This window comes from Leptosomus discolor, chromosome 16, assembly GCF_034619465.1.
Source record: "Leptosomus discolor isolate bLepDis1 chromosome 16, bLepDis1.hap2, whole genome shotgun sequence".
NCBI classification, from domain to species: domain Eukaryota; kingdom Metazoa; phylum Chordata; class Aves; order Leptosomiformes; family Leptosomidae; genus Leptosomus; species Leptosomus discolor.
The window spans coordinates 65308-177212 of NC_141406.1; the positions used below are offsets into that span (position 1 = coordinate 65308).

The window sequence follows — 111905 nt, forward strand, 5'->3', positions numbered from 1 at the left end:
GCTGCATCCCAGGGCACTTTCTACTGTGGGTGCTACTGGACCCTGCCTAGTCCCAGAGTTCTCGCCTTGCACGGAAGAAGGAGCTTCCTGGAAGAGCTCGGGGCTCATCTACCCCAGGCCCCAACCACCACCCTTCCCACAATTATAGGAAACTGGGTAAAGTGAGACACGGAGAGAGGGGACCTAGAAATGCCAATTTCACAAGCAATGAGGAAGAATGAAATCAGAGCTGGTGGGGTGCCAGAAAGGAAATGACAGGAAAGGTAGAAGATGACACTACATGGCAATGCTAGCAAAAGAGCAAAAAGCTTTGGGGAAGCAGACAGCCTGAAAGGCAGACAGAGGCAGGGACAGGCAAGGAGGCAGGCAGAGATCCAGAGAACCGGGGCAGGGATGGCCCTGGACACACACGAGGGGACACATGGCTCCTGGCGCCAACGGCAGACCTTCACCACCCTGAGGCTTTTCTCTCTGCTTCTGCCCCTTCCTCCTCCACAGTGCCGGCTGCCTGACCTTAGGAGCAGGCGGTGGGTGACTCAATGCACTTCTCTCACGAGGTTTCCTGGACATGCAGCAGCTCACACGTGTGCAGCCAACAGAGGTGCCAGGGTCCTGGTGCTGTGTTATGGTGGCATTCTCTGTTGTGGATGGGTGGGAGGGATCCTTCCTTGCCACAGGGACCAGCTGGAGACAGCTGCCTGTGGAAGCCCCTTGGTTTGACTCCTCAGCCAGCTCCTGCAGGCAGGCATGCCCAGGCAGCCCCCTTCCTAGCCCAAAGCAGGGCCAGCCCCATCATTAGCCTCACTGGCCACACCTGTCCCAGCTGGAGCCCATCAGGAACAGGGGCCTGGCCAAAGCCCCACAGCACATGGCCCCCTCCCTGGCACCTGCCCACAGCCAAGAGCTCTGCACCCAGGGGCTAGAAAACCATCCAGGGGCACAGAGGAGGCAGGAAAAGTTTACTCACTCCTGCCCAGAACAAATCCTGGCACTTAGCTGGCTACAAGGCTCGGTGTGCAAACGCAGCAAACACAGCAGGGCAGCAGGAGAGAAGAGAAGGGAAAAAGCAGGAGGAAGGTAAAGAAGAGGTGGGGGACAGGCAGCCAGCAAACAGGATGCTGCAAACAGGAGAGGGACAGGGAGCAGGACAGTAGCGTAGAGAGAGTAGTACTGGGACACTGAGCAGAAAACCCAGGGAGAGATGGAGGTATACATAAGAGAGAGGGGGAGCAGGAGAGAGAGGCCAAATGGACCAGCAGGACCACAAGGCAGGGACAAGACGAGGGACAGGGAAATATTGTAAAGCAATAGGGGAAAAGAAACAGAGGCAAGAACTAACACATAGGGTCAGGAAGATAAAAAGAGGGAGTCTTACAAAGACAATGTAAAAAGTAACACCATTTTCACCCCCATCTTGACTTCCACATTTTCCCTGACTTCGCACCCCATCTCAGCCTCCACTTTCTTCCAGCCCTGCCTCTCCCCCTGACTTGAGGGGAAGCCCCAGGGCAATCAGGAAGGTGTTAGGCTGTCCATCAGGCTCCCACAGCAAAGGGGCCAGGACAGAAAGCCATTGCTGGCCCTCCCCATCCCTCGGCAGCCCTTTCCCAGGCAGCAGAAGGAGCGGCAGGCAGGGCAGCAGAGATGGACCGGGACACACACAGGAGAACGTGTGACTCACCCCAGCTCCTGGCACCAGCTCAGATCTTCAGTGCCCCAACAGTTTTCTCTCAACTCCCCTCCACTGCCAGACTGGCCAGTGGCTCACACACACAGCCGATGCAGGCACCAAGCTGCCAGCAACATGTGCTGGCGGTCTGCTCCACCATGGACAGCTCAGGGGGATACTTCCTCACCACAGGAACCAGCCATTCCATACTGGAGATACCTCCAGCTCCCTCCTCAGCCAGTTTCCCTTTATCAGCTCCTTCAGGCAGCCCCTTTATAGCCCACAGGAGGGCCGGCCCTGTTATTAGCCCCACTGGCCACACCTGGAGCCCATCAGGAACAGGGGCCACAGGCAAGAATAAGCACCCAGGGACAAGGAGCTCTGAAGAGGGAGATGTAGGAAGAAAATGTAAAAAGTGATACTGCTTTTCCACTCTCCCACCCACCCCTGCCCTTTGGAAAGCCTGATGGAAACAATGAGACTTCAGGGTGTCCCTGCTGGGTGCCCCTCATTCCCCCTGATATCTACTGGTGATGGCATTTTGGGCCCAAGGAAGTGCCAGAGCGAAGTTTGGAATGCAAACAGTTTAGTTAAAACAGTTTGCGTCTGGAGCAGCAGTTCTTCTAGAGGTGGGGGCAAGGCAGGTGCATGGAGCAGGGACAAGGGGACACAAAACATGGTAATGGGAGGCAGGTGCAAGGCACACCCATGGGGGGGGGGGGGAAGGCAGGTGCACAGGGGGAGGATAGGGTGTGAGCTATGCACACCCATAAAGTGGGTAGAAAAATCTGTCGGGGATAACCTGATTGAGGAAGATGAAGTTGACCTTGACAGCATTCCAGTAGACCCTTGAAAAGACAGAAGAAGTGGATGAAGAATGTTGTAAACAAGTTTGAGAAAGTTATAAGAGACTGAGCAAGAAGAGACTGAGCAAGTAAATGCCACAGAGCAGAAACTTGGCAAGAGAACAGTAGGTACAGTGAGAAATACAGTAGGAGCTCCAGCCAGTCATTATGTGAATGGAGGTGAATGGACAGAGCTATTGAGCGAATCATTTTAGCAGCCTTAGTGCATGAACAGGTGGACAGATAAGAAAGGTTATAAAAGGGTACGCTTTTTCTGCTGCATCATCTCAGCCATCTTGGTTTTTGTAACTTAATAAAGACTGCCTTCTTACATATACTCTTGTCGTTGTCCGTCCCTACTATGAAAAAAAGCAGGCAAGGCAGGCCCCATGGGAGGCAGGGACATGACAAGTAGGGCCAGGCACACGCACGGGAGTCAAGGCCACAAAGATCGGGGTGGCATGGGAAAAACCCCACCTGAAGGCAGAGACAGGGGTATGGGGGGGCATAGACAGGTGCAGATGTGGTGCACATCCTCATGCTACTCGATAATCTCACCTTCAGCCCTAGGAAGGGAAATGGGGTTACAAACACTCCTCACAAAAAACAAGTTGGCATCCTGCAGGAAGTTCAGAATTCTGGGAAAATCCAGTGCACCGAGAACAAAACCACAGCAAAACTGTCAGTTAAAAAAGGTGTGTGTTTTAGAACCCTCTCGTCACCCCTTAACACTCCGTATGAAACTGCTGACAAATAATAAAAAAAAAGCCCAAGCTGCATCCCAGGGCTCTCGCTACTGTGGGTGCTGCTGGAGCTTGCCCAATCACACAGCTCTCACCTCGCACAGAAGGAGCTCCCTGGGCAGAGCCCGGGACTCATCTACCCCAGGCCCCGCCCACTGCCTTTCCAAACATCCCCCGGGGAAGGGGCGGCCGCGGGGCACAAAGGTGAGAGCGTCCGGTGCATAGCCCACTCACTGTAGGTGGTAGCAGGAGAGAGCGCGGCAGAGCGCACCCGGAGCTGCAGTACCGTCTTTTGGTCACAGGGTGGCAGCAGGGTGCGCGGCAGCGCCGCCGGGGCTGCATAACCGCTTTTTGGTCATAGGGTGGCAGCAGGGAGCGCGGAAAGCTCCGCTGGGCCTGCAGTACCGACGTTCGGTCACAGGGTGGCAGCAGGGAGCGCGGCAGCGCCTTCGGGGCTGCAGTACCGCTTTTCAATCACAGGTTGGCAGCAGGGTGCGCGGCAGCGCCGCCGGGGCTGTAGTAACGCTTTTTGATCACAGGGTGGCAGCAGGGAGCACGGAAAGTGCCTTCGGGGCTGCAGTACTACGTTTCGGTCACAGGGTGGTAGCAGAGAACGCGGCAGCGGCAGCAAAGACCGCGACAGCGTGCCGTCGGTGCTGCAGTACCGCTTTCAGGTCACAGGGTGACAGCAGAGAGCTCGAAAAGTGCCTTCGGTGTCGCAGTACCGCTGTTCGGTCACAGGGTGGCAGCAGGGAGCGCGGCAGCGCCGCCGGGGCTGCAATACAGCTTTTTGGTCACACTGTGGCAGCAGGGAGCGCGGCAACGCGACGCCATGGCGCATGCGCGGGTGGCAGCAGGGAGCGCGGCAACGCGACGCCATGGCGCATGCGCGGGTGGCAGCAGAGCGCGCAGCAACGCGCCGCCAAAGCGCATGCGCGGCTTCCCGCCTGCAGTACCGACCTTTGCTCACACGGTGGCAGCAGAGAGCGCGGCATCGCGCCGCCATGGCGCATGCGCGGGTGGCAGCAGGGAGCGCGGCAACGCGACGCCATGGCGCATGCGCGGGTGGCAGCGGAGCGCGCGGCAACGCGCCGCCAAAGCGCATGCGCGGCTTCCCGGCTGCAGTACCGACCTTTGCTCACACGGTGGCAGCAGAGAGCGCGGCAACGCGCCGCCGGGCCTGCGGTACCCCGTTTTGGTCACACGGTGGCAGCAGGGACCGCGGAAAGCGCCGCCGGGGAAGCAGCTGTGGAACAGGAACCTCTTGGTCAGGTTGCCCGGCCAGCGGCGAGAAGACCAGGCAGGGGAAAAGCCTCACATGGGCAAAAACCTCTCACGGAGGCAGGGGCAGGTGGATAGGGAGGGGCATATACAGGTGCATACATGTGGCACATTCTAATACCTAATAATCTCACCTTCAGTCATATTAAGGGAAAAGCTGTCAGCCAAACTAGGGAAAAAAACAAGGTTCCATTCCGCTTCTCTCCATGACCAAACCGCAATACTCACACATCCCAGCCAGCTCCCCAGCTGCCACCGCTGGCAGCACCAACAGAACACCCACACCACAGCAACCTCAGAGCAGAATGAGCTCCCTGAGCAGAGACTGGGGCACAAATACCCCAGACCCTGATCACCACCCTTCCCACAATCACAGGGAACTGGATAAACGGAGACACGGAGAGAGGGAGACCTAGAAATGCCATTGTCACCAGCAATGGGTAGGAATGAAATCAGAGCTGGTGGGATGCCAGAAAGGAAGAGACATAGGAAGGAAAGGTAGAAGGTGACACTTTACAGGGCAATGCTAGCAGAAGAGCAAAAAGCTTTGGGGAAGCAGACAGCCTGAAAGGCAGACAGAGGCAGGGACAGGCAAGGAGGCAGGCAGAGATCTGGAGAACCAGGGCAGGGATGGGCCCGGACACACACAAGGGGACACGTGGCTCCTGGTGCCAACGGCAGACCTTCACCACCCCGAGGCTTTTCTCTCTGTCTCTGCCCCTTCCTCCTCCACAGTACCGGCTGCCTGACCTTAGGAGTAGGCAGTGGGTACCAAATACACCTCTCCCACGAGGTTTCCTGGACATGCAGCAGCTCACACGTGTGGCCAACAGAGCCACCAAGGTCCTGGTGCCATGTGCTGGTGGCGTGCTCTGTTGGGGACGGCTGGGAGGGATCCTTCCTTGCCACAGGGACCGGCTGGAGACAGCTGCCTGTGGAAGTCCCTTGGTTTGACTCCTCAGCCAGCTCCTGCAGGCAGGCATGCCCAGGCAGCCCCCTTCCTAGCCCAAAGCAGGGCCAGCCCCATCATTAGCCTCACTGGCCACACCTGCCCCAGCTGGAGCCCATCAGGAACAGGGGCCTGGCCAAATCCCCACAGCACATGGCCCCCTCCCTGGCACCTGCCCACAGCCACGAGCTCTGCACCCAGGGGCTTGAAAACCATCCAGGGGCACAGAGGAGGCAGGAAAAGTTTACTCACTCCTGCCCAGAACGAATCCTGGCATTGAGCTGGCTACAAGGCTCAGTGCCCAAATGCAGCAGGACAGCAGGAGAGAAAGGAAGAGAAAAGCAGGAGGAAGGTAGAGAAGAGGTGGGGGACAGGCAGCCAGCAAATGGGATGCTGTGAACAGGAGAGGCACGGGGAGCGGGACAATGGTGTAGGGAGAGAAGAGATGAAAGACTGAGCAAAAAACGCAGGGAGAGGTGGAGGAATACATAAGAGAGAGGGGGAGCAGGAGAGAGAGGCCAAATGGACCAGCAGGACCACAAGGCAGGGACAAGACGAGGGACAGGGAAATATTGTAAAGCAATAGGGGAAAAGAAACAGAGGCAAGAACTAACACATAGGGTCAAGAAGACAGAAAGAGGGACCCTTACAAAGACAATGTAATTAGTGACACCATTTCCACCCCGTCTTGACTTCCACATTTTCCCTGAGTTCGCACTCAGCGAGGAATCCCTTGGGAGCAGCTTCTTAAATCAATCCTTTCCTCCCCCAGCTCTAACTGCAGCTGCTGGCTAGGAAGACAGTTTGTTAACCCAAGCCCTGGGTAATTACTGGAGGTGGCATTTGCCAAGTAAACCCTGCGCAGTTACTGTGTAAATAAAAAGCTGTTTCATTTCATCTGTACCCGGTAGCTTAGAGCAGTAAGGAGAGCAACAAAGCGGCAGGGTTAGTGATAGCAGCACCCTCCAGAACAGCAGCCTGGCTGCTGGATGACCCTGGGCCTAGCATGTCTTCCTCTTAGATGGGGAAAACCATAACGTTCCCGGGACGGAAATCCGACAGCTATTTCCCCACTCTTGAAAAACACCTTAAGCAGCACCATGCAGAGAGGGAGAGGAAGGACAAGGTAACCCGAACCACGCGGCATGCTGCATTACCTGCCCCATGCCCCCATGTTGCTAGCACAACAAAGCCATCCCCTCTGTAAGGGCAAAAATGGTGTCACTCAGGCGGGTCAACGATAACTGCTCCCAGAAAAAGCCTTGGCAGCACTTCTGTAAGACAGGATGAGCACAAAGCTTGTCTAGCAGCCTGCTCGGACTCTGATTTCCAGGGACAGCATTCACCCTGCTGGGTGCAGCAAGCGCTGTGCAACACTGCCCAGATGTGCCATCGACTCGGAGCCACAAGGTGACAATTCCCACACAGGGAGAGAAGCATGTGCTGGCCAGAAGTGGTCCTTCCGCAGACGGCCCGCACTCAGCGGGGCTCAGCCACCCAAGGTCTGGCTGTGTCTGGGCAGTGGGAGGTGATCCAGGGTCTGGGAGCACATTTGTAACTCAGCAGTCTGACGATGCATCCGTGGAATAAAGACTCATCTTTGAGGGAAATGGTTTGCAGGGACTTACTGCTCAGCCACTCAAGCTCTTTTGCTCTGTAGTTCTTTGGGCTTTACAGACCCCTCGCAGCCAAGCACATGCTGACAAACCCATGGCATGGAAACTTATCCCTTCACTGCTTGGACTGTTCTGGGAGCAGTGATCCAAGCTTTTAGCCAGGCATCCTGAGGGCTGGCCTTGGACAGGAGAAACATGGAAACCATAGGGACAGTGGGCACATGCCAGCCCTGCCCTGCTGACCACGGACCCTTCCTGGCACTACACTGAGGGGGCTGGAAGACTATTTATGCTTCACATTCCCTGAGGTTAGCAGGAGACAGAGGAGTCGTGCCTGAGATGTTGCAGTAGACCGCTTGTTGACAGACTCTGGCTTCTCGGGGTTTAAAGATGACTTTAATTTCAGCCGAAGAATTTGGCCAGATATCTCCCTCCTAAAACAGGAGGAGACAGCAAACCATTTATCTTCAAACATTAGATTTCTTGTTTTCAACCACAGCCCTGTACCCTTTATTTAGGGCATCCATGAAGAGGAAGGAGCAAGAAACACTTATCAACAAAAGAGAGTTTGGAAGCAACTGCAAAAAACTTTCTCGGCCCCTTACCTTTACTGGCACGTAGTAAAGGCATTTTGTTAAGTCAGGGCTACAACAAAGCAACCAAACTGGCTCACACACCAGCAAATCAAGCAGGATTTCTTCAGAGGTACCAGCCAGTCTAAGGAAAAAGTACCTCTCTCCTCCAAACCTTCCCTTATACCCCTCTATCACCATGGCTATGTCAACATTTTTTACTTAGATCAGAAGAAATTTAGCAAATCAAATGGATTTGTTTCATTCTTAGTTGCGAAGCTGCTTCCTCATACCCTTCACTTACACTTGTATTGAAGTACATAGTGCACTCCAGTGTGCTGAGGCACTCAGCACCCAGCAGAACAAGCCCTCCTGCCTGGGGATCAATGAAGAACAGACTCCTTCCCACTGATGGCTCCTTCTGCCCCGTGCTGTGAGCAGCCAGCCAGCACACAGGCTCTTCCAGCTGATGGATGATCCGGGAAAGGAGTGGAGAGTCAGATGCATTCCTGTTTCCCTGAACACAGGCTCAAACAACAAGAGATGGTATTTGCTTACAGCTCCACACCTCTTTCAACTAACAAGCTGTTCTCCTTAAATCCTTTGGGATTTAAGTCTGGGCCATGCTGCCAGTGTGTCTGCAACTGTCTGCTGCTTCCTTGGGGTCTTGCCTCTCTTTCTCTCCCAAAGAGTCCTGGCACTGATGCTCAGTCCCAGGGAGCCTTGTCACACAGTTTCAGAGGCATCTCTGGTTTCCAAAGGCTCTTTCTTACATCTTAGGACTGGTTTAAACAAAGGCACTGCTTACATCCCCTCAACCCCTAGCATTACAAATGTTTCTTTGTGCATTTGCTGACATAAATACAGGCACCTCTGACAACTGTAACAATATTCTATATGGAATGAAAAATTTAGCTTATAGAAGGAGACAAAAAGAACAGAGTTGGGTTTTTATCAACAAGGTGAGGCTTTGATTCTGCTGCCTGCTGGGTATCCTCAGCACTTTGTCCAGAAGACTCTTGAACTGACTGGAGCCTCTGGCACTCCTGCAGCATCAATATTAAATAACTGCAATACTTCCCATTGACTTAGCACTTACAGCTCAAAGGACAGCCCCCACACAAATTAAAGAGCTATGACATGGTGAGTTATTGGGCTGCAGCTGCAAATAACTCCCTAATGCACAGCCTGCTCAGAGTCAACACAACAGAGGGAAGAACAGGCAGAGAAAACTGTTTCAAACACCAACAAACCAATAACAAGAAAAGAGACATCTGAGAGAAAAAAGTCACTTGGATTCTTCTCAAAATGCGATACTGCAGCCCTGGAGCCGCGCATCCGCGCTGGCGGCGTGATGCCGCAGTCTCTGCTGCCAGTAACTTTTTCCCTTTCTTAAACATGTTACCACAGAGGCGCTACCACCGTTGATGATTCGCTCAGCCTTGGCCCGCAGTGGGTCCATCTTAAAGCCATCTGGCATTGGCCATATCAGACACAGGTGAAGCTTCTAGCAGCTTCTCGCAGAAGCCAGCTCTGTAATCACGCCCAAAGACCCTCTTCCCTTTCTTTGACAGACGGGGCCCCTCAGCCCCCAACAGACCAGGTTTCTCCGAGCGAGTGCCATGGTCTAAGCAACCAAACCCCTGGCTGCGGCACCGCTCCTGAAAGCAGTTGCTGACCTGCCAGATTCGACTGGCTCTTTCAAAGCCCTTTCCTTTGGCCAGGAGAGCTGATGAAAAAACCACCTGCACGCCAGAGTCCTTTACCATCACTCCCAGGGCTCTGAAATCCTTTGTGACACCCTGCAGACAGCTCCTGGCTGCATCCCTGGTGCCCACATGAAACAGCAGCAGTGGGTAAGAGCCAGGGGGCTGTCTGAGGCTTGGCAGCCTCTTGGTGACATCCCTGGTACGAGTCCCCAGAAGATTGAAAGCTTGAAGCTTCAAAGCCTGAGTCCCTTTGAACAGGGCCAGGGGAATCAAGAGGGAGTTCAGGCAGTACTGGAATTCATGACGAACCACAAGCACGGTTTTCATTTGGTTCTCATTAAATACTACCTTTGTACAAAAGTGAGCTTAACAACTTCTGTAAAGATGGGGGATTTCTGCAGCTAATGTGGCGTAAAGGATTTGGGCACGTTCCTGTCTCAAGATTGGACTGACTGGCATGAACAGCCCAGAGCTCAGTGAGCCCTGACAGATGTGCAAGTCTTAACTGGTACCTTAACGAGGTACTGGTAACTCGTGGCTCCGGAGACCCCACGTGGAAATACACACGTCCTAAGAATGACACTGAACTCTGGGCCAACGGATCCGGAGTTTGTTGGCAAGTTACAGGAAGCTGCACTGGGTCATCATCAACAGCAACAAAACCCAGACGCCTCATTTCATCTACAAAACAGCCACCAGAAAAATACATCGGAGCAGCCCAGCACTCTTAACATCACAGACACAAGTTCCTAGTGTATCTGGAGCACTGAGCACATGGATGAGGAACCTGGATTTCCAGGAGGCCTGCAGAGTGCCTCCCCACAGCCTGCCAGCCTCAATGGTCGATGCGTTCACTCTGTTTTAGCAAGCCAGTGTGCCATGGGCCTTTGGTAGGAAGCCAGCTCTAGGCTGAAGGAGGACTCTGGGCTCCATAGCACAAACTGAAATGTCAACTTCAAGTGTTAACAATCAATTTATCTATGTACATCCTGCAGTAAACTGTTGCTAATTTGGTTTGGTAATTTTAAACCTGTAATGGGAGGGCCTGGTCAAGAACAAATGTTCTCTTCACCTGACTCTCGTACCTCCTCTAGAAGATTTCTGACCCCTGCTTTACAGCATTTGGGCAAAAGATACACCTTCCTTAATACCACTAATTCAGAACAGGTACTGCTAATGTATGCGAAAATTCCATCAATTCACACCATTGCAGTAAGCAGTTTTGCAATTGCTGGCAAAGTTTTATCCAAGAGGTATCAGAAGAGCAAACCACAAGCTCCCTGTTCATGATGAATGCTCTCAAGGCTGTCCTCCCCCAGCTGTAGGACATGAATTTATGCATTATGCCCTCAAACAGATCAACAAACAAAAGCTGAATCATATCAGCTGGGAGAGGTAACCAGCTCCCAGGCGACACAAGCATTAGCTGGGTACAGACCACACAGGAGCCCTCCACCCCCACACACAACTGTCCAGGGCTGCATGTCCCCTCCAAATAAGAGCCAAAAGACAAGGAGGTCCCACAACAAGCAGTCGTGCACCGCAACCGTGTCTGTCTGGCTTTGTACTCGCAGCAGGCTATCAACACCTCACCAAAGCATTCTTACTTTTGACAAAGCCTTTTTAATATAGGTTTTGCCCAGAATCTCACAGTACAGAATATAAAAGGGAACTTTACATTTTATTTTCATTAACTCATTTCTGGGATGTAAAAGTTCCATTTCAAAATAACAAAGAAATGATAAAATATGACGTTCAAAGTTTATTAATGCAGAAGACTTAGAGATGAAAAAAAATTTAACTCAAATGGGAAAATTTAGTACTCAACCACAACCACCACAAACTTGTGTAGTTGAGCTACCAAAGAAGTTACAGTAACGTGTTATTTCAAGCAAACTTAAGTCATAAAACATTTAAAAGTTCTACTGGTGGAGGATTAAGAGGAATCTTCCCCAAGGTAAACTTTTTGGCTTTGAATTGTTCCACCTCTTCAGCTGTTAATTTGCTCATCGGTGTATATAAATTTTCTGATGTGCTATTACTTGTGACCGCAGATGCTGATGTTACGTGATGTCCAGAGGCACTGACAGTCTGTCCAAAACCAGTGCTGCTTGAATGGGAGGGAGAAGCTGTAACTGCTGCATTCGAATCTCCAAAGGCTGGAAATGGAGTGGTGCCCAAACGGTTCACAGCCGAACTGCCAAACCCTGAAAAACTAGTGGGTTTGGAATTCCTGGTGGTTCCAAAAGTTTTAAATGAGAAGGAGGCTGCAGATGGAGTTGCCAGGCTGCCAAAACCAACAGAATGGGATACACTAGGAGAGGACATCAGTCCAAACGTGGGAGGATTAGAATCAGCAGAGGAGCTCCCCAGAGCAGGACAAACACGACTGGAACTTGTTTTAAAGGAGAAATTACTGGCACTAGTACTGCTGCTCTTCACAGGAAAGCCTGCAATTATAAAATTTGTAAGAAATCTTAGAATGTGCACCGCTGTGATACTAAACCACTGCTGTATTTCAATAATGCAGAAGAAGAAAAACTCAAGAAAATGTTTCACTGTTGGTTATTCATGCAGGAACTTACTTGACAACCCAAAGCCTGATGATTGCTGTCCTCCAAATCCAAAGGCAGGCAATGGCTGAGTGGTCGTGTGCTTCAATTCAGGTAGCTGAAAAAAAAAACAAAAGCATAAAGGAAAATTAGATTCCAAAACAGGGAAATGTCTTTCGATAAATACTTGAAACAAAAATACAGCGGCCCAGCGCAATGGAACACAACTCAGACTGAGTTAGACACTGATCGCTTTCATCACGATCCCGTGCTCTTGCAGCTACAAACAAAACGCTGTAAAGCCACATGCTGTTCTCTGTAAAACACTCCACAAACATAGATACATCACAAGGTACAGGTTTTGGTCTGTCAGGCACTGACCTGAATGCCTCTTCCAGCTCTCTTTCTCATCTCTCCCCTGTTTCAGTGTTTTAGGACCCTCTCCCTGTCACTGCTGTGACTGGGTCTGTTCCCTCACCCCGGCACACCCAGCCTGCTGTGCTAAAGCTCCAGTGGCACTCCTGCACCTTCCGCACGGAACCCACCAAGGGCTGGGATCATCGCACTAAAACCTGGAACGCGCCTCACGCGGACTCCGCTCCAACCAGCTGCCTCTGTCTCCCTGACTGGCTTTCCTTTCTGACACATCTAGATTCACAAGTGTTTGTCACCTTCCCAGGAACAGCTACTTAGCCAAAGAGCTTCTCTCCCCCCTCTCTACCCATTTCTCCTTCTGGCACCACCAAAATGCTCCATTGATCCTAAGATGGCCTGGAGGACACTGCTGGTCTCATCTGCTGCTCACACCTTGGAAGAGTCAAGATCAGCACGTGGAAGAAAAGGTGGGGTGGACATTCGCCTCTCCCTAGACGGGCACTCGACCGGATCCCAGCCTCAAGCTGCGGTGACTTCCCCGTGGCTGGCAACGACAGCATTCCAAACCTGGGACCCAGCAGCTGCCTCGCTGACATGGAACCGTCCTGACCCGCTGCTCTCCTGAGTCACCTACAGGGTTTTAGAACACCCGCCTGCAATTCACTGAGTTCATGACTCCACAGAAAGGTGGAGGTAAGACCCCCAGCGGTGTTCACAGACTTTCATGGTCGCCAGCCTCAGGCAGTGCCAGAACATTCCGTCCCGTTTCTGTCACCTATGAAAACCACAGAGAGGCAGAGATGGGGCAGTTTGCAAACTGCCATCGTTATTGTCTTCTGCAATTGCTCCTTACACCCTTTCTGCTCTCTCTAACGTGCCCTGCAGTGTGCCAGGATCACTGTCAAGGTCTTCGTGCCGCCAGTCAGCCAAATGCTTTCACGCCAGATGTTTTTCAAGGCTGCGGTGCCAGAACAGAACACATCCCAGCTGAGAGTTTCAGAAGAGTTCACAGAGCTGGCGTCAGATTGCCAATGAATCTAGGAACCGAATGTTGCCACATCTCAGCTATTTAGGGGCAAACATGGATGCCCTAAAAGAATCATGCATGTGTGGTTGTAAAACAGAGCATCCTGCGATCTTCAAAGCAACACCGATCACCTACTGATGTGAAGTCAGCAGAAGTGCGGTTAAATACGCTGGTAACAGACGACGTTTCTGGGGAATGTTTGCAAGATCTCTGCATTAAAAACGAGGTGGAATGTTACAGTTCTCATGTCTTAGAAATCTTTGTATCAGAAATTAACGTCGGCATTTGCAGGACAGTTTGGTGGGATGTGCCTAAACAAATGTGAACCTAATAAAAAAAATTACATCAGGAACAGAAACATTTTACCTTTCATTGGCACTTACCAAAGCTGCTTTTGTCGATGCCTGTGAAGCTTTCAGCTGACACAGACGATTTTTCCATTGTTCCACTAACTGTTGGACAGAAAATATCTAAAAAGGGGGAAAAGAAAAGCCTGGGTTTATTACTGGTGAAGACTTACAAATAAAGTAAAACAGTGATCTGACAACTAAACTGAAAGATTTCTACAATTAGAAAAGAAACTTTATTAGGCCAAGACGACAGGAGCTGAAATGTTTGTTATTAACACAGAATTCCTTTCCACTGCCCTTAAACAACTTTTTTACTTCCTGGGCCTTTCTGAATCTAAGTTCTATCACTATCTGAATCAGGCGCTTAGGAATAAAACCAAACAAACCACCACACACCAATTATGTCAGTTTTAAACGTACGAGAACAAGCTCTTCAACCCTTGTTTTATTTCTGGCTTGCCCACTGATGTGCTCACTCATTAAGCTGAAGTCCTAAGATTTGCCTTGGCTTCTTTCACATTTTCAGAAAAAAATGCCCCCTTTCACACTATTACAATTCAGAACCCTTTAACAGTATCATCTTAAAATACTCAGCTTTGCAGAAATTAACTTCCTTCAATCAAATCAGCCTCTTTATGTGATCCAACAGATTACTGCAGGAAACATACACAGCAATAAATAGTGCCTGTGTCCGTCTGATAACTGTGATTAAAGTATTCAACAAGAAACTGGGAAGTCATTAAATCATTTACTTCTCAGGAATATAATATATATATGCAACACAAAAATATTTTTTATATATATATAAATATATATATATATATAAATATAAATAAAAAATGAAAACGTATGTATTGCTTCTTTTCCAGACATGTATACACTCCTTTAGCAGTATCTGCCATTTTCAGCATTAATTCCCTGCAACAAAGGTACGTGAAAGCCCAAGGTCAAATAAACTTCCCCAGAGTTCTACCTAACGCGCTCCATCTCCAGCTAGAGCAACCTAACGGACTAAGAGCGTACAAAGGATGAGGCTTTGGAGACAGGATTCAAGTAACTTCTACAAACAATGCACAAGAGCGGGACCAAGGCCAAGCCAAGGTGTGTCTCGGTTTAGGAAGCCCACATGTTGAACGGAGACTTGCTAAAGGGCTGTTGCCACCCGTTTCGGAAGCCCAGATCGGACAGTTTTAGCCCCTGATCTCAGGCAAAAAGAGCAAGTGACGGTTGAGCACACAGACTGGCAGCTACTTTTGCAGTCTATTTGGTACACAGGAACTTAAAAATATCTTGGCGTTCTGATCATCTCCTTGTTGGTCATTAAATGGGTACAGAGTTGCCACCCGAAGAACAGACACAAGTCCCGTCTCCAAAGGGGTTCCTAGAAAAAGTCAGCATTTTTTAAATACTTACATAGCTTTGAATGTTGAAATTGGCTCTGCAGTTGTAATACTCCAGGCGCAGCTCTTCTGGAGACAAGTCGGAAAACCCTGCGAGGAGAGGAATAATCAACAACCTCCAAGAAAACATATTCATACTCCCAACTGCCCCGTATAGTCATGAAGAAATGGGTCTCGGTACCTCACCTGTAAGTCAGTAACAGCTGGAGACACAAAAAGGATTTGTGAGAGAACTTCAAAGATGGGAATGGCCCAAAGGAATTTGCCACAATCCAATATTCCTTTCTGTGGCACCACAAGGCAAATCATCACCTTGCAAATGGCTCCACAGAGGTACAACAGTGTGCGCGTGCGCAAGAAACATCCTAAACAGCAGCAGGACATGGCAACACTGAAAACGTCACCTACCCGAGACATTCGGCTCTTCTCTCATCGGGGAATAACATGAAAATATCCATTGTCCTGACGATTCCCAAATCTCCATGTCCTTCAGTACACACTCGCTAGAAAACAAAACCAAACCACAGATGTAGGTGACATTATATGGTAAAAACAAAGCCACCAGAACCAATTGCCTCATTTGAATCCAGAGTCAGATTCCGTGAAGATGAACAAGGTGTGACACTGGTCGGAACGAGCAAGAGAAGTTCTCGGTCCTCTGGGGGAAAAAAATGCACTTATTTGGCAAGATATGTAAATGTCCCTTCAAAACATTTCACTTTATCATCAAACTGCAAGTAAAACAAACCCCATCTTAAAAAAAAAAATCCCAAAATACATAAAGTATTTTTTTTGAAGCAGTGTCTTCATATGGTTCTTACTACATGTCCCAGATTCCTTCTTATGATCATGGCCTCCGCCTTACCTCTTCAAGGCGGATGGCTGGATGACGTTAGTGTATCCTCCTCCTCCTTCGCTAGTGCCTGCCAATGAAAAAAAACCCAACAGAAGTCTTAAATCATCAAAATATTAAACAATACAACATCAACAAAACGGTATTTTTCTGAATAGAGGAATAGAATAACTATTCCCACGGTAGCAATCAGAAGCTTCAAAAGAAAATGTTGGGGTTTTCCTCATGAGTTAACCTAATTATTTAGGGAGCTTAACCCAGTGAGTTACCCAGGGCAGCTCTGGAATCAGAGCTCACCGTGACCTTCTCCTCACGTCCCCATATCAACAACTCTGGCATTGCAGAGAAGAGGCTGGTTTGCTTCTGTTGCTTCATAAAATAACTGCCTCAGCAGAAACACATGATGTTTAATCCCCAGGACACCGACGCTGGGGGCTCCTGCCTACACGGCTGCAGCAGAGGCTCTGCTGCACAGCACCGACCGCCCCAGCTCAGCTTTAAGACCTCGGACGCGTCTGTGCGGGCGACAAGCAAACTCCGACCCTCCTTCCGCGGGCAGGAGCGACGGCGGTCGCACTGCTGCCCTGCCAGAGCGGGATCTGCCTCTTCCTCATCGTGCCTCTCGCTACCGAAAGCTTCCGAAGAGCCACTTCCAACCACGGCAGCCTCAGAGAGGTGCAGCCCGCGGGTGCCTGACGCCTGCTCGCTGCTCTGAGCAGCCAAGTACCCGGAGCTGTTTTCCCTCGTCCCCTGTTCTTGGGGCCCATTTCGCAGCGCCTTCGCCGGAGCCCGACTCCACCCGCGCCACAGCAGATGCCCGCAGCCCCAGGCCAGCGCCACGGCAGCGGGGCCGCTCGGCTGCGCAGCTCCCGCCGGCAGCGGCCTGCGCGGAGCGCGGGGGCAGGCCCGGCCCCACCGCCCGGCCGGCACCTCCAGCCCCCGCCCGCCGGGCCAGAGGCTGCCCGGGCCGCCGGGAGGCCCTGGGCCGCCGGGAGGCCCTGGGCCTCCGCCCCCGCCCTCCGCGCCGCGCTCGCTGGTACCTTGGTGGTGCGGGGCGGAAGGACCGTCGCCGCTACCGCCACCGCCACCGCCTCGGGCGCCGGGATGTTCATTCCAGCACCTCTCGCCGAAGCGGCAGCGGCCCTGCAGGAAGAACTGACAGACTACCATGGCGTCCGCCCACACCACTACCGCGCCGCAGGCGTTGGAGGCGGGCGCTGCGCGGCGGGGCAGGGCTGCGGCGGCGGAGGGGCGGGGGAGCGGGAGGAGGCGGCGCCGGCAGCCGGCGGCCGGCCGCGGCCCAGAGCCACCGCCCCCCCAACGCCACCGCCCCTCCCAGCGCCACCCGCCTCAACGCCGCTACCACCCCCAGCACCGCCCCCCCAGCGCCACCGCCCCCCCAGCGCCACCGCTCCCCCAGCGCCCCCCCCCCCAGCGCCGCCCCCCCAACACCGCCGCGCCCACCAGCGCCGCCCCGGAGCAGCCGCCGGCACAACGGACCCAACGGCCGCCGCTCGCGCGGGCAGGAGGGTCCCGCGGGCGGGGGCAGCCCCGCGGGAGCAGCCGGACCGAATCCCCGCGGCAGAAACGGGGCCGAGAAAATGAGCGCGTGGGCCGCGAGGGGAGCGGAGCGGGATGGAACCGGCCTGGGAGCGGGGCGGGCAGCCAGGCCTCGGCTGTGCCGCTCGGCAGGAGCTGGAAGCTGGGCGCAGGACCGAGAGAGAGCTTGACCAGTTGAACACCTCTGCTGGGAGAAGGGGGCTGTCGGCTGTCGGCATTGACAGAGCTGTGCGCTTGGACACCGCAGAGATGAGTGACCGTGTGCGGCTTGAGAAGACTTCTAGCAAGTCTCTTTAGCGACTTGGTTCATGCCATCTTAAAACCAGTCCTTTTCAAGGAGAAAATCCAGACAGACATTTGTTATACTGACTTTGCTTTCCCATTTCTATTCCCAGCTTTGCTAATGGTTTGGCATCCACAGCATGTACAGTCTGATGCCTGGGAAGGTATAGTGAAAATTAATCCCAAGTTTCCAACTTGCTAATTATAGTGCACACTTACTGTGGACTTCCCCCACCATCCCCCTACTGGAGTATCATAAAAAAAAATGGAAGGCTTTCTGTGAAAGCTCCCCCAAATGCCAGAGATGTCACTAGCAAAGTATTTCTCTAATCTTTCTATAGGGCCTGTCTAACTTTACAAAGGGATAGGCAGTCATGCCAGTACTGGAAGAAAATCTCTGGAAAAGGGCAGTTGTCACGATCGAGAGAGCTGTATAACCTATCCCCGTTCACCATGGGAATCTTTATTATACTGCTGTCCTCAGTCTTCCCTGAGGAAAAATCTGCATTGCATCCTAGTAAGACTTCTGCAGGTAGGTATAGATGAGAAACATTTTTGCTCATCTTTCTCATGACCCAAGCTGCATTTCCTCACCTTTATTAAATGAAGAATCTCTGCAACTGAGCTCAGTGAAGTGTCATTTAACCAGAAATCTTACCTTCATCCAATGCTTTGATTTCTTCTAAGTCGTTGGATTTGGTCTCTTTTTGACAAGACCACACACACGCTTCCTTTTACAGGAAAATGCCATATGATCTCAGCTAGATAGCTGGAGTCTCAAAACACATCCCCATCTCTCAAAGCAGATAAGGAAATGAGTCCAACAAAATCCATGTTATACGATTTGCTGTACACACAAATTGAAAGACTGCAACTCAGTTTTTCCTATTACTGGTTGTGACAAGGTTCAGTAAAACGTGGAAGCGAAGCACCCGTAGCCATCTTTCTCCAAGTCCTTGAAGAATGTCTCAGCATCTCCTACAGGTCTTCAGGACTCTAGAGTTTCTTCATTTGCCCCACAAGTGCCTACCACACAGATTAAATGACTTGTCACTAGGAAAGCAGACTTTGGAGCTGGCTATCCACTTGTCTGTTTCAGTATTGTATTCAAGAACATGCCCAAATCGACTAACGCTGAAAACCAGCCAGGACACAGACTACAGATCCCACAGCAGCACACTGCACTTGCGGTGCCTTTCCGTGGCATCAGAGGCACCATCTTCCATTCATTCATCTTGATGTCGTAATATTCTACATTGTCAAGGCCACCTACAAAGCAATGAGTTAGAGACCTGTTTATTACATTAGATTGTACAGACTGGACTACAGCATACTAAATGCTTCATTAAACTTAGTTTTATTTTCAAAGTTTAGATTAAATCATAAATCCTAGAGTAAAAAAAAAAACCAACCCCCAATGTGAAAAAAGGCCACACATTTCTAAACTAGTGGTTTACCCTTTATAAATGCAGCAACAGAGAAAAGTAAAAAAGGAAACAAAGTAAGAAGTATTGTAACATAATTCACATTGTACGCTTTCTGGAGATTTTAGTATGTTACTTTGTGAACAGAAGAACTAACAATGCTGAATTTCTTACGGATTTGTGGCTTTAATTGGGGAAAATTCCTTTCCACATACAATTCTCCCTGTTCATCTATACTTCAGTTATTTACAGAGCAAGCAAAGCCACAAGTGTACCAATTCTCATTATTTTTGGTCAAAACTTACGTTTTGGTGGGTGGATCATAAACTTCATAGGAACTTAAAACTCTTCCAGAAACATGGTTCCCCAAGCTTCCTCCACAGACATAAATGAGACCGTTCGCATCTACGTGCCATGGCCACATCGCTGAGTCAGCACGCTGGGCTTTGCATGCCAGCTTTCTGTTCTCATGTCACAGCATTCAAATAAATACAGTGCAGAATTTCCTTAAAAAGTCAGAAACCCACCAAAGTGGCATTAATTTTTATGGTTGTCTTTCAAGAGAAGAATCTAATAGCAATTGTCAAACTGATGCTTTATTTGTTAGTTGAAAAGCGAAAGCTTCTTTCCCACCTCCAAAAGCAGAACTAGCCAACTTGAAACTCGGAACTATGCAGAAAGTACATACTTGTAATTCTGTTTTTTGTTCCAAAATATGCAAGTAAGCTTATAAAATTGCTATTTGTGTTTATAAACAAAAACAAGTTATGAGGATTTTTTTTTTTTAGGGGGGAAATAAATACTGAACAGAGATGTATATAAATTACTGATCATATTGTCATCATCTCATGCTGCTCTCACTACTTCGGAATATACTGAACTTTCAGATCAGAAGATGAAACCAGCTTTGTAGACTTTGTACAGATTCACGTGAGTCTTTTTTTCCCTAAGCAATGTGACTTGCTCAGTTCCCAGAATACTCATTGCCTTTGGAACTCGATAGCTTATCTCATAACATACTCCTCCTGAATTTTTAGCAACCACAAGACAGCTGCCCCTCACCATTCTACTTTCTTCCTGAGGACTGGCAGATACTTATTTTCTGGAAGTGCGAGGTCTATGTACTCCTCCTTCAAGGGCCAATAAAACTATTACTGAAATCAAAAGCAATTTTTTCTAAAGCTTAAAGACTTGTGCTCAGGTCTAACTCACTGAACCGCAGGCAAAGCAGAAAAGGCTGGACACGACTTTCTCAGAAAAGAACCAGGATCCTTCTCCCTTTTGTTTCAATAGAGTCACCTGCAGCAGTTAAAAGTGCCTTTTCTTGTGTCTCTTTTTCCTTGGCTTTCTACTGCTAAAAAGTAAGCATGTGGCACCAGCAGCACTCACTACCAGCTGGGGATTTGAACCCTCAGAACAGTGCTACATTTCCAGACCCAAAATACAGGAGCAGACTTCTGTAAACTCTGCATTTGTTTACTCCTACCATGTAATTCTTGGTATCACGAAGAACTGTATAGGGCGGGACATAGTTTTTCCTTGATGTAAATACACATCCTTATTGCTCTGGAGTTGTAGAAATTCTCATCCATGGGAAATACAGCAGAACTGTCCTTAATGTCTTTTTCTAAAAAGGTTAAAGCTTCCATTTTCAGTATGCTGTCAGTATAGTGTTAAACATTTTTCTGGCACCTAAATATAGTGGAAGAATTCAGTACGTTTAGCTTCCAAACTCTGCTAGCTGTTGCAAACAAAACAGTAGTCCTGTCAATTGAAGAAGGGGAAATGAGCCCTGCTTTCTATGGTGGGCTGGCACAGTAACTTGTTTTCTAGCCTCTTCAATCAATGCAAAGAGCAGGCAGTTTCTAGATTTCTCTACAGCCAAACACACTGCAGCATTTTCTCTGACTAATGGTTTCACATAATTGCCTGCTCCACATTAGAAAAGACTAGATTCAGGATAGACAGATTTTTCCAAAGAAGCAGTGTTCAGTGGACTGCAAAGAAGAAAAAAATACAGGCAAAATAAACTCTATTATTAACTTTTAGCTTTTACTGTTCTCTGGAATGACATTTATGGAAAGCGAAGTGAAACTGTGCAGTAAGGTGAGGGCAGACTTAAAAGAACACTCCTAAGTTAAGATTTCCATTGCAGTTGTATTAACCAATGACAACGTATTAGAACATAAACTACACAATCAAAGCTTGTATCGTGCTCCCTCCTGAACCGGCATGTGGGAACGGAGGAAGACTGACGAAATTTTTGTAGCATTCCAAGTTTCCCAATGCAGCCTTAGTTAAACCTGTTTCCGTAAGGGGAAAGGTGCTATTGCCCAGTTACCAGTGGCAGTGAGGAACTGTCTGATCTGCTGCTGCATTCGACCACTGAAACTATTGTAACAGTCAGGTGACATTCCCTAAACATCACGACTTCCAATTAAGTGACTTACTAGTGTTAAGCACCGATTTTGACCTTTTCTCCTCCACTCGCCTCCCTCTGCATCAAGGAAGAGCTCAAAAGGATCCACTAGAGAATTTCTCTCTGGCTCTAGGCTTCAGGGTTTGGTTTTTTTTTTCATTTATTTTTTCCAGAACATAGCTTTTTTTAAAGCTCTATATTTTTATGGATCTAGCATACCTACATTCCAACTTTTGGATTGCTGATGATGTACTGGTATGGAAAATATAAATTTTAAAGTGTTGCTCTAACACATAGCGTAAGTCACCCATTAGGCTTCTTGGAGAGAGAAAAAAAAACCCCAATGGTCTTAATTTTTCTTACTCTGATGAGTAGTAACATCTAAAGAAAGTAGTATTGCTCCATTTGCTGAAACAAACCAACAGAATAACAAACTAACAGATGATAACTTCTGTCATTTGACAGAAAAATCAGAAAAATTCCTTTACAGGGGCCAGGTATCATTTCACCACCAAAAGCAGTACTTTCAAAAGCTTTTTTTCACCCCTTTTTTCCTTAAAAAAACCCCCTTATTAGGCTCAACATATGTCGTATACAAAGAATGCTATTGTGAAAGTGCCACTGTTCTGGCCATATATTGCAGAAAATTTTAAACCACACCGAGTTCTGTGGGTTTGTAGAAGTAAGCCAAGAGCAGAGTGGGACTCCCAAAATACATTTGCTTGTCCCTAGTTAACTCCTAAGAGTTGCAGTGTACTTTATGCTCTAGTTAATGTAACACTACTAATGTCAGTCAGTGAAACCATGTTAAAAACACAGCAGCAATAGATTGTTGGCTGGTGGGGAGGATGAAATCCTAACTATGGGAAAACAAACTCATTAGGCTGACACGGCAATGGGCAGCTTCTTTTCAACAAAGGCATGCAAAAACCATAAAAATTTCCAGCTATCTTTGTTCATGCTTGTTTGCTTGTTTGGTTTTTTTTAAAGATTTTTAGTCTTATCCACTCCTGACCCACCAGCTGTATAAGTGCTGCCCTCAGCAGCACAGACTGCAAGGCTATCGTGAGGTGTTGGAGGTCCTAGCTTGGAATATCAGCTGTCCTTCACCGTGTTGTAGCACTCCATTCGCTTTACAGGGAAGAGCTGGGAACCACCCAAACCAGAAACTACGTTGTCCCAGAAAACACAAGCTGCATCCCTGCACTTTTCAAAGGGATGTCGGATGTCTGTCCAGCTGTAATCCTGCATTACAAAGAACAGGTAATGTTCCATTGATTATAACACTTACCTGCACAGCCAGTGTTTTTCAAACAGAGCTTTTCATAGAGATTTAGGCATGGTCAGTTTTAAAGTTCCTCTTCAAAACAAACATGAATACTGTTTATTGAAGAATACTCCTCAGGCAGACTCTTGAAAAATTCTCTTAGGCACACACATAGCACATAGCTGCAATGAACCATGTCATTATGAATTTCTATTTCCTCTTTCCCTCCGTGCACCCAGAACAGCTTCCCTGAAAAACAGGTTGGTAGTTTTTTTTTAAAAACAGAACTGACCTCCTGCTGCTATCATGTCAGAAACATGCATGTGATCAATAAAGCAGGATTGCATTTCCTTTTCTGGGAATGGAAAAAAGACATCTTATATAAAGTAACATATTCTTTCTAAAAAGAATAAAATACAGAATGTACCAAACAAGGGCAATGGGAAAAAGGAGAAGATAATATCCACATTGACAAGGAACTCAGTTAAAAAGCTCTGATACATACTTTATGACCATGACAACAAGGAGCTTATTTACAGAATTTACAAAACACAAACGATCTATACTATCCACAGTTGATAGCGTCAGAAATAGGGTATGCTCCATCACAAATACTGACAGTCAGATTGCCTAGCAACTGATTTTGCATGGATTGGCAAAATCAGCAAGTATCACATATGGGCAGTAACTACCTGAAGCCTTAAGAACACCAAACTCAGCAATTGATGGCAGACCAGGGTAGCATACAGCACAAGAAACACTTCTGGAGTAATAGCATCTCACGTGTTCCATGAGCACAGTTTGTCTCCTTTACGGAACAGAAAAGTACTGGACCTTAAACGTTATCTGTGTCACCTCAGGATGCTCAACCTGCTGAATGACCTTCAGCGTAATGGTTCACGCAAGGTGCCACATCATTACATTTTCTTAGCAAGGACATGCTCCAAACACCTTGGTCAGTGAGGAAGAACAGCGACACCTACATGGGGGTTCAAAGAAAGAGAGGCAGAGCACATTGCAGTCCAAACCATCTTACAATCTTTTCTTGTAGCATCCCCCATATCAAGAAGACCTGGCAGGTGCACATGGTCCTTTATGGTGAGAAACGGGTCCTGGGGAAAGGACACTAAAAGACACCTCTTCAACGGCCACCAGAGACTACCAGAGACCACCAAAGACCCCATGGAAGCCCCTCAGAGACCCAGGCCACATGTGTAATAGCTATACAACTATGGTAATTAGTTCCAGGAAATAGGATGAACATGTATAAACTTTCCTGGAAATCTAATTTCTGTGTCTGTAACAGGGGGTTAAAAGTTTCAGTGGATGCCACACCCGGGATGCACACTGGGCAGAGTGATTCCCCCATGCATCCGGCGCCACAATAAAAGAATGCCTGCCTTGTGATGCTGCACTGGGGTTAAGAGGTTTATTCGCCGTTTCGGTGACAGAAGCACAGGAGTTCCCCCTTTTGTCTGCCCTGGGGCACTGGGACTGCGCTGCCCTCACAGTGGGTGACAGCAGTGTCGTGAGCAAAGCCCTGAGGTGCTGCTCTGGGGCAGGGGGTCACATCCTCTCCAGGCGCTGCGGGACAGCATCACATCCCCCTCAGCCACCCGTTCCCCAGGCAGAGGAAACCCAGCACCCCCTTGCTGTCCTCCTCAGCCAAAGGACTCCCAGATGGCAGGGAGGCAGGGGGGTGGGAGGTAAGACCGTGACTGGGGGGGGGGTGGGGTTGTCCCTCGCATCCCCTGAGACACACGGCCATGGGAGGGGGGGCTTCCTTCTCTGAACCTCTCTGCTGTACTCCACATTGCCACAAAATCCCCATTGGCAAGTATGAACAGGATTAAAAAAAGTAAGAGAGTGTGTGTGTGTGTGTGTGTGTGCGCGCGCGCGTGCGTGTGCGTACATATATCGCTATCACGGGAGCACCAAGTATCTATATGGTATTTCTCTCTAATAAAGCAAATGTACCAGCGCTAGGACAGCAGATACACTTGGGATAGGTTCCTTCTAGGTCTACATATGGTACCCAGTGCATGAGAGAGATCCCCAAAGGGGACCCAGCTGTCCCAGAGGTGGGGGGACCAACTGAACCGCCCAAACCAGCTCAGAGGGGGACCAAGAAAGGAACAGCGCCTCACGTCTTACCCACAATGATGGGTGAAAATGAAGTCATTTTTATACCACAGAGACGCAAGAGGGCGTAGGACACCACAGATTCAAGCGGCCAAGCGATGCTGATAATTCCTGTAGTTCTGCCGGGACATATGACGGTGTTTTCTGTTCTCTCGGACCAATTTTTATTTTCCCAGACTGTTTTCCCATCTTTGCAGTGAGAAAGGCCAATGGCAGTTACCGATCCTTACTTTCTCAGGGTGTCTTCCTCTTTTTCCACACTATTTTTCGCATTTTCAGGCAATAAGCTTCTGTTACTGTCCCTAGTTTTGCACTTAACAGTGGTGCCTCAGGATATCTCGTGTTTCTTGGTACTGCTACCGAAATGGATTTGCTGCATTTTCTTCGCTTCTAGTTCGTGCACAGGTACTGGAGAGAAGGCAGCAGAAGTGCACGCTCGTTAAAAACCCTTTTTACTGCCAGCAATAAAGGTGATTCTCAGCAGGGAGCAACTCTTTCAATTCTCTACGCTTCTCCAAATATTGGGGTAATAGAAGGAAATAGATCTGACAACCAGTTCCACGTTGCTCTTCCTTTCGGGTCCTGTCTTTGTTTTGTACTAAAGCTTCAAAGTTTTTCAGTCGCACTTCTACAGGTTTAGTGTTACCTGTGGGACTGAAACAACCAAGTTGTCAGGGGTTAGTGCTGACCTGACCACGAACAAGTGACAGACACTCTCTATTAAGCCCTCTCCCTCCCCAGAGGGGGAAAAAGAGAGAATGATGTAGAGGGACTTATGGGTTTTGGAAAGAAAACTGAAACAGCTTTAGTGAAACAATAACAATAAAAAAAAAATATTATAATACTAATAAGAGAATAATGACATCTATGGAAATATGCACAAACGCAATACCGAACCCAGCCTCCCCCGATGATGATAAGTCACCACTAACACTGCAGGGCTGGCACTGGGGAAGTCCCAGACTGGTAAAAAGTGTAGTTAGTAACAAAATCCACTGTGCAGCGCCCGAGGCACACAGGTAAGCTCGCTGCCCAACGTGTCGCAGCGTAGATCAGCGATGAGGACCACAGCACAGCGGCGGCCGAGTGGAATAACTGCAAATAAACATCAACAACAACTAAATAATAACATACAGCAGGTAAGGCAGCATTACAACACCTAACTCTGAAACAACCTCTAATAAGACACGACACAATATTGTGCTTAGCAACCCCATGATGTGAGCTGCCTGTTTTAATTCCCAACCACTCAAGACTCTCAAAGGAAAAAATCTGAAACTCAACTGAGCGAGCCAGAATTCAAACTATTCAGGTAATTTATCGGAGCCCCGGTTGAGCCCCATATTGGGCATCAATTAATCTGTCAGGGGTTAGCACTGGGCTAACCACTAATGAGTGACAGATGCTCTCTATGAACTCCTCTGCTCTCCCAGAACGGACAGAAAGAGAGAACAAGGGAGAGAGACTTATGGCTTGGAAAAGAAAACTAAAACCACTTTAATGAAAGAACACCAGTAAAAAGAAAACATCATAATACTAATAAGAGAATAATGACATCTGTGGAAATATACACAAATCCAATACCGAACCCAGCCCCCTGATGACAGGTCACCACTGACGCTGCAGGGCTGGCACTAGGCAGTCCCAGGCTGGACGCAAGCGGCCAACAGAACCAGATTCAGGAGCTGGATTCAGGAACTGGACTCAGCAACGCGAGGATGGGGATCATATACAGAAGTCTCCTTGGATGTCGGCCATCGAAGAACAGAGCTTGACCCTCGTGATCCCTCAGCTTTGTACTGAATATGACATGTATGGGATGGAACACTGATTTGGTCAGTTTTGGGTCACCTGTCCGGCTCGCTCCTCCCTTACAGCACTACAACATGGGGCACAAGATGCAGCAGTGACCTTGTTGTCTATAGGAACAAGCATAAGCAAGAGCCTTTCTGCATGCCATTCCTTGGGAGTGACTATAAACACCAGTGCTGTCACTACAAGAAGCAGACACTGTCTGCAAAAAATATGTCGTTAATATCAGAAAGTGAAGTGCAGTCACTTAGAAAAGACTTACCTGAAAAGTAAAATCACTGAACAGAGAATTGGCTCTATTCTAGCTCAAACCAGGACACAAGTCCTTCAAAATCTTCACACCCTTGGTTGGCCCTAAGTTACAAGTAATCCATGGCTGCTCAGTTTTGTAAGATTGCTTCCCTGCTCAAGCCTTGTTCCTTCTGTAATAATGCAATCAAAGTGGAGGTGGTGTTCAGAGCTCTGCCAGCATACAGGCCACCTTTGTCCGTGGGAGGCTGGCACCTAGTGCTAGTGCAGGGACTCCCACTAATAAGATGCTTAAGGCCACTGCTCCCGCTTTGCTGAACAGACCTACATTTGAGTCACAAATGGACTCAGTAGAGCGTGAGTTAGGCTCCTTCTGCTTCTTGTTGTGTTATATTTGGCTGAGGTATTTCTTGTTAGCAGGGAAACTGTGAGTCTTCCAAGTGTGCACAGGCTTCCAGTTGCATTTTTGGGTGCATAATTATAGGCCTGGAGTCAACATAACAGAAACCAACCTTTTGGGACATAGATACCAGTGGAATAACAGGAAACTTTTGCTGCTGCGTTACAGATTAAATCACTGTTGTTCAAGTGCCGTAGCATTCACCATGCACATGAAGACTCGGCTGGAGCTGGAAGTTGAAACCGCACAGCACGTTGGTTTGCCTTTACAGCCACTGTTGAGACTTCCCCTATACTGGGAAGCTGACTGTAAGTTAGGTTTACCTCAAAGCTGGACAAGGTTGAATTTATGTATTAATGACATAGGTGTGTCACACCTATGAAACATGGTTGCAACTTTCATGCTATCCAATCTCTTACATACACAGAATTTATCTAAGTAATTTAAGGTTGACTTTGCTTATGATAGCCACCAGTTTGAACTCAGAGTTACGTGCTGTAGTGGAATTTCTCCAATTGTGTTCAACAGCAGCAAAAGGAGGATCACGGCCAGAAGTGCGGTGCAGCTTTCACCTGAGAGTGGTAGATCCATGCATCTTTACCTGCAACACTGAGAGCAGAGTAAGTGCATAAAAATACTTGCCCAGGACCCTCTCACTTGGGTTGTAATGCATCTTTAGTCTGACAGACCCTTATCATGACATAATCTCTGGGTGGATACAGATGCAAATACTCTCCTAAAGGTAAAGTTTGTGTAATTACAGCTTTGTGCCTTTTCTTTTTAAAACTATCTATAAGACATATTGGGTCACTGCTTCATCTCCTGCCAGAAGGCACGTGTGTGCTGGAAAAAAGTTCCTGGAATTCTAGCTGGTCTTCTGAACAGTCTTAAAACAAGTTACTTTATGACCGGGGTTGGGCATCACCTTAATTCCCATAGTGCTAAGGGTAAAGCTTCTGTTCATTTTAATTGAGTTTCTCTACAAATTTTTGCCAATTGACTCTTCATAGTTCGTTCTGTCTACCTGTCTCGAGGATTGCAAGCGGTAAAATGTATGCCGTCTTTGTCAAATTCCTAAAGCTTTATACAGGTTTTCTAATATTTCAGCTGTAAAACATTGGAGTCTGTTTCTTCAGGCACTCCAAAATGTGGTACGATATCTTTCAGTAAAGCTTTAACCTCCACTTGAGCAGTTGCTTTTTGGGTAAGGAATGCCTCTACCAACGGGATAATTGATCCATTACCATCAGTAGGTGTTCTTGTCCATCTTTGGACACAGCTCCTCCTAGTTTACTATCACCAGCAAACTTACCTAAGGTACATTCAGTTCCTGCATCCAGACCATTTATAAAAACATTAAAGAGCACTGGCTCTAAAATTGAGCCCTGGGGAACTCCACTGCGACTGGCTGCCAGCCTGATGTAACCCCGTTTATACAACCCTTGGAGCCTGACCCATCAGCTAATTGCTCACCCAACACATTATGGACTTGTCTAGCTATGTGCTGGACAGTTTGTCCAGAAGGATACTGTGAGAGATAGTATCAAAAACTTTGCTAAAATCCAAAACCACCACACTTACAGGCTTCCCTTGATCAACTAGATGGGTGACTTTCATAAAAGGAAATTAAATTGGTTAAGCAGGACTTTCCTCTTGTGAACCTGTGCTGGCTATGACCAATGACTGCATTGTCTCTCAAGAGTTTTTCAATAACTCCTAGAATAACCTTCTCCATAATTTTATCAGGCAATGAAGTCAGACTGACAGGTCTGTAATGAGCAGGGCCCTCCTTCTTACCCTTCTTGAAAACGCGGACTACATTTGTTAGCTGCCACTCGGCTGGGACCTCCCAAAGTGAGGCTGACTGACTGTAGTCCTTTGGGCCTTTCTTGAACACAGGGCAGTGTTTGATTCCTTCCAGACATCAGAGATCTCCCCTGACCTTCACAACTTTCCAGAAGTGTTTACTTCATGATGCACAGATGCACATGCTTCTCCACACAGTGCCCCAGGTCTGCCCCATCTGCTGCAGCAGAAGCAAACACAAGCCAGAGCCTCTCTCGCTCTGGTCTAGCAGCACCTCACCGTACAGATCGCAGCTGATTCAGAAAGCAGCTACTGTGCAAATGCTAAGAGCAGAAAAATCTTTGAATCGGGGATCAGAGAACAACCAAACCCTCAGGGCTGCAGTCTTCTCTTTCCACTGATGTTTCAGGCTGCTGTTCTACACACCATATGGTTTGCCTAGGACATAAAAGAAAACTCTCCTTTCCCTAACATTACAACAGCTTTTGGCTTCAAGCAGTGATCAGATGAGATCCAAGAAGGAGCACTGTGGTCATCTAACCTGAATGTTGCCAGCTTAATTCTTATTTGAACTTGAGCTCTCTTTTCAGAATATCCGACTGTGCTTGGAATTTGTGGACTGGTCCTTATCATAATAGTCCTTATTCTAATACTTCATCTGCTTTGCTCCTCATCAATGACTTGCCCCCAACTTTCTTCAGTTACTCTGCTCAGTTCTCCACTGCAATAAAGGCCTCCTCTGCCATCAAGCTTTTGCTCCTCACATAGCTAAAAACGATGATTATTTCATCTCTTCTTCTCCTTCATTAGACTTATCTCTCTGCATTTCATCATAAGACAAAGTGGTCTTAAAATCCTTAAAATCCTGCATTCTCTTTCAATTCTCTTCAGTTTTCAAAAACCTCATCAGATTGCTGCCTTAGAACCCCAAACAGCAGGTTTGCGGGGAAGCGGGGGCCCAGAGAGGGGCCAGGCTCTGGCAACAGGCTCCTATCCCATCCCTGCCCGGTGGACAGGCCCAGGGAAACCCAGGCTGCTGGGTCGGGCAGAGGCTGCCAGGCTCCCCCGGCGTGGGCAGGGGGTGCAGGCACAGCCCTGGGCCCAGCAAACAGGATCAGGCCCAGGCCACTGGAGATACTCTCAGGCTGCCACCAGGACAGACAAGACACAAACAGCAGCTCCGGTGGCAGAGCCCAACGCTCTCACGGCACGCACGGCCGGGCAGGAAGTGGCGGCTCCTTCCCAACGGAGCATCGTGCCCGCAGCCTGCCCCTGGGTCCTCCACAGGGCAGAAGAACCCCAGGGGACCTGATGCGTGGGGGTCCTTGAGGTGCCCCTGCCACCGGGGCGCAGGGAGGAGAGGCGGGGGGATGGAGGGCACAGCTGGGCTCCTGGTCCTTCAACAGCAGGGGTGGCTGGCCAGAAATGGCCCCCAGGAGCCCTGGCAAGGGGCCGTGCTCAGGGCTGCGGGGGAAGGCGACAAACCGCCGAGGACCTGTGACAATGCGGCCAGGGTAAAAAACACCTTCCTGATCCCAGAACTGGCGATTGGCTCTTCCCTGAGCATGTGAGCAAGACCTGCCACCTGGCCCCTGGGGCTGCCATGGCTTGGGGGACACCAGCACTCCCCAACACCTTCATTCCCTCACCTGGAGGCATCTCACAGGCTTCCCAGCATGGACACCTGACATGGTTTTCTCCCTCTGGCAGGTGTCTGTCATCCCAAGTAGCCACCAAGGGCTTCTCCCAGGCATCTCCCAGACTCTTTCAACCTCTGCTTTAGGAACCTGAGATCCAGGGTAACAGCCCCAGATTCCTCCAGGGAAGCTACTTGAGAGGCTTTTTCTCTTTTGGAGGAAATTGCCACTGCAACTTCCCTACCTGACAGCGATTTTAAGACCTCCACTATGCACTGGCCCCTCCTTAACAATTTCTGGTTTAACCTGAAAAGAACCAAATGTGAACCCATACCTACTGAATGGAGATGACCTTTGCAGATCACCAAGCTTCAACCCCCCTGCCATGGGCAGGGACACTTTCCACTAGACCAGGTTGCTCCCAGCCCCATCCAGCCTGGCCTTGAGCACTGCCAGGGAGGGGGCAGCCACAGCTGCTCTGGGCAACCTGTGCTCGTGTCTCACCACCCTCATCATAAAACATTTCTTCCTTATGTCCAGTCCACATCTACCCTCTTTCAGTTTAAAACCGCTGCCTGTTGTCCTGTCACTACAAACCATCATAAAAAGTCTCTCTGCATCTTTCTTATAAACCCCCTTTAAGTACTGAGAGGCCACAATAAGGTCTCCCTCCAGCCTTCTCTTCTCCAGGCTGAACAGCCCCAACTCTCTCAGCCTTTCTTCATAGAAGAGGCTCCAGCCCACAGATCATTTTCATGGCCCTCCTCTGGACTTGCTCCAACAAGTCCATGTCTGTCTGGTGCTGGGAACCTCAGAGCCGGACGCAGCACTGCAGGTGGGGTCTCACCAGAGCAGAGTACAGGGGCAGAATCCCCACCCTCAACCTGCTGCCCACGCTGCTCTTGGTGCAACCCAGGATACAGTTGGTTTTCTGAGCTGCAAGCACACATTGCCGGCTCATTTCCAATTTTTCACCCACCAGTACTCCCAAGTCCTTCTCCACAGGGCTGTGCTCAATCCATCCATCCCCCAGCCTGTATTGATACTGGTCAGTGCCCCAACCCAGGTGCAGGACCTTGTAAGTGGCCTTGTTGAACTTCATGAGGTTGACAATATGGTCCCACTTCTCCAGCCTGTCAAGGTCACGGTATTGCCCATAACTAGGAGAAGATTAGTAACAAGTAGCTGAGAAAGCATCAACTACAACTTGTATTGAATTGCCACCAGTGCACCAAGTGAACAGCCTCAAGACCATAGCAGGGACTGCTGGCAGCAAAAAAATTCCCTGCCTGGTCCTAGACACCTCTGGAGAGGCTGTGCCTCCAGAAAGCACACGAGCAGGATGGCGAGAGGAATTTCCCACCCATGCACAGCTGAGGCAAGGCAGGATTTGCTTCAATCCCCACTCACCTCATTATTCTGAGTCTGAAAGAGGAAATTGTTCTCGTTTCTTTTCTAGTAAAACCTGGCACTAGACATACAAAACTTCTTCAGTCATCATCTGGAGTATCAAGACTAGACACCCCCCTCAAGTCCCCAGCCATTCTGGGGTGCCACCACAGAGAGGTGGCATTGGTGTGAGAAGGGGATCAGCCCATGGCACACATTTGGGGACAAGCTGATTTCTTGTGTCAGATGAACCTGGAGTCTCTTCTCTCCACCTTGGAGTTTGCACAGAAACCCACTGAACTGCCACCTGTGCAGCAATCCTGCTTGAGGAGACACCAGCAGGATGCTCACCTAGGGGAAGGGTGCAATGGTGTTCTGGCTGGTGGTGCCCACTGGGGCCAGCGGCACAGTCTGAATCCTCCCCAAAAGCCTCTTAGCCTCCATCCTGTGGGGACTCACCCGGCCATAGCATGGGGCAGCCACATGGCATGGCTCTGGTTCCCCTAAGTGCAATCTCAGGCTCCTGAGAGGATGGCACATGGCCATGGAAGGAAGCAAGTGATGCCACCCACTCACTGTGTGGGTCACCCAGCAGAGATGGTAGCTCTCAGGAACTGCCTGTCATTCTTCGAGCAGAAAAAAGCCACCCCCAGCCAAGGTGGCGCTTTTGGTTCAGCCACAGCCAGTGCAAGGGGACACAGAGGGCTCAGCCAAGAGCCGCCGCAGCCCACCAGGGCAGGGCACTTTCTTGCACCAGAGCTAATGGCAAAACAGCCCCCAGCTGCAGCAGGAAAGCTGCTCTCGCTTCCCCCCCCCGCCCCCCCCCCCCCAAGAAACAAGCTCCCCTGCCCAAGTCTGGCTCCATGGGGTGCCTCAAGCCCCACCTGGGGACATCAGCTGTGCCTGGGCTGGGTTGGTGACAGTTGCTACGGCCTGGCAACAACACAACTCTGACCTGGGCAGCAGGGTTGGGGCAGTGCAAAACTCCTCACCTCCTCGGAGCCTCACCTCCCCTGCACCTGTCACAGCTCCGGGTGGTGACCAAGGACATCTCAATCTTCTCCTAGGGTCCACTTCACCACCCTGCAGCCACGAGGACTCGGGGAGCCCTCCTGCGTGCAAGTGCATCACACAGGATGACCTCAGTGGCACCAAGGTGTCCTCACCGCCTGCAGCACCCCAGCACAGACACCACTGCCCGCTCGCCAGCTGCAGCAGCTGTGGGGACACTTCCCACGTGCCCTGCAGCCCCCTGTGACCCCAAGCTCTGTGCAGCACGGCACCTGAGGCAAGGCTCTGCAGCATGGAGCACACATTAGAGAGGATGAGGAAGACCCTAAAATGTCCCTGCTGCCCAGGGAGGTCCTCTTGCCTGGCTCCCAGGTACTTACTGACCAGGGTTCAGTTTGCCCTTTTCCACTGTGGGACAGGAACCTCTCCCCTCCCAGTGAGGAAAAACCCCCTGCTGCGAGCAAGCAGCCCACCACAGCCCAGCACTCCCTCCCTGCTCCTGGCAGCACTGCAGCTGGCCACCCGCCACCTCGGGACCAACACAGGGGAAGCATCTTCTGCAAGGCTCTCCTCGAACAAGGATGGTTTTATGGTGTGTCTGAGAGGAGGAAAAGAAAGAAAATAAAATTCCTCTGAAATAAAGACCGTGATCTGTAGGAAACCAGCCCAGTGGAGAGAGAACTTGCTTCCAGCGACCTCACAGATGCTGCTGGCTCTGGGGATCCCGACAATCCTGCCTGTTCCCCACCCTTGGCGTGTCTGGCAAAGGGGAGCATGAGGATGCTCGGTGGGTGCAGTCTCACTGGGGAATGTGTAAACACTTGACAGGGGGCTCTGCTGCCGCTGAATACTGCAAACCAGGGGGTGGCCCAGCACACCCAGCTAACCCAGGTGCGATTTCAAAAGGAGGTCCACACTCTCAGCCTCAGCCTCTCCTTCCCCCTTGCCTGAACCAAGCGGTGCGAACAGCTCCTGCCCCTGCCCCTGCCCCAGCGCAGGCTCGCTCTCCTCCTGTGCCCCGCACAGAGAGATTGCTTTGCAGGAGCCGGCCTCCTTATCGCCAGGTCCAGTGGGCACAAGGACCTGACAGCTCTTACAAAACACAGGCCAGGACAGAACACACTCGCTTTTGCCTTTGAGAAAACACAAGTAAACGCGCAGGTCTCCGCAGAAAACAGCGGGAGGGACACCCCGCCGCCGCCTCTCCTCCCTTCCCCTGTGCTTGAACAGGGGGGCGGGACCAGGTTCGGTGCTGGAGGGAGCCGCTGGAGGAAGGCACGAGATGCTGGTGGGGAGGTGGGGGATGGCGCTTCACGAGGCAGGGATGCTCTAGGACCTGCTTCATCTCCTTCCACCACACCTCCAAGTCCGACTCGGCCGAGGCTCTGCTCCAGCGCGGCAACACCGAGGAGCGCCCGGTGCCGACCTGCCTGGAGCAGGGACCCCACGGGCTCCCCACGCTAAGCGCAGCGCCGCTCCGCTTCCCTGCCGGGCTCACCGGGAGGCTCTCGCACCCTTCGCTCTCAGCATCCTCGCCTGCTCGTCCCGCCCGGTGCCTGGCGCTGCGCTCCAGCCTTCAGCTCCGGCACCACGCCGGGCGTGCGCTTCCCTCGAAAGGCTGCAGGGAGGTGGATTTGGGGTGCGTGGGCCCCGCACCCCCGCGGGGGGCACCGCAGGAAACATCGTGAATTTCCGTCCAACATCCGTCCATTCCACGCCCGTCGCCCCCGCGGGCAGCGGAGGGAGGGCTGCGGCCACCGAACCGCTCCCGCCGCTCCCCGCCTGCGGGGCGGCTGTTGGGGCAGGGGTCAGCGCGGTGGGGGCTGCCGGTCAGCACCCGACGGAGGGGCGGGCGTCGTGCCGGGGAGGAGCGACGGTGGCGGGGCCGCCCCGGGGCGGGGGTGGCGGCGGGGCGGGTGGCCCCCTTATAGCGGCGCCGCGGGGCGCGGCGGCGGTCGCGATGGACTACGCGGAGGCGGAGGAGTACTACTACGGGGAGGAGGCGGCGGGCAACGGGACGGGGGAGGCGTGCGAGTGGCAGGCGGACTGGGAGGCGTCCTTCTCGCTGCTGCCGCTGCTCTACCTGCTGGTCTTCGCCCTGGGGCTGTCGGGCAACGGGCTAGTGCTGCTGACGGTGTGGCGCGGCCCGCGGGCCCGGCGCCGCTCTGCCGACGCCTACATCGGCAACCTGGCGCTGGCCGACCTAGCCTTCGTGGCCACGCTGCCGCTCTGGGCCGCCTACACGGCGCTGCGCTTCCACTGGCCCTTCGGCGCGGCGCTCTGCAAGCTCAGCAGCTTCCTGGTGCTGCTCAGCATGTTCGCCTCCGCCTTCTGCCTGGGCGGCCTCAGCGCCGAGCGCTGCCGCGCCGCCGCCCGCGCCGCCCCGCCGCCCCGCGCCGCCGCCCGGCGCCGCCGCCCCGCCGGGCTGGGCCCGCTGGCCGCGCTCTGGGCGGCGGCGGCGGCGGCGGCGCTGCCGGCGCTGCTGCTGCGGGAGGCGCGGCGGGGGCCACGCAACCGGACGCTGTGCGAGCTGGCGGCGGGGGGCGCGGGGCGGGCGGCGGCGCTCAGCCTGGGCGCCACGGCGCTGGGCTTCGCCGCCCCGCTGCTGCTGATGGCCGTCTGCTACTGCTGCGTGGGCGCCGCCGTCCGCCGCCACCTCCGCCCGCGGCGCGCCGAGGCGGCGGCGCGGCGGCGGCTGCTGCGGCTGATCGCGGCGCTGGTGGCCGTGTTCGCCGGCTGCTGGCTGCCCTTCCATCTGCTCAAGAGCCTCTTCGCTCTGGCGGCCGCCGGGCTGCTGGAGCTGCCCTGCGCGCTGCTGGGGCTCATCGCCCGCCTGCACCCCTACGCCACCTGCCTGGCCTACCTCAACAGCTGCCTCAACCCGCTGCTCTACGCCTTCCTCGACGGCCGCTTCCGCGCCCGCTGCCGCCTGCTGCTGGGGCCGCGCCGCCCGCCCGCCGCCGCCGCCGCCTCCTCCACGCTCAGCGGCCTCACGCTGCGCTCCGAGCTGCCCTCGGCCGGCACCAAGCTGTAGCGCCCGCGGCCCCAATAAACGTCCTTCCCGCCGCCGCAGCCCGCCGCCTCCTTCCTCCGGCTCCGCTCGCCGCCGCAGCTCCGCCGTCCCGCCCCGGCAGGGGGGCGCAGGGGCCGGGAGGCACCCGCGGCCTCGGGTCACCTGGGGGTGCCGCCAGCCTCGCCCTCCGCCGCCCCCTCGCCCCGCCCCGCCCCCCAGCCGAAGCGCCGGTCCCGGGCGCTGCTCCCCGCGGGGCTCCGGCCAGCACCGCCGCTCTGACACGCCGGTGCCCGCCTTTCCCTCACCGCCGCCTGGGGACGTGCCTCCCCTCCACCGGAGGGCCCTGCAGCGAGGGGCTCCGGCGCGGCCGCTGTCACCTCTCTCAGCCGCTGCTCTCACGGTGGCCCCGGCAGCGTCCCCTCCGCCCGGCAGGCCCGTCCAGCCAGCGTGCGGCCGTGCCCGGGGGCTGCTCAGCTCCTCTCCTGACGGGCAGAAGACCCGAGGGTTGCCCAAGGCAGTGGGCAGGGACGTGCTGCCGTCCTCCGGCATGGCTGTCCCAGAGCGCCACTGCAGCGGGGTGCACTTCCTTGAGCTCAGGGGAGCCGAGCCTTTCCACCGGCACAGCCTGGTGCTGGAGGAGCCCTCTAGGAAAACCAGTGCCATGGCCGAGGGCTGACACCTGGGCCCCTGGGTGTCTGCCTGCTAAGCTGGCACCCGGCAGGCAGCACGGGGGCTCTGGAGCGTTGCAGTAGGTAGAAGAGTTCCCTGTCCCACGCTGCTGTCGGCATGAGCCTGTCCTGCTTCGGGCTGTGATGGCATCTCATTTCTGGTCACCCTTTCCTGACTGGCAATGGGCAGACCTTTTGTGGAGTCCAACGGCCATCTCCGAGGGTTGAGCTGCTCAGAGGATGCAATTGCTGAGGGTGCTGCTGGGGGAGCTGGGAAGGGCCAGCCAAGCCTTGCAGTGGGGATGCTGCCCCACCAGAGAAGTTACACTAGAGAAAGCTGGGTCTGAGCTGAGCAGACATCCGACTTGGCAGCACTGCACGGACGGGTGGATGCGCTTTTCCCCCTCCCCTTTCTGCAAATCCTGCTGGGGTTCTGCTGTCCTGTGTCAGCACCCAGTTCATCTCTGCAGGCGCAGCCTGCCAAGCCCAGACCCAAGTGAGACTTGCAGTTGCCGGGAGCAGCAGGGTGTCCCCCTTCGGGCTGTGTACCTGGCGGGACAGAGGAGCCTCAGGCAGCACAGGTGCAGGTAGGAGGTTCTCAGGCTCTCTGGTCATGGGGAATCTGGGCAGGACATCAGGGCAGCATACATGGACTGAACAGGACAGCACATGGGGTGCAAGCTCTGTCCCCCCCAGGCACCTGCTTAGGAGTCCCTCCCTGTAGCAATCCCTGCTGCTGCTGCTCTCCCGGGGCACCCCTGGAGAAAGCTGCAGTCTCTCCATGCCCATGCCAGCCCAGGGCAGCAGCATCAAACAGGCAGGCTCACACTCCATAGCCTCCTGTCGCTCCTCCTTCCCCTTCAGCTCAGCTAGGCAGCTCTGCCTCACCAAAGGCATGTTAAAAAAGCTCCAAATCCTCCCTCCAGGCAGTGCCTGTGCCTGCCCAAGCCTTGCATCCATACGGCTGTGGATGTTTCTTTCCCCATTAAATGTTTGAACCAGAACATTTGGGACACCTGCCAGGGCAGCCACGGACACGGCTCCAGACCGCATGAGGGAAACATGAATCCCAGCAAGGAGAAGCCTTGGAGGTCTGAGGGTCCAGGGGGGGTCCCAGGAGGGGCAGGCACCCACCACAGCCCACTTCCTCTGCGGAAGCACAGCAGAGAGGAGATGACAACCATAGGGCTTACAGGTGGGAGCCATCCCATCATGGGCACTGCTTTCTCTGGAGGGAAGGCCAGGAAAAAGGGAAGGGTTCACAGTCCTGATGCCCTTGAGGTGGCCCCACACACTTGTGTCCGTGCTGGTCACCCGCTTTGTCCCCAGACCCTCCCTGGAAGCACCACTGTCTGTGACCCAGCCCAGGACAAGGTGTACTTGCTGTCCCACACCAGCCCTGTGGGCTCTGCCATTGCCTCACCACCCTCTAGGGCTTCCCCTGGAGACAGGTCAGAGCGATGCTCAGGACCAGGGCCCATGTGGAGGTGACTGGGGCCAGCCCCACTGCGCTCAGGGCAGCCATCACAGGCCCTGTCCTGGGTGAAGCCATGTGAGACCCATCTGTCCTCCAGGTTGGTGGCCATGCAGATCCTGAGCATCAGCTAGCCAGGCATGGGGTGACCACGGCAACAGGCAGGGGCCGTATGAGGAGTAACCGTGCCAGCCAGGGCATGTACCTGTGCAAGCCTCAGTGCAGAGGAGGAGCAGAGACAGCTCTGCATCATTCCGGGGTTTCTGCTCCATGTGCATCCACAGATTTATACTTGGAAGATGCATCCAGAGTATCCATGTGCCTGCTGCCCGTGAGCACTGCCTTCAGCTTCAAAAGCAGCTGTCAAAGCTCAGGCTTTCTGGGCAATGGCTGGTTGGGACCTAGAGCACACTGCAGGATGGGCTTGGGGGGGAATTGAGAGGTGGGATGCTCGTCCTGCCTGTGCCGTGGGGCAGAGCAGCTCTCCTCTCCAGCTACCACTGTCCTTGAAGGCAGGCAAGCAGCTCTGAGGAGCAGAGGGCTGCCAGGAGCAGACAGTGCTGAGCCTGCAGCCCCACCTAAGCCAAAGGACAGCAGGCAACAGCAGGATCTGGGAGGACCAGTTGGCAGCTGGGCCCTAAGGCACCTTGGGAGCCCCAGAGTGGCTGCAAGAATAGGAACAGGGCTCCCCCAGAGCACCGCTCCATATGCTGAATGCTCAGTCATATCCTCTCCATCCTGCTGCAGCCACCTTGCCCAGCACCCCAGAGGGACATGCCTGTGCCACGGCACTCTGGGAGGGAGCTGAGATAGTGGGGCCAAGGGGGATGTGAGAAACCTCCTGTGTTCACACTCAGGTGCTGCAGGGTGGAAAAGGATTTTAAAAAAACAGCGCAGCCTGCTCCAGCCACCACCCAGCTCAGTACATCGGGGCAGTGGCTTGTGCCAGGCAGGGCTGGGGGGCTCAGGAGGGGCAGAGGTGAGAAACAAGGGCATATGGAAGCCTCAGCGGCCCAGAGCCAGCACCTGCACCCTGGCACCCATGGTGCTGCGCTCGGGGCAAAGCAGCACCAGCAGCACTGCTGTGCCCCCGTGGCTCCTCCTGCCCAGCCTGGAGCAGCCGGACCGGGCAGAGGTTGCCCAGCTGCCCGCAGGGGCCAGGACAAGCAGCCACCAGTGGCTCCTGGCGCCCTGACAAGGGCCACACTGTGCTGGGCCACAGGCAGCCCCGGGCACTGCCTCACCTTGGCCCATGGCTGGCTCCGGCGCTCAGTGCCTGCCTTCACTCCCTGGGGAGATGACAGCCCACCCTTTCAGGGCAAGGGGAGCCACTTCCAGGCAGCTGCAGCAGGAGCTGGCGGCTGGCAGGAAAAGGAAGACTTTATCCCCTTGTCTCCCAAAGAAACGTGGTGGAGCCAACAAAGGCGGAGTGGGGGTGCCCTGGCAGGGGCTGGGGATGCCTTTGCTGCCGGGGGATGTTTCCCTGGAGACAGGGCAGCACCACGGGCTGATGCCTCCACACGTGTCCTGTGTTCCCAGGCATCAGCAGCTCCCGCCCAGACAAAGAGGTGCTTGATGAGCTGGTGGCAGCGGCCTCGCTCGAGGGGTCCTGCCATGCAGCCCACGCCTGGCAGCTGAGGCAGCAGCTTCACCTCAGCCTGGCTGAGTGCGGCCCAGGGGAGGCCGAAGGGGAAGGGCGCAGGTGCCAGAGCCACGCTGGGCAAGGAGGGTGCGAGGCCACCAGACCTGCAGCCCCGCAGCTGCCGGGGCCCTCGCTGGCAAGCGAAGCCAAAGCCACACGCTCTGCGGTCAGACAGGGCCGCAGGCAGCAGGAACCAGCGCGGTGGCACTGGGTCCAGCCTGGCTTCTGGTTGCAGCTTCTCAGCATCTGCTGGCAGAGCCCAGCCAGCCCGGAGCCCACCCTGTCACCTGTGCCCGCAGCCCAGGCTCGGCTGGGCACCCAGCCCCGGGCACGGCAGTCCCGCACACGGGAGCGCAGCACCATCGCTGCTTGCTGCGGGCAGCCATGGCTCCACAGGAAGGAGAGAGAAGGAAAAGAAGGGCTGTGGGCTCAGTGCACCATGCAAACACCCCGGACTGGTACGCACCCTGCCTTCTTCCAGGCTGAGCCAAGGGTTCTGGTTTTTTTTTTTTTCTTCCAGTTGCAGCTGCCCGTGACACTGGGAGTCAGGCTTCTCCTTCCCAATGAAAGAGATGGGCTCTGCAGCACCATGCTCCTAACACGTCCCTCCCTGCTCATCATGCCCAAGTAACAACAGCAGTTTAATATCCTTAATATCCCCAGCCCTGTCCCCTGCCCTCCTCCGGGGCAGCCAGCATGGTGCCACCCCGCAGCAGGGGACTCCTGGTAGGACGAGGGGATGGTGAATTTGCAATTTGTTCTGCTCAGTGGGCTGCAGCCCAGGGAGATCATGCAGCGTTTGAGGGCTGGCGTGGCCCAAGGCACCTGGTTTTCTGCACACACCAAAACCACAGGGCAGGGACCCCTCGACATGGAGGGTAACAGGTTGGTGGGGCAAGGTTTTGGTAGCGGGGGGTTACAGGGGTGGTTTCTGTGAGAAGCCGCTAGAAGCTTCCCCTGTGTCCGATACGGCCAATGCCAGACAGCTGCAAGATGGACCTGCCACTGGCCAAGGCTGAGCCCATCAGTGACGGTGGCAGCACCTCAGGGATAACAGATTTAAGAAGGGGGAAAAGTGATTGCACAGGAGCAGCTGCAGCTGGAGAGGGGAGTGAGAATATGTGAGAGAACCAAGGTCAGTGAAGAAGGAGAGGCAGGAGGTGCTCCAGGAGCTGGAGCAGCAATTCCCTTGCACCAAGACCATGGTGAGGCAGGCTGTCCCCTTCAGCCCATGGAGGACCCCATGCCGGAGTAGGTGGGTGCTCAAAGGGGGCTGTGACCCTGTGGGAAGCCCACGCTGGAGCAGGCTCCTGGCAGGACCTGTGACCCCATGGAGAGAGGAGACCACGCTGGAGCAGGTTTTCTGGCAGGACTTGTGACCATGTGGGGACCCACGCTGGAGCAGTCTGTTCCTGAAGGACTGCACCCCGTGGAAGGCACCCACGCGGGAGCAGTTCATGAAGAACCGCAGCCTGTGGGAACAACTCGCGTTGGAGAATTCATGGAGGACTGTCTCCCATGAGAGGGATCCCACGCTGGAGCAGGGGAACAGTGTGAGGAGTCCTCCCCCTGAGGAGGAAGGAGCGAGAGAGACGACGTGTGATGAACTGACCACAACTCCCATTCCCCATCTCCCTGCACCGCTCGGGGGTAGGAGGTAGAGAGATTGGGAAAGTTAAGCCTGGGAAGAAGGGAGGGGTGGTGGGAAGGTGTTTTTAAGATTTAGGTTTATTTCTCATTACCTTTATCTGATGGGTAATAAATTAAGGTAATTTCCCCAAGTCAAGTCTGTTTTCACCGTGACAGTAACTGCTGAGTGATCTCCCTGTTCTTATCTCGACGGATGAGCCTCCCGTTATATTTTCTCTCCCCTGTCCAGCTGAGGAGGGGAGTGACAGAGCAGCTTTGGTGGGCACCCAGCAGGTGCCCAGAGTCCCCCAGGTCTCCCAAGGGGTGCTGAAGAGCTTTCTTGGAGTCTTCCCTCCCAGTGCAGGCTTAGAGGAGGGTCTCCTCTGCTCCCACTGTGCAGCTGCAGCTTTGCTGAGAAAGGGTATAGCGAGATCACCCAAGAGTTGTCTGCCTGGTCTCATCCCACACAGCAGGCACTGGTCAAGTTAGGTCACATACAACCAGGACTCTGAGACCACAAATTCAGATGCCGCTAAGAGGCATTTTAAGAGAAGTGGTACTCTTCTGAATAGATCAAGATACTCTGGGGCCTGGAGACCAGAAAGACTTTCTTGGCAGAGAAGTTTGCTGTGCCTTTCAGGTAAGGCGGTGGCAGAAGAGGAGATGGGGCGTGCCCCACCGCGTGAGAAAGAACAGCCCTGAAAGCAAGCAGCACCCAACACCCAGCCATTCCTCACTACAGGCTGCAGGAATGACTTGCCAAAAAAAGGAAAAGCTGGTCCTGTTGCCATGAAAGCAAACCCCAGATCTGATGCTGGTCACGCGGAGTTTCAAGCCTCCACTTAAAGAACAGCAGCAATACAGGACCCTTTAAAGACGCTCAGGCAGGACTGTGTCCCTCGCACTGGGAGAGGGATCGACTGCCACAAGCTCAGGTGTTCTTGTTCTACTCTGCAAGAGAAACGAGGTGGCAGATCACTGACAGAGACCTTGGGTTCCAGCGTAAGTCTGGCACTTCAGCCAGGAAAGCAGCAATGACAATCATGGTCCTGCTAAGAAGAGCCTCCCAAGGCCACGTGCTACAGCGGGCAAGAGGCTGCGACAAAGTTGGCCTGGAACAATTACCATCGCAAGACCCAAAAGTCCATGTTAAAAAAGTTGTTTTCCTGCCTCACTATTAAATACATACATTAGTAACCTCACCAACAGAAATACATATGCTCCGAAGTATCGAGGTGACAGCTGTGGAGGAATTTCCAGAATGGATGACCATAACGATGGGCATAAAGGAGGGACTTCAGGTGCTCTTATAAGGGAGGGGATGTTGTACAAAATGCAGCTCATGTACTTCTCAGGATTTCTGCTGTAAGAAACAGCTGGAAGTGAAGAGGAAGACTCAGGGAACTGAGCACAGACGTGGTATCAACAGGCTTCACTGCAGCATGAAGGTTTAACTGCCCTGGCGGCAGCAGGCGAGACACTTTCAGTAGGCAGCTGTAATGGCCTCCACAGCTGCCACAGGGACACCCTTCCTACATGCAAGGGAAGAACACACTCGCTGGAGAGGTGTGTGGTGCAGAAAAGTGATGCAACCTCCACCCTTGGGAGATTTTAAGAGCTCAACTCGAAATGGTCCTGAACAACGTGATAGAGCTGTTGAGTACACCTTGCTTGGAGCAGGTCGTTTAGATGACCTCCAGAGGTCATTTTGTTGCTACTGTTTTTAAAGGTGTTACTAAAACCTGACGTTACACATAGGTCTACTTAACAAGGTTACCAAAAAAATCAAATGGAAGCAGCTGCAGAGGACTACCAGGAAGGTTTTGAGAACGAACAGCTTGTTTCATTGGCACTTAAAAACTCTCAGCTTGCTTTTCTAGCAAAATAGAAGTTTAGAGGACACGTCAATTGTACTGATGAAAGTAACTCCAGGGAAGAAACTCAAACAAGAATACGTGGTACAAGATAAAAAAAAAATAAATGCCGTAAGAAAGAACTTAGAACTGGAAATGAGAAGTTTCCAGAGAAAGAGGAAAAAAACCCGAGTAACACCTTCTTAACAGGAGAGCAGTAGTATGGGATCGAACTGTGTCAGGAAGCCCAAGAAATGTGTAAGAGCTATTTGTCTCACATTGGTATACTCTGGGTGTTCTGAATCAAAGCTTGCCAGCAGCAGCATCTCTGAACTGTACTTAATGAAACCTGGTTCTTTGGAATTTCTGATGGAAAGGACAAAGATTTCCTTTCACTTTAATATAAAGCTCACCTCCTACCGAAGGATCACTTTCACCTGAAGCACCAGTGTGCCGCCACAATTAAAAGAACCTCCAATACGGGTAAGGAGGTCGAGAAGACTGGTGGGGCTTGCTCCCACGTTTAAAGAACACTGCCCCTCCATCCAGGCAGGCATATGGGGGTGGGGGGGATGCTCCTTACAGAGTCACAGAATCACAGAATGTCAGGGGTTAGAAGGGACCTTGAAAGATCACCTAGTCCAACCCCCCTGCCAGAGCAGGACCACCTAGAGCAGGTCACACAGGAACGCACCCAGGCGGGTTTTGAATGTCTCCACGGAAGGAGACTCCACAACCTCTTTGGGCAGCCTGTCCCAGTGCTCTGCCACCCTTCATCTACACTAGGATGTCCGAGCCCAGATCCTGAATGAAAGCAGTCAGTCTCACCGTGTGCTGTGACAAGGACCTGGGATTCAGGTAATAAGCAAAAGTCTTCCCTCTCCTGCAGTACGTAGAACTTGGGAGTTCTCCAGGACCAGCAGGGATTAAGATTTTCTGTGCCACCGATATTTAATTTGGAATTTTATTTTTTTTCAAAACTTCAATTACACATCCAGCTGTCAAAAGAACCCCAACAGTCTACTTCATCTGATGTTCCTGAAGGTGGGCCACGCCGTGTTTCTCCTAACTGCCAGGCTGTAGGGGATTTCAGTTTCCTGAGCACCAGGTTTACGGACATCTTGTCCTAGCAGACCTGAGAAGCTGGCTAGCCAGCGAACTCAAATCGAGTCACCTTGGCCACGAGTGGTCTGCTAGGAGCTGTAGTGCAGCCTCCAGCTGCGAGGATGAGGGAAAGGCATTGTCCTTGCTGCTGACGCAGGGCCAGATGTGACTCAGCGATGTGGGACTCCAAAGGCTCCAAATTCCAGCACTCTAATCAAATTACCTGGAAGAGCAAGTTGATCAAAGCAACACAAACCTGAGGGAGTGACAATAGAATAGAGGGTCACTTTATTTTCAGTCGGTCAAGGAGTTCTTCTGCCGTTGCAATTATGCCTCAAAGAAACCGCGGCAAAAACGTGCAATAAGGTGACGGCTAGAAAAGAATCGGAACTCCAGCTTTCTCCCTCTGATGGTCACAATCCCCTGCGAGCAGCCCAGGAGGCCATCCTCTTCTAAAAGGATCTTCAGCCTCTGACTCTTAGCAGGTGACAACTTCACCTGCTTACGAAGAACTCATATTCGGGAACCTCACTGCCCTGGCAAGTGACAACCCACTACCCCCAACCCCCTCAGAACCACTAAGATTTCATCCCCTCCACTCATGCTCACACAGGGACTGTGTTTTGATCTCCTCCCCATAGCTCAAATTCCTGACTTGGCCTTCTCTAGCCCAAGCGCAGTATCTTCGAAGTCTAAGTCCTGACCTCCTCTTCCATAACTCAAGGCTTATTTTTAAGTTGCTGTTCTTACTTGAGACAACCTGCTAGGCAGGATGTTCTGGTCTTCCAGGTTTAGCGTATGAATATACCCCAGACGCAAAAAGGGTACTCACACTTTACCTCACTAAAAACACACAGCAACCTTCTCATCATCTCGGGCACAGTCCCTATTTCTTTTAAAAATAAATATTTATGAACAAAAGGAGGAGATTCATAGAACTACAATGATAAAAAATTTCCTGCCAACAGCACAAACGTCTCTTTCATGTGAAACCACAAGAACAATTTGTACACCAACGCATGTAAGTACTGTCTAAAACCCCTCTCTCCTCATTCAGCTGTCACAGTCCTCCACTGCAGGAATCCACATCTCTCATCGCAGCAACCAGCTCCTCTGCACTTCTCTAGGACTTGTATTGGGGCTGCTCAATCTCCTTTTGTGATCAAGTCCTCGATATATGCATCCAGTTCATCATCTGTATTAATATCAATGTCCTGAAACCAAAGGCACAAGAAATACCAGTGAAAACTGAATCTTGAGAAACAGTGCAAGAACGGACAAGACGGAGCAGCACAGCATCCTCTGCAACTCCTGTCCTGGTCAGCCCTTACACCCCGACTTTCAGCACTCTCCAGGTGCTGGCATCTGCTATGAACACACCACTAGCTTTCCTGACAGCGCCTGGAAACCAGTCAGCACTTGACACTCCAACAATGACTCAAGCACTAGATTTACTGGGCCAATCTGCGTCAAATTAGTTGTTTTGTTTTTTTTTTCTTTAACACACATTTTCCTAAAAGGGAACAACTGCTTCCATCTGCTTTCAGTAGCTTTTCCACTGAGTAGTCTGAATTTTGTTTGAAGGTTATTTATTTAAATATATATTTGCTATTTTAATTTAATATTTAATAGTATAATCAGTAAATACATTTCACCATAAATTTTTATATTAAGCATTATTTGTTTAAAGGTTTGCATTTCTATACATGGGGCTCAGAACCTAGCATCACCTTTCTGCCCAAGAATGGGGCAGAAATTCCCTGCAGAACACCGCCTATGCCCAGGGAAGTTCTCCTGCAGCCCCGTGTTTCACAGCAGAAAACAGAAAACAAATAGAAGCTGTGCACTGTGTCCAAGCCACGAAAAATCCATCATGAAAATTAACACTCATCAGGAACCCCCAAGGCCTCAATCCCAAAACGGGGGGCAGCGAACGCAGCTGGCGCCCTCAGCTGCTTCTGATGGTCTAAGCCCAACCTGCACCCAGTACAGAAAGAGCTGAATCCCAGTAAATGTTGGACTAAAACATCCCAAGTGCCTGGAGGGGCCTGGGTCTGGGGAAGGTTGCTACTGGTGGAACAGCTCTGGTTTCACACCCCGTCCTCACCCACCTCCTGCACTTTCTGCAGAAGGGCCACGATGTTAGTCCTCAGCTTCTGCAGTTTCTCCTCTGTTTCCTTCAGCTTTCTCTCTGAGTTGCGGAGACTTTCTTCACAAGCTTTGGCCCGAGTGTCGGCGCGTGTCTGATATGAATTGCACAGGTTCTGCAGACCTACCTCATACTGTTTGAAATATTCTTTCTGGAGAAGACAAAGCACAACAGGCGACATGTTAAGAAGAAGCACCAAGCATCAAGAAAACCCCAGCACTCACAGCCTGTAGAACTGTGCAGCTACCAGCACCCCGTGATCAAACGCCGCCAGCCTAACGCCGCACCCCGGCGCGCCCTGCCCGCGGCCGTTACCATGCTCACATTGACATTGCCAATTTGCCTGCTGCAGGCAGCACAGAAATCACACGGGTTCTCACATTCCTCAAAGACCAGAACTGCAACAAAAGCTGCCTGAATTCAGATTAAGAACGCAGCATGTTTTTAAAAGCCTAAAACCACAGTTATGCTGTAGAAAGATCTGACAGCTTCTGCACACAGTGAGTTTCTTTGGTATAAACCACCCAGACAGCACAGCTTATTACTGTGAGGAAGGAACATCTACACTTGCAGGAAACTCCAGACAAGACCAACATGTCCTGCAGAAGCAGCAGGACCAGTAGCTCAAGCAGATGCCTGAATTAACAGAGAGAAAAGAGGAAGAGACAAGAGAGACTGCCAGTATATACATTGCAAGGGAGGGAGTGGGACACTTTGAAGATGACCAAATAAGCAGTGGCTGTTGTCATTTGGTCATCTGCCGGTGGCTTTTGTCACCTACAGATGCCTCCTGGAAAGGTCTGCCTTTGTGGTATGTCAGAGAAGAAAGAGAGACGTCGGAGAAGCCAGTACCACTTCTCCGCATTTCAGCCTGTGTTGGACCTTCCCATACCAGCATGCAGGTACTCGTGCAAGCCCAGCCCCTGCTGTTCCCTGCTCAAATATGCGGAGGCTACACCAAAAGCCTCAAGATGGACAGCTGACTCACAAGCGCTAGGCCTGCTCACCTAGAGAAGTGTGAGGGGGGTTGGCTTCCGTGTTTTCTCTCATTTTTAAGCTTGCCTCCGTACACATTAGATTTATAAGGCAGGGGGCAAAATGAACAGGTATGCCTACATCCGATTTCTACAGACCTCTAACCTGGCCTCTCTTTTTTAAAAGGCTAACAGCAATGGACAAGAAGTTAGGATAGTAGCAGCCAACAGCTTTCCCACACAGATGTATGGTAATTTAAAAAATCCTCAGACAACTGTCAAAAGACCTAAGGCACGTTTCAGAGGTTCTCATTCTTTTTCTCAGCTCTGCTAGTCTGCTACGGTTCCAAACAACTTTTTGAAGAGTGGGACCTAGCAACAGGATGCACGCTTGCCATAAGAACAGAATGTGTGGGGGGAAAACCCCCAAACTTACTTTTCTAGAAATACTGAACTCACCAAGGGAAACGCCAACAACCCTTCTGAGCTCATGGAACTCAGCTCCTTCTTGGAGACAGGGAAATTCGGAGGCAAGAAGTACCGCAAACAATTCCTATGCAGGAAAGAAAAACACAAAGCCAGAACCGGGAGTGTAAAGACTAAACCAACCAGACTGCAGCAGCTCACGAGAAATGCAGTGAACTCACCGGAGGATCTGGACTAGTAAGTCTACTGTTTCTTGGCTGCTGCTGGGACCAGTAGTGTCTGGCTCAATTCTGACACAGTCTGAGGTAGAAGGTTCAGCCACAACAACCTCCCCTTCCTGCTGCGTGTCTGGAGTCTGGTATTCTGGAGAAGGAGGCTTCATCAACCTCACATCCTCACTGCCCTTCTCTACCCTGAAAAAAGAAAAAATTAAGGGAAAGTCAGACCTCTTTTTCTACCCTGGCCATCCCTGAAACACTGTTAACAGCTTCATCAGAACCTGCACCCGGCTGTCACTCTGAGACCTCTACATTACACAACAGCCGCCTCCCCAGTACCATCACATCAAAGCGACGGGCAGACTGTACGGAGTCTGTCAGGCTCATTCCTTAGGAAGCAGCTGGACAGTCCTGAGCACACACATGCAACCCCTGACATGACAGCAACATACTTCAGCATTGGTGGAAGTAAAATGGGGTCTTCCTCCTGAAAGCAGAACAAGCCTCCAAAATCCAGTAGCTAGAGATAGTTACCAGCGATCCCTTGGTGTGGTGTCTGTAGGAACATAATCAAACTTCACCTTCCAGCGTACCACACGCTTGCCCATTTCCACAGCTGTGACACGGCCTGTGAACCACTCCTTGTTCACACGCACTTCCACATGCAGCCCTTTATCTGCAAGGAGGACGACAGTAAAGGAGTTTGCAAACATTCATATGCTGGAGAGCACATTCTGCATGAGCTCTGGAGAAGACAGCCACCCTCAGCAGGGAGCAAGCCTAAACCCGTGACGATTCCTTCAAATGGTACGTAAACCATAAAATCACCATCACCCAGTTCAACTCCTACTTAGAAACATTAAGATGCAAGGAAATCATATGGCATTTTCAGACAGAAGGTTCCTCCTGTACTCCGGGCTGTCTGACATAGGCTTTTCCAGGCTCATGTTGGCCACTAGGACCATTTGCCACATGTTCCTAGTGGTCACTTTCCAGACAGCTCCTTGGGAACAAGCTGAAAAAATGCCCTGCTCTGGCAGAAGGTGCAATACGATTCTGGCTGTCATCTTTCCTGCGGGTCTCTCAGCCCCTCTTCTCTCACAGCAGCACAGCAGGTCTAGATACAATCCTCAGCATTTCCAGCTAATGTAGCTCCATGATCCATCCAGTTGGGAATCACAGAATCACAGAATGTTAGGGGTTGGACGAGATCTCGAAAGATCATCTAGTCCAACCCCCCTGCCAGAGCAGGTGAAGGGAAGGGTGAGCATGACACCAGCCTACACCATGCAGCCAAGCATCACACCTGTTAACATGACACGGCCCTCAGATTACAGATCTTCCCACACCACAGCGGCCTCTTGTCTAATCAAAAGATTCCTGGCCAAAATGTTTCACGCGAGTTAAGAGTCATCTCAGGGTTTGGGAACCAAATTTACACTAATTCATATTTTTAAAAGCTCATTAATGAAATCACATGTTTAACCAGTGAGTCGAGTTCTGCAACAGTTCTTTTCCACTGTGTTAGAAACCGGAGGCAGTTCAGGGGTTCATTTCTCACCTTTCTGAGCTTTCTTCAGTTCTGCCAGCTCTTCTTCCCCAGCACTGTCTGTGAGCTGTGAGCAGAGAGATCAGATTAGCTGCCTCCCACCAAGATTATAAACATTTGAGAAATATCTTCTGCTGGGAGAACGATGCACACTCACCTCTACCACCACCTCACTGGAGTCCTTCTTCTCTTCTTTCACTGCCACAAATTTACCCCGTTTTGTCTTCTCCTTCTTGTGCTCCTCCTCCTCCTCCTCCTCAGACCCATCCTCTGTGGTGTTCAAGGTCCTCTTCCGAGTGCTGGAGGCCTACAGGAAGCAAACGAGCTCTAGCTATAATTCCAGTGTGCTACCCATCAAAACCTTCTTTCAGCCAAGTTGAAAAAAAATAAAACACTCAGCATCCAGTATTTAATTCGATAATTGGCTTTTCCAGAATGTTTTAGCAGGTGCTATGTGATCATGCAAAGGCTCACCCTGCCACTCCACACTCTTTTTTTTTTTCCTGGGGAAAGTCTGGTCTAACAGGAAAGAGATGAAGTGAGTCTTCACACAGGGTGTACACTGGCACTGTAACCCGAGAGCAAAGGAGAAATTATCTCGTCCTGCGCAGGGAACACAGCGCAAACCCCGTGCGACAGAGTAAGGCCGGCTCCAGCAGGCACGGAGCGGAAGGGTTCCATCCCCTGGGGTCTCACCTGTGGGGATTTGACAGTAGCAGATTTCTTTAGCGCTGCCACCTTGGCAGCTTTTGGACTGGGTGTCTCACGTGAGCTTTTGGGGTTCTGCAGGACAGCTGAAGGTGGCTTTGTTGTGGTACCCGGTTTGGCAAGAGTTTTTAAAGTGCTGTTAGACTTTCCAGCTGTCACAGTGGGCTGGTGTGTCCTGGAAGTGCCGGCCTCCTCCTTGGAGAGCATGTTTGCCAGTTTGGGAGCGCTGATATTTGGCCAAGCTGAAGAGCTCTTTTTCAGCTGACTGGTGGACTTGGGAAGCGGAGCAGGTGGTGGTGGTCTGCTGGGAGCGTTCTTGATTACATCAGGCAAAGGAGGAGATCGCGGGCGCTGAGGTCGGGTCTGTGACTGGGTGTTCTGAAACACATGAGGGTACAGAGACAGAAAGGATGGAAGAGTAGTCGGGCGCTGCTCGTCAGAGCAGCTAAGGACAGCACAGCAGAGTGCAGAGCCTACAGCGCTATCCCACTTACCTCCCCTGCAGGCCGTGTGGTCACTTCCAGAGGCAGTTTCTTTAAGTCAGCTTGAGATCGAATTGGAGTGGTTTTCTATTAAAAATACAAAAATCAGAAAGGCTATCTTTAAAAGCTGTCAGGGCCTGTCTGAACCCAGCAAACAGCTTTCCCATTTAGAATAAAAAATTAGAAGACATCAAGAGACATCCCTTTCCCTGAACACCAGCAATCACTCCCATTTTCCCAGCAGAAAATGAAATGCAAGCCGAGATGCTTGTTTTCTGTTAATAAAACAACGCCTACCCCACGAAGGAGCACAGGGGGCACTGAAGGCTGAGGCAGACATGACTTGGCATCAGCCATTTGCACTAGGAGGTCCCTCAAACCTTCCGTGCATGGCTGGAGACCTCCTTAGCTGGAGATTCACCTGCAGAGCTTCGAGCTTTTCCTGCTGTTGGCGGATTTTCTCTGTCAGTTGCTTCTGCTTTTCCTCCTGTGATTTCAAGTCTTTCTTCAGAGTTCCCAGTGGTACCTTCTGCTTCTGCTCCGCAGCTTCACATCTATGAAGGGAATGCAAGAAAATCTCAGCAACGACAGCAGAACCTGCACCGCACACACAGCCCTGTCCTCACCCCATCCCAAACACAACAGTAAAACCACTTTCCTTTCCACAGTAGCCACAACCTCAAAACCAGTGGTTTTCTTGGGAAACACGTACGATTTAAAGGCCGAAAGCGTAGTTGTTAAAAACAAGCCATTTATGTTGGGAATTGCCAGTTCAGAGCCCAGGAGCTAAACAAAGCTTAGGAACAGCTGGGACTGGTTTTCTGTTTCTGTGCTCTGGACTTTTAGAGCAATTTTCCTTCCTATCAACTTAGGTCTTCATATCAATTCATCTTTTTACAGACTTTCTTTCCATTTAGAAAGGAAAGCTTATTATCAGTAACTTCTCATTAAGGCATCGTTTACACGAGTCTTCTGACAGAAGATGCACTTTGCCTTGACACCCAAGGCCACAAAGTTTTCCTGTGCAATACCCCTTAGCGACTTGCTTTTCCCATCCTGTTGATCTTACAGACTACAAAACAGTGGCGAGTATCCTACTCCCTCAGCTCCTCTCAGATGCAGAATACTGGAAGAGTCCTTGAAAGCTGAGAAAAACACAGGTAGGAAATACAGGAAAGTGGACTGGCATCACCTTCTAACTTCTGGCTGAGCAGCTGGCCATCAGGAGCATTGCCAGAGGAAGAAGAGGGGACTGAGGGGTTACCAGGCTGATCTTCTGTCACGCAACTGAGTCATGGCCAGACACACCAGGATCGACCCCTTCAGGGCAAAGCCACGCAGGGACGATGCCAGACAGGAAAGCAGCAGTACCGAGACAACTCTTGCACAATGCAAGAGATCCAGCAGACTCCTGCAGCGCCTTGGAGCCAATCCACTGAAAACTTCCCGCAGCGTGAGTCTTGCAGATAAAGGGAGGACCCCACTCTCATTGTGGATCACACAGAGCTCCAAGAGGCTGATGAGAGATGATTTTTTCAAAATCCCTGATCCTGAACCTGCCAGCTGATGGGATATCCCCTATTCTGTGAGATACATACTGTGATCAGCTTTGTCAGTGGAAAGGAGCAGAAGCAGCAGTTTCACCATCAGCCTCTTCTCAGCTGAAGCACTGCAGGGAAGTTTTTCATGGAGCAGTTACTTCCTCGGCTAAGAAAGCATCTGTCATCACTGCAAAGTGACTGTCTGACACCAAAGCTGCGATTCCCAAAAATAAAGCTGACCAAGTGGCACTATATACAAGTTTCCCAGCAGAGAATTTCCATCTCCTATGCCAGTGCATGGATCGAGGTTGAAAACATTGTTAAGCTGCATCTTACAGCACAAGAAAGTATGAAAGCACCCATTAGTTCTGCCAACAGGAAAAAATTAAGACTACTCGTGACATTCAAAACCACACATTGCATCACTAAAGGCAGCAGGTTGGAAAAAAAGGAATTACCTTTTAGTCAGAATAGTCTGCAACTCAGCACCAAGGCTTTGGTGATGCTCAGGGAGCCCTGAGCCAGAGAGACACCTTCAGTTGGTGTTCCAGCTACAAGTCCCAACACCACTTAGGGCCCAACTGGATCTTAGGGGGGATAAGGAAGGAGAGCGAGTCTGACACTGAAGTGTGACACAGACACACTGTGTCGTCACACGCTGTGATGAAGTGAGCGATGGTGCCACTTAGTGCTGACGCCAACGTAGACTGTGGCATCGGAAGGGGTGACTGCTTTACAGGACAGAGATGGAGAAGTGCATTCAGCTCCCATGGCCCAGGACAAAGTGCCACTAGCATAAACTGAGGTGTAGGTGGACAAATCAGATGGGTGGGGAACAGCTCAGTGCCAACAGCGGACACAACGCAGGCAGACAATGCCGGGCCAGCTGAAACCACCACATGGTCTTCTGACACCAGGAGAGGGTCAGAACATCAACTCCAACCATGCTTCATCTTCAACTTGACTGGATGAGATTCTGCACAGACCCTCATGGCACACAAGCTGGAGGGCCTCCACCCATGGTGGCAACAGCAATGCTTCCGAAATCCTCAGCCCTCCCTCAGACAATGCAAATACCTAGAACAGAACAGCTGGGGCACACAGTCAAGACACAGAGCTGAAGGTCTCCAAACGCATAGCACAAGGACACAGCAAGAACCACCAGGCAGCAGAGCACTTGGAAGTTCAGAAGCGCGGTGACTGCAAGGAAGCCCTGCTTTCTGCTGGCACCACCCAGGCCAGGGGAGTGCTAGTGCAACTTCTGTAGAAACCCTTCTGCCTCGTGGAAAGGGACACTACTGCACTGACTGCTGGGAAGTGCACGTGAGCCTCCTCAATCCAAAAATATTTAAAGTTATTTATGCTCCTGGAACAGGACTCCTGAGATCCCTTTCAAAGAAGCTGAAATGACCAGAAGTGCGGATCACCCGTCCAAAGCACCTTGCCCTGCAAGGGGATGAGGATGACGTCACGCATGCACACACTGCAAGACACTCTGACTTACTCCAACCAACGTCCCAACATGTTCTCACATGAAATGCAGCCAAACTCCTCCCAATTTTCAAGGTATTGCAAATAGAAAATTTGAATTCTGTCATTAGAAAACCAAGTTCCTGTTATGTTACTTGATAAAAAAGCTCATCTGCACATACACAAAAGAGCACAAAGCAACAGCAGGTGGTAGAACCTGAGTTAACACCCTTGCCTGGCTACTCCCAGGCCATCCCAGGAGCCAGCAGCCCATCCAAGGCCCATTTCCACAAGCCCAGAGGCCCAAAGGCAGCTCAGGGAATGCAAATTAGGTACTTAGAGGGACAGACACACCGTTTGGGCTCGTGCCAGGGCTGTCCCAGGGCAGCCTCAGCCCCAGTGTTCAGTCAATGTGAGCGGCTCTCTGAAGCATCTTTTGGACTGATGGAGGAACCAAAAGCAGGTAAAGGAAGGGATTGAGAAGATTTGTGGAGGAAGAAACGTAGGAAAACAGAGAAATAAAAGGCTAAAGAGGGCCAGTTGTACCTGAACAGTTGACTGGTCAGTACGCTTGTACCTGTACTAAACTCCTTTTCTATTTTCCTGGGCGAGGGGCTCTATTCTGCGTCTCCATGTGTGTGCAGTGGTCTGAATGCCAGCAGCTAGAGTGGGACCACCAGTTGCAGGGGCCTGCGTGCCACCAGCGGCAGGGATCGCAGACATGCCCACAAACGTGTGATTCACAGCAAATGTCAGGCCAGACGAGCCAGCGGGCCTGGGAGCAAGGGGAGGGGGTGTCTAAGGGTGACCCCGCAGGAGCTGACTACTGGAAGGACTGGGGAGTCCTGCCTGACTGCTGGAGACAGGTATGGGCGCGTACGCAGAGCTGATGGTGCCTCTAGGCAGGAGGCACCTGGGAAGAGCAAGGATCCCGATCCGCTAGAGGACAGAGAGCGTGCCCCAGGTGAGACACTGGGAGGTCTGCAGTGTGCGCGTGTCATCTGTGCCCACGTGAGGAGGTCTGTACCCCGCACCCATTGGGGCTGCAGGCCTCAGGGCTCATCTAACCCAGTGCAAATAACCACAGGGACAGGGTCCAGGGGCCAGATATGGATGTATTTCCACTACTGGTCCTTCACCCTGATCAACGGAGAGGGAAAAAGATGAGGCTGCTGGTGCGGTTTGCGTGAGCGCTGCCTGTGTTGACTGGCATGGCCAGACATGTGTGGGCTATCTGCATTTGTGTGGGTGTCTACCAGCAACGCATTCCCAGCCTTGCTCCTGTTTTCAGCTGGGGTGGCTGGAGGTGTGGCAGCCTCTTCTGGGGCTGGAAGCTTCAGCCCTACCCCAGCAGTTCAGCCGGAGGACATTCTCAGCACAACCACACTATTCGTAGCTCCGCACCAGGGCACAAAACCATGGAGCAACAGGGAAGATAGCATTGGTATTCTTCCAATGACAGGTGCCAAAAGGAGAAGCCAGAAAATCAATACTTTCTAAATATCAAAATCAACACCTCTTTGTAGCTTTTTCAGCCACAGATGTTAAAATTTTTATTCCCATTAAAAGTTACCACCTAGGTTCATTCCCTTTGTCTTTAAGCACTAAGCCAAGGCACTTGAACTATAGCTGAGCAGCTTCCCTCATCATACAAGACAAGGATCAGCTTCTAGCAGTGTCTCTCTCCACAGAGAAGCAGCAGCCTAGAGCAATCATTTTCCTCATTCAGATAAATGACTAGATTCTACCTGGATTTTATAGCGGTGAGACACACCGCTGGGAAATGAATCGATGTGTTGCTCCCTCAAGTGTGCAAAATGCCATTCTTGGGCTCACTGCAATGCACAGGTGTGGCTGCAGTTTGTGTGTCTAACGGGTTGGAGCTATAGTAGCAATAAAGACAATTGCAAACACTGAACACACAGCACTCCCAGCCTGTGCTTGTGACTATTCTTCAATCGCTGTCTGTGCTACCTACATTAAAATTAACAGGCATAAACTAAGGCTACAATCGTATTTCCAGCGGCAGCACAGAAAAAACATAAAGGAACTTAATTTCACCAGATCACTGGTTGAGGTTGGAGATGCCTCTGGAGGTCATCTGGTCCAATCCCCTGCTCAGGCAGAGTCACTCAGAACTGGTTGCCCAGGACCATGTCCCAGAATATCTCCAAGGACGGAGACTGCACAACCTCTCTGGGCAACCTGTGCCAGTGCTCAGTCACCCTCACAGGGAAAAAGTGTTTCTGATGTTCATAGGGAACCTCCAGCGTGCCGGTTTGTGCCCATGGCCTCTGGTCCTGTCCCTGGGCACCACTGGGAAGAGCCAGGCTCCGTCCTCTTTGCAGACTGTCTCCAGGTATTTATATACATTAATGAGATCCCCCTGAGCCTTCTCTGCTCCAGGCTGAACAGCACGTCCTGGTGCCTGGGGTTGCTCCTTCCCGGGGGCAGGACTTGGCGCTTCTCCTGGTTGAACCTCATAAGGTTCCTGTTGGCCCATTTCTCCAGCCTGTTCGGGTCCCTCTGGATGGATGCACGACCCTCTGGCACATCAGCTGCTCCTCCCAGTTTGGTATCACCTACAAACTTGCTGGTGGTGCACTCTGCAATTTGTACATTGCACAAATGCCCACCAACGTGTCAGCTCCAAATACATACGTCATCATCACTACCTTTTCACAGACTGTGAGAACAGCTTAAAGGTACAAAATTACTGCCTATCCCTCCAATTGTTCTCAAAGAACAGACGACCAGAAAGAAAAATCATGTGCAGATAAGGCACAGTGCAGAAAAGTCTTTATATTAACTGATTCTTACCTGTCCTGTTCAGGATCGGGGTTCATTGAGCACACCCAGCTATCAGGGTAATTCTTCTCCACTGAACTCAGCTGGAACGGGAGAGTCCGCCATTTCAGACACACATCTGTTAGACAAACACTTTGCAAGTCAGAAATATACAGCCTGAGCCACAAAACTGTTTTTTTTCCATAGCACTTCTCAAGTCCATTTAATGCCCAAGGACCACACCCATTTCCAAAGTATATCCAATGACAATAAAACTAGTGGCTGGAAAAAAAAAAAGCGAGACAGCCACAGGATATACTGGGTCAACTCTTGCTTCATGCTCACAAAATGCTTGGAGGAAGACATCAAATCTTGTACAAGGCATCCATAACAACAATCTGACGAAGCCTGGCATCAACTGAGACCAGAGGACCTCACGGTCACTGCCGCAATGACAGCATGTACCAACTGAACAGCCAATCCTGAAATCACTGCTCATCTCAGAAGTCAGGCTATCTCTTACTGGTATCAACACAAAACAAGTCAGAGATTTATCCACTAGAAAAAAAAAAAATCTAATAAATTTTAGATGAAGCAGGAAGACAGATTTGGCTTTCAGACCATTGCTGGCCTATCAGGAAATCAACAGCTTAAAAAATCAAGTTTTGCCAAAAAAATGCAAAGTTCTTAAATCAGGCTCTGGAAGGATGTCAACAGCAGAGGAGAAATATGACAGGAAAGCCCCTCCTCTTTGGGAGGAACTTGGGAAGGACTGAGAAAACCATCAAGGCAGGACAGCCTAACAAAATAATTCCACAAGACTGACCTCACATTCCTTGCTACATCCTCATCCCCAAGTCCTGTGGGGCAAATGAGGTTGAGGGATTTTGATGTCCCTCCACCAAGAGACACAGTGGTTGTGTTGAGATCTCCCTTACCCCAGTGAGGGCTTAGCCAGGGCTGTTTAGAGATGCACAGAGGAGCACTTGCATTACATTTGCAAGTCGACTGTAAATGGTTCCCTTCTGTGCTCACACTTAGTACCGATTAGCAGGCCAGTGCATCAGAATACAAATGACTTGGCCATTTTCCATTGCCTACATGGAAGTTTCAGATCTTATTCTAGTATTGGGATGGGTGGCTTCAGCCAGTTCCAGTTCGTATGACATTTCTAAGCCCATTCTCAACACTGGCCACACCTGCCCTGTTCTGTAACGGCACCTGAAGAACATCACAGTTGGTAAACTGCAGGAAAGGAACCTTACACCGAGATGTCTAAGTGCACCATGAAGGGCAGACAAAGGGAACTCACAGAAGGAGACAAACCCCAGAAGGCGATAACGATAGCAAAGCTCATCTGAAACCTCCTACCCACTTAGCTGCTCCCCAACTACAGCCAGGAGACCCTCCCCACTTCCCCAGGGAGGCCTCGACTCCTAATCGCAGCCTGGTTGGACGCACCGCACTGAATCGTGGTAGGGATCTCCATGGCTCTCCGGCGTTTGTAGCGCAGTTCACTCGATGGAGGCTGGTTCCAGTTTGCTGACAAATAACCAAATTCATCCCAGAACTTGATGATACCTCTCTGGGCTGCAAAATAAGTAAGCCCTGCTCAGTATGGAGCGATCACCTCCAAAATCACCACCTGCACTCTTGGTTGCCCTCCCCCTTAGCTGCCTTCCAGCCACCAAAGTTCCCCCTTCCAGCCCCTGGTAATTGTGAAGCTCCATCACCTATAGCAACATCCTTCCAATACTGAGCCAGATGGTCTCCCATGGCCTTCAGCAAGTGTCGATACTCTTTGGCATCAGCAAAGTCTTGTTTATTATGGGTTGGCTCCAGAACCAAATAGGGCACATCCACCACCCCTACCACTCCACCACAAGCCCTGGAAGAGGGACACACAGCCACAAACATCATTAAACGACCAGGTCGTTGTTCAGAGCAACAGTATTGAAAATCACAGCTTATGCACACACTCAATCACCCACCCATTCCTGCAGCAGTACTGGTTTTATCAGCTTTCTAAATCAGACTCGAGCCAGCATGCAGAGAGTAAGGTGGGCTTGAATACTCTTATTTGCTTTCAAGACCTACTCTCCCTGTCCCTAGAATGAGGCAGTACTGCTCCCAGTATTCATCAGCCCCAACCGCCAGCACTGAGCACAAAAGCCTCACGCTGTATGATCCAAATCTGTGTAGGGAACTCTCTGTCAAGAACCAGGGAAATATCAGGCAATATTAAATATAATTTATTTGTCAGAGTCCAAACTAAAGGCTGACAAAATGAGTAAGCCTCATGCTTGTGAAGAATGACTAATGCAGAACAAGTTTATTGCACAGTCTAAGTTACACACAGGAACATGCCAGACTTAAGCAAAAAGACTGCTGAAAAATCTCCAGGAACTCACATGCCGCCCTCCAGCTGCGGGCCCACCTTCTCATACATCTTTATCAGCCGACTGCAGTTATAAATGAACATGCCATCCAGTTCGCGCTGCTCAATATTCACACCAAAGATAAAATTCAGTTCTTTGGGCTCCTTCAGAGCACTGTAAGAGAATGAAACAAAGCCTCAGAGATGTTGAAAATAAAATTAATTATTTGCCATTAGATAGAAGGTATGGACGTCTGGCACTTTGGAGCATTACGGGTTTACTGACACCTGTCCAGTAGTCTGCCGTTTCTAAAAAGCACAAAGCATTTGTTGGATGTGCATTACAACTAAATAGGAAATACAAAATGTAAAAACTTTGCAGTGCAGACAGCAATTTAGGCTGGACAGAATCTGTTCAAATAACTTAATTATTCATTTGGGTATGTTTTCTCCTTCAGGAATGGATTCTGGTTTTTATTTCAAATCTGCTTGTTCAAAAAAACTACAGTTAACTAGTTTTATGCCAGTACCATTAGGTACAGACTGGTCCTCTCCAATGCTACTTTGGTTTGTATTTTCCAGGTGTAGCTCTCCATGCTAGATAAAGCATGGAAATTAAGATTTTGACACAAAACTACAGTCTTGATATTCAGATTCTGGGAAAGTTCTCATAATTACAAGTTTTACAATGCTATTCCTCTAAGTCTGAAAGCTGGAAGACACAACACACAGCCCAAGCAGAGCTTTCTTTCTGGAAAGGACGGGATAGCAATTTGCATGGTTTCGACTTTATCTACGCAGCAGATGACTTCAACAAAACTTGGCCTCAAGTATGTTTGTGAGCACACATGGATTTCTGAAGCTGAATCTTTGATTATCAGGAATTGTATCGCCCGCAAGGCAGAAAGCTGCAGGAGATTCAGATCTCTCTGCGTTATAATTCAAACAAAATCCCCGTGACTCACAAACAGAACTATTGCTCTTTAACAGACTAAATTAAGTAGGTCCCACAGCTTCCATGAAACCCACACTGAGGGTTTTTCATAATGAGGATCCTCAGTTTCAGGCTGAAGGTATCATCAAACGTGAGGTCCAAACATTTAACCTTTGCAAGGCATAGTCTATCTCATTGTCCTACCCAGCCCCGTCACTGCTGATCTCCCTTCTTTTTCCCCCCACACTGACTTCTTAGCGCTTATGTGCTTTATCCCAATGAGGAATTTGACTTCGCCTTAGGTGATTAGTTGAAGATAGTGGAATTCATTAACATGATCTGTGGACTGTCTACTAATATCAGACATTAAAAGAACGTGAGCTGTGTATGCATGAGCACTGCACAACAATAATCCGCAGATACCAGATGTAAGTCTATCTTAATGGACAAGTATCTCAAAATAACTCCCTGAAATTATTAATTTCATGTTCATTTTCTGTTTAAAGCCATCTTCTTCCCCACACAGATAGATATGTACCCTGTAACACGCCTTCCTTTAGAACAGATGACTCCAAAATAAGTTACTAGGAAAACACCTGGAAGAGCAGCTTTTGGTAATTTTACACCTAAACCTTTGCCAGGAGATGTTTTGAGCGCTGCCAACATAGAATCTGGGCTAGAATGTCACCTGCTTGGTCTCAGCTTATCCACGTGGACAACTGTGATTTGAGAGCACGAGTAGGTGTGGCAAAACACCCACCTTGGGGACTAATTCTCTTTTTCTAACTTCTGGAAAAGGATGTAGAGCCTTAAATTTTAAGTAACAATGTGCACTCACCTAAAAAGATAGGAAGCACATCTTCTCATTTTTATCAGCAAGGACAGGAAGTCAAATTATCATCCAAACCATGGAAAATTAAGTGGTGGGCCAAAAGTCCAGGATTTTATAATGATGCACCCAGCACCGGAGAAACAGCAGAAAACTGACCTGGGACTTTCTCTGTAACTCGAGTTTTCTGAGAGCCTACATAAACTGTTTTGTACAGAAGGTTTTCTATTATACATATTTTTCAGGGATTTCTTCTGTTTTCTGGATAAAGTACCAGATTATGGAAAAGCCTGACCCTCTGAACCTCCTTCGATCACCAGTGACAAATGCAGGGATGCAGGGAAAGCCACAATCCTGCCTGGAGCTGGTGGAGCATTTGGCAGCTCTCACCCAGAAGCACACATGGCCAGGTCTGTACAGAAATCCAGACAAAAGGCCTGCTCCCCTGCTGTTGGTTAGCTGCCACAAACATCTATTTTCCTCATCATCACCTATTTGAAACCTGACTAGAGATAGCCTTTTGGCCTACCTACAGCTGCTGTATGCCTCCAAACCAGCTGGTTACATTTTGTGGCCTACAAACTTTCTTAGATTCAAACAGAAAGAACTGCTGAAGAAGACCTGGAATCTCTCATTTCCAACTAGTCAATAAAGGGCATAGAGAAACTGCTTTCAAATAAACTTGTATCGTCCAACTTCTTTGTTTGTTGTTCAGCTTTTTAATAGGAAAAAGTATTTTGCCCATTGGCAGGAAGGCCAGAAGACCATCCACAAAATTTTACTTTGTGCACTAATGCCATCAAATCCAAGAACAAGCTGTGCACAGAAAAGTACAGGGAAGCTGAAGAAAACAGCTTCTCCCAAGAGTTTCTCCATTCTTCAGGTCATAGCTCTAGCACTTTTAAAGCTGTACTTATTTTTTTTTTTTAACATCTTAAGACGCATTAGACCTATCTCTGGCAACAAGTCTGGGACAGTTCTGACCTAAGCAGCCATGTAAACTAGCATGCAAAACAACTAGGTGGGAACAGAGACCAGGGATATACAAATCTCTAACTTTCTCAGACTCAGCATTTGTTTTAAGAGCATTTGTTTCTGGTTACGACTTCATTTGTGGAATGCATATGACAAATTTGTAAAAACACTGTACACAAAGAGTGAAATATTCCTGTCAGTACATCGATAGCAAAGTTAATCGCAACCAGAGCTAAGTCAGAACAATGTCTTGGGATTTCACAGCACTGACTATAACAGAACTCAGCAAGTTATTACAAAACATCTCTACAACTCTAAAAGCCATTTCACTGTAACTTGCTAACATTTGTTACATGATTCTTATCTGCAGATGAAAAAGCAGACAGTGAAAAAAGCTGATGAAAAAAACAGGTAAACATCCACAGAAAACAAGCCAAATCCAAAGATGTCTTTCAGCAACTCAGAGGGGAATAGCAGAAGCAACCAGAACAGCAAACTGAGCTGCTGAACAGCCAGGGCATACAGGATGCCCACAGGTACTTAAGCCTTGAGCTGAGCTGCGCCCTCCATCACACAAGCGAAGCAGGAGACATCTGAGCACGTGGAATGCGCAGCCTGGGAAAATCAGAGCTTTGAACCACCTTGCACTCACCGCTGCTTTGCATCCTTGATCCTTTTCTTGACATCAGCCTCCCGGCGCATAGTTATTGCAGAGTTTTGGACTTGTCGTAGTGTCACCTGCAAACAAGCATCGTACAGGAAAACTGCTGCTGTGAAATTCATAACATCATTAACTCACTTCTATGATTTTTTTCACAAAGATCTCAGAAATGTTTTTAATGTAAAGAATTCATGAACAGTGGAGGGTGACAATCAGCACACCTTCACACGCAGGGCAGCACTTGCTGTCGGGGGACAAGGTAAACAGCCTCTCTCCAAGAGCCCCAAATGCTTCGGAGACAGGTGTGCAGGCAGGGAGGGGGAACAGCCAAAAAGCACCTGATTTTCCTTCTGTTCAAATACCTCACGTTCCCCTGGCCTCTTCCGCAGAGGCTGACATCAAACAAAGCGCCTGGGGCTGGGGGTTGCCTCCCCACTCAGGGTATCTGGGTGGCTGTGGGCGGGGGAAGGAACATCAGCACGCTTCCCACTTGGGCTGGAAACCACATGCAGATGTTGAAGGACATCTGACAGCGATGAGACCCCAGAGCTGCCTGAAGGCTGCTGGCAGCTCACCGCCAGCTGAAGTCGTCACCTGCCTAACCAACACGCCAGTGCCACCACTGGGTGCTGACCAGCCAGTGCTGCTCCAAAGCCAGCATTCAGTGCCTAAAACGTGACACACTGCCAAAGCACAAGCTCACCCTGGACTCCCGTGTGAGATCCCCTCCCAGGCGCAGCTCAAGGGCACGGGCTTTACTCTCTGCCTCACGAGCCTTCTCCTCCGCTGGAACACACAGGGAAAAGGATGACGTTAACCACGCAGTGCACAGAGCATATCAGAAGGCATTCACCTGAGGAGATCCATTTCCAGAGAGCTGGACTGACATGTACAAGGGCACAAAGGTAACACAAAAAGGTACAAAATACAACCTTCCATATGAGAGGGCACCACTGCCATGCCATCTTAAACCTGCTCAGAGGTCACAGTCAACAGTGGCATAATGATGGGGCTAAACTCTGCAAAAGCATGTTTAAAGGAGGGATCGATGAGGAAGTCAGCGAGGAACTGGAACGAGTAATGATGCAAGTGGCCCTGCCTGCTCTGCCTGGAAGTGTGAAGGCAGAGAAAGGCTCTCATAAAACAAAGACTGAGTTCAGACTTGAAAAGGAATTATAATAAAGAGGTAACAAGAAATGCAGAGATGAAGGAAAAGGACTATTCTCAGAAATGCTTTTATCTTTGATAATTGCCAAATTTTGCTTGGAAAAAGACAAATCTGTGCCATGCACAAAACAGGACACTGTTCTGAAGACCCACCACTATACCTGACGTTTGCATGCACAAAGTGCAACCCAAACCATTCCTTGATTCTATGACTTGGAAATACAGCCAGTATGTGCTAAGGAATGGTGTGGTTTACACCAAGGTGAGCAGCAGGCCTGTACCCCTGCAGCAGGAGGGCGTCAGCACAGTTGCAGCACACACTACGAGCCATCTCCCTCCCTGCTCTACCAACAGGGAGACAAACTGCAGATGTGAGACGCTCAAAACAAGGAAACACAAAGTGGAGGACCGACCTTCGCAAAGATTTGCGGAGGATGAAGTAAGCAAGAACCTGACAGCATAGCAACTGGCTCCTAGAGATTACCAAGCACCTCTCCAAGAAGCAGCACTCAGCTGGCAGCCAGAAGGAATCCAGATGCTGCCGCCAGTGTTTGATAACCAGCACCACTTGCGGAAATGCATGGGTTTGGTGTGTGCAGGGAGGGGAGAGCAAACAGGCACAGTCAACTTGGAGCACTACAATAAAAATCACCTTTCCTTTTTACGCAGTGTTACATTTGAGTTTTGTTCCACTGCTTCCCCTGTGCTTCTGTAAGCAGGCTCTGGGTTCACAGCAGCGTACCAAGAAAGTCACAGCAGAACTGCACTGTGCAACCGACTTCATCATCAAGAGACAGTTTGGCTAAATGTGAAAACACAGGAGTTTGGAGACCACTTAGAACACTTGGTCCATTTAAATCAGAGCTTGTATGGCAGAAGCTGGGGGGCTAAATGCAGCTCTGTCTAGAACAAAGAACACAGTGATGACCCATAAGAGCACAGGTCACGCCTGCTCCACTAACGCAGTGACAACTGAGAAGGCATGGCTGACAGGGAACAGTTCAGTTATGAGTCTGAGGGCTGAGCCCCTAATGGGCAAAAGCACGTGCCCTAAAGGGGACGACGAGCGTGCAGCAGCTAGAACCCGCACTCATGACCTCCCAGGGGACCACAGGCACAGCATATCCATGGTGCTGCCCAGCAAGTCACAGGGCACACTAAAACACTCCGGAACAACGTCCAGCACAGAACGTGGCTGTTAATGACTTTCAATATCGGACACCCACCTAACTCCTCACCTTTCCTGTTTGTTTGCTTTTCAAACTTTGTAAGAGGATTCCTTGAAACTAGGCAATGGCAATACTGAGGTGCCCTGGTGCAGTACTCTGTCTTGGTTCAGAAACACGCAGAAAGCAGCTGATGGTCTTTCAGAGCTACCTTGCCAAGGAATGACACTTTTCTCCCGACTCCCATCTGTTCACTTAGGGATTGGATGCTCCAGCTTATCACATGAGGCAGGAAGTCAGTTCCCAGGGAATGAAGAGCGGCTTTTCCTCATTTTAAATATGTGTCTTCACTCCTGAGCCTTGGCTCTTTGTGGATATGCCAAAGCCATATTGCCAACAGTCACAGCTGCCCATACGTCTTTTTTTTTCTTTTCTTCCCCCTTCCTCCCCTATAGCTATTTTTTGGTTATCATAAGTTTTGGTTCCACAAGCTCATGAGCTACTTCCAGAGACTCATCAGTCCCTCAGTAGTTCCACAGTACGATGGATTCCATCCTATGGAACACATCCCTGGCAGGTAGCCATGGCATGCTGGGACTGTGGTTGGCTCAGCTGAGACCCACCATTTCTCACAATGCAACCCTAGTTTTGAAAGAGAAAACTACAAATCATTCCCTGGTGAAGATCCCTCCTAAGAGTGATGCACATCTGCAAGAGAAAACATATGCCGGAGATGATGAGAAATTAACGTTTTCCATCAAAAGCAGAACAAGAGAACTTGGTTGTTACAGATTAAATTCATTTTCCTAGAAGCAAAGAAATGAGATTAAATTAATTTTCCTAGACGCAAAGAAATGAGATCTGTGCCATTGAAGCTGAGGTTAATGTTAGAAGAATGTTTTAGTCCTGGAGGCTTCATGTAACCAAATCTTGCAGAAAACAGCCCGAGGTCTGATGTGAGTTTTCACACGTTCACCACATTCAAAACCCTTTGCTCAGCACCCACCTCACTGTCAGAGGCAGTGGGCTAGCTTTGGGGGTGAAAATGAGTTTACATTTCCGTGCCAATGGTATCTGTTCTCAGCACTGGTCACCGAATGGCAGCACTGTTCAGTATCGAGACACTAAAGCTCACCTTTTAAACATCATGAAGGCCTCATGGACCACTGCAAGAAAGAAGCCTCTCTAAATTCTGCTACTTGCACCTTCTTGAAAGCCAACACAAGTGTGTGCTGAACACCTGCTTTGGCTATAGGTCTCAATCTAAAAAATAAATTCATCTACAAGGATCAAGGCACAGGATAAAATCTGCTTAAACTTCATAGTTACAAGTCTATCTTGTTAGGTTCTACTTCATAAAGGAGGAATAGGGAACATAGCAATTCACACAATTTCATCCTGCTGCTTTGCTTTGGGCAGGGTCAAAACCACACTGCGCTTAATGACTCTGCTGAGGCTGAATGGGGCACAGCCACTTGCACAACACGCACGGGTACCTCGAGCAGCTCTTGCACAGGGAAAGGGGACGCATGCCTCTGACTGATGTACGAAGCTGATTTATGAAACCTACCAAAGAACATAGGTCAACATATCTTACAACTTCCAAGAGTCCTCCTTCACTACGGTGTTTCCCCATCAGGGCTTAGGCATACCACTTTGTATGTTAGATTTGTGCACATTTAATGAAGTTATATGCTATATTTATATGCTTATGTAATTTCTGTATGTTGAATATCCAATAATGTCAAATGGGGTTTCTCCTGAGGAGTACGGGACTTAACAGGAAGGGAAGACTAGATGGACAAAAGTTACGTCTTGAAGGGGAAAAAAACCCAAGAAACAAACCAGGAGTCCCTCGTATACCCAGACCAACCACTTTACACCAAGTGACAGAATAAAAATCTGGTTTTTGAATCTGTTTTTTTTGCGCCTTCAACAAGGAAGGCGCAAGAGAACAGAACCAAAAGCTATTGATATGCAAAAGGTGAGAGCAGAACTGTGGGGGGTGGCTTCATATGGAACAAGAGCAGAGAGCTGCGACTCCAAGGTGATTCTGTACATGTACTCCCCAGAGGCAGGGGTCTTAGCGAACAATGTACGTTCCTTCCGTTGCACTGAAGTAAGTCTGGGCCATCTGTGGTCACTGCAATAACTCATTTTCTGACCAATCACAACGATCACAGAAGCAATTTCAGGTCATATCCAGCAAGGCAGCCTCTGTCAGTCCTTTCCTTCACTACAGCACGATCAGGATGCAGGCACACCCTGAAGACTCACCTATCCTCGCCATGTGCTCTGCTTTCTTCACCTCTTGCTCTGCACGGGTCTTGAAACGGTTTGAAGTGTATTTGTACATCCTGTGATGACGGAAATTTATTAATCAGCAAACTCAGCAGTAATGTCACACCAAGATTTCATCGCTGTATGAGAGAATAAGGTCTCCACACGCTACTCATCTCTTCTCAATAGATTCAATAAATGCAGAAGGATGTTTACATATCAGGAACCGGGCATTTTTGGATGCAGGTAGGCAAAAACTTTTAAAATCAGAGATGCTTCAGTAGTAGCTCCAACCACAATACCCCCTTCTGCATTAGCTAGTGAGGGCAAAATATATCCATAGTCTTGGAAGGAAATCCCAAGGTTTAGAGCAATAACTTCTTCAGAAGCAGAAAGGAGGAGTTAATATATATGGAAAGCTTCTGAAAAACCTCCCATTACAGATAAACAACCCTTCCTTTCTCCTGCAAACCACTGTCCACAGGTGCAGTCTGACAGTGCCCATCTCCATGCAGGGCTAGCTCGAAGCCTGTAAGTGGCACAGCAACTCTCTGAATGGAGCTTCAAGTCTCAGCTCTGAAGTTTCAGAACATTTCTGGAAGCTATACATCTGAGTCACAACCTTGTAAATTGTGCTTGAGTTGTAGTGGCTTGTTTCACCTTCCCTGTACCGCAACATGCAAATGCAGATCACAATCTGACCGACTACCACAGAGCGGAAGAGGCAGGCATGTATAAGGGGCAGAAGCTCGTGAGTATGTGTCACCTCTGAGGAGAGGCATGTAACTGGGGAAGGAGAGATGACACCAAGAAGGATGGTCATGGCCTACAGGAACTCAAACCACCCTAAGACACAAGGTTTTGGACATATCAAGAGGAAAATCCCATCCCAAGTAAATATTCATGAAAAAATAAGCTTCTCCAGCATTTAGCCAAAGCAAAAGCCACTAGAAATAGTGTTTTTACAGAGAGGTGGGAACACATATGGCTTGATTGACCAACTCATTACATAGGAGGAACCACATTTAGATCCTAATGAGAGATAAGATCCTCCCCCCAAATGGCAGCTAATATGTCAGGATCCATGAGAAACCACCTTGCACAGACGAAAAAATTCATTTAGGTATGTTTCTGTGGGCAAGCACACATTGATGTTGACACCGATGTCAGAAATAGTCTCACCAACAGAAACCCCTTGTTCCTAAATCCAGAAAATTCACACCAAAGCACAGGCCCTTTAAATATATTTCTTTATTTACTAAACTCATTTTCTGCTCTTCATAAGGATCTCCTCACTGGGGAGATGAGAGGGCAGGGAAGCTCTACAGAGGGATCTGGACAGGCTGGATGACTGGGCCAAGGTCAATTCCATGAGTTTCAACAAGGCCAAGGGCCAGGTCCTGCACTTCGGCCACAACAACCCCCAGCAGCCCTACAGGCTTGGGAGGAGTGGCTGGAGAGCTGCCCAGCAGAGAGGGACCTGGGGGTGTTGACTGACAGTCGGCTGAACATGAGCCAGCAGTGTGCCCAGGTAGGCAAGAAGGCCAACAGCATCCTGCCCTGCATCAGGAATGGTGGTGTCAGCAGGAGCAGGGAGGTGACTATGCCTCTGTACTCGGCTTTGGTGAGGCCGTACCTCGAGTGCCGTGTCCGGTTTTGGGCCCCTCTCTACAAGAAGGACACTGAGGTGCTGGAGAGGGTACAGAGGCGGGCTACTGACCTAGGAAAGGACTTGGAGCATGTCTCGTATGAGGAGTGGCTGAGGGATCTGGGGCTGTTTAGCCTGGAGAAGAGAAGGCTGAGGAGAGACCTTATCGCTCTCTACAACTACCTGAAAGGAGGCTGTAGCGAGGCGGGGGTCGGTCTATTCTCCCTAGTAACAAGTGATAGAACAAGGGGAAATGGCCTCAAGCTGCACCAGGGGAGGTTCAGGCTGGATATTAGGAAGAATTTCTTTACTGAAAGGGTTGTCAGGCATTGGAGCAGCCTGCCCAGGGAGGTGGGGGAGTCACCATCCCTGGAAGTGTTTAAGAGATGGGTAGATGTTGCACTTAGGGACGTGGTTTAGTGGTGTTGACAGAGCTAGGACAAAGGTTGGACTCTATGATCTTGAAGGTCTCTTCCAACCCAAACTGTTCCATGACTATGAAAAAGCAGGCAGGTGCTAACCCTTCCAGAAATCATCCAATAACCATGTTAAGAGATGCAGAGCCAGGTTTTTGGTGGCACGATCTCCTCAAACCTACTTAAGGACAATTAAAGCTACCTGGGACCGAGAGAGAGAGAACACATTCTGAAAACCAGACTTCTTTCAACATGTTGGCATAATTAAATTACCTCATCCACATCCCACCTGACTTTCCTGAGGGGAAAGAAGAGGAGAAAAAAAAAAAAAAAAAGAGAAGCAGGGTGAAGCCAAATTATCTCACATGCCCAGCTTGTGAGGTGAGGCAGTACCTGCAGGGGACCTTACGGATAGCACGCCCTTTGCAACAGGGTGCAGTGTGAGCAACTGCAGGGTGTCCCAGACAGGCACCGTGAGCCAACACCATGCCCCTGCCCTCATCTTTCCTTTCTTTTCCAACATGTGATGACTTCAGTCACAGCCAGGAACGCCCCTATTCAAGTGATCTGGAACACTTACCTAGCAAAGATGTAAGAAACAGGTCAGGCAGGCAAGTTGTCTGGAGGATGTGGTAGTAAAATACACTCTCCCAGCTTTAAGATGTTCATTGGATATCAACTCTTGGTTACACGGCTGGTGCCGTCGTGAGGGGTTTTGTTTCTATGACAATAGGGCATCCTTCAACATTAACCTATTAGGGAGGGGTGGAGTTCACCTGTCTGGCAGAGGCAAGGGTATCTTTGGTAAAAGGCTGGCCAACTTGGTAAGGAGGGCTTCAAACTGAATGCGTCCAGGGGTGGGGTCCAGGGTGGCAATGCCCCTGCCATTGCATTCGACTGAGGAATAGACCAGGCCAAGTGAAGCAGCAACAAGTGTCTCATAGCTGCCCCTCCAGAAGAAAACCAAAAGGCCAGCTGCCTCAAGGGCATGTATAGCTATGGTAGATCCTCCTCCATCCCTCCAGGGAAACCTGTGTGCTCAATTACCTCCCCAAAACGCCCGTACACCAACTCACACAGCATGGGGAGCAAACAGGAGGAGTTAGAGATCTGTGTGCGGCTGCAGGGCCGTGATCTCATAGCAACAACGGAGACATGGTGGGACAGCTCACATGACGGGAATATTGTCATAGATGGCTACATGCTCTTCAGGAAAGACAGGCCAGCCAGGCGAGGTGGGGGAGTTGCCCTCTGTGAAAAAGGATCTGGAATGTATTGAGCTTTGCCTAGGGGGTGGAACAACTCAAGAGCTTATGTGTGAGACTTCAGGGGCAGGCTAATATGGGTGACACTATTGTGGGTGTTTACTACAGGCCACCTGACCAGGAGAAGGAAGTCAATGAGGCCTTCTACAGCCAGCTGAAAGTAGCCTCACAATCACAGGCTCTGGGTCTCATGGGGGACTTCAACTACCCCAACATTTGCTGGAAAAGCAACACAGCCAAGCAGCCACAGTCCAAGAGGTTCCTACAGAGCACTGACAATAACTTTCTGACACAGGTGGTAGAGGAACCAATGAGGAGAGGGGCACTGCTCATCCTCGTACTGACAAAGAAGGACTGGTTGGAGATGTGAAGGTTGAGGGCACCCTTGGCTGCAGTGACCATGAGATGGTGGAGTTCAGGGTCCTGCGTGGAAGAAGCAGGGCAATAAGTAGGATTGCACCCCTGGACTTAGAGAGCCAACTTCAGCCTCCTCAAAAACCTACCTGGAGGAATCCTATGGGCTGGGGTTCTAGAAGGAAGAGGGGCCCAAGAGAGCCGGTTGCTATTCAAGCAGCACTTCCTCCAAGCTCAAGATGGGTGCATTCCTATGAGGAAGAAGTGGAGCAAAGGAGGCAGGAGGCCTGCTTGGATGAGCAAGGAGCTTCTGGAAAAACTCAGAGCGAAGAAAGAAATTTACAACAGGTGGAAAGAGGGGCTAGTCACTTGGGAGGGAAATAGAAACACTGCCAGAGAATGCAGGGATGCAACCAGGAAAGCTAAGGCCCACTTGGAATTAAATCTAGCCAAGGATGTCAAAAACAACAAGATGGGCTTCTTCAAATACATCGGTAGTAAAAGAAAGACCAGTGAAACTGTGGGCCCACTGCTGAATGAGGCGGGTACCCTGGTGACAGAGGATATGGAGGAGGCAGAGCTGTTGAATGCTGCCTTTGCCTCAGTCTTTACTACTAAAGCTGTCCCTCAGGAATCTCTGCCTCTGGCAGTAGGGGAAGGAAGACTACCCCTCGTTTGAGAAGGATTGGGTTAGAGATCATTTAGGTAAACTAGACACCCACAAATCTATGGGCCCTGATGGGGTGCACCCACAAGTGCTGAGGGAGCTGGCAGATGCCATTGCAAAGCTGCTCTCCATTGTCTTTGAAAGGTTGTGGAGGACAGGAGAGGTGCCCGAGGACTGGAGGACAGCCAATGTAACTCCAGTCTTCAAGAAGGAGGACCCGGCCAGTCAGCCTCACCTCCATTCCTGGGAAGGTGATGGAACAGCTCATTCTAGATGTCATCTCCAAGCACACGGAGGAAAAGAAGATTATCAGGAGTAGTCAGCATGGATTCACTAAGGGGAAATCAAGCTTGACCAACCTGATCGCCTTCTACGATAAAACGACTGGCTGGGTGGATGACGGGAGGGCAGCGGATGTGGTCTACCTTGACCTTAGTAAGGCCTTTGACACTGTCTCCCATCACATCCTCACAGGTAAGCTTAGGAAGTGTGGGTTAGATGAGTGGACAGTGAAGTGGGTTGAGAACTGCCTGAAGGACAGAGCTCAGAGTTGTGATCAGGGGTGCCGAGTCCAGCTGGAGGCCTGTAACTAGCAGCGTTCCCCAGGGGTCAGTATCAGGGCCTGTCCTATTCAATATATTCAACAATGACCTAGATGACAGGACAGTGTATCCTCAGCAAATTTGCTGACGATATGAAGCTGGGAGGAGTGGCAGATACAGCGGAAAGCTGTGCTGCCATTCAGCAAGATCTGGACAGGCTGGAGAGCTGGGCAGAGGGGAAGCAGATGAAGTTTAGTAGAGGCAAGTGTAGGGTCCTGCACCTAGGGAGGAGTCAAACCATACACTAGTACAGGTTGGGGGTCAATCTGCTTGAGAGCAGCTCTGCAGAGAGGGACCTGGGAGTTTTGGTGGATAATGGGATGACCATGAGCCAGTAATGTGCCATACTGGCCAAGAAGGCCAACAGCATCCTGGGGTATATTAAGAAGAATGTGGCCAGCAGGTCGAGGGAGGTCATCCTCCCACTCTACTCTGCCCTGGTAAAGCCACATCTGGAGTACTGTGTCTAATTCTGGGCCCCCCAATTCAAGAAAGACAGGGAGCTATGGGAGACAGTCCAGCAGAGGGCTACTAAGATGATGAGGGGACTAGAGCATCTCTCTTATGAAGAAAGACTGAGAGACCTGGGGCTCTTTAGCCTGGAGAAGATAAGACTGAGAAGGGACCTTATCCACACTTATAACTATCTAAAAGGCAGGTGTCAAGAGGATGGGGACAGGCTCTTCTCAGTGGTGCCCAGCAACAAGACAAGGGGCAACAGGCACAAACTGGAGCACAGAAGTTCTGCCTCAACATGAGGAGGACCTTCTTTACTCTGAGGGTGGCAGAGCACTGGAACAGGCTGCCCAGAGAGGTTGTGGAGTCTCCTTCTCTGGAGATATTCCAAACCTGCCTGGATGTGTTCCTGTGTGACCTGCTCTAGGCTAACCTGCTTTGGCGGGGGAGTTGGACTAGATGATCTCCAGAGGTCACTTCCAACTCCTACCATCCTGTGATTCTATGATTGTGACTGCCTTGGAGCGCCCTCATGAATGGGACCCTTGCATATGGCCTGGATACTTCTATGTGCATGGCCCATGCTGCCAAACAAGCTCAAACAGTTACCATAGAAGAGAACAGACAGAAGTAATCCTTCAGGAGACACGAGCCATTCCCAAAGAGGCTGGTACTGTGGTATCACACCTTCAAACACTGGTGAAGGATCTGCACAAAACCAGCCTGCCCCCGACACCAGGACGTTACAGGCTCCAGAAAGGTATGGAGAAGCTTCTACCCACAGAATCATGGCTTCCAGAAAGGGCAGACGACAAAAGGAAAACAAATGCCTTGCTCAGGAGACAAGCTGTATTCCTGATGAGGAACAGTGCAATGGCTTCAAAATCTCCATTTTGAATAAAGGCACTTAAGTACCCTAAAGCCCACAATGGATTTTCATTCTTTGTTCTCTAACACATTAACCTGCAGACAAGCCACTGCACAAGCTTTTCCTTCCGAGATGAAGGCAATCTGACTTACAGTCTTACTGTAGGAGGGGAGCCACCACCTCCTGAAGGCAATCCACCCCAGCATATCTTAAAAGCAGACCAGAGGGCAGAGAGACAAGTCAATGGCCAATGGCCAACGCAAGGCATGAAAGCATTGCTTCAAAGACACCTGGCCCAAAGTTTGCCAAGACGTATGACAAAGGACTGCAATCAGGAGCCACTGGCCAGCTCACCGTCAGGTAATGACCTGCCCTTTGTGTGCCAGGCGGGTTTACGTGGCAGGTGCACCCGCCTGGATAAAGGCTGAAACTTCTCGACCGACGAAAGGAAAGAGTTAAAACTAGAAGCTGTGGTTTGGGGGTCAAGCTGCCCAGCTGCATGGTGGCTGTGGTAACCTACACAGCTCGGTGGAGGAGGAGGAAAGGCAAATCCCTTCAGTTGACAGACAAGGCCCTCAGCGAGTGAAACGCCTTGGTCGAGATAAGTTTCTAGACCACCTACCATATATGACCACAGATCAGATTTGACTAGGGTATGAATGGAGGCCAGTCAGGGGGCAAATGGAGCCAGTCCTCCTCAGAGCAGCAGGTCTGCAGGCAGGGACTTTCCCCTTGGATCAGGATGCTGCCCAAGGTACCTCCTCGATGCCGAGAGCCCCCACCTTATTGGGTGGGTGACAGGCGCATTCTGGGTCATCATCCCTGAAAATTAAGCTTAAGTCAGCTGTGTGGTATTAGTTCTGTTTGACAGACATCCTAACATGTAGTTTACTGATGTTTGTCCGAGTGCTAAATAATTCTGACTAGAATAAATCTCATTTTCAAGTACCTGCTTCGTCTATTTTGAGAGACTCCGTGACAGTTTATAACAGACTTTCTTATAAAACCAACAATATAGACAGAAGTGCCTCTGTACCGACAGATGAACGGCATTCCCTAACAGTAAGCTCCCTTACGTCGTTTATTGCCCTTTATTAGGAGGATATGAATAAAACTAACACCTGTTTAGACTCAGGCATCATGGCACGTCCCCAGAGCCTAGCAAAGAGCCCTTAAGTATGTACCACACACAGCACACCACCTACTTGAGCTGTAACACAGGAGAACCTTCACTGCCTGTTGCCCATCCCTTTGCTGGACCAGGGAAGTTCAACAGTTACCTGGTGTAGGCTACTGAGTTTCTGCAAAAAACAGCTAAAGCGCTAAAAACAGCTAAAAAGCTGAGCATCGCTGCCGCTTCAGCTGTCCTCTAAAGGAGCACCCTAACAGTGGTACACTTCCCCCATGCTCTCTCCTACCCAAATCCAAATCCCTGGACAAGTGCAGGGGAGTAGTATTAACCTGCAGAGTACTCAAAGCCCAGCAGCTAAAGGGATGCATGAGCTCTGGCTCCAACTCTAAAGGGAAAAAACAGGGCATAAGCAACACTTTTCAGCAGGTTCACAGAGAAAAAAAGAAAAAAAATCACCTACAGCTGTAAAAACAGAGTAGCTCCACTCTCAGAATGGACTGATTTACGTGTTTTCTCTCAGGAAAGAGCCACTCAGGGCTCTGCTGAGGTGTCTGGAGGTAAGACTGCGTTTCCACAACCTGTCCAGGGCACAGTGGGGGCACCTACCCCAAGGGCTGTGCTGGTTCTCAGAACCCACGGTGAAGGCTTTGACAGCTCATCCCAACAGCCACACAGCTTCTGGAGCCCAAACCTGGCATCAGAAGCCTGAGACCAGAAGGAAGCAGTCTGGATACTCTCCAGAAAGACCCAGTAAGGCTATGACAATTGCCCCAAGTCCCAGAAGATCTACACTGTGCTCTACAGCAAAGTCTTGTTTGCAGTCTTTACCACTCTGTTGCAGAAATGAGGATTTTACACGTAAATGTCTTTACAATGCTGGGGAATTTTCAATGGCCTACCACCATAAGCAGATCTACATGGAGTCTGCAAAGATGTGGCACAAGCAGATTTGTTAGATACCCCTGCACCAGCACTGATCCTGTGAGCATCAGCATAGGGCACCTTAGCCCAGAGTTGGGTTAATCCCCCAGCACCAGCTCCATCTACCACAACTGGCCCCAGAGCACTTGGCATTACACCAGTGTTATGAGACAACACCACAGCGTTTCTCATCTCTTCAGCCAGTGTAACCTGTTCTGCGCTCGGGCCTTCTTGTCCGCCGTGCCGGATCATTCCTTGGTCACAAGTTACCACTGCTGGGCAGTTACAATTTGAATCTTCCCTTCAGCAGCTGCAACTATTCCCCCAAAACAACAAAAAGCAGCTACAGAATTGGTGATCAAGACCCAAAACAGCACTGTCTAAAAACACAGTCTCCTTTCAACAGAAAACAGTCCTATGGTATAGAACAAAATTCTCATTCTTTCCCAGGCGTCGACTACTGACCACTTGAAAAAGAAGACAGTGAGGCAGATGAACATCTGGGCTGACCTCATCCACACTGTATTATCACGACAACGCTAGCACCATCACATAGCGATGGCATCCTGTCTTGGAGTCTCACAAGAAGCTGGTCTCTGATGAGATAAACACCTGTGCCGCCCTCCTCTGCTGTCTCTCCAGAGTACTTTTTGTTGGACTGTGGCACAAGAGGAAGCAGCACGTGGCACTCGCACAGAGGGAAAGCACAGCCAGAAATCCAGAGACTCTACACCCAGCAAATCAGGATTTCCAGTGGCAATCAAGCTGCACCTACCAACTGCCTTCTACGATGAAATGACTGTCCTGGTCAACGAGGGGAGAGCAGTGGATGTAATCTCCCGTGACCTCAGTCAAGTTTCTGACACCATTTCACACATTTTCATTTAAGAAGCTGAGGAATTACAAACTTGACAGACAGACCATGCTGTAAATTGAAAACTGGCCAGGCTCTTAGGGAAGCAATCAGCGGTGTGACATCAGATGGCCGTTAAAGTACCCGACGGGTTGATAGTGAGGCCATACTATTGAAACACTACTGCAATCCAAAACGCTAGATTAAACCAATCCACAAATATTCTATGAAATTACTACTATTTTATTAAGACAAATCACATTACAGTATCCAGAATGCAGACTGTGCACTCACAGGGACAGAAGAACACTATTGCCTCAAGCAGACTTAAATACATGTTCTCCTTTCCCCTCCCATCCTTACAACCTTTTCCAGTCCCTGTTAAGCTGACTGGTAGCACACCTCAGATCACTTTCAAACTTTTTGTTTAAGGGAATTTAAAAGGAAGACAGGGAAAGGTATTTCCCAATCTCTATTCAAACCTAGATATCTCTATTCAAACCTAGAACAGCTACATATAAAGGTTCACTTTCAAAGCGACTGCTTCAAAGTGCTCAGTCTAGTTTCTTTTCAGTAATAATTCTAACACCCACCGTATGTATTTCCTTGTCCTACTTAAAAAAAAAACCCAAAACAGTTACCCAACAGTTTTGCATGGATATTGCATTTTCAACAACCAGTATTCTAATTTCTTCGTTTGCTCTGAAGGGGAGCCAAATTGCACAAATTACTCATGTGATTTTCAAAGGCATTAGATTTTCCACTATCTTTCCATTTCTTTTTCCATTATGTCAATACCACATCCCACTCTCTTATGGTCTGTTTCTCTGGCTTTAACATGGAATTATGCAGGATACACCTGGAGAGCAAAATGCTAAACCTTTTCTGTAAGGAACCTCCGAACGGTCCCACGCATCTGCAGATTCTGGATCCAACACTTACCTTGGCTTGTACAGGCAGCATGAAAGTCGTTTGGTTTGTACCTTGTGCCCATTTATGAAGATCCTCATTCTGGGATCGATATAGAGTACAGCAGCATAGGCACGGAAGGAGCGGCGCTCAGGCTTTCTGCAAGAGAGGGATGCTTACAGAGACTGAGCAGTTTGTTCAGCATTTCCTTGTAGGACTGCCAGCAGACATTCTCCCAGTCTCGTCCACGTAGCCCCAAGATGACTCCATCCATTCATCCCCCGAGTAACCACTGTCTCTTTAGTCAGAGTGCTCATCTTGGAGTCTCTTTCAGTCTGCATTCCACTTCCTCTTTCCTTCACAGTTTTTTTCCCCTTCCTACCCCTCCAATTAAGAAGTGTCATGACATGCCACTGTCACACAGCCTCCTCCTCTACCCAAACCAAATGAACAAGTTTCTTCACAGACAGAACTTGTAAGATTCTCATTTCCCAACAAACTGCTACCTAGAAGCCAAGTGACCAACAGCAGCACCTCCCCACGCTGCTCTGCACTACCCATGATGTATTTTAACCACCTACGGCAGGATTCACACCTCATGGAACCGTAACTGTTACCGTCTCAGCTCACAGCCATCTACTTCAAAGCATGCCAAAAAGACAACCTGCAGCAAGAATGCTAGGGAAAAGAAAAGGCCTTTCTATTTTAACTTTTCTTTTACATTTTTTCTACCCATGTCTTCAACAGAGATGTTCTATTAAGCCGTACATTTTAAATACTGTTACAACACAGTGATGCACATATTACTATAACTTGAAAAGGACATTTTGAATACATTTGGATAATAAAGGTCAAACCTATAAACTGGACCATTTAACACGAAGGGTGTGCCCCACTTGCTAGTGCGTTCTCCCACCCTTCAGTCAGTCAAGAGTATGCTCCAACTAAAACTGCACTGATCACACACAGAAACGGTACCAAAAGGTCAGGAAGAAGTTGTTCCTTCCAAGCGATCAGTGGTAATCATGAAAGCTCACCAGCAGGCATTAGAGAAACTGAGGAGCATATTAGAGGTCCCCAAGGAGTTTGCTGCGCCTGTGCACTCAGCAGCATCAAGCTAACACATGCAGAACGAGCTAGGTTTACAGCATGTGAAACTGCATTTCTATGGGAAATTCAAGCACTTCAGGGAAGAAGCGTGTAATTGCATAAAAATGGTAAAGCTTGCTAGTTGTGCCCATTGAGCTCTGGAATTTAACCAAGCATTTGGCTCAGTTCAGTTCAATTTTCACTTTTCAGGCTACAAGTTAATAACTCTGCTCTCCCCGAACAGGGCCCTCTACTCCTCCAGCTGCCCACTGAGCACATCCTTCTTCCCAGTCTGCAGGAAAGTCCAAGAGCTGCCACTGGTCCCAGAAAGATGTGATGATGTGCCCCACCTGCACCCACCTGTACCATTTGCTCGGGGAGCCTGACCTCACATGCTGCCAGGGTTCCTTTAATCACAAAACTGAACATCGGTCTGAGAGCAGCACAGCCATGACAGCTGTCATTCTGATTAAAACATCCTTGATGAGAGTAGAAAATTAAACCTATAGCTTAGGGCTCCTTTGTTTTAAAGTGCATAAAGAAGGGCATCGAGTTTGCTGCTTCGACTAAGCTGCTACAAGCCAACACAGGTATTCACACCAAACACACGAACTCCTAACTGCTAAGGAACAAACTAGAGACCTTTTCAATTCTACAATTCACCATAGAATGAAAAGCCTGTAAAAAACATATGCACAGAGCATATAGCCAAATCCTACACATAATCTGAACAGAGCCCAAAGGCCTGTAACGCTCATCACACTTACGTTCCCTCTGGAGGTGTTTCCGCCATCTGAATGTCTCGGGGGTCAGAAGTCACATCCAGCTCTGGCTCTCCATTATCCATGAGTTTGAGGTTAAAGATGACCACCAGCGTGCCTGAGCAAGCAACAAGTTGATCAGGTGAATCCCAGCCAAACTGCCCGTGCCCAGCACCATCCATACGTACCTTTCTCACCACAGATCTTATTAAACTGCTCCATCACTTCCTGTTCTGATTTGAAAGGGGAATACTTGTAAATTAGCTCCGTCTCAATAGCGAACTTCTCCACGTTGTCTGTCACAGGCTCCCGGCTTTGTGCGTTCCAGGTGGGCAGGGGAACGATGACCTGCAAATCACATCGTACCAAGAGCGGCTCAGGCTCACCCACTCCAGTCAGCCCCTTCTGCCGAGCGACTTATCCCTTCCGACAGCCCCCTAAGTCACTGCAAGGGTCCCTTCTAGCTGTTCAGTGTCTGCACAGCTGTCAAATGCTCAAGGGGCCCTCTTTGCCAGTCTCTGAGTTGCCTTCCTACAACATCTAGTCTTAGACTGAAACAGTCCCACGTAACCTGTATGGCACTGGCTACTCACACACTCAACGTCTCCTTTTCCCTCCTCTTGTAACAACTTCCATAATACTAAAAAAACACCCAAACTTTGCTTCTTTAAAAATGCCAACCTCTGTGCTTAACTTCTCTCTTGAACTCAAATATCCTTCACTCATATTTATTCTGATCTCACTCATGATTTTTATAGGATTCTAGCAGGGTTACTGGTGTTTTCTGTCATTTAGAACAAAAACATAGATAGAATTACAGACTGCAGCTGCCTGTCAAGGACGGCGAACCTCATCCTCACTTTAGATTTGACATCAAGCCAAAATTTCTGGCTCCAGAACCACTGTGGGAACTACATCACTTTCCCAACTTGCTTCAGCCACTAGCAAGCATCACTCCCTCAACAGCTTCTTTGTAGAGCTCCCTCCCCTACCACAATCAAAAATGCTTTCTTAGACACTATCCCAGTGCAAATTTAAAACTTTTCATTATCGACCTTGTCTGGAAAATATGTGTGCTTGAGCACAAAAATACCTTCATGTTAAGAGTCTGGATCAGAACAACAATGCCTAAGTTATCTGCTAAGATATCTCTTCTCAATAGGTAGAATCACATTAATTCTTTAATTAAAAAACAAGATCCAAAAGAAGAGACGTGCCTGGAGTTTATGACCTGCAGGTAGCAACTTCAATCACACCTTTAATTATCTACAGAAAATAAAATCAGATCAATAAATGTAACTACATCTCCAACTCAAATTGTGTGAGAACAGGAAAATGCAAGAAGTCTTGGCATGTCCTGAACTCAGTATAAGCAACTTTAAGTGATTGACACAAGCCCTTCAAACTAGCTGTAGTCTGGAGAGACAGAATTAAAATCAAAAGGAAAAAGTCTTTGATGACTCTGCAAAACCCCTACAAGCCTATCACCAAGAGAAAACCATACACTGATTCAACCAGAGTAGCAACCAACACTGACACAGACTCTTCTCCTGTGAGAGCGGGGGAATCATAAAATAGTTTGGGTTGGGACCTTTAAAGCTCACCTAGTCCAACCCCCCTGCCATGGGCAATGTCATCTTTAGCCAGATCAGGTTGTCAAGAGCTCCATCCAACCTTACCTTGAAAGTTTCTAGGGATGGGGCATCTACCACCTCTCTGGGCAGCCTGCCGCAGTGTTTCACCACCCTCACTGGAAAAAAATTCATCCTTATATCTAGCCCAAATCTACCTTCTTTCAGATTAAAACCATTATTCCTTGTCCTATTGCAACGGGCCCTGCCAAAAAGATTATCTCCATCTTTGTCATAGGGAGGTTCAGATGAGACAGCATTCACCATCTTGGTTCATTACAACAAAGTACATGCAAACCTCATCGATGCCTTCCTCCTCATGGAAGGTCCGTGACAAGAGGAGGCAAGTCATGGTGTTGTCCTTCTTCGTGAACAGGACAAAATCCTTCCCAATCCGCATGGAACCCCTGGAGACAGATTGCAGGCTGCACGTTACACCTCACTCGCAATGCTTTGTAGAAAGCAGACCACATTACTAAGTTCTCTTCCCATTATGTTCAGTTACGAGAGGCCAAAACCAGGTAAGGCAGAAGAAGGGCTTAAAAGGCAACTACCATTTCTCTCTAAGCATCTCACTCCGTTCAAAAGGCATCTCAATCTGGACATTTTCATAATGTTTCAAACCACTGAACACTAGTCACAATTAGAAGGTGCAGAAGTACAGCACGGATTTGCAGACTCATACAATGTAGAAAGTGTAAAAAAAAATTTCTTTTTTAAAATCTAAAAAAGGTGACTAAGGTCAGATGTGACAACAACCTTCAAACATACGAGCAGAAACGTAACTGAGAAAGCAAACTCACACTTTGTTTCACTGCACACAGAATGAATAGCAGCAGACAACTTCCTGGGAGACAGACAATTTATTTCCTAATGTCTAATTCAAAGACTCACTGACACTTCGGTTAATGCAACTTAGCAGCTAGTTGTCACAAAAATGGACAATCCCATCTTCCCCCCTGCTCTCCTACCGCCAACAGTGCCTTCCCCATCTTCTCTTTTACCTTACTACCCAACTCATCCAAAAAACCTTAACAGAGAAAAAATAACAGAAGCATTAGTGTTCTGTCAGTTCAGTTCTCTTTAGATCGGCTTAATGCGATACCAAAGGCCACCTATCACACATTTAGGCTACAGGCTGCACTTCCCAGCTGTAGCACAGTTGAGCCCTGACACAGCCTGCACTTCTCAGCTGTAGCACAGTCGAGCCCTAACACAGTTGCCTCTTGGTCAAGGTTAAGAACAGGACAGAGATCTGTCCTGGAAGTGCACAGGTACCACCTGGGATCTGTCCTGCACTGCAGCTGGATCAATAATATCTCAAGATCCCTTACATCTCCGTTTTTTCTTTCCCCCCAGATTACAGAGTCCCACAGGTTTACCCAGCAGGATCCATATAAATAATCAAGCCACGTGGAATAGCATAAAGCAGTACAGTGATCAGAAGAAGCCATAAAAGCCCTCTAACTTTCCCAAAGACATCAGTTCACCACAGCAAACACTCTTCTCTTTCCTATCAAATCTGCAACCAGTAAGATTTCCTTCCCACCTCTGTTCCTCTGCCACTTAATCCCACTCCTCCTCTCACTCCTTCCATCATTCCCTTTCTTCTCCAAGCATTTGTTTGATTTAAGAAAAAAAGAGTTAAGTCCATCTGACTAGCACCAAACAGCTTTCCTAGGGAGAGGCTGCAGCACTATTCCACAGGCAGGTTTTGATTCCTGCTCTTTTATTTTTTCCCCAGCTCTGATCATCTCAGCATCATCGTTGCTCTGCATCATACAAACATAATGGGGGAAAAAAAAAGAAAGTCGTCAGCTTTGGACAGCCTTCCCTGCTACTGAAGAACTACAGCAGATGTTCATACAGCTCTTGTCTACCAAATCATGGTATCTTTATTTAGATTTCATCTGCTTTTTTTTTCTGGAAAAAAAAAAAAAAAAGATATACACCTCCAAGCAAAAAATACCTTTACTATCTCAGCTCTAACCACCATAACGTCAGGAGGCTGGCTTTTGTTATACCTACGATTTCAAGCCATTCCCATACTGCCCAATTTGCGTCGACTCAGGTGATCGCTTGGCTGATTTGCCAAATTGAATAACACTGGCAGCTTCATCTGGAACAAGAGACAGGGAACAAAAACAAAGGTTATTTTAATATACAGACACACGCACATCTTTTAGATAAACTTATTCACCACTGGAAGTAGCACAGAAAGACTATAGCACGGAAGAGGCCAGAAGCCTGAGCCAAAGTCTCATCCTGGAACTCTACCAGACAGCCCTGTAAGATACACGTTGCTCGATGGCATTTACACTATCAAAAGCCTTGGATAGATGCCATTACGCCAGCAAAAAGAGGTCTGAGTTTCAGACTAGCCCAGTGCCCCGTCTGAAATGCACAAAGCTGTTTCTTTTTACGAAAAACTGTCCACAAGATGATCTGTCGTGTCCACCATAATTATCAACATGCTCATAAACCAAAACATACCCCGGGACACTGCAGCTCTGCCGTACTGCATTGTCCTAGGTTACAGTGTAAGATGTGCGCAAAAAAAGTATTCTATCACCATCTTCAGGAGCTGTTGAGACCAGGGGGGGCGGTGCTCCCTGCCTCCCCCCTCTGGACTATCTCCTGTTACTGGGCACAACAATGCCTTATCGCCTGACCCATCGATAACTCGCTCCTGGACTATCTCCTGTTAATGGCCCATCAAGGAACTGCCTCACGACTCCCCATCCCATGGTGAGATGCTCCGCCCGGGGGGAAGGAGCCAAGCAGTCCATGCCAAATAAAAACGGAGATCTCCAACACCCTAGCAGCCTTCTTCCACGGGATTCCCAGGAGTTTTTTCCCCCACTGGAGTTCCAGAGGACAAGAGCTACCTACCTACCTCTGGACCTTCGGAGGAAGACCAGACCCTTTTACCTGATCACTGCTTCAACAGAACTACATCCATCGCTTCAGGAGGACTGCAGCCAGCATCTTATCGGACTGCTACTGCCCCCCTAACAGGGTGTCAGGTTGTATTTCTGACTCTGTCAGTTTAAACCAGCGTGGTTTTTTTCTGCCTTGTTATACATATATATTAGTAAAGAACTGTTATTCCTATTCCCCATACCTTTGCCTGAAGGCCCCTTAATTTCAAAATTATAATAATTTGGAGGGAAGGGGGTTGCATTTTCCATTTCAAGGGAGGCTCCTGCCTTCCTCCGCAGACACCTGTCTTTCAAACCAAGACATGCATGTACTGCTGACATCACAGACTCAAACCCACTGGCACTAGAGCATAAGTCAGTACTATAAAAAAGCTCTTGAATTCAGCATAAACATTGCTTTTTCTTCGCGGTGTTGAACTGAACACTATGATTAATTACTACACTGGTAAGACAAGAGCTAATTTTCACACAAGATTGCTGGACTACTGACAGCAGGACAGCTGTGGGTAAGAAGGCAGTACTAGCAAGTACCTCAGCAATTAACGTAGTATTTTATTAGCACAGGACAAAATGAAAGGACATGACGGCTTTACAGCTGAGAGGGTCTGACATTCAAGCCTTTCTATTGTTCAGGGGATAAAGCCTTTTAACATCATCCATAGAACAGAACAATTCCTCTCCCTTCCCCCAAGAGATAGCAATCATTTCACCACAGAGTTTACCGGTAGAAATGAAATGCAATTCCAGAGACAAGGACACAAAGTGCCTCAACAGGAAGGCTGACAACAATTACAGCCCTCAAATGCATACACAAGCTGTGAGGGAGCACGGGACATCACTTACACACACACACACACACCGCCCCCCCAACCAGCTACGCTGAGGCTATGTCCACTGACAAGCTGCACTGGAGCATACAGGAGACTTACCCAGGCCCACTAGTACTGACAGTGGGTTTTTACAGTAAGATGTTCAGTACTAACACCGTTGGTCTAACACAAAATCACTGAGCTGGGTGTTAGGATGCCACTTTCCACTGAAATGACATTCAGACTTAAAGCCACCAATAACAAGGCGAAAATACAGAAGGACTGTGCAAGCACCTCGCTGCCTCAACCCAGTATGTTCATAACAGAGGTCCACAACTATTTCAAACCCATCTTTTGACCTCTTCCTTTCCTTCAGTCTGCTATAGCATTTTCTAGCCGAAGAAAGAAAACATTAGATTATCTGGCATTTGAGATCTGGGTAAGGATATTGATGATGATTATGATATTACTATTACTGTGTTAGTTTGAAGGCCTGGTCAGAAAAGGGGCTACCAGAACGCTTTTGCTATACAAAAAGTTCTACCAACAATTATTTCTAAGAAAACTTCAAGAAGCCTAAAAAGGGTAAAGAGCAATTGTTGAAAGCATTTCCTCTCTCAGAAAAGGTGGCCATATGGTTTATCACTCAATGCTGGATGTCCAAAACCACCCTATGCAGATTCTTCTTTCTGGGCGTAGGGACAAGGATGACGCCGAGCACGGGGGACTACTCAGGAGCAAGGGAGCATCTCTCTGCTCCAGGCTTGATGTCTTTTGGAGAGATTTAATCTCTACCTCCGCACAAGAATCAAGGTACAAATGATTTTTTTCCCAGCTTTTTTGAGTTAAGGCTCTGGAAGGAGTTTCACTAAAGGCTATTTTAGTCACACTGTTTTTGTTTTGTCGTGTCTCAGAGTTACTGAATCTAAAAAAAAAAAAACAAACCTCGAACTCCTGGCAACAGAAAGGGGGGTGATGTGATCTATGCCAAACAGATGAGAGAAAAAACAATCTGAAGGATTTTGCTGAAGATGGCAGATTGATCTTCAGAGCCCAAGAAAGGGAATCAAGGGCACAGATAAAAGTCTCCTAATAAGAAACATCAGACACCTGAGACAAAGAACTGGGGGACAGAGCTGCTTCGTTCCTGACTGCTGGTCCTCCAGGACACCAACAGAGCATCCTCCTGAATGACAGGCAGGCTGTCACAGCCCAGGCGCTGGCTGACACCCAGCACACCCTGACAGCCCTGCAGGCAGCTGCCTGCTCCCCCGCTCTGCGTCACAGGCCATACCTCCCCACTTCCCCGCTGTGGGTCACAAGGCAGCCACCCAAGGCAGACCTGGCTTCACTCTTTGAGGAGAGTCCTCGCATATTTCCAAGCTCTCCAGTTGAGAATACACTAAAGAAGGTCCCAATCTGAGCACAGAAAATTATCCTTCCCCTTCTCCATAAATTCATCTCCCATATTCGCATTAGGTAGAGTACTTGCAGTGGTCTCCACAGCATCATCAAAAAATACCCCAGAGCCAAAGTATCCAATTTACTACCTGGGGGAAACCAGCCTAAACCAAGATTATTTCCAGTCAAGCTTTCCCTGGGACAGGGAAACAGGGGGGGAAGCTCTGAGCTCTGTCATTATTATAACAAACACAAGACACCCGGCCCCCTGAGGGAAATGGTTGAACATAGCTAGTGATGGACAAATCAGTTTGATACCCGTTACTGTGATTTATTTCAAAAATCTATTACCTTGAGAGGAAACGTCAATGTGCTACAAGGTTAGATAAATATTTTCCCCTGAAAAATATGTAGACCACTCCCCTGAGAGTGGTCCCCTGAGAGTCACCACACACACTTCAAAAATGAATGCTAGAATCCCAGTTACATGTAAACATCACTCCTCACCGTTGTGAGCCCTGGATAAACAGTATTTTAAAAATACAAGATCTAATAAAGTAACCAAGATGTTAGTATTTAGTTATCTGCATCCAGTAAAACAAAAGCTCTTTCGAGCTTCCAAACTTCAAAAATACAGTTTGAAGGAGCAAGAACTGATACATTTACTTCAGTCTCAGGGAAAGCGATGGAACGAGTCCTCTCTAAAAGTCTTACTAACCAAATGAAGCGGGTGATTGGGATAAGTCAGGATGGATTAACCCCAAGCAAGTCACGCCTGACTGACCTAGTCACCTTCTACAAGAACATGGCACTTTCTGTCCACACAGGGAGAGCAGTGGATGTTGTTTAGCCAGGCTTCAGCACAGCATTGGACGTTGCTTCCCACAGCCTTCTCCTGGACAAACTGGTAATATACAGCCTGGATGGGTGGTGTGCAAGATGGGTAGGGAACTGGCTCCGGGGTCACACTCAGAGGGTGATCATCAACGGTTGATCAACTGGCAGCCTGTCAGAAGCAGGGTCCCCCAGGGATCAATGCTGTTCAACAACTTCATAAGGGAGCTGGATGATGGGGTCGAAAGCACCCTCACCAGGTTTGCTGACGGTTGTGAGCTGGACACATCAGAAGGGAAAGCCACCTTAGAGGGACCTGGACAGGCTGGAAGAATGGGTAAGCAACAACTGCGTGAAGTTCAAGGGAAGGGCAAGGTCCTGCACTTGGGATGAAATAACCCAAGAGCCCAGTACAGGCTGGGATTGGTGTGGCTGGGGAGCAGCCTTGCTGACAGAGACCTGGGGTCCTGGTGGACAACGAGCTGAACATGAGTCAGCAGTGCGCTGCTGCAGCAACGAAGGCAAATGGGATCCTGGGCTGCATCTGCGGGGGCATTACTACAGACAGAGATGTGATCACCCCACTCCACTCAGTACTTGTCAGGCTGCACACCTGGAGTACTGCATCCAGTTCTGGTCCCCTCAGTTCAAGAAAGATGCAAACAGACCAGACAGGGTTCAGAGGAGAAGATGATCAAAGGGCTAGAGAACCTGCCCTATGAGAAGACTGAGGGAGCTAGGTCTCTTCTTCCTGGAGAAGACAGGGCCCAAAGGGAATCTCATCTCTATTCCAGTACTTAAAGGGCAGCTACAAAGAGCATGAATGCTTTCTCTTCACAAGGAGCCACATGGAAAAGACAAGGGACAACAGGTATGAGTTGCACTGGGAGAGGTTTCATCTCAATATAAGATCCCAGGGATGTGGTGGAGTCCCTATCAATGGAAGCTTTCAAGACATGACGTGACAGGGTGATATCTCATCTAAACTCCCTTTCCCATGAAAGGTTGGACCAGATGATCTTTGAGGTGCCTTCCAACCTGGGCTGCTCTGTAATTCCATGATTCTAAAATGCAAGTTAAAGACTTATTTTCTTCAGTTCTTTAAGAATACAATTACTGATCACTTCCTAAATTAGTTGTTAGACTTTTCCAACCTACAAGTTGATTCATTGAATCATTCAACCTACATTTTGATTCATTAAATTCATGCAGTACCTTCAGAACCCAAGCAGTACGTAAATTCTCAAGCCTAAGTATCCTCAGTAGTGATATCACAGACAATATGGGAAATCCCGACCTAAGGTGCTGCATGACATCTATTGTTTGGTTTTCTAATTGACTCCTATTTAGCACCCTATGAAAAAGCCAAAACTTTTGGACCAGTACTATTATCCTAATATTTCCCTGTGGGATTCAATGCTTCTTTCAGAAAAGATCTGTACTGTGACATCACCGAATCCTCAGCTCTTTTGATAACTTGTGACTCAACAGCATAAGGTGTTTGCAGCTTGAGTACAAACGTATTTTGATCTTCAGACCACATAACCCAGTGTGGCCATTAAGAAAGCCAACGCAGCAAGTTCTGAATGCAGTTGCAGGAGTCACTTGACAAATACATCTGGTTTTCAGAAATGCTAATCACTTACACCTTCCACTAATTTCAGTTGAGGAGCTGCCATTTGGCTTGACAATCAGGAGCTATCTGAGCACTCAAATTTGCCCTACTGCCTCGCTATACCCTGCTCTGTTCTCACAGCTTGCCAGAAAAATCTAGAACTGTCCAACACCAAGAACAAGACCAATGAGACTGAACAGCAACAGGACAGAGTAACACAGAGAACATGGTAATGGAACCGTTCACTTGAGTCGTTCAGCTCTTCCCTCTGTGTGAAAGCACCCAGGGATATCTGGATCCATTTAGTCATCTTCCCAGCCCACGCCCCATCCAGCCTTCTAAGCTGTCCTTCAGCATACTCAGGAAGGTCACATGCTAGTGTGAGCTCCAACAGCACGACGGCAAGTCACACAGTTATTCTTTTTAACACATCAGCTTTACGTACAATAAAAATAACACTGAATTAAAATTACCGTGCGGAAAAATAAAACGCTCCCAAGCTCTACCATTTCTGTTGAAGAAAGGTCTGTATGAACGTCGATGACATTTTCAAAATACAAAGGGAGAAAAGTCCAATAAAAGGTTTTCTGCTGACACCTCCTAAAATAAGCTTTCAGATAAGAGATCTTCAACATGTCTTTCAAACTGGTAGATCCTGCATTATGAGAAATTAAAACTCAGACCCCTCCTATAGTCAGGGACAGAAACAGAGAGGCGCCCATGTAAGGAGTTAGAATAACAGACTCTCTCCCCAGCCACTTTTGCCCATGGCGACAGGCAAACAGTGCAGGAAATGGAGGTTCTACCTGGCTGCCCTTGGTCAAGTGACTTTCAAATGCATATCGAGCTTACTATGATCGTCCAGCACTGAAGCCATGATGTGGACGCTGGAGCTAGACTCTGCATCAAAACAGTATGTCTCAGACTGCTGAAAATTAAGAAGGGCTTTTTTGAAAGTGCTAAACAAAGTTGCCCACGAATATTACATTTTGAAAACCAATGTCCTGGAAAGGGTCAAAGATAATTTACACTATTTATAATTTTAAAAAAAAAAACACAAAAAAAACCCACAAAAAAAAACCCACCAAAACAACCCCACAACATCGTTTTCAGACACTGAATGAACCACACTTTGATGCAAGCAGCAGGAGAGTCAAAGGACATAAATGATATGGTATTTGCTGTACACGATGTACGGTGCTGTGAAACACCAGTACAAGCCACAGTATGTGCCTATCTCCTTTACAGAGTATCTCAGACTACCAAAGTCAGGATAAAATCCTTCAAGATTTAGCAAAAGATCACTCAAAAGAAGCAACTTAATACTTAGCCAATACTTAAATCCCACTCTGTCACAAAATCAGCGATTTGGGAGCAACAACAGCGTAAAAGCCGCATTTAGACTGTGGCATTAGAACAGACATTTGTCACCTTCTACTCTCAAGCCAGAGACAATCATGTACTTTTCAAGACATGCAGAAAAGGTTGTAATTCCCTCATCCAAAGGCTTGTGAAGAGGCCAGTTAAATCTCTGAACTTCTTTTATGGATGGGGCTTAATTGCTTCCTTCAATTCCACTGGTAACAGACAAGTACTCACAGAAGACCTGTTCATCATCCTTGTGTTCCAGAGAATACACAGAAGATATCTGGAGTTCAAATTAAATTCCTTCATGCAGGTCACAAATCTGCGCATCAAAGATGTCAACTTTATAAGCATTACTTAATGGAACTAAATGCTTCATATCTGCACTAGTTTTGACTGGAATAGAGCTAAATTTCTTCACAGTAGCTTGGATGGGGTATGTCTGGACTGCGCTGAACAGTGTTAATAACACCAGGATGCTTTAGATCTCGCTGAGCGGTGCTTACACAGCGTCAAGGCCTTTTCTGCTCACACCACCCAACAGCGAGCAGGCTGGGGGGGCACATGGAGTTGGGAGAGGCCAAGGCCGGGCCGGCTGACCCCAGCTAACCCAGGGATATTCCAGGCCACAGAGTGCTAAATAAAACTGGGGGAAGAAGGAAGCGGGAGACATTCAGAGTGATGGTGTTTGTCTTCCCCAGTAACCATTAGTCCCGCTCTCCTGGAGATGGCTGAACAGCTGCCTGCCCACGAATTTTCTCACTTTTACCCTTCCAATTCTCTCCCCCCTCCCACCAGAGGAGGAGTGAGCAAGCAGCTGTGTGGTTACACCATAACAGTCCTTTCCGGCACCCAACGTGGGGCTCAAAGGCCTCGAGATTATGACAGATTTGACTGGAATGTACTAAATAGAATTTATAGCTGTTATTGTTTACCTATTAATTGGCAGGCTCCTGTGCTTGCCTTACTGTATATTAGAGTCTAGTGCTCATTAGTGTGTGCCATTTGCTGCTTGCTGTACTGCTCATCATCTGCCTCTGCTGTGCCTGGGAACGTTCTGCTAACAGCAATGGTGATGGGCCTGGGCTGACAAGATGACCAGGGCATCACTGTGGTTTCTGTGCTGTACTGGACATGCTGGAACTCCACTGTGACCTTCAAGTCAAAGGAGCATGACCTGTGGATGAGCCCACACAGAAGCAGGACACACCAAAGTGTCTGTGGCCACGGATAAGTCCACACCAGAGCAGGTACATCTCAAAGCACCTATGGTTATGGATGTGCCACAGTGGGCACGCCTCTGAATGGACCGATTCTGTGATTGTAGCCCAAGGATAAGGCCACGCTGGAAAAAGCACACCTCAAAGCATCTGTGACTGTAGATAAGTAAGTCCATGCTGCAGAAGGCACACCTTGAAGCATCAGTGGCTGTGAATGAGGTCATGCTGGAACACCTCAGAGCATTTGGCCATGGACAAGCCCAGGACAGAGCAGGTACACCCCTGAAGGGACTGTGGCCACAGATAAGGTCATGTTGGAGCAGGTACACTCCTGAAGGAACTGCGGCCGTGGGTAAGGCCACACTGGAAGAGGTGTGTCTCTGAAGGCATTGTGGCCCACAGATAAGACTGTGCTCAAAGCAACTAGGGCTGTGGGTAAGTCTATGAAGCAGCACATACACCCCTGAGGAGGCTGTGGCTCACAGATAAAGCTCAACTCAGACCAGCTACATCCCTAAGGGACTGCAGTCCGTGGAGAAGTCCAAGCTGGAGCAGGAGCAAGCAGAGGAGTTCATTGCAATGTTAAATCCTACAACCTGACCCAAAGGGACTGGGGTGGAAATTTTAATGGAAATATCTTTAAGTTGTTGTAACTCATTATTTGAGTTACATATTATAGTATTTACTATAGCAGAAACCCCCTGAACCAAGAGAGGATGAGCCTCACAAGAAGCAGTGACCTGACCTGGGCTTTGGTGCCTAGTAACTCCATGCAACACACCACCTCTCCTGTCTCAAGTGACCACAATAACAGATGGAGCCCAAAGTCACGGACTAAATAAACTCAATGGACATTTTACAGATATTTCAGAGGGGTAGTCCATAGATTAAGAGAATGACATCTGTGTATACATCAAAGGATGGGAAGGTGGGGGGTAGTTAATGAAGATACATCAGACAATGTGTGACTTGAGCATGATGTAAATGGTATGGAGTAAGGGGTGCAGACTGTACTGGTTTTGACTGGGATAGAGTTAAATTTCTTCATTGTAGCTTGGATGAGGCTGTGGTTTGGATTTGTGCTGAAAACAGTGTCGATAACACAGAGATGTTTTCGTTCCCGCTGAGCAGTGCTTACACAGCGTCAAGGCCTTTTCTGCTCACACCATCCAGCAGTGAGCAGGCTGGGGGTGCACAAGGAGTTGGGAGCGGACAAGGCTGGGACAGCTGACTCCAGCTAACACAGGGATATTCCAGGCCATGGGAATAACACTGGGGGAAGGAGGAAGCTGGGGACATTTGGAGCGATGGCATTTGTCTTCCCAAGTAACCGTTAGTCATGATGGAGCCCTGCTCTCCTGGAGATGGATGAACTCCTGCCTGCTGATGGGAAGCAGTGAACAAACTCCTGATTTTGCTTTGCTTGCACATACAGCTTTTGCTTTCCCTATTAAACTGCCTTTATCTCAACCCACAAGTTTTCTCACTTTTACCCTTGCAATTCTCTCCCCTATCCCACTGGGGGAGGAGCAAGCAAGCAGCTGTGTGGTGCTTAGTTGCCAGCTGGGGTTAAACCACGACAAATAGCACAAAAGGATCTTAAAGTACCAAGGGAGCAAAAATGCTAGTCGATGCTTATTTACCCATCTCCCCCACCCCCTCCAAAACCTTCCAATTTAGCCCAACTTTTCTGCCCAGTAGAAAGCTCCTCCCAGGAGGATTTACTCATCTTCAGGACACAAAGAAGGTGGTATTGGGTTGACAGTGCTGTTCAGTGATGCTAAAGCAAGGCAAGAAGGCTTTTCTCCTGCTAGATACAACATAAATATACATCAATTCTTACAATGAGGCAGAAACATTTTTTTGTTACATTCTTCGCATACTCCTAAGATTTTATATTTTCAAGTATTGATCTCAGTCACAATGTCAATGATGAAACAATGGCAAAATACTTCCAAAGCTAAGTTTTCAATTTCTGACACGGCACACTTTGTTATCAGAGCCGAGATACACTAACCGCTTGGCAGTCTCTGATGGGGAAAAGGCTTATGCCCATTGAAGCCTGTGCTTGTTCCCTTTTCTGGCTACACTATTTCCCTCTAGCCCCAAGGCCAACTTTGGTGTGCTGCAAAACCACAGGCCAGGCAGACTCAACTTTATAATGCAGCAAAACAATTTTCTTTTGGCCAGATTAGTTTTCTGCAACTGAAGAGGTGAATAGTTTGATATATGATAGGGTGCTAAAGAGCCAGTGCAGAGGCAGGAAATCGTATCCAGGCATCGAACATGCCCCTTCCAACAGAACCAAGCTGTTAATTCAGCTTAAGCTGTAACATGAAACCTCAGCTTGAAAATGCAAGTGTAATTTTCTGTCACTTACTTGAATCCATTCCCGTTCCATCATCCAAAAAACACAGCATGAATCCACCTCGCAGGTCTTCCCGTTGCTCTACAAGAGAAGAGTTATTCACTACTCCCACAAGCAAAAGTTCCATAAACGGAATCAGTGTTTACGACAGAAGTAACACAACAGGACTTTCACAATACCAACGTGGCTAAGCTAAGCGCACCAGATTTGTTACAGGATGAATAAGAACTTCTCCCGCACTTTAAACTGTATGTAAATATACGCTACAAGAGTGTATCGTAAAAGGTTTCTTAAGCATGGAGTATAAGCAGCCACTCACTTTACCTGACCTCAGGTGAAGACTGATCTAAGTGCTTGCCTGAGTTATTTGTAGAGGTACTACTTTTTGAAAGACAACAGGCACTGGGGCACAGGACAAACAGCAGAATCAGAATTATTCAGGTTGGAAAAGACCTTTAAGATCTTTGAGTCTAACCATAAACCTAACACTGCCAAGTCCACCACTAAATCATGTCCCTAAGCACCACATCTACACATCTTTTAAATACATGTAGATGGCGACTCCAACACTTCCCTGGGCAGCCTGTTCCAACGCTTGACAACCCTTCCAGTCAAGAAATTTTACCTAATGTCTAATCTAAACCTCCCCTGGCACAACTTGAGGCCATTTCCACTTGTCCTATTGCTTGTTACTTGGGAGAAGAGACAGACCCCCACCTCACTACACCCTCCTTTCAGGTAGTTGTAGAAAGTGATGAGGTCTCCCCTCAGCCTCCACTTCTCCAGACTGAACACCCCCAGTTCCCTCAGCCGCTCCTCATCAGACCTGTTCTCCAGACCCTTCACCAGCTTTGTTGCCCTTCTCTGGGCATGCTCCAGCACCTCAGTGTCTTTCTTTTAGTGAGGGGCCCAAAACCAAACACGGTATTGGGCATAAACACCCTCACTCTTATTCTACCAGATACAACACACACTTGCAGCCTAAACCCAAGTTAACTACCGACTTAACTGCTGACATGCAAGGAAGCAGCACGAGTGACTTACCAATATAAATGTCTATTCTTGTGGCATCTGCATCTCTACAAAGCAATAAAAACACAATCAGTATTCAAATGTCCAATAGAAATTATGCTAAAATACAGGCACATGCAATAATTTCCAAAATTAATTGGCCGCAGAGATCAAAGACAACAAAGGCCCCACAGTCAGCACTAATAGGCAAGTTAAAAGACACTTGTTCTACTTTTTGCCTACTTGAACGCAAACTCCAGCACAAGACATTGCTGCCACACAACTAAACCTAGCCATAGTAAGTATCACTGGCTTTTTAACAAAAGCCATAATAAGCAGGAGGTGGGGGGAATCAAATAAGCAGAGACTTCTGGGCTCTCTCCTGCATGAAACAAACAATACCTACATTTTTCTGTCAAGCTGCCTATGAAAACTTTAGTAACTCCACATAAAACTCCATCCAAATACATTCAAAGTTGTCACAGGAAACTGTGTCATTACAAGACCACCCAAGGAATCTGAACATACGTAAGTCTATGGGACCTGACAAGATGTGTCCCAGAGTCCTGAAGGAATCGGCCTATGTAGCTGCCAAGCCACTCTCTATGACATTTGAAAATCGTGGCAGGCAAGTGAAGTCCCTGGTGACTGAAAAAAGGGCAAAATTGCACCCATTTGTAAAAAGGGTTGCAAGGAGGACCCTGGGAACTACCGACCTGTCAGCCTCCCCTCTGTGCCTGGGAAGATCACGGAACAGATCCTTCTAGAAGCTCTGCTAAGGCACATGGAGGACAGGGAGCTGATTCAAGACAGCCAGCGTGGCTTCACCAACGGCAAGTCCTGCCTGACCAACCTGATGGCCTTCTGTGACGAAATGACTACACTGGTGGACAAGAGAATAGCTATGGATGTCATCTATCTGGACTCCTGTAAGGCCTTTGACATGGTCCCTCACAACATCCTTCTCTCTAAATTGGGGAGATACGGATTTCAGGAGTGGACTGTTCGATGGATAAGGAATTGGGTGGATGGTCGCATCCAGAGGGTAGTGGTCAGCTCCAAGTCCAGATTGAGATCGGTGATAAATGGTGTGCCTCAGGGGTCTGTACTGGGACCAGTGCTCTTTAATATCTTCATCAACAAAGACAATGGGACTACATGGACCCTCAGCACCTTTGCAGATGACACTAAGCTGAGTGGTGCAGTCAACATGCCTGAGGGATGGGAGGTCATCCAGAGGGACCTGGACAAGCTTGAGAAGTGGGACTGTGTGAACCTCACGAGTTCAACAAGACCTAGTACAAGGTTCTACACCTGGATCGGGGCAACTATCAGTATCAACACAGGTTGGGGGATGAAGGGATCAAGAGCAGCCCTGCCAAGGAGGACTTGGGGGTATGGGTGGATGAAAAGCTGGACTTGATCCAGCAATGTGTGCTCACAGCCCAGAAAGCCAACTGTATCCCAGCATGCAACAAGAGAAGTGTGGCCAGCAGGTCAAGGAAGGGGATTCTGTCCCTCTGCTCTGGGGAGACCCTATCTGCAATGCTGTGTCCAGGTCTGGGGCCCCCAGCACAAAAGACGATGTGGACCTGCTTGAGCAGGTCCAGAGGAGGGCCACGAGGACGATCAGAGGGACAGAACACCTCTCCCATGAAGACAGGCTGAGAGAGTTGGGGTTGTTCAGCCTGGAGGAAAAAAAGGCTCCAGGGAGACCTTAGAGCAGCATTCCCATACCTAAAGGGGGCTACAGGAAAGGTAGGCACAATCTTTTCAGCAGGGCTTGCTGCGACAGAACAAGGAGTAACTGTTTTAAACTAAAAGGGCAGATTTAGGCTAGATATAAGGAAGAATTTTTTTTTTCAATCAGGGTAACAAAGCAGTGGAACAGGCTGCCCAGAGAGGTGGTAGAAGCCCCATCCCTGGAAACATTCAAGGAGGGGTTGAACAGGGCTCTGAGCAACCTGATCTAGCTAAAGACATCCCTTCTCAGTGCAGGAGGATTGGACTAGACGACCTCTAAAGGTCCCTTCCAACCCAAACTATTCTATGATTCTATCATTTAAGTAAAGCCCTTCATATACTGTCCATCCTCCTCTGTATTTGAAAAAGCAGCAGATACAGCACTACTGCCCTCTTTTCAAAACCTATTTTTCCAATTTTTTTTTTTTTTTTTGACTTAGACCATCACATATCCTTGGTTTGCTGATCAGAAGAGTGCAGTTGCAGTGCAGTAATAAAGCCCCACTTCCCAAATGTCAAAGTCACTTTGTCTTGTCTTTGCATCTCCAGTCAAGTAGAATGGCCTCAGCCCATCGATCCAGCCTGTCCAGGTCCCTCTGCAGAGCCTTCCTGCCCTCAAGTAGATCAATGCTCCCACCCAACTTGGTGTAATCTGCAGACTTACTGAGGGTGCACTCAATTCCCTTGTCCAGATCACTGATAAAGATATTAAAACAGAACTGGCCCCAGTACTGAGCCCTGGCAAACACCACTTGTGACTGGCCACCAACTGGATTTAACTCCATTCACCACTCTTTGGGCTCGGCCATCCAGCCTGTTTTTTACCCAGCAAAGAGTAGCCCATCCAAGCCATGAGCAGCCAGTTTCTCCAGGAGAATACTGTGAGAAATGGTGTCAAAGGCTTTCCTAAAATCTAGGTAGACAAATGTGGCCTAAAACCTGTGAATTCCAAATACCAAGTCTCCTCTCAAGTGTCACAATTGCTCTAACTGTTCTTGCCCTATTTTTCAGCGTCCCGCTTCTGACTTCATTTTCATCCTAGCACCACACTTCATACCAAGAGTCAAGGATTATCTAAGTATCTCAAGAATCCCAGCTCCAGTAATTATTATTTTACCAATTTATTTAAACAAAACCACAAATTTATTTTTTCCTTAAATCTATCTTGCGTCTTCTAAGAATTTCCCTTCCAATCTGAGTTGTTCTAATATTCATTCAAACTTACCTTTTCAGGAATAATACTTTTTTTTTTTTTTTTTAGAGCTTAGATGTGGTGGTGTAAGAGGAACAAGGGAAATATTCATACTAAACTACAGCAAAATCTTACATTTTGTACTTCTCATGAAGTCTGCTAGAAGTGAAAATTGCTCAAGATCAACAAATAACATGCTAATTAAATCTTAACCCAATTTACCTTGAGAATTGGGCAGTCTCAGGTACATACCTGGCATTATCTACAAGTTCAGCAAGGGCACCAAACAAGAACTCATGCGTAGTTCTGTAATGAAACACAGAATCAGCAGGGTTACACTGACACTTAAAAAGAGAGACCTTCAAATAAACAAAAATTTCAACCACATTTTAAACAAATCCAACTGTATGTCTACAATACTAATGTCTGACACTGACAGCCAAGTGGAAACGGGCATTTCACTGTCTAGCTGAGGTACACATGCAGCGGCAGCTGCCCCGTCTGATTCAACAAACTGCTCCTCGCTATGGTCTAAAAAAAAAAAAACCATTGCATGGTCAACAGACAACAGAGAAAATTATTGACCTGATGAACCAACCTATGAACCAGTCAATGATTCATACAAATTCTTAATCATTCACCACATCGACAGGTCTCCTCAGGGCGACTAAACACTGTCTATATACAAAACAGACAGATGAGCATTACACACAAGGTCTGTCTTTCCCACGCACGTATTCACTTTGCAGAAGTTATTTCTGACAGAAAGAAGCTTCCAGATCCAGGGAGACTTCCAATAGCTGCAACTGCTCCTAATTCAAAGAAAGACAGTCTTCTGCCACCAGTGTACCACACCATCTTCCGAACTCAACGCTAAAATCATCTAGCCAGCTGCCACTTCAGCACAATCTCAAAAGCCATGTTTAGTTCCCAGCCTCTTAACTGCCACCTTTTACAAGCAGCATGCATTTGAAAGCCATGAGTTATGTGCCTCAATCTTGAAAGAAGATACATGATGAGAAAACCTTCCAGGTACTTCCCACACATAAAATATACAGCCGTCCATAACGCTAATAATCACCAAATGAATTGTCATATCCATCTTCAGTGTCATGGCACCTAACCCATCAACGCAGCTCAAGCACACCAGCTTTTGAAGTCATCACTTCCAAAGTTATCACTAGAACCACAAGAATGGAGATTTCCATCTCTGCAAGCTCCCATTTGCTTGCCATCTTGCAGAGACAAGAGACAGACGGGAAGGGTGTTTTGAAGACTACCTTGCCAATCAGAAAGCTTCCACAGAAGCTCAAACCTGGTATTCTTCCCTTTGAGCAGGATTTCCTGTGCACAGATTTCAAGTGCTCCCTCAAGTTTACCAGCACCTGCCTATTCAGCTCCACAAATCAACACCCCAGAAGTTTACTTAGGAAGTAATCCATGTCAGGAAGAACCTACAAGCAAAGGGATGCTTTAGCACTAGTAACTAAGCTCCCTTAGCAGCTTTTACTCTACAATTTAAAGAAAGTTTCAAACTAACGGAAATATGCAAATTAGATACAAATATGGATTTCCAGAGAAAGATATCTGAACAAAATAGCTGAAGACATAGCTATAGACTATAAGAGAGGCAAGAGAAAACATGATTTCCACATATCCTGACACCATACGCAACTTGAACATCTACCAAAACTGGAAACTCTTGTGCTGACATAGGCAAAGTGAAACCTTGCTACAGGCAAGTGAACTCTACTCCAGCTGTTTATCACTAACAAAAATTTATATATAGACTGTAAATATCTTCTATTCAGTAAATTAATCTCAACACTTACACAGTATCTAATTAAGGTCACAAAGTGCTTTGGCCTGACTCAATCAACTCAGCTTTAACAAAAGCCATGGTCTTGCCTCACTGTCAAAAGTGCCTGAAATACTTAACATCCACCATTATCAACTGGTGACAATTTTCCTCCACCTTCCCAAAAAAGCTTGGGATTATTCTACTTGCAACAGAAGTTTAGAAAATATGAGGCAAGCTATTGGCAAAATGGAGTCTATCAGAGCTTGCACATAACCTGGAGACACTTAAGCGTGAGCCAGATGGGCGTCAGAGGCAATACTACCATCAGTCAGAGCACTTGAACTAGAACTGTTACTGGTCACACAACTGATGAAGTGACACGTGGAAGGGGGGGATGTGTTATCAAAATCTACTGTAGTCTCAGCAACAACTCATCATGGCAGAGGCAGGCTGGCTTGGACCTTCCTACAACTTTCAACTTTCGTTCAAGACTGCTCCAGCCTTGACAAGGAACAGAACAGGGAAGTCCAGTGCTGCCAGGTTCTTGACAAAGGTCAAGTCAGACAACTCTGTAGAACATAACCAATTTCAAACAACTCTACAAACAACCATTTCGAGTAACATCCCAGGGAAGAAAAGCAGTTCTCAGAGGATCACTCTTGTTGAAGCCAGTTGGACTCCTGATCCTGCATAGCCAGACAAGTACCCAACTACTAATGAAAGATGCAAGACTTCATTTTTGCTCTTAAGGAGGCCACATCTGGGAAAAGGTTTAAGTTTGGCATCTGCATCAGGAACGAGAGCTATCTGCTCAGTACTGCATTCCGTTTCAGGCCAGAACAGAAAACATGCACAAGAAGAAATAGGAGAGTTTGGGGGGGGTGTGTGAGAAGATTTGTTGGTCTGTTATTACTAGTATTCCTCAAGTCCACCATTCAGTCATTTTGAAGTCTTTCTCTTTGAGTGACCTTCTTCCACTCCAGCTGTGTTCAACAGGGTAATTCTAGTAACAGAAGAGACCTCAACTTCAATTACAAGCTAAAGCCCACCTACTGACAGAAGACAATTTCAGCCGTTCAACTTTAACAAACTCGTTCAATTTCACATTACAAATATTCAACATATGGAAAACCAAGTTCTTTGGACTCAGGTGTGGTTTTGTGATCATCTCAATGAGTGGCTTTGGAAGTACCTTAAAAGTAGCAGCATTTAATTTAAGGAAAACCACCATGAAGGCAAGCAGGTGGCCCTGGGAAGTCAAAAAAATGGACAAGTAATTTTCACATGCTTACCCAAAGCGATCTTCATTCTAGGATCTAAAAGAACTTTCATATGGAATCATAGAATAGTTTTGGTTGGAAGGGACCTTTAAAGGTCATCTAGTCCAACCCCGCTGCAATGAGCAGGGACATCTTCAACTAGATCAGGTTGCTCAGAGCCTCATCCAGCCTGACTATTGCTATTGAAAAGATCTCCAAGTCCTCAAGTTCAGGGATCAGATCAACTGGCTTCTGTAAAGCACTTCTGACCAAGTACTCTGCATCAGACACACTAAAACCCTTCCTAAAGAAAGTCTTCAAAAAGGAGAACACAAGTCATGGTTTCCTTCTGCACCTCAACTGCTAGATGGCTGATTTTTTAACTGCAATTTAAAGAACTTCTACCTCCACGACCATGAGAACAACTTTAGCCCTGGAATGAAATTTGTTTGAGACAGTATGGTTTTCCTCAGCAAGAGAGAACAGTCCAAAAGACAAGAGTCTCCATTATCAAAGGCCCTATGCTGTTCTTGGATCAGGGTTTTTTGCTCATTTTTTTCTTAGGGGAGCAGGGGCGTTGTTTAGTTGCTATGGATTGGTTTGGGTTTGGTTGGGGTTTTTTTTGCTTTTAAAGATGACTTCCATTGTTTCCATTCCCACTCTTAGGGAAGCATTTGCTTTCTCCACAGATCCCCATGACCCCAAAAGGCTCTTCACTCATGATGGACAAAAAGCCCCGGCTTTGGCTTATTCACACACCTTCGCTGCCAGCTCCTCCTAACAATTTTGTAACGCAGTTACACATTGCAGTCATGTAGCACACCAGAAGTAGACCTGAAGCACAAGCTGAGCAGAAAGTATGGTGGCAACATGAAGTAGCTTTAATATTTAATACTTCAGGGCAGCAACACATCAGCCTTCTCTGCAGCTCAGACATTATCTTCTTATGACGATGAGTTCTAGCGTTCTGCAGGCAAACGCAAGCTGCTGACAGAGATCAGGTCTTCTAATCCGTAAAAGTGTTTTCTCAGCTGGACATGAGAATTTCACAAATTAGTGGCAGCACCAGGAATGTGACTCAGTATTGTCCAGCACCTTCAGGCACCAGCCTGTTCGCTCCACATGTGACTGCTACCAGCAGAGCCAGAGAGCAAAGCCACGGGACACAGACCCAAGGGTGACAGCATGCTGTTACCAGGTTTCTTCTCCTATACAAACCCCATTACTTTCCTGATCCTGAAAAGAAATGGATGGTGACGCTCTTGACATGTGAGTGATATTTGTCTTAGTTGCTCCTGCAGACGCATCTTGTATTACCAACAAAACTAGTCAGATCTACTCTGAAATCAAGTTGCCCGTATTTCCATGCATCAGAAGTCTTTTCTTGTGCAGCCCTTCACTCTGAGCTTGCCTTCACACATTGAAAAGGGGTAGCAAAAAGATAAGCCTGCACTTTATTTCTTCTTCTATGGATGGTAACGGTGAGAGTCGACTCTTCCACAAAACATGAGAAGACAATCTTACGCCAGTGACCACTGATGAAAATGAAGAAGTGCCAAGCGTAGTTCACATCATTCCTCCAGGGCAGCTCGGACAGAACAAGCTCTTTTTTTAAGCTCTTGAGTACATGGCACTACAAGGCTTCTGTGCAGCTGGCAGGTCTCGGATGGGTGCTCAACCCTGCTGAGCAGCATTTCCTGGTGGCGCTTCTAGTTTTCTAGACATGCACTACAAAGTAATCCACTTTAAACAAGAACACTGTATCTTCTCAGGAGATTTTATTGTAGGGGATTCATCAGTGTGGTGGTCTGGGCTCAGCTGGCAATTTAGTGCCACGTGGCTGCTCGCTCACTCATCCCACCGGGGTGGGGAGGAGAATCAGAAGAAAAAAGTTAAAAACTCACAGGTTGAAATAAGGATAGTTTAATAGGACAACACAAGGAGAGAAAAAACATTAATAACAACAACACGAATAAAATCATATATGAAATGAGTGATGCACAATGTAGTAGCTCACCACCCAGAACCAATGTCCAGCCCCTTCTGGAGCTGCAATCGCTCCTCCCCAGTTTACACACTGAACGTGACCAGACCAGTTCAGGTTAGCCGTCCTGGCTCTGCCCCCTCCCAGCTTCTTGTCAGAATTAACTCTATCCCAGCCAAACCAGGACAACCAGCCACACGCTAAACCCACAGCAGCTTCGAAAATCTGCCCAGCAGAAGAACACCACATCCCTGCCTGAAATACACCTGCACAAAATATTTGGTCACAAACGAAACAAGGCACCGTGGAGAGGTGACAGCCGCTACGGCCAAGAGAAGCGCAGCCCTACGGGCTGGGCTGACCTAGAGGCTACACCCGCCTCCTCCCGTGACCCCCGGCAGGCCTTACCGTTATTCCCTCCAAACCGCAGCCCCGCCCGGGCGCGGCCGGTCACCGGAGCCGGCGGCAGCACACGAGGCACGCTGGACGGGCGGGTCGGTGGCGCTGTGGCCGCGGGGGGTGCAGCTCTGCCCCGCCGGGCCGGCGCGGCCTCGCCCGGGCGTATCCCTACTCACTCGCCACCCAGGCGCTGCCGCGGGCAGGCAGGGGCCGCCCCGCCCCACCGCAGCCCTACCCGGCGGCCGCGGCCCGTCGCGGCGCGGCCTGGTACTCACGAGTTCGTGTGCAGGTACTCGAAGGTGAGCTGGGCCCGGTTCAAGCTGCTGTAATTGGCCATGGCGGCGGCTGCCGGGTCCCAGCTCAGGTCGTGCTCCGCGTGCGCGGCGGCCCCGCGCGCCTCGAGGCCTCCCGGCCCGCCACACCCCGCCCCCGGTCACTGCCCCTGCCAGAAGGCCAGCGCCGCGCGCGGGGTCCCCGCCGCGCCGCGGCCCCCAGCCGCTCCTGCCAGAGCCCCGCTCGCCCACCGGGCCCCCTTTGTCTCGATCGCGATCGCGCCCCGCCGCCGCCCGCAGCCGCAGCCGCCCCCGCCCGGCGGGGCGGGGCCGAGCCGCTCACCGTTCATTGGACCGGCCGCGGCACGTGACGCGAGGGCCATGGCGCGGGCCGCTGCAGCTTCTGTGCGGCCGCGTGACGGGCGCGCTCGGCTGGCGAGAGGCGGGGGGGGAGCGGGTGAGTGCGGCGCGCGCGCGCGGGCGGGCACCACGCCACCACCTTGGGGCCAGCGACCCCCCCGGGCCGCCCCGCCCCCCCCCCCCCCCCCCCCCCGGCCCGGGCTTCCGCCCCGCCGGGGCCCAGTGCGGGAGCGGGAGTAGCCGCCGCGGCCTCCCCAAGGGCGGCCGGGACAGAGGGAAGGGAGGGCCGCGCCGCGCCGGCCTCTCAGGAGCGGCGTCCAGCCCGCGCGTCCTGAGGAAACCCCGCCGGAACTGTGGGGCCCGGTCCGGCGCCTCTCAGCAGGGGGAGGTGGCTGCGGCGAGCGGGGCTCGGCGGGTCCAGCCGCGGGTAAATCCGGAGCGGGCGGGAGGAGCCCCGCCGTCCCCCGGAGTGGGGGCCGCGGCCGCGGCTGTGGGCGCCGTACGCAGGGGCCGCGGCTCCGTCGGAGGGACGCAGCTGGATGGAGACACCCCGCCGCTGAGCCCCCTCCGGAGAGCGGCGGCCTCTGGCCTGCGAGAGAGCTTGTGGACGCCTCGGCCGTCCGGTTCCAGCAGCTGGCAGTGCCGTGGTGAAGGCTCTGGGAGGTCGCTAAGGAGAAGCGGCTGAATGTGCCCGTTCTTATTAAAACGTGTCATAGAGAGGGTGTATAAAGCTGTAAATATCCCTGCTTCAATCCTGTGCCTTTGATTCATCTTGAAACCGGAAGGGCTTGAGCATGGTGGGGCTGTCCTCTTTGTACCCTGCACACACCTTGTTCCCCTCTAAACCACGGGCTGAACCTGGGATCCTGAAGGTCAGAAACGCTCCGCTGAACACTCGAGTTGCCCAGTGGAAAAACGTGCCAAATTCTCCTTCTGAAATGGACTCTAAAACAAGATGGCTGCATCTCCTGTGTCTCGGATAACAGGAATCTGAATTAAAGATCCAAAATCTGAAGGAACTCAGTCTGTGCAGAAACCGATGCGGTATCTCTGAGCTGTGCAGTGAAAACTTAAATTCAATGATCTGTTAATCATTGAACGGCTAAAATCCGAGCTTCATATTTGAATTGCTTCCCTGCCATTTTGTTTGCAGTACCTTCTGGTCTGTGTGTTTGTGTGAAATGGGTCCCCAGTGGTATGCTAGCCAGAGTTGGCGAGGCTGCAGCTTTGACCTGCGACCGTCACTTCCCAGCACAGCGTTTAGTTCTGTTCATCCTCCGTTCAAGCTGTTCAGGTCTAAAGATTCCTTCAAGCTGGCAAGTCATGTCATTCCTGCTGACAGGGATTGCTCTGTGTGTACATGTCTAGTCAAAATGTCGCTGCATACGTGTGTGCAGTGACTCTTACACCTTATCTCTGAAAAGCTGTGCACAGCAGAACATCAAAGCTGCACGAAAGAGTTAGGAGAATTAATGGCCACAGCTGTGTTTAAATTTGTGGCAGTATAACAACCTACTTGAGTCTTAAAGATTGTAGCATCATCTATTGTGCTCAGCTTTTATTTCATCATATTGTAGTTGGTATCAGAAGCAGATGTTCAAAAGCAATATAAATCCCACCAGTGTAAGGGCAAAGTAACGACCCAGACACATACTCCTAAGGAACGCGAACCTGAGCTTGTGCACCTTCTCAGCCTTGCTGTCTTTGGTACTCTGGGTATCTCCTCTTTTCCTAACAGGAGCTTTGTCTCATCATCTTACCTTTGGGAAGGAACCAGTGTTCCTTTCCTGACATTGGAGAGGTTGGCAACACCAACAGAGTACTGCAGCACTCTGGAACAGAGCAGTTGAACACCTTCCTGCTGCTCCTGTGGGATCTGACCTGCTCTTAGGCTGGCTGGATGCCAGTCCTTTCCATCTGGCCCTTGGGAGAAGACCACCACGTTGCATTTCCATTTTATTTGGCCAGTCCCTGGCAGGGAATTACTCTTTTCCGTCCCACCATTTGGTGCTGTTGAATCCCACTTCATTTTCATTTTCTTTGACACAAGTGAAATGAAAATTTAATTCTTACACTTTCCACAGCTGTTCTGAAGTAGGTTTCAGACATGTTTCTGACTTCTGCTCCTTGGTCTCTCTTGCCCAAGTCTTGCGAGGATTATATCATTGTCCACTGGCCCTCTGAGCTGCCAGAGGTTATCCCAAGGAGTAATGAAATTAATTTACCTTTTACAAAAGAGCATTTGGATCACACCACAGCTCTGCCTTGGCCACAGCAGAGCTATTCTTTGGTGCGAACCTGTCTGTCAGTGGATGGAGAGATGATATGCTCCTTTTGCCTGTGTGCCACTGCTGCACACTGCTGGGTTCCTTATTGCTCTTGAGATGGAAGTCTTCCCGCTGCAAATTCAGGTTTATCATCTTTTGGGGCAACTGTTTTATCTTGGAAACTCTCCCTCCAAACTTTGTTTAAGTAGTTCTAGGTCTCTCTGTTAGACTGATTACGACAGGCAACTTCCTTTTTTTTTTTTCTTTCTTCAGCCAGCACCATTTCCCTGAGTTCCTGTTCAGCACCAGGGTCTCTGCAGCCATCTTGCATGAACTGGCAGAATAAGTCTGGCCTCTTAAGTATCACAGGCAGTACCCTCTCACCCTTGAGGGGCTCTTGTTGCAGTAGAAAGCAGCCGTTTGCTCTGGTGTGCATAACTTCCCTGGTAAATGACCTGTGGATTGGCAGTTTGTCCAGCCTGCACATGTGGAGCTTGAGGCAAACTGTGCTGCTCTTCTTTAACCCATGCCTGAGTTCCTTACACTGAAATAATCCCCAAATGCCCATGTAAAACTAGTCTTTTGATTCCACACTGGTCAAATTGTGTTTCTGGGCTGGGGAGTGAGAGTTCCCATGCGGTCCAGTATAGTGTTTGCTGGGTCCTTAGTGTGGCATACTGGTTTGCTAGGCCTCTTTCCACTGGAGTCTGGGCCATAGCCTGAGGTCGTTGAACAGTTTATTTATGTGGCCCTTGTTCTGAAAATGGGAGATAACTGCTTCTACACCTCTGTGGGCCTTGATTGAATCAACAATTCCTCCTTTTCTCCCCTAAGTTACTCTTTTGTCTTCCCTGAGAAACTAGACTTCCAAGCCAGGACTTACTGGGTGAGTCACTGTAGTGATAAGTACTATGTTTTGCACCAGACCAGTGCCATGAGTATAGCAAAGTGTCTTTTCCACACTCCTATGAGGTTTCCTGAGTTAACTATTAAGTGGCTTTATTCTGTGTTTATGCACACAAGGACACGTAAACCTTTGCATTGTATAGATGAGGTTTTCACTGTCAGAGTGAAATAATCACTGCAGGCAGTGGAAAATAAATGTGAGAACATCACCAGTCATCCTCAAGGACTTACTGGTCATTCCTTTATCTTTCCTTTTTCTGAAAGATAAAAATAGCATCCAGCACTATCTTTGGGTACAAGGTCCTCTGTGGATGTTGTGACAGAAGTTGCTGAAGTTCTAGGTCTGTGCTGTGTTTCTGGTGAACATTCACTTTTGAGATACTTCTCTTAAGAAGTTGGGGTGGAATAACAGGCCCCAGTAGCCTAAGTGGCATGGATCTCTTTTCCATTGCCCTGAATTTATAGAAGGAATTTCAGAGTACCTTCCCTTAATGGGCTGTGAAATCATCATGATGCCTCACAGCTTTTCGGTTTATTCCTTCGTGTTGTGCCACACGCTGGCTCTGCTGCATGATTTGCTGATTATCTCCCTGTACCAATGGAAACTTGCTGCTATGAAATACTTCCTCAAAACTGCATAAGGTATTCTTCTTTAAATGAAGCGCGCCTGTCTCACTCAGAGAAGAGCTGCATTATTCATCAAAACATTCTGCCTTTTCTTGGGCATGAGTTGAATCTCCAGGTCAATTCAATACAATACAAGAATACAAGCCATGAAGTCAAGAATTGAGAAGAAGGAAGCATTGTCCCCCTGGCTTTTCCTAGTAAGGAGTTCTGCCTTATGTGGCCTGGGGCAGACCTGTTTCTTGTGTTTGTAGTCACGTCTGTCCAGCCACTCTGTCATTCATGTAGCAGAGCGATTTGCTGACTAAATGCAAAGGAGTCATGAAGTGAGACCTGTCTTCATGGAAGTATTTTCTCCTGTGTTGGGAGGCCTAAATCCTGCCGTTCTTCTCTCTGGAACGATGTTTAATGAACAGTCAGTGAGTCAATCCTTACAAGACATGCAGACCAAGATGTTCAAATGCAAGTACCTGAATGTGCATGGGTGGCAGTGGCATAGAAGTTCAGAGACCTTTTCCATAGTGCCGAGTGTCGGCTTCTTGCTTCTGTGTCTCCAGGGAGAGTCACACCATGGATTTAAATTAATTATTTCAGTCTAGGTACCCTTCTCAGTGAGACACTGGCTCTCAGAAGTGACTTCGTAAATGAGTTGACAGAGAATGGAAAGGGTAAGAATAGATGAGAGCAGGGAGACATCTTGAAGTGAAAACCAGGAAATTGTCGGTGAAATGGTGGATGGTGAGGATCCTCCACTACCAGTCAGGCTCCCCCTGTCCTGAGTCCAGCTTTGATTAATGAACTAAACAAAGAATGAAACTAACAGATGTGAAAAAAATGTAAAATGTCAGTATGCCGTTATTTCACCACCTCACACCTAAGACAGAAAATACTCTGTGTTTGTGAGAATGACGTGGAGAAGAGCTCATGAGAGGCAAGTAGAAGAGGAGCGACAGTGGCATCTTAAAAGAATTAGGTGACAAACTTGGAAGTTACGAATGGCACGAACCAGTCGCTTATCAGAGATTGAGAGGTGGGCCTGTGCAAACCTCATGGAGTTCAACAAGGCCAAGCGCAAGGTCCTGCACCTGGGTCGGGACCATCCCAAGCACAGACACAGGCTGGGGGATGAGTGGATCGAGAGCAGCCCTGGGGAGAAGGGCTTGGGGGTGCTGGTGGGTGAGAAGCTGGACATGACCCAGCAACGTGCGCTCGCAGCCCACAAAGCCAACTGCACCCTGGGCTGCACCCAGAGCAGCGTGGGCAGCAGGTCGAGGGAGGGGATTCTGCCCCTCTGCTCCGCTCTGGTGAGACCCCGTCTGCAGTGCTGCGTCCAGCTCTGGGGCCCCCAGCACAAGACAGACACGGACCTGCTTGAGCGGATCCAGAGGAGGCCACGAAGGTGATCAGGGGGCTGGAGCAGCTCCCTGTGAGGACAGGGTGAGAGAGTTGGGGTTGTTCAGCCCGGGGTAGAGAAGGCTCCGGGGAGACCTTAGAGCAGCCTTCCAGTGCTGAAAGGGGGCTACAGGAAAGGTGGGGAGGGACTCTTGATCGGGGAGGGTAGTGATGGGACGAGGGGTAACGGTTTCAAACTGAAAGAGGGGAAATTTAGATGAGATATTAGGAAGAAGTTCTTCACTGTGAGAGTGGTGAGACACCTCTGGTTGCCCAGAGCGGCTGTGGCTGCCCCCTCCCTGGCAGTGCTCAAGGCCAGGCTGGATGGGGCTGGGAGCAACCTGGTCTGGTGGGAGGTGTCCCTGCCCATGGCAGGGGGTTGGAGTAGATGATCTTGAAGGTCCCTTCCAAACCAAACCATTTTGTGGTTCTGTGATTTACAGTTTGGCCTAGATTGGACGGTTTTCCCATGGGGATGCTGAAAAGGACCCAAGCCTGGAGGCTTCCTTCTTTCCAAGCTGTGATTGCATGACATTTTTAGTGGCCTGTACCAACACAAGAAGGTGTGCAGGCTTCTTAACAAGGTGACTAACTAGCAGAATTTATTTTTTTCATGAGTAAATAGTTTTTCCTGCCTCATTATTTGAAATGTGTGGACTATGTTGTCTATGGGGTTTGGTTCAATTCACAGTGTCTTTTTAAACCAGCCCGGTGAATGTGCCTAACATGGGCAGTCCAAGTAATTTCAGTTTGGCAAACTTGCAAGCAACTGAAAATACGTTCTTGTAGTGAAAAGCTTATGGCATTCTCATGTGCAGGTGCCTCTTAGAAGTAGCATCTGAGTAGATGGAGCTGTGACACGAATGAAGAGATGAACAGCCGTATGACCACATCTGGTACAGAATACGCTTGGGGAGTGCTAGGGAGGGAGCAAGGCTGTACAGGTTCTTCCCATTAAAAGATCTCTCAGTGATGACCGACAGTGGACAACTGCTCCTCTAGTGTGTGCTGTGAGTGCTGCCAGGTGTCAAACGTCTTTTGTCATCTCCAAAGGCGTTCATCTGCCCTAACTGTAGATGTAGACTGTTACAAGGTGCACCAGAACCCCAGACTGCCCTTCTGTGTTATGTGAAGTTGACATCAAAGAAGATAGGCTTGGCTGCCTTGATGGGAGAGAATGAGGGTAACTTTACAGATGTGTGGCATTTTCTCTGGCATGTGATGGTTTGCAGGAAGCTGCTCCGTCTGACAATTGCAAACATGAAAGTGATACGTGGTGTGAGGAGCAAAAGTACTGTAGCAGCAGACCGGAGTGAAAAGCTGCTGGTCAGCAGTGTGTCAGTACACAGCTCCGGAGACTGTCCCTAGCCCAAGCATGGACTGTTAGAAAGCCTGGATATTCTTAGGAGGCAAAATAAAAAAGTGGAGCTGTGGGGCAATGGCATTTTTTTCAGCACCTTCACTCTGAAGTTACTTGTTCTTGTTGCTCACATATTTCATCCAGACATGGTGAAAGGTTTTATCAGCACAGTTGGATGATCTCATGTGATGATTTGAGCAGTCTCCAGCAATCCTGTAATCCCGTCAGTGTCCGATTTGGAGGATGTGCGGAGATGTCATCATGCTTATTCAATACATCCTGAGCTCCCCTTCTTGATGGGGTCTGGCTTTGTCCTGCGCTAATGATCTGGATAGTACATGTTCCTTTCTCATGTGAGCCTAAGTATCTCAAAAAGACAAAGGCCTTTGCTCTGCAAAGGTGGCTTTGCAGGTAGGAAAATAGCAGCGTTAATGACATTAGTGCAAAGTTGCAGGCAGATGACTGGCCCTGGCCTGAGGTTAAATGGAGGGGTGACTGCCAGGCCAGGCCGCAGAGAGTGGAGGGGCTAAAGGTGGGGCAGCCCTCGTGAGGCCTGGGGCTAGGCAAACAGAGCAAGAAACAACCAAAGGGGTGAGAGGTGGTGTCAGACCTGCCCTGGATGGAACGTGCCTAAGGGCAGCGCTGCCTGACTGGGTTCACTCACCAAGGCTGTAATTACTGAACGAGGATGCAAAATCAGCAAAACTTGAGCCTGTGGGGCAGTAGGTGGGAGGGAGAAGGAACTGGGGTGTTGTTTGTGTGGCAGGGGGAAATGGAGGCAAAACAGAGGGCAAAGCAAAGCATGTGGCTGGGGCCGTTTGGGGCCAGGGTGGGCATCAGATCAGATGCAGTCAGGAGCAGAACAGTAAATCTGCTGTGGCCGTCTAAGAGTGTGTTTGCCTTGCTTCTGCAGCCAGTGGGATGGGGTGGGGCAGCGGCACAGGCGCCACTGAACAAGTTGCCTGATGATGTCTGCGGTAAGTGTGGCTCAAATTAGCATTTCACTTCATCTGAATCTCAGAAAAGACCTAAGGAGTGTCATTTGTGTCCGCATCTGTCTGCAGAGTCCTCTATACAAAAGGACTGGAGGAAGGCAGAATGTCATGAAGTGCTCCTTCTCCTGCCCACTGGTGAGAGCTGCCCACAGGCCCTTCCCCAAGCTGCTGCTGGCAGTGTCTTTTTGAATTCAAGGCAGTACATCTCCTTACAGACCCCAGCACGAACTCCACAGCATGCCCAGGCACTTGGCTCAAACTGGGAGGTGACCCTTGCCAGGAGGAGCTCCGCCGTTTCCAGGCAGCAGGGACGCATGTCCCCAGACCTGTCAGTGCACCTCAGTGCCCCCAGAAGCCATCCGGACTCCAAACCGTACATGGGGAAGCTGCCTGAAAAATGAGGGAAAACTTTTTCATCGGGAATGACTCAGGGCTTTGGTATATTGCGTTCTCAAATATTTATCTCAGCGTTCTTATAAATGTTTTATTTGAAGAAAAATATTGTAATTGGCCAATATTCCACAGAATCTAAATATTTTGCTCCAAGACAGTACTTTCTTCCCCCGCTCCCAGAGATTTGATTCTTTGCTGATTACACAGTCCAAGCTCTGGGCATGACAAGGGCTTCCCCCAACTCTGCTCTCTGTTTACATGTGACTAAGGCCTTAATCCAGCTGCTGTCATAGCAAGGGGGAGGAAAGACAGTTTATTCTTGGTTAATCCTGAAGAGTAGTCTGACAGACTTTTCCACTGAGAATGAGGAAGATGAGAAGAGTTCACATGAGAAGCAGATGGGACA

General features: G+C 49.2%; 4 protein-coding genes across 7 annotated transcripts; 1 reads left to right on the forward strand and 3 right to left on the reverse strand.

The window, feature by feature from the left end:
* Window positions 1-11133: 11133 nt before the first annotated feature.
* NUP42 (nucleoporin 42) lies at window positions 11134-17111 on the reverse strand. The gene is made up of 7 exons (XM_086474303.1): window positions 16982-17111; window positions 15954-16011; window positions 15497-15591; window positions 15102-15178; window positions 13722-13808; window positions 11970-12054; window positions 11134-11834 (listed from the first exon to the last, which is right to left on the reverse strand). Exons 1-7 carry the CDS (start codon window positions 17109-17111, stop codon window positions 11287-11289), a joined length of 1080 nt encoding a protein of 359 aa, XP_086330429.1. The 3' UTR covers window positions 11134-11286.
* Window positions 17112-18771: 1660 nt separating this feature from the next.
* LOC147414263 (kelch-like protein 7) lies at window positions 18772-23980 on the reverse strand. Its single transcript, XM_086474140.1, is given in 8 exon segments — window positions 18772-18847; window positions 18849-18917; window positions 18919-18968; window positions 18970-19101; window positions 19509-19618; window positions 19621-19715; window positions 22633-22871; window positions 23930-23980. Coding segments are annotated over 8 exon segments (822 nt in total).
* Window positions 23981-35299: 11319 nt separating this feature from the next.
* Window positions 35300-36373, forward strand: LOC147414264 (apelin receptor A-like). The gene has a single exon (XM_086474350.1). It carries the CDS (start codon window positions 35300-35302, stop codon window positions 36371-36373), a length of 1074 nt encoding a protein of 357 aa, XP_086330476.1.
* Window positions 36374-45296: 8923 nt separating this feature from the next.
* Window positions 45297-103273, reverse strand: MORC2 (MORC family CW-type zinc finger 2). Of its 4 annotated transcripts, none has more exons than XM_086473987.1 (26): window positions 103206-103273; window positions 97740-97793; window positions 94586-94620; window positions 93554-93622; window positions 83016-83106; window positions 81286-81394; window positions 79545-79704; window positions 79363-79474; window positions 77540-77665; window positions 67413-67492; window positions 63506-63588; window positions 62794-62879; window positions 59438-59578; window positions 58760-58914; window positions 58488-58616; window positions 57060-57165; window positions 51650-51782; window positions 51241-51315; window positions 50735-51115; window positions 50208-50345; window positions 50051-50105; window positions 49024-49165; window positions 48493-48684; window positions 48305-48398; window positions 46843-47022; window positions 45297-45936 (listed from the first exon to the last, which is right to left on the reverse strand). In XM_086473987.1, exons 1-26 carry the CDS (start codon window positions 103265-103267, stop codon window positions 45868-45870), a joined length of 3057 nt encoding a protein of 1018 aa, XP_086330113.1. In that variant the 5' UTR covers window positions 103268-103273; the 3' UTR covers window positions 45297-45867. The 4 variants fall into 4 exon arrangements, with proteins under 4 accessions (XP_086330113.1, XP_086330112.1, XP_086330111.1 ...); XM_086473986.1 differs by having other exon boundaries at window positions 46834-47022; XM_086473985.1 differs by having other exon boundaries at window positions 46834-47022; window positions 50196-50345.
* Window positions 103274-111905: the final 8632 nt, after the last annotated feature.

What these genes read in the sequence shown, in the direction of transcription:
- NUP42 (XM_086474303.1), bottom strand. Translation starts at nt 17,111, where the DNA reads ATGGTAGTCTGTCAGTTCTTCCTGCAGGGCCGCTGCCGCTTCGGCGAG. An exon ending in ATTTCAACATTCAAAGCTAT is followed by an intron (nt 13,809 to 15,101) that starts GTAAGTATTTAA and finishes CCCCCTTTTTAG; the next exon opens with ATATTTTCTGTCCAACAGTT. An exon ending in ATCAGGCTTTGGGTTGTCAA is followed by an intron (nt 11,835 to 11,969) that starts GTAAGTTCCTGC and finishes TTATAATTGCAG; the next exon opens with GCTTTCCTGTGAAGAGCAGC.
- LOC147414264 (XM_086474350.1), top strand. Translation starts at nt 35,300, where the DNA reads ATGGACTACGCGGAGGCGGAGGAGTACTACTACGGGGAGGAGGCGGCG.
- MORC2 (XM_086473984.1), bottom strand. Translation starts at nt 103,267, where the DNA reads ATGGCCAATTACAGCAGCTTGAACCGGGCCCAGCTCACCTTCGAGTAC. An exon ending in TAAGATCTGTGGTGAGAAAG is followed by an intron (nt 79,475 to 79,544) that starts GTACGTATGGAT and finishes TTGCTTGCTCAG; the next exon opens with GCACGCTGGTGGTCATCTTT. An exon ending in AAAAGCTCGAAGCTCTGCAG is followed by an intron (nt 51,316 to 51,649) that starts GTGAATCTCCAG and finishes TATTTTTAATAG; the next exon opens with AAAACCACTCCAATTCGATC.